The following is a 144,179-nucleotide window of genomic DNA, read 5'->3' as shown; positions in this document are numbered from 1 at the left end:
TCATGATGATGTGAAACGTCAATTTCTATGGAAATGCTATGGTGATACGATATGGATTACAATTATCGTCATGAATATTAAGGCTAAACACACTACATGTTACACACTCAACCATGCAAATTGGCAGAGTTATTATTTATTTCTACATCACACATTATAGTCTTACTCTTTTACAGACATCGTACACACTCACTAAATCACATCCAATATCATACACATCAACCTACTCAGATTTACTACACACATAATATCTTGTCTCAATTTTCTAACATCTATGGCATTGGCTCACAGGAAAACAGGCAAGGGAATAAAACAAATATTCATTCCAAATAATATAAAAAATGGAAAATGAACAAATGTACAGAAAGATCAGTGCAAAGGCCAAATTTCAGAGGAAGAACTTTTTGAGGCTATTAAATCCTTTCAGTCTGGAAAACCCCAGGGCTTGATGGCATACCGGTAGAGGTGTATCAAGTATTTTTTGATGTACTAAAAGCTCCATTGTTAGATTGTTTTAACTACTCCTATCGAAATGGTACTCAGCAGGAAGGTCTGATTTCTCTATTGTTAAAACAAGACCCAGATGGCAAATATAAAGACCCAGTCCCCTTACACTTCAGTGTTGAAATGCATAGCACTCAGATTTAAAAAGGCTTTACCAGGAATTGTTCATCATGAAACACATATGAAGCCAGGAATGGTATTCATAGCGGATTTTGAAAAGGCATTTGATAAAGTATGCCTGGATTTTTTATTTTGGTAATTCTCTTATAAAATAGGTAAAAAATAATGTATAGCAACCCCAGGTGTAAATTAGTAAATAATGGTTACTTCTCAGAGTTTTGAATTGTCAAGGGGAGTTAAACAAGGGTGTCCGCTGTCACCATATCTACTTGTTATGGCCATCGAAATGCTAGCTATTAAAATCAGATCCAATGACAACAATAGAGGATTAGAAATCCCAGGCTTAAAAACAAAGGTGTCCATGTATGCCGATGACTCAAGTTTCATATTAAGTCCGCAAGCTAGATCCCTGCAATGTCTCATTGAAGATCTAGATAACTTGTATGTATTCTCTGGACTAAAACCTAATTATGATAAGTGTACAATATTAAGTATTGGATCTTTAAAAAATACAACTTTTACATTACCCTGCAGTTTACCTATAAAATGGACTGATGGTGAAGTAGAGATACTTGGTATTCGTATTACATTACATTTACATTTAAGTCATTTAGCAGACGCTCTTATCCAGAGCGACTTACAAATTGGTGAATTCACCTTCTGACATCCAGTGGAACAGCCACTTTACAAAAGATATAAATAAGCTCCCCACAACACATTTCTATAGAAAACGTATATATATATATATATATATATATATATATATATATATATATATATATATATATATATATATATATATATATATATATATATATATACAAGATCCTACAACTCTATTTATGGAAAAAATGTCAGGATTAACTCCTTAGTCATATCTCAGTTTACTCACTTATGGCGCTGCCTACTCCTGATGATTCGTCTTTCAAATCATTTGAGCAACAAATATTTAGCTTTATCTTGGACCCTAAACCAGACAAAATAAAACGTTCCTATCTATTTAATGAATATGAATTGGGTGGGTTGAGATTATCAAATATACAAGCACTAAACCTCTCTCTAAAAGCTTCACTTATGCTTCACTTATTCAAACGTTTTAATTTGAACTCTAAATGGTTCTCCAGTAGATCACTAAGAAAAGCTAATCCATTGTTTAAAAATTGCCTTTGTGCAGATTGCCATGTCTCATTTTCGATTGATGGAAAATATATGTATTTTTCAAACAAGCAAACTGGCTACAATTTCAATTTCATTCCCCTGAAAAGAAAGAAAAAATATCACAAATATTTTGGCTGAGTGTGCTGATTATGGCTCAAATGTGCTGGTTGATATAATATCTGTATTTATAGAAAATATGTTTGAAAGGGATATTTTGTTCTTAAATTATATTGTAAATTGGAATGGTAGAGTTATGTCCCTCATGGAGTTATCAGAATTTTACGGTAAGGTCTGCTCAATCCAAGAGTACAACCAATTGGTTACAGCATTACCCCAAAAATGGAGGAGGCATGTGGCAGAGGGAGGGGGTAGGGAACTGGTCTGTCTGCCCAATATAAAGGATCAAAACTGGAATAAAAAGGAGGAATAAAAAATATCATAAATAGGAATTCTATTGTATAGAATTCTTGAATATTTGGGGCATAAAGTCATCGAAGCTCTGCAGATTTTGTTGTGAGGTTACAGAATCAATAGACCATTTATTTTGGTATTGCCCTCAGGTAGCCTGTTACAACTAATGCCAGTTTGCCTGAGGCTGATGCCGTGCAGGTGTTTAAAAACCTCTTACACCTATGGTGGCGCTATTTCATTTTTGGAAGAAAAACGTTCCCGTTTTAAACAAGATATTTTGTCACAAAAAGATGCTCGACTATGCATATAATTGCTACTGTTCGAAAGAAAACACTCTGACGTGTCCAGAAATACAAATATCTTCTCTGTGCGTGCCCTTTAACGTGAGCTTCAGGCAAAACCAAGATGACTTGGCATCCAGGAAATGACAAGGATTTTTGAGGCTCTGTCTTTCATGATCTCCTTATATGGCTGTGAACGCAAGAGGAATGAGTCTGCCCTTTCTGTCGTTTCCCCAAGGTGTCTGCAGCATTGTGACGTATTTGTAGGCAGATCATTGGAAGATTGACCATAAGAGACCACATTTACCACGTGTCCGCCCGGTGTCCTGCGCCGAAATTGGTGCGCAAAAGTCACCTGCCAGTATTTTTCCATGGGAGAAAAGAGAGAGAAGCAAGCTTCCACGAACTGCATGTCAATGAAGAGATATGTGAAAAAACACCTTGAGGATTGATTCCAAACAACGTTTGCCATTCGATATTATGTAGTTAATCCGGAAAAAGTTTCACGTTGTAGGTGACTGCATTTTCGGTTCTGTTTCGGTAGCCAGGCGCAATGTAGAAAACGGAACGATTTCTCCTACACACAGACGCTTTCAGGAAACACTGCGCATCTGGTATGTGGCTGGGAGTCTCCTCATTGAAAACATCAGAAGCTCTTCAAAGGTAAATGATTTTATTTATTTGGTTATCTGGCTTTTGTGAAAATGTTGCGTGCTACATGCTACACAAAATGCTATGCTAGCTTTGCATACTCTTACACAAATTAGTCAATTTCTATGGTTCAAAAGCATATTTTGAAAATCTGAGATGACAGTGTTGTTAAGAAAAGGCTAAGCTTGAGAGCAAATGCATTATTTTAATTTTATTTGCGATTTTCAGAAATCGTTAACGTTGCGTTATGCTAATGAGCCTGAGGCTTAGTCACAATCCCGGATCCGGGATGGGGAGTTTCAAGATTAAACACATGCATATACACACACATATACATTCAAGAGAACACATACAAGAAAACACACATACATGTAATAGTGCCAGACATGCACACAAACATATATAGTTGGCATTGCTGTTATGATTTGTTGTCCTTGGTATCCTTTGTTTTAAATGTATTATTATGATTTTTTGCATTGTTGTTTGCTGTTTTCTTCTGTCTTGCTTTTTTCTCTTTAGTTCATTCTCTTGGTTGTTGGTGCATTGGGTCTTCTTGGGGGTGGGGAATGGAATTAATAGTATTTTTTATTTTTCTTCTTTGGGGGGGAACTGTGGGAGTGGTCTCGAATGGTTGAGGGACAGCTATTGGGGAACTGTGGGGGGGATCTTGTAGGGTTCGGGTACACGTTTTTTTGGCCTGGTGGTAGATCGGTCAACGTGCTCTTGAGCAGGGCATTAACCGTGGATGCTTCTGTGTGTCGCTCTGAATGGGAATCTGTTGGATGACTGGAAATGATGTAGTTGTTGAGTGGCTTCACTGCAGGTATGTTTTGAATTTTCAATAAAAAATATATAAAAATTACAGTTTGCAGACGCCACAACAGTAGTAGGCTTGATGACTAAGAATGACGAAACAGCCTACAGTGTGGTGTCAGGAAAATAACCTCTCCCTCAACGGCAACAAACAAAGGAAATGATCGTGGACTTAAGGAAACAGCAGAGGGAGCACCCCCTTATCCACATCGATGGGACAGCAGCGGAGAAGGTAGAACGTTTTAAGTTTCTCTGTGTACACTGACAAACTGAAATGTTCCACCCACACAGACAACAGTGCCTCTTCAACCACAAGAGGCTGAAGAAATTTGGCTTGTCACCTAAAACCCTCACAAACTTTTACAGATGCACAATTGAGAGCATCCTGTCGGGCTGTAACACCGCCTGGTACAACAACTGCACTGCCCATAACCGCAGGGCTCTCCAGAGGTTGGTGCGGTCTGCACAACGCATAACTGGATGCAAACTACCTGCCCTCCAGGACAGCTACAGCACCCGATGCCACAGGAAGGCAAAAAAAATCATCAAAGACAACAACCACCTGAGCCACTGCCTGTTAACCCCACTGCCATCCAGAAGGTACAGGTGCATAAAAGCTGGGACCAAGAGACTGAAAAAGAGCTTCTATCTCAAGGCCAGCAGACTGTTAAACAGCCATCACTAGCACAGAGAGGCTGCTGCCTACATACAGACTTGAAATCATTGGCCACTTTAATAAATGGAACCCTAGTCACTTAGTCATTTGTGTGTTTTAGGTATTTGTTGTGGTATTGTTAGCTTTGTTAGATATTGCCGCACTGTCAGAACTAGAAGCGCAAGCTTTTCGCTACACTCGCAATAACATCTGCTAACCATGTGTGTGACCATTAATATTTAATTTGATTTGGATGCCCCTGCTTGCCCTGTTTGCTATGGACGATAGATGCAATGGGTGCAGATTGTGTCGTCAGAGATGGCGTCTAGCAGTTCAGAACAAACTTGGTGGTAGTGTTTTTTGATCCACTACAAACTGTCACTGCATAAATCGTGAATCAAAATTGTTTCGATTTTGCAAGAAAACATTGCCATTTGACATAAGCATACCACAAGGTAGCTACTCTACCTGCTTCATTAATGATGAGAAAACTAACTGGAATAAGCTAGCTAGATATCTTATATTAACCAGTAATACATTTGATTGGTTAGGCTACCACTTAAGCTAACATTCTTGATTCTATATAGATACTAAGATAAATAAAGTATCTCAAATTAGCTTCTCACTTTAGCGTTAACTCTTTTGCCATATTTTCTGAACAGCTTTTGACCTCTTTGTTTCTCCAGTTGTCACTGTGACCACGCACTGCTTACGCACTCCCCTGCAGAAAATACAGAATTATTTTTTCAAATCTATTCTAATCTAATCTAAGTAACAGTGCTTTTAACTTGTGGTTGGCACGCACATTTATACAGATGGAATACAACAATTTTAGCTAGTGTCTAAAACAATTATATTGATTTCATATTTGTTAAACTGTTGAGTATGTCCTCAAAACTTTAATAAGCATCAGAAATTGTTCTGGTATATCACAATCCTGATATGGATCTCAGTCAAGAAAAGCATATCTGGAATCAATGTATGTTAGTATATAGATTGTGCTGAGGAAACACGATGTGATGTTTACAGTCAGTATTTGTCAACATGAAGAGAAAAATGGGAAATCACATATCTCAGGATGTTGAATGAGTCCGTATCCCGTATAGGAAATGTGCATATGTGATATTCGGAGTAATCCCAATACCATATACTGTATCTTATTTTCTAAGAACATGGCAACAATGTTCTGTGTGTATTTGACATCAATACAACATTCTCCTAACCCACAGAAAACTGGAGACATGAATGTTCTTGATGTTCGCATGAAAGGTGTTGAGAACATTCATATTTTATATTCTTAGTACACAGAACTGATGTCCTGTGTATGACTGGAGTGACGTTGATGGAATATTCTCCTTACCCACAGTAAACTGGACACAAATGGTCTTGCAATGTTGGCATGAAACGTGTCTAGATCGTTAATATCTTATTTTCTGACAACATGGCATGTTCCATGTATGTTTGGTGGCATGTTGATGGAATACATTCAGAAAATTGGACACATGAATGTTCTTGCAACGTTCCCATAAAAGGTGTTGAGAACATGGTAACAACGTTCTTGGTAAATACTATTTGGATCTATTTTGGGAACGGTCTCGTGGAAACAGCCAATGCACATAACTGGAAAATTCTTATGAAAACGTTAGGGAATGTTCTCTAAAATTATGGGAGCATTTGTGTTTAGCTGGGTTAAGGTGTGCTGGTGATCCAGAAGTGTGACACCTCTCCTGGATGCCGTTAGCCCTGTTGGGCCCTGTCCTCTGGAGAGGGTTTAGATAAATGCCAGGGAATAGTCTGGGCTGACGATTAAAATGATTTAGGATTAATATTTAGTACAAATCCACTAGCTGCGAAGGTTAAGGTGCGAATTGCGAAACTCAAAATATATATTGCAGGTATTCAGGGGGTTTAAACAAACTAGGGAAATGGAGACGCAGTAATATTCGGAGAGATATAAACTGAATGTTACATTTTGTATCTGCCCACAGATACCAAATAGCATGCAAGTGCAATAACAAATCATCAGAGTTGTTACCATAGAGATACACAATACACCTTCGTGTGTGTTTATCAGAGTGAATTATTGATGTACCTAAAGGCTCCATGCAATGTATTTTCTAATGGTGGCCGAGAACTTTAATTTTACTTTATAGTTTGTACTTGTTGACATTGGAATACCTTCTCTGAATAGCCAAACATTTTGAAACTAGGGCTGAAACGTTCATTGCAAATTATGAATTTGCTCAAATTGAGCTGTAATTTACAAGAATAATGACGTCTTGACTTTTTTCTTTCATCAATGTGAACTTATTTTACCATCGCATTGTGGTTTTTAGCTGTATATATTATATACTGTATTTTGAAGGATTTCAGACTGTGATAAATCGTGATTAAAAACAATAGTTCACTGAAAGGACTTTTTACTGTCTTGCCTCAGCCTCGACCTGAATAGACTTACTTGAAAACACGGCTGTGATGTTCTGTTGTATAACGAGCGTAGCACTACCACAGTCACGTAGCAGTTATACTCAGAATACTGCATATACTGTAGGTATCTTGTTAAAATCGGACGTGGCCGTTTAAACTTGTTCAGGTTTAGCTTGTCATGTATAATGACCATAGGAGCTGAGGCGGTTTTTGACCTCCTGTTCAACAATTTTCCTTTGAGGCTACGTGAGGACCAGCTGTAAATGTAAGCACAAGTAATTGACCTCTTGTTTTGTCAACCTAAACAGTACACAAGCACATCATTATCTTACCCTATATTTTCCACTTCAAACATTTCTCCTAATTCTAACAATAGAGAGAAATAGAGGTGGGGAGAAAGAGGGAGAGACCGACACATATAGGGAGGGAGAGAGACAAACAGTAAAAGAGAGAGAGAGAGAGTAGCTGTGTGTTAAAGATTACCCATCAAACCACCCTGCAGGGACAGGTAGGGTGACAGCCCAGGGAGCATCAGTTCAGCCTAACCTTTTACCCTCCATTTCACCTGTGGTAGAAGCACCAACACACACACACACAGATCCATTTGCACACAGCAGCCCTGTTTACCTCCACGTTTGCACATCCCTAACTGCTATGGGAGTTCAATAGAAGAAATAAAGCAGCAGAGCCAGAGACACAATGGGTGGATCCCGTAGATCCATGCATTGCATGGCCGCTTTAGGCTGTCATCAAAACAATATTTTATTGTTGACGCCTAGCTGGCAAGAACACTTCAAACGTGGAGAATAAACCATTCCCTCTGTTGCAGAGGAGTCCAAGAGAAACAGCCTCATAGCCAAAGCCTCTGTTCTGTCTGTCTGTCTGTCTGCGTTCCCAGAGTAATATGTTTCTTATACAATGGCCCCTGACTCAGAATCCTCCGAGGCTGACTTTTAGCACTGAGGAATCTGTCTGTCCGTCCGTCTGTCTGTCTGTCTGCCAGCCTGGCTACCTTTCCGCCTCTCTGCCTGTCTCTCTCTCTGTGGCCTTTCATGTGAAAGCAATTCCAGCTCATCCCAGGGTAACAGGCTGCAGCTCCTCCTTGCAGACTGAAGAGATTAAGATCTCCTAGAATTATTAATATTCATCTCAGTGGAGGGACCCACGGTGGGACTCCACCCCAGCAGGAGAGTGTTTAGACAGTCACCGGGCCAGTATCAACACCAGCCCTCTCACCGCCACACACACACACACGCACCCACAAACACATACACTGCCCCACCTCATCCCATAGGATCTGGCGATATGGGGTCCCCTGAGGACTTAACTGGCTTGCCCCCCGTCTGAGTACTGAGTCTCATTTCCTCTGAACAAACAGAACAGCAAGGCCACCGACCGACTCATTGGGAACAAACACATCCCCACCCCACCTGCCAGCCAGGCTGTTCGGACTTCTATTTCTTCTCTATAGTAATTTTATGCCCCCCACACACATACACACATACATGCCCTGCCTTAAACCAGACCATGTTAATCAAAGTGGCCCAGGGATAATCATCAACAACAGTCTGATTTAGGACCACCAATTCAAATTTTTATGCCCGTGGAAATGGTCCGGCAATATATTTGGTTTATTTAATATTTCCTAAAGTTTTAGAGTGTGAATTTAGAACTGACGTTTACATTACAGCATGAGTTTTTCTTTCTGCTGCTTATTTACAGCTTAGGTAACCTTGTTTTTCATCACCCACCCAGGAGCACTTTCAGATATTGCAGCTTTCTTCTGTCACAGAATATACAGCTTAGGCCAGGTACGTAACTACAAGTAACTACTAGAGGGGGTTTCAAATCCCCAAGCATGAATATATTGTTTCACTGGCAGGTGTGTATGCGGTCGCAAACAAGCAGGCCTAGAGTAGTATTTAGCCTTACATTACAGCCTTATTTTAACATGGATTAAATGGTTTTCCCCCTCAGGTTTTTGCAAAGATTTTAACGCCCCCATCCTGACTAGTCTCCGTCCCTGCTGCTGAAAAACAACACTACAGCATGATGCAGCCACAACCATGCTTAAACGTAAGGATGGTGCCAGGTTTCCTCCAGACGTGATGCTGGGCATTCAGGTCAAATAGATAAATCTTGGTTCCATCAGACCAGAAAAAAATAGTTTCTCATGGTCTGAGAGTCCTTTAGGTGCCTTTTGGAAAACCCCATGTGGGCTGTCGTGTCATTTACTGAGGAGTGGCTTCCGTCTGGCCACTCTAACATAAAGGCCTGATTGGTAGAGTCCTGAAGAGATGGTTGTCCTTCTGGAAGTTTCTCCCATCTCCCCAGAGGAACTTTGGAGCGCTGTCAGAGTGACCATCGGGTTCTTGGTCACCTCCCTGACCAAGGCTCTTCTCCCCCGATTGCCCAGGAAGACTCTGAGTGGTTCCAAACATCTTCCATTTAAGAATGATGGAACCCACTGTGTTCTTGGGAACCTTCAATGCTGCAGAAATGTTTTGGCACCCTTCCCCAGATCTATGCCTCAAAACAATCCTGTCTCTGAGCTCTATGGACAATTCCTTCGACCTCATGGCTTGGTTTTTGCTCTGACATGCACTGTCAATTGTGGCACATTATATAGACAGGTGTGTGCCTTTCCAAACCATGTCCAATCAATTGAATTTACCACAGGTAATCAAGTTATAGAAACATCAATGGAAACAGGATGCACCTGAGCTCAATTTTGAGTCTCATAGCAAAGGTCTGAATACTTATGTAAATAAAAGTGTTTCTGTATATTATTTTTGATATTTTTTCAAAAATTTGGATAAAGTGAAGGGGTCTTTTATTGGAACTTTATTTAACTGGGAAAGTCAGTTAAAAACAAATTCTTATTTTCAATGACAACCTTGGAACAGTGGATTAACTGCCTTGTTCAGTGGCAGAAGGACATATTTTTACCTTATCAGCTCGGGAGTTTGATCTGGCAACCTTTCGGTTACTAATCCAATGCTCTAACCCCTAGGCTACCTGCCGCCCCTGAATACTTTCCGAAAGTACTGTACATCAGATATATCACTTCAATGAGAGGACAGCGGGAGACGAGTTCAAATATAACTTTTTATCCCTTGAAATATTTCCCCCTGCTTAAGCAAGTACATGTCCAGGCCCGTCTGAAGTTTGCTAGAGAGCATTTGGATGATCCAGAAGAAGATTGGGAGAATGGTCAAATGAAACCAAGATATAACTTTTTGGTGAAAACTGAACTCGTTGTGTTTGGAGGACAAAGAATGCTGAGTTGCATCCAAAGAACACCATACCTACTGTGAAGCATGTGGGTGGAAACATCATGCTTTGGGGCTGTTTTTCTGCAAAGGGACTAGGACGACTGATCCGTGTAAAGGAAAGAAAGAATGGGGCCATGTATGTGAGATTTTGAGTGAAAACTTCCTTCCATCAGCAAGGGCATTGAAGATGAAACGTGGCTGGGTCTTTCAGCATGACAATGATCCCAAACACACCGCCCGGGCAATGAAGGAGTGGCTCCATAAGAACCATTTCAAGGTCCTGGAGTGGCCTAGCCAGTCTCCAGATCTCAACCCCATAGAAAATCTTTGGAGGGAGTTGAAAGTCCGTGTTGCCCAGCAACAGCCCCAAAACATTACTGCTCTAGAGGAGATCTGCATGGAGGAATGGGCCAAAATGACAGCAACAGTGTGTGAAAACCTTGTGAAGACTTACAGAAAACGTTTGACCTCTGTCATTGCCAACAAGGGTATATAACAAAGTATTGAGATAAACTTTTGTTATTGACCAAATACTTTTTTTCCACCATAATTTGCAAATAAATTCATTAAAAATCCTACAATGTGATTTTCTGGATTTTCTTTTTCTCATTTTGTCTGTCATAGTTGAAGTGTACCTATGATGAAAATTACAGGCCTCTCTCATCTTTTTAAGTGGGAGAACCTGCACAATTGGTGGCTGAGTAAATACTTTTTTGCCCCACTGTATATTGCTAATACACAGATTCAAATTTGCTTCCTGTTTTGACTGTGATCTAGTGATTTCTCGCGGTAACCGGGACAATTTTGTGGGAATACAGTCATTTACGGTCAGTCAGGTAACACAGCCAAAAATAAGAAGTACATTTTAATAGTTTAGCAAGCTAGCACATTGCCAATGCAAAATAGGCTAGATTAAACAAATGAATTCTTGAATTCAAGGTTGGAGGACAAACCAGGTACAGCTAGCTATGAGTTAACCTTTCAACAAATCATTTGCCCATTGAATACTTTAGCAAAATTGAGGTATGTATTTTGAACAGTTGTGCTAGAATTATCTGGTGTGTAATTTTTAAATGCTTCGGGGAACCAATAGTACGGAGACTGAATGGAAACACGGAATAAAGGCTTTGAGACATGGACCCAGCTCGACTTCAGGGCGCTCCCAATGTATGATCTGGATTGGTAGTATACCCTATGTGATGAGATGTGAGGTAGACTTGGGGGACTTCAGAGAGAGGATATAGGTGTGGTCAGTGAGTTGACAGTCTGTTCAGGATATTTCTCCTAGGCTAGAGAGTATGTCTGTCTGTGTCTGATAGCACTAACAGATGGGGCTGACTGACATCCTAACATCAACAGGAACAGTGGCTTGTTCTCCTCAGGGATATGACACCAACAGGAAAGTCCCTGTTTCATCCCGGTGAGGATATTGTGGGTTCATCATGTCAATAGTCTAAAATGGCTTCCTGCCCTCTGCTCTGCTCTCTTCTTTCGATTCTCTTATCTTCTCCCCTCAGGTGAGGGTAGGTAGATGAGAAGAGGTGGGCAATTTCGATAATTGTGATGCCCCCTGCATGCTTTTATTTGGTACCAACCACAACCACAACCCATGACTTGTCACTCTATCATGCCAGGACATAGATGTCATGGGTCACTGTTCTCCTGAAAATATCAATCTAGCCATTGTCTTGTGATACCACAAAGCCTCTCTGTCTGCCATGACTCTGGGCTTCACTCTTGCGCCACCATTCTCACCCATGTTGGTATACGAAGTATGTGGGATGTCTAAGACAATGTGCATGTTGACTGGGACAGAGATGTCAGTGCTAGAGCACACTGAGTCAGTGTGATACTGCCAGTAGTGAGACTGGTGTCATGTGTCGGTCTGTCAGGGTGAGAGTCATTTCATATGCCTCAGCAGTCTAGCCTGCCATCCAGTATCACCTATAAAACATTGATAGTCCGATGATCTGGCCTCTGACCAGAGGTTTCAGAGAAGTTACTACATGGTCATTCAGGAATGGATAATAGTTGCAATATCATCAGGACATGATGAGCAGGTCAGATTGTATCTTAATATGGGTGTAAGATTAAAGGCTCGGGCAAAGATTAGTGATTAAAAACACATTTTTGGTCAGACTTGTCTCGTATGGCCAGATTGCAGTGACTATCTGTCCTTTTCACCACCATTTTGAGCTTAAGCTGTCTGCCTGAAGTGCTCAGCTCTGTTCCCCCTAAATTAACATTTGCTGAACAGATGCACATTATGGTGTTGGAGGTGGTAAGGAATTAAAACAGGATGTTCGAACTGGAGGTTAATTGTGCTGATTCTAGCAGAGTGGCCATTTTTGCTCTGTCACCAAGCCCTCACCAACGCTATTATTGTGACTGTATTTTCCAGGACATTAATTCTGTGGATTTTTAATAAAAGTGGAAACCTGGAGAGTATACTGGATATGTATATATATATATTTATGGCCTAAATGAAGGCTGCTTTGTAATGAGTGGTCGTAAATTGCTTATATTTATGATGGGACGACTCTAGCCATTTTGGCTGAGTAGTAACATTTACATAAATATGGTTGGAGTTTAGAAACTTTTACTCACATATTTTATACTAATCCAATATCTAATCCCGTTCGAGAAGTGTAGATTTAAGAATTGTAGCATGTCCAGTTAATGTGGTGGCTTATGTTTTAATAATTAGTCCCAAAGTATACACACAAAAACATTAACATACAAGTGTTACACAAGGCACATGACTAAATGCATAAAAACAAAAAAGACATAGAGACGATTTCTTTGTCTAAATGCCTTTACGCTGTCTAAATGCCTTTACGCTGTTACACCAGGGGACCTCTGTAGTGGAGATACGACGTGCATGTATTCCCTCATATCTGTCAGGTTAACGCATAATTTTCGCCTGGTGTAAGAAAACACAGCTTTGTGTGTGCGTGCGTGCGTGCGTATGTGCGTGTGTGCGTGTGTGCGTGTGTGCGTGTGTGCGTGTGTGCGTGTGTGCGTGTGTGTGTGTGTGTGTGTGTGTGTGTGTGTGTGTGTGTGTGTGTGTGTGTGCAGGCATGTAAGCAGGCCAACAGACGGAAATATAAATACAGATAAATGCATCAGATATGACTTCAATGAGAGGATGGTGGGAATCCTGATTTTACTCAACCGTAAAGATTCCCATGGAGGAATTCACTTTTGACAGAAACCCAAACAACCCAGCTACTAAAGATGTCCCTCATATATTGTCAATACGTTATGCTTCCTTTTTTAAATTACGGGTCATTTTTCCCATTTCCTCTGTAGAACATGAGGCTAAGTACATATTTGAGAGTTCCGAATATACACCTTGGTCCATTAAAAATGAATGGTTGAGATGATTTTTCTTCAGCACTCCCCGCTGAAAGCACTTAAAGAGTAACTTTCATGAAGAAAAAAATATGTTTAATTCAAACCCAGATGTTTTAGGCTTCGTTATAGTGAAATGTAAATTCTGGTCTTCATTTTGACTGTTTGTGCATCTATGTCATCACAAAGGGAGTTTTTCGGTGTGAAATACACAAATTTTCCTCCACCATGGTGTGGATATTTTTTTCCTGTTTAAAAGCTAATTTCCTGCATTTCAACACATTTTGTAATATCTTATGCCATGTTAGTATGATATCTGAGTGAGAATGACCAACAAAATCAATGGGGGGCTCCTGGAGGTCAAGGCCCCTGGGCACGAGCCCTGTGTGCCCGGTTGGTATAAGTTTAGATAGCTGACCTAGAATAACTAAAAATTTAAAAATTGTTAGCTGACATGGCTAATTGAGTGAATGTCACTAATCAAGTTTCCATCCAACCTTTCTTTTGTTATTTTATAATTATTTTTTGTTGTTGTACTTTTTCTCCCTTTTTCGCCCCAATTTCGTAATATCCAATTGGTAGTTACAGTCTTGTCCCACCACTGCAACTCCCGCACAGGCTCGGGAAAGGCTAAGGTCGAGAGCCATGTGTCCCCCGAAACACAACCCCGCCAAGCCCCACTGCTTATTGACACACTGCCCGCTTAACCCGGTAGCCAGCCACATCAATGTGCAGGAGGGAACACCATACAGCTGGCAACTAAAGTTAGTGTGCATGTGCTCGGCTGCTACAAGGAGTCGCTAGAGCGCGATGAGACAAGGACATCCCAGCCGGCCAAACCGTCCCCTAACACGAACGACGCTGGGACAATTGTGCGTTGCCTCGCTCATGGCCGGATGCGACACAGCCCAGGTTCTAACCCGGATCAGTGCCTTAGACAGCTGTGCCACTCAGGAGACCATCCAACCTTTCTATGCAAGTGAAGTAATTGCATGTCGGATAAACATTTTTAGTCAACTTTCCAAATGTTGACAAAACAAAATACACTAGACAAGGTAGGATCTTTTTGTGTCAGTAAAATGAATTATGCGAGAAATGCCAGTGGAAACAATTTTATGCGCAAATATTGATATAATAACCATCATATCGAAGTAAACTTGGAGTCACAAGATGACATGTTGTGTGATGTTTCCTGTCTTTGTGGGTTCTGCACCAGTTAGGACTGTTTAGGTTTTGCCACGTTTATTGTTTTGTATTCTGCTCATGTTGAGTTACCTTATTAAAATAACATGAATTCTAACACGCTGCATTTTGGTCCACCTCTCCTTCCCAGGAAGAAAGACGTTACAACAACTCATCAGAAAAGCATGCAGTTTATTAGGCTACAGACTAAGTACATGTATGATGAATTTCGCAGGGTGGAAAAAGTGCAAGGTGATGAGTTTGATGCTCCTTTACAATAAATATTGAGGGCCTTATTCTGGTGATATGCTAATCAAAGCTTGGTTGCCATTTGACAAATTGAAATGTTATCATGTAGGCTATACGTAACACTCTCTATATAACTCACTTCACTGGGGGACCCCTGACCCCCCAAAATAAATATATTCAGTACCAGTCAAAAGTTTGGACACACCTACTCATTCAAGGGTTTTTCTTTATTTTTTACTATTTTCTACATTGTAGAATAAAGACCAAAACTATGAAATAACACATATGGAATCATGTAGTAACCAAAATATATTTTGGATTTAGATTCTTCAAAGATGCCACCTTTGACCTTGATGACACACTCTTGGCATTCTCTCAACCAGATTCACCCGGAATGCTTTTCCAACAGTCTTGAATGAGTTCCCACATATACTGAGCACTTGTTGGCTGCCTTTCCTTCACTCTGGGCCCAACTCATCCCAAGCCATCTCAATTGGGTTGAAGTCGGGTGATTGTGGGAGCCAGGTCATGTGATGCAGCACTCCATCACTCTCCTTCTTGGTCAAATAGCCCTTACATAGACTGAAGGTGTGTTGGGTCATTGTCCTATTGGAAAAACAAATGATAGTCCCACTACGCGCAAACCAGATGGGATGGCGTATCGTTTCAGAATGCTGTGGTAGCCATGCATTGAATTCTAAATAAATCACAGTGTCACCAGTAAAGCACCATCACCCCTTCTCCATGCTTCACAGTGAGAACCACACATGCAGAGATAATTTGTTCACCTACTCTGCGTCTCACAAAGACACGGCGGTTGGAAACAAAAATATCAAATTTTGATCAGACAAAAGAAAGTATTTCCACCGGTCTAATGTCCATTGCTTGTGTTTCTTGGCTCAAGCAAGTCTCTTCTTATTATTGGTGTCCTTTTATTAGTGGTTTCTTTGCAGCAATTCAACCATGAAGGCCTGATTCACATCCGTCTCCTCTGAACAGTTGATGTTGAGATGGGTCTTCCTTTACTATGGCAGTCCTCATGAGTCCGTTTCATCATAGCACATGAGGGTTTATGCGACTGCAGTTGAAGAAACGTTCAAAGTTCTTGATTTTATGCATTGACTGACCTTCATGTCTTAAAGTATTGATGGACTGTCGTTTCTCTTTGCTTATTTGAGCTGTTCTTGCCATAATATGGACTTGGTCTTTTACCAAATAGGGCTATCTTCTGTATACCACCCCTACCTTGTCACAACACAACTGATTGTCTCAAGTGCATTAGGAAGGAAAAGAATACCACAAATTAACTTTCAACAAAGCACACCTGTTAATTGAAATACATTCCAGTTGACTACCTCATGAAGATGGTTGAGAGAATGCCAAGAGTGTGCAAAGCTGTCATCAAGGCAAAGGGTGGCTACTCTGAAGAATCTCAAGTATAAAATATATTTTGATTTGTTTAACACTTTTCTGGTTACTATATGATTCAATATGTGTTATTTCATAGTTTTGAAATCTTCACTATAATTCCACATTGTTAAATAGTTAAAATAAAGAAAAACCCTGGAATGAGGAGGTGTGTTAAACTTTTCACTGGTACTGAATATATTTATGTTGGGTGTTCAAAAGGGGTTCCCCTAGCATCCAAGGGGCCATAAGCGACCACTTATGTCGCTTATTTCTGGAACTGGCTCTGGGCCTAATCAATGCTTGGGCGAGTAGTCTTCTTTCCAACTCTTTACACTGGTGGTGGGAGAAACACTATTAGGACTATGTTGTCTTTAGTACCTGGTGGACAAAGACATAGCAAGGTTTTAGGGGAGAGTCAGAATAGATAAACATGGATGGACATTCGAGACAATAATGTAATTTCAATATGTAGCTACCTACACTTGGTACACTGGTGGTGGAAGAATCACTCTCAGGGCCATACCACCTTTAGTTCTCTGGGGGACAAAGACAAAGCAAAGTTATGGGTTAGTTCTATGGGGAGTTGCCAATGCAGCCTTTCGGGAATCAACGCCATAAAACAGGAAACAACGAGGTTCAGATTTAACTTGAGAGTCCATGTGCCTATCTTGTCTGGTCAAGTTCATAATATTTGGGGACAAGGCCAAAGCTAAATTCTCACAATAACAAAAATAATCTGTCTCATGATATAGGGTTACACCTCCTTCCAACCAGCAGACCGTAGACACAACAATGTGGAGGTGGTCACAGTTTTGAAGGCTAGCTATCGAGTTTGTGATTGAAGTAAGCGAAGCTAAGTGAGCTTTTCCAGATATACACAGTGTTGAGTAGTGCAGAGAGCAAACAGAACATGAAAAAAACACCAAAAGTTAAGTTTTGTTGGAGTACACTGCTAACTGAGTCCCGTATGTGAACTACATGAACATTTAACCGGAGAAGTAATAGCATATTTTGGAAAATTCAGAGACATGAATTTTACTTTGAGGCAAACGATGTGAATGAGGACAAGACAAAAAGGACAATATTACTATCAGTGTGTGGAAGCAGAAAGTACGGATTAGTGATGGACTTGATAGCACCACAGAAACCCACTCAGGTGACTTATGCAGACCTGATACAGCATGTTGGAGAACACTTTAATCCCAAACCCAATGTGATAGCAGAGCAGTTTAAGAATCAGTGTCAGAAACCCAGTAGTAGCTCATGTGGCAAGACTAAAGCAACAAGCATCACGCTGTGAGTTTGGAGGGACACTAGACCATCTCAGAGATCAGCTAGTATGGGGCATAGGATGTGAGCAGACACAATGTCGCCTATTAGCTATTGCAGAGTTATAGAAAACAGCCCCAGAAAAGGTATCAGCATTAGAGGCAGCAGACCAGAGAACACAGGCCCTACAAAGTGCTAAGATCCTAAACAAGCTGTCACTGAGTAGCCATATTCTGGGGGAAGAGGCAGATCCAGAACAGGCAGATCCAGAACAGCTTATGTAACAGCATGTTACTGTTGCAAAGACAACCAGTCACCTGATACTTGCCGCTTTAAGGACGCAGAATGTCACTTTTTCAAAAAGCGAGGCCATGTTGCATGAGCATGGCAAAATCAGTTTAGGGAGAAGAGTCACCCACTCCAGACTTCTAAAAGAAAGTCAGGGACCTGAGGCCATCAAGTTGTCAAACCCTGCTCCCCTTAATCTGAGGAAGAAGAGGAGGAGGAGGTTGAGGATGCAGCCTATGTAATGGTGATGAATTTCTTTGGGCTTGGGATAGTATTTTGACATCTGGATGACAAGTGTGTTCAAAGTAAACTGCCTGTTACTCAGGCCCAGAAGCTAGGATATCCATATAATTGGTAGATTTAGATTGAAAACTGTTAGAATAGTGTCTGTGAGTATAGCAGAACTGATATGGCAGGTGAAAACCTGAGGAACATCCATCCAGGAAGTAGGATCTATTTTGATGTGGGTGGTTTTCAATTGAATGCCTATTGAGTATCTAATAGGCTAGGATCCAGAAATCAGTTCCTATGGCTTCCACTAGATATCAACAGTCTTTAGACATTGTTTCAGGCTTGTTTTCTGAAAAATGAAGAAGAATGAGACCTTTCGGTCAGGGGACTGTAGAAGCTTCAGTGCTGGTTTGCGCGCGTGACTGTGTGTGCGCCCTTAATTATTTTTCCTTTCTATTGAATACACTATTGTCCGGTTGAAATATTATAGATTATTTAGACAATTGACAGCGTGAGGATTAATTATAAACATCGTTTGACATGTTTCAACAAACTTTACCGGTACTATTAGGATGTATTCATCTGCATGTTTTGACCTCCTTTGAGCCAGTGGATTACTATACAAAACGCGCCAAAAAAACTTTATCAAACAAAACAAATATTTATTGTGTAGCTGGGACTCTTGTGACTGCAACCAGATGAAGATCTTCAAAGGTAAGTGATTAATTGTATAGCTATTTCTGACTTTGTGACTCCTCTACTTGGTTGGAAAATGTTTGTATGCTTTTGTATGCGGGGCACTGTCCGATAATCGCATGGCATGCTTTCGCCGTAAAGCCTTTTTGAAATCTGACAAAGCTGCTGGATTAACAAGAAGTTAATCTTTAAGCCGATGTAGAATGTTTTTAACTATTTCTGTATTTTGAAATTGGCGCCCTGTAATTTCACCGGATGTTGTCAAGGTGGGTCGCTGGTGGTACGCCTGTGCCAGAGAGGATCTATAGAGAAACCCCCAAGCCCCCTGTGGTCTACAGTGGAGATTGGTAACTGCCCAGTCGTGTTTGAGGTGGTTACAGGGGCTTCCTGTACTGTTTTGGGATTCCGATGCAGGGTGCAGTGTAAGTCAACATTCAGTACAAAGGTCAAAATACACGACTGAAGATGTTGGTGGTCCAAGGTCAGGATCTCAATCTTCTGGGAAGAGATTGGATGACAGTGTTACAACTGGACTGGAAAATAATGTTAAAAACAATCATGAAGGTCTCAGACAGCGAGTTGTCAAGCACAATAAACTGGCACACAGATTTCTTCAAAGATGAACTTGGAAAACTGAAAGAGGCTGAAGTGCGAATTCAGGTTGATGCATCTATTCAACCACACTTCTGCAAAGGCCGCCAAGTGCTGTTCGCACGACAGCAGAAGGTTGAGGCAGAGCTGGACGGACCACTGGAATACATAAACCAATCACTTACTCTGAGTGGGCTGCCTCCATAGTCCCAGTAATGAGTCCTGATATAAATATCAGGATTTTGGCTCTGTCAATCACCGCATCAGGATTACAAGGTAAATGCCAATTTACCTTCCAAAGTGGAGCAGTACTCACTGCCAAGGATAGCGGAGCTTTTCACAAAGTATCTAGTGGGACAATGCTTTTTCAAGCATCAGATGTCTCACAAAGTTGGTGCTGGCTGAAGAATCCTGCAACGTGGTTACAATAAACACCCAGAAATCAAAGTGTGTTTTCCTGGCTCCCAAAGTGGAGTACTTGGAGCACAAAGTCACCGTCATTGGGCTTCAACCCCTCTGGACAAGAAAATGAGAGTAATCAAAGAGGCCCCAGGACCCAAAGATGTGACTGAGCTATGGGCCCTGCTTGGGATGTTAGACTACTATGGTTGCTTTTTTCCTGACCTGGCCTCTGTTCTGGTCCCACTTCATCTCCTCCTGAAAGATATTCTCAACTGGAGAGAGAGGCCTTGGTTGTGATTTTTGCAGTGAAGTAATTTCACCAGTATGAGTACAGATGCCACTTCACCATCCAAATTGACCATAAATCCCTGTTAGGGCTCCTGGGTAAGCTGAAGAACATAAACCCTTCTGCCTCCAGACGACTGCAAAGATAGGCCCTCATGTTAGCGCAATACCAATATGAGTTGGTGTACAGACCGGGCCCCTCCATCACTAATGCTGATGGTCTCAGCAGGCTGCCAGTCCCAGACATGCCCAAAGACCACAAAAGTCCCCCTGAACTACTGGTGTGCTTGCTGAAAGAGCTCCAAACAGCTCCAATAGACTATCGCCAACTGAAGAAATGGAGTGTAAGAGACTTCTCAGGGAATGACAAATGAACACAAGGAGTGGTGCTCACCACCACAGGCCCTCTCTCATACTGAGTGGATGTTGATGAGAAGGTGGTGAGGCGCAACATGCTGGGAAGGTTGTGAGGCGCCACATTAGGTTAGTTTCCCCCTTGTTTATGTTTCTTTGGGCTCAGTTAACCCTTTCCAGACGGCACATTCTAATCTCAGATAATAGTTCAAATGGATTAAAGCCTTAAGTTCTCTAGGATAGGTGGCAGCATTTGGAATTTTGGATGAAAAGCATGCCCAAATTCAACTGCCTGCTACTCATCCCCAGAAGATATGATATGCATATTATTAGTAGATTTGGATGGAAAACACTCTGAATCATGTCTGTGAGTATAACAGAATGTATTTAGCAGGCGAAACCCAGAGGACAAACCATTCAGAATGTGTTTTTTTTAGGTCAATCTCTTGTCAATGGTTTTCATTCGGAATCCAGATTTCTAAGGGACGTTCTTGCAGTTCCTACCGCTTCCACTGGATGTCAACAGTTTTTATAAATTGGTTGAGGTTTTTCCTTTGTTTAATGAAGAAGTACGGCCACCCAGAACAAGGGTAACTTGAAGTGTACTGTTAGAGGCGCGGGACCAGAAAGCTAGCTAGTTTGTTTTCCACAGATCATCCCGTCTTCAATTTTATTGATTATTTACACTAAGAAAATACCTAAAGTTTTGCAGGCCCCTCACCCGGCGTCTCGAGTCCCGAATGGCCCATATCGTATACGCCGGGGACCCCTCGATGTCCAGAGTGGGAGGAGGGACCTCCGGCGCCTCACCGTCCTGTAGGGGACCAGCTACCACTGGCCTGAGGAGAGACACATGAAACGAGGGGTTAATATGATAATAGGAAGGGAGTTGTAATCGATAACACAACTCGTTTATTCTCCTCAGGACTTTGAAAGGCCCTACACACTGCGGCCCAAGCTTCCGGCAGGGCACGCTGAGGGGCAGGTTTCGGGTCGAGAGCCAGACCCTGTCCCCGGTACAAACACGGGGGCCTCACTGCGGTGGCGGTCAGCACTCCTTTTCTGCCATCCACTAGCCTGTTGAAGGGATTCCTGGACGGCCCTCCAGGTCTCTTTGGAGCGCTGCACCCATTCCTCCACCGCAGGAGCCTCGGTCTGGATCGTATGCCACGGTGCCAGGACCGGCTGGTACTCCAACACACACTGAAAGGGGGACACATTAGTAGAGGAGTGGCGTAGTGAGTTCTGGGCCATTTCGGCCCAGGGGATGTATCTCGCCCACTCCCCTGGCCGGTCCTGGCAGCACGACCGCAGAAACCTGCCCACCTCCTGGTTTACTCTCTCCACCTGCCCATTACTTTCGGGGTGATAACCGGAGGTCAGGCTGACCGAGACCCCCAGACGCTCCATGAATGCCCTCTATACTCGGGACGTGAACTGGGGGCCCCGATCAGAAACGATGTCCTCCGGCACCCCATAATGCCGGAAGACGTGGGGGAATAATGCCTCCGCAGTCTGTAGGGCTGTAGGGATACCGGGCAACGGGAGGAGACGGCAAGACTTAAAGAACCGATCCACAATCACCAGAACCATGGTGTTGAAGATCGGTCAGGAAATCTACGGATAGATGTGACCATGGCCGTTGTGGAACGGGGAGGGGTCGTAACTTCCCTCTAGGAAGGTGCCTAGGATCCTTACTCTGGGCGCATACCGAACAGGAGGTGACATAAACCTTAACGTCCCTAGCCGAAGTAGGCCACCAATACCTCCCCCGAAGGCTCCCCACTATCCTCCTCACCCAGGGTGACCCGAGGAGGGTAGGACGTGAGCCCACCGAATCAGTTGGTCCCGAACACCAAGCTGCACGTACTTCCGCCCTGCCAGACACTGAGGAGGCGCGGGTTCAGCCCGTAACGCCCGCTCGATGTCCGAGTCCACCTCCCATACCACCGGTGCTATCATGTTTGAGGCCGGAAGGATGGGAGTAGGTTCGGTGGACCTATCCTCAGTGTCGTAAAGGCGGGACAGTGCGTCCGCCTTCACGTTCTGGGAGCCCGGTCTATACGATAAAGTGAACCGGAACCGGGTGAAAAATATAGCCCACCTTGCCTGACGCGGGTTCAGTCTCCTAGCTGCCCGAATATACTCCAGATTTTGGTGGTCGGTCCAGATGAGAAAGGGGTGCTTAGCCCCCTCAAGCCAGTGTCTCCACACCTTCAGAGCCCTGACCACCGCTAACAACTCCCAGTCCCCCACATCATAGTTACGCTCCATTGGGCTGAGCTTCCTCGAGAAGAAAGCGCAGGGGCAGAGTTTTGGTGGCGTACCCGAGCGCTGTGATAGCACGGCACCCACCCCAGCCTCGGACGCGTCCACTTCCACTATGAATGCTAGAGAGGGGTCCAGATGCGCCAACACGGGTGCATCCGTGAACAGCGCCTTCAACTTGTTGAAAGCTCTGTCTCCGCCTCTGCTGACCACCGCAACCGCACCGGGCCCCCCTTCAGCAGACAGGTAATTGGAGCCGCTACCTGGCCAAAACCCCGGATAAACCTCTGGTAGTAGTTGGCAAAACCCAAAAAGCGCTGCACCTCTTTTACCGTGGTCGGAGTCGGCCAATTACGCATGGCCTTACTGCGGTCACCCTCCATCTCCACCCCCGAGGTGGAAATGCGATAACCCAGAAAGGAGACGGCTCGTTTGGAGAACACACACTTCTCAGCCTTGACTTATAGGTCATGCTCCAGCAGTCTACCAAGCACCTTGCGTACCAGAGACACATGCACGGCGTGAGTGGCTGAGTAGATCAGAATGTCATCGATATAAACAACCACTCCCTGCCAGTGCAGGTCCCTGAGAATCTCGTCTACAAAGGATTGGAAAACGGCTGGGGCATTTTTTTAACCCATACGGCATGACGCAGTACTCATAGTGGCCCGATGTGGTACTAAATGCGGTTTTCCACTCGTCTCCCTTCCGAATACGCACCAGGCTATACGCGCTCCTGAGATCCAATTTTGTGAAGAACTGCGCTCCCTGAAAGGATTCCACTGCCATAGCAATGAGAGGTAGTGGGTAGCTGAACCCCACTGTGATGGCATTTAGACCTCCATAATCAATACACGGAAGCAAACCTCCCTCCTTTTTGTTCACAAAAAAGAAACTCGAGGAGACGGGTGAAATGGAGGACCGAATGTACCCCTGTCCCAGAGACTCCGTGATATATGTCTCCATAGCCAACGTCTCCTCTTGGGACAATGGGTACACGTGACTCTTGGGAAGCGCAGCGTTTACCTGGAGATCTATCGCACAATCCCTTCCCGGTCGATGTGGTGGTAATTTAGTCGCATTCTTTTTACTAAAAGCGATTGCCAAATCGGCATACTCGGGGGGAATGCACACTGTGGGACCCTGGTCTGGACTTTCCACCGAGGTGGCACCGACGGAAACTCCCAGACACCTTCCAGAACACTCCTCTGACCACCCCTGGAGAACCCCGTCTCCACAAAATTTTAGGATTGTGCCGGGCCAGCCAGGGAATCCCTAGCACCACTGGAAACGCAGGCGAATCAATAATATAGAGACTGATACGCTCCCTATGATTCCCCTGCGTTACCATGTCCAGTGGAACCGTGGTCTCCCTGACCACCCCTGACCCTAATGGCCGGCTATCTAGGGAGTGCACAGGAAAGGGAGAATCTATCGGCACAAGCGGAACACCTAATTTAATAGCGAGTCCGCGATCCATAAAGTTCCCAGCTGCGCCTGAATCGACTAGCGCCCTATGCTGGGAAGAGGGGAAAAATTGAAGAAAAAAATCAAGACAAACATGACCAACAGGGGGTTCTGGGTGAGTTTGGTGCTGACTCACCTGGGGTGATCGAGAAATGTTCCGCCTGCCATCTCGACTCCCAGACGGACCCCCCCAGCACCGATCGGCCGCGTGTCCTCTCCGACCACAGCTGGTGCAGAGGGAGCCTCCTCTTCCGGTACCCCTCGGCAAAGCCCCTCCCAACTCCATCGGAACGGGAGTGGAAGTGCTGGGTGGTAGAACACACAGGACCCTCTCCGAACGCCCGCGGGCAGCCAGCAGATTGTCCAGTCGGATGGACATGTCAATTAGCTCATCCAGGGAAAGAGCGGTGTCCCGACAAGCTAGCTCCCTGCGGACGTCCTCCCGGAGACTACACCGGTAGTGGTCGATAAGGGCCCTGTCGTTCCACCCGGATCCTGCTGCCAAGGTACGGAACTCCAACGCGTAATCCTAGGCGCTCCTATTCTCCTGCCGGAGATGGAAGTCGTTCTCCTGCCGCTTGGCCATCTGGGGGTGGTCAAACACGGCGCGGAAGTGGCCAGAAAACTTGGGGTAGTGCTCCTTCGCTGAGTCTGGGCCATTCCAGACCGCGTTTGCCCACTTTGCACGACCCGTGAGGCAGGAGATGAGGACACTCACCCTCTCCGCTCCCGAGGGAGTGGGTCTGACGGTGGCCAGGTACAGTTCTAGCTGGAGTAAGAACCCCTGGCACCCCACCGCCGCTCCATCATAGACCCTCGGGAGCATAAGACGGAGGTTGCTGGAGTCGGGAGATGGGGAGTCCTGAGGGGGGGGAGCCGAAGGTGGAGAGAGGAGACCGCTTCTCTCCCATCGGTCCATTCTCTCCATCACCTGATCCATAGCCGTTCCGATCCGATGGAGAACGGTGGTATGATGTAGAACCCTCTCCTCCATCGATGGGAGGGGAGTGGCTGTTATTCCTGCTGACTCCATTCCTCAGGGTGCGGGATTCTGTAACGATCTGAGTGTAGTGGGTGAGAAGTCAGGCGCAGGAAGCAGAGAGTTCAGGGGAGTGCTATTTTAATGCACAAAGAAACGGTGAACATAAGCCAATCCCACGAAAACACAGGGCGTAATGAACAAACAAACACCCCAAACAGGGGGACTTAAACTGTCCAGGAAAAACCACGAAACGGGAAAAACATGAAACCCATACATGTGCACACAAGTACACCAAACAGACGGTCACAATAATTAATCCCGCACAAGGAACCAGGCGGACCGGCTGACTAATAAAGCCTCACTACTATATTACCTAACTCAAAACAGGTGCACTCAATAAACACATAAGGAGGGGGAGGAAATAATCAGTGGCAGCTAGTAGGCCGGCGACAACAACCGCCGAGCGCCACCCGAACGTGACAGGATGTTGGCCAGGTGGGACGCTACCATCCCACATATCCCAGAGAGGTTTTAACACCGCCATCAAATTTATATCAAGTTTATTTCTGAAATCTGCCATTTGCACATAACATTAGTTACACACACATATATGTGTGTATATATATATTCACCTTTATTTAACCAGATAGGCCAGTTGAAAACAAGTTCTCATTTACAACTGCGACCTGGCCCAGATAGAGCAAAGCAGTGCGACACACACAACACAGAGTTACACATTAACAAATGTACAGTCAATAACACAATAGAAAAATCTATGTACAGTGTGTGCAAATGTAGAAGAGCAGGGAGGTAAGGCAATAAATAGTCCATAGAGTCAAATAATTACAATTAAGCATTAAACCTGGTGTGATAGATGTGCAAGTAGAGATACTGGGGTGCAAAATAACAAGAGGACAAGTAACAATATGAGGTTGTTGGGTGTGCTATTTACAGATTGGCTGTATACAGGTACAGTGATCGGTAAGCATCTCTGACAGCTGATGCTTAAAGTTAGAGAGGGAGATATAAGACTCCAGCTTCAGTGATTTTTTGCAATTCGTTCCAGTCATTGGCAGCAGAGGACTGGAAGGAAAGGCAGCCAAAGTAAGTGTTGGCTTTGGGGATGACCAGTGAAATATATTTGCTGGAGTGAGTGCTACAGGTGGGTGTTGCTATGGTGACCAGTGAGCTGAGATTAGGCAGGGCTTTAAATCGCAAAGATTTATAGATGACCTAGAGCCAGTGGGTTTGGCAACGAATATGTAGTGAGGGCCAGCCAACGAGAGCATACAGGTCGCAGTGGTGGGTAGTATATAGGGCTTTGGTGACAAAACGGATGGCACTGACTACAAATGGCACTGACTACATCTCGTTTGCAAAGTAGAGTGTTGGAGGCTATTTTGTAAATTACATCGCCGAAGTCAAAGGATCGGTAGGATAGTCAGTTTTACAAGGGTATGTTTGGCAGCATGAGTGAAGGAGGCTTTGTTTGCAAAATAGGAAGCCGGTTCTAAATTTAATTTTGGATTGGAGATGCTTAATGTGAGTCTGGAAGGAGAGTTTACAGTCTAACCAGACACTTAGAATATGCGGACAACTACAAATACCTAAGTCAGAACCGTCCAGAGAAGTGATGCTAGTCGGGCAGGAGGGTGCGGGCAGTAATTGGTTGAAAAGCATGCAGTTGGAGGCCACGGAAGGAGTGTTTTATGGCATTGAAGCTCGTTGGAGGTTTGTTAGCACAGTGTCCAAAGGATGGCCAGATATATACAGAATGGTGTCGTCTGCGTAGAGGTGGACCAGAGAATCACCAGCAAAAAGAGCGACATCATTGAAATATACAGAGAAAAGAGTCAGCCTTAGAATTGAACCCTGTGGCATACCCATAGAGACTGCCAGAGGTCCGGACAACAGGACCTCCAATTTGACACACTGAACTCTATCTGAGAAGTCGTTGGTGAACCAGTCGAGGCAGTATTTTGAGAAACCAAAGCTATTGAGTCTGCCGATAAGAATGTGGTGACTGACAGAGTTGAAAGCCTTGACCAGGTTGATGAAGACAGCTGCACAGTACCTTCTTTTATCGATGGCGGTTATTATATCTTTTAGGACCTTGAGCGTGGCTGAGATGCACCCATGACCAGCTCGGAAACCAGATTGCATAGTGGAGAAGGTACGGTGGGATTCAAAATTGTCGGTGATCTGTTTGTTAACTTGGCTTTCAAAGATTTTAGAAAGGCAGGGCAGGATGGATATACAGTGGGGTGAACAAGTATTTGATACACTGCCGATTTAGCAGGTTATCCTACATACAAAGCATGTAGAGGTCTGTAATTTTTATCATAGGTACACTTCAACTGTGAGAGACGGAATCTAAAAACAAAAATCCAGAAAATCACATTGCATGATTTTTAAGTAATTCATTTGCATTTCATTGCATAAGTATTTGATACATCAGAAAAGCAGAACTTAATATATGGTACAGAGATCATACATTTCCTCTAGTTCTTGACCAGGTTTGCACACACTGCAGCAGGGATTTTGGCCCACTCCTCCAAACAGACCTGACAAAGACTAATGGGAATGGCCACAAACTGGCTGCATGGGAGATCATGTTTATTCCATTACGTTTTTAAGGTCATGACTTAATGACCACACACTCCTGAATTCCAAAAATCAACCCAAAGGCAAGCCCACCAATTGATTTGACATTAAGCTGGGGGATGGGTGCTGGAGAACTAAAACAGCAGCATACCACCCTACATCCCAGCTTACCTCTGAAGCTATGCAGGGTCGGTCCTGGTCGGTCCTTGGATGGGAGCCCAGATGCTGCTGGAAGTGGTGTTGGAGGGCCAGTAGGGAGCACTCTTCCCTCTGGAGATACAAATACCCCAGGGCAGTGAAGGGGACGTTGCCCTGTGTAGGATTCTGTCTTCCACATGGGATGTGTCCTGACTCTCTGGTCATTAAAACTGCCATGGCATTTATAGTAAGAGTAGGGGTGTTAACCCTGGTGTCATGGCTAAAGCCCCAGCCTGGAACAATTCCATTATGGCCACCTAATTATACCCCTCATAACTAATTGGCATACGGTATATTTCTCCAGCTGATGTGTGGTGAGTTTTCTGGCACAAAAATGGTTGCTGTGCATCACCTAGTTGAGTGAGGTGAGGTGACCCCTACTTTGTAAAGTGCCTGTAGTACCTCAGATGGTACAAAAATAAAATCAATAAATATTTAATGTTATTATGAGGCCAACAGTCCGTTAGGCCTTTAACAAACTATACTTTGTGCATGACACAAGTAATTTTTCCAAAACTTGTTTACAGACAGATTATTTCACAATTCCAGTGGGTCAGAAGTTTACATACACTAAGTTGACTGTGCCTATAAACAGCTTGGAAAATTCCAGAAAATGATGTCATGGCTTTAGAAGCTTCTGATAGGCTAATTGACATCATTTGAGTCAATTGGATGTGTACCTGTGGATGTATTTCAAGGCCTACTTTCAAACTCAGTGCCTCTTTGCTTGACATTATGGGAAAATCAAAAGAAATCAGCCAAGACCTCAGGAAAAAAAATGGTAGACCTCCACAAGTCTGGTTCATCCTTGGGAGCAATTTCCAAACACCTGAAGGTACCACGTTCATCTGTACAAACAATAGTACGCAGGAATAAACACCATGGGACCACGCAGCCGTCATACTGCTCAGGAAGGAGACGCGTTCTGTCTCCTAGAGATGAATGTACTTTGGTGCAAAAAGTGCATATCAAACCCAGAACAACAGCAAAGGACCTTGTGAAGATGCTGAAGGAAACAGGCACAAAAGTATCTATATCCACAGTACAACGAGTCCTATATCGACATAACCTGAAAGGCCGCTCAGCAAGAAGAAGCCACTGCTCCAAAACCGGCATAAAAAAGCAAAACTACAGTTTGCAACTACACATGGGGACAAATATCATACTTTTTGGAGAAATGTCCTCTGGTCTGATGAATCGAAAATAGATTTGATTGACCATAATGACCATTATTATGTTAGGAGGAAAAAGGGGGACGCTTGCAAGCCCAAGAACACCATCCCAACCGTGAAGCACAGGGCTGGCAGCATCATGTTGTGAGGGTGCTTTGCTGCAGGATGGACTGGTGCACTTCACAAATTAGATGTTATCTTGAGGGAGGAAAATTATGTGGATATATTGAAGCAACATCTCAAGACATCAGTCAGGAAGTTAAAGCTTGGTCGCAAATGGGTCTTCCAAATGGACAATGACCCCAAGCATACTTCCAAAATGGCTTGAGGAGAATAAAGTCAAGGTATTGGAGTGACCATCACAAAGCCCTGACCTCAATCCTATTGAAAATTTGTGGGCAGAACTGAAAAAGCGTGTGTGAGCAAGGAGGCCTACAAACCTGACTCAGTTACACCAGCTCTGTTTGGAGGAATGGGCCAATATTCACCCAACTTATTGTGGGAAGCTTGTGGAAGGCTACCCAAAACATTTGACCCAAGTTAAACCATTTAAAAGCAATGCTACCAAATACTAATTGGGTGTATGTAAACTTCTGACCCACTGGGAATGTGATGAAAGAAATAAAAGCTGAAATTAATCATTCTCAAAATAAAGTGGTGATCCAATTCAATGTCAGGAATTGTGAAAAAATGTGTTTAAATGTATTTGGCTAAGGTGTATGTAAACTTCAGACTTCAGCTGTACGTGTTATATAGCAACAGTACCTTCCTGTTGCTATATATTAATGGCATATTTTACTCAATACATGACGTGAATTTCAAACGAGGTAGATAGCTAACCCATGTTTTGGCAGACAAATTTGAGAGAGGTTTGATAAAATCTAAGTCATGCATTCAGATTGGAGCACACCTGGAGTTGTGTGTATGACACACTATGTCCTTTATGTGATGCATAACTGAGGTCTCATAGGGTCCGACTGTCCACGGGATGTAATAACACATTTCACGAGACATATTATCTGTTCCCAGACAATGTCTCAGTCTCTTTGTTGGCCTCTCCTCTCTCTATGTCTCCCCCATGCTCGCCCCCCTGTCTGCCTGGTCTCCTGTCTCTCTCTCTCACACCCTCCCTCCATTTATCTCCTTCTTCTCTCTCCTCAACTTTATCTCTTTGTCACACGCCCTTGAAGAAGAGAAGTTTTCTGTCCTGTGCGGGTCATGGTGTATCACACCATAAGTGGCATTTTAGCATGATACACGATCAGCCGAATATCATTATGAGCTCCTCATCTATATTTCACCTGCTGGGGGGGCTGCTAAGAATAGTAGCTGGTTTATGCCTAGCTAGCAAACACACACACACACACACAGAGAGAGAGAGAGAGACAGTCTTGGATATGGAATAGGTACTTGCAGACAGTACCTTTGAGTGGTGTAGTGTAGCCTGCATATCCATTATCTTTGTCATCTTACTGTGATGCCTGTGGGTCATGTTTCCCTGTCTGTTAAAATGGAAGAGAGGATGGTAGTTTAGTTGAACTCGTCCTGTTGAACTCTGATTGTGTCATTTTTCTGAATTGCCATTCAGGAAATAAACAGTTAGACTAAAGGAACAGATATAGCTGTGGTACTTTTCATAACGTCCTTTGTAACATTGTTTGTGTCCCTCGAACCAGACAGGAGTGTAATCTCATGTCCACACATTTCACAGGATGTGACTTCTGTGAACTCAAACATATACAGACATAAATGTTTCCTCAGTACCTAATGTGGTGTTTATGAATTAGAGCTCTTGTCCGCATATTAATACACACACACAGCCAGACCCTTAGGCCTTACCGTTTTAGTCCACTCAGACAAACCACCAGGGCTCGGCGAGACAGATATCTCCATTAATCTGTTTGGACGAGACATCAAGATGACAAGTCCTTCATTATTTTCAAGGGTTGGGAAGGTCCAAGGGCTTTAAGATAGACAGGCTTGCAGTGGTAGAAAAAAAGACTCTAGGTTTGACAGTGTCTTTGGCCTTTTTGTTACAGCTGTGGAAAAGAGAGGAGGACCTGGAGCAGCCGACTATTTTCACTGAGCCGAAATGGCCTCTACATCTGACCTCTAATGAGTAACCTCTACATCTCATCTACGACAAGGTTTGTTGGCGGAGGAGGAGTCATCATGGAAAGATCGGGCATAGTCCTCTGTGTCATCGTTCTGCAATGCCTGAATCACCGCAGCGAGTTCCGTCTACCGACCATACTCAATTATAAAACCAGTGACATTCCCAATGGTCACATTCCAATGGCCAATGGTGAACGTGTCAGATCGTTCGAATGCAGACTAGATGGAGAGAGAAAGATAGAGATGTGGGTCACAACTACATTTTAGGCCAGCACACCTTTTAGATGTAAGTGCATGATAATGAAAGGGCCTGATAATGAGAGGGAGTGGTTGACACTACACAAAGGACCAGGCCTGGTGAAACTCCTAACCAGCTGGAGATATCACAGGTGTCACGCATTGATCGGTTTCACCTATCCTTGTGCTTGTCTCCATCCACCTCCAGGTGTCGCCCATCTTCCCCATTATCCCCTGGGCACTGAGCTCTCTGTTTGTCTGTTGCCAGTTCGTCTTGTTTGTCAAGTCAACCAGCATTTTGTATCAGCTCCTGCTTTTCCCCAGTCTCTCTGTTTCTTGCCCTCCTGGGTTTGCCCGACCTCTCTGCCTGCCACTGACCCTGAGCCTGCCTGCCGTCCTGTACCGTTGCCCTTTACTCTGGATTATCAACCCCTGCCTGCCTTGACCTGTCGTTTGCCTGCCCCTGTTGCTGTAATAAACTGTGTTACTTCAACACAGTCTGCATTTGTGTCTTACCTGAGACCTGATAACCTGTTGAGTGTAGGAGGCAGTACTTTGATGTTAAAATTAAATTAAACTGCCTATTTCTCAGGCCCAGAATCTAGAATGTGCATATAACAGAACTGATATTGCAGGCGAAAACCTGAGGAAAATCCAACCCGGAAGTGGCCTCTATTTTGAAAGCTCCATGTTCCATAGCCTGCCTTCACTCAATTTAAAAGGATATGAACCAGATTCGTTTTCCTGTGGCTTCCCCATGGTGTGAACAGTCTTAAGACATAGTTTCAGGCTTTTATTTTGAAAAATGAGCGAGAAAGATCACATTGCATCAATGTATGGCTGGGTGCCAGCAGCGTTTTGTATGCGCAACAGCTTGGAGTAGGCATTTCCTCTCTCTCTCCTATTAAAAAAGCCACAGTCCCGGTTGATATATTATTGATTATATATTGTAAAAACAACCTGAGGATTGATTTATAAAAAACGTTTGACATGTTTCTACCCACTTTACGGATACTATTTAATCTGCAATGTCATGACCGCTCGAGCCTGCGGATTTCTGAACATAACGTGCCAACCAATTGGATGTATTTTGGATATAAAAATAATCATCTTTATTGTGTAACTGGGAGTCTTGTGAGTGCAAACATCCAAAGGTTATCAAAGGTAAGTGATTAAATTTATTGCTTTTCTGACTTTCGTGACCAATCTACTTGGCTGCTAGCTGTTTGTAATATTTTGTCTACAGAGAGAGATGTCCTTACATAAACGTTTGGTATGCTTTCGCCGAAAAGCTTTATTGAAATCTGACATGCTAGGTGGATTAACAACAAGCTAAGCTGTGATTTCGTGAAAATTAAATATTTTTAGTAATTTAATTTGAATTTGGCGCTCTGCAATTCAGCGGTGGTTGACGAAAATGATCCTGCTAATGGGATGGGTGCATCAAGAAGACAACAGGCCTCACCTTGGGACTAAATGAGAGCGAGATAATAAAGAACAGGTGGGTATTAGTTATCAACCCACATCAGACCAACTGACACCTCTCTACCTCTCTGTGCTGGCTCAAGACTCTTCCCCTCAGCCAGTACTGAGTGGTCAGTGTTATTTTTTTTCTCTAACTTAGCTTTTATTGTCAGTTTTCACACAACCGGTAATAAATCAAGCATGGAACAATATGCCTGTATGAATAGCATTCCAGAAGCTAATCTATGACATTTTCATCTTAGGCACTTCTGTCTTTGTTTGCTTCATGTTGGGATAAAAAACAAACATAGTTTCAGCAAACTATAGCACTGACTATATTGCAAGGATTTGAAGTTGCTGTCACTGGGTACAACTAGAAAACAAAAATTCTATAATTTTGTAAAAATGTTCTCCCTCTGTTCAAAGACCTCCCATAGGAACAGGTAGGAACCGAAACAGATTTGTAATAAATATATTTGTGTCCGGCCTTCAAATATGTCCGTCTGTTACTTTGGAGCAATACCCTGGAGATCAGATCAGCTTGTATAAATCTTCTCCAACCCTTTTCCCCATGGAAGACAAATGTTACGTCAGACATTCAGTACAGTAAAATGGTATAACATGTGCAGAACAAAATAAAATAAAAATACAATCTCGTGAAAAGACAACACAACTTATGAGGACAGTTTGGTCTTTATCCAGAGGATCACACTGGTCCTTCGGGACTACAGCGTGTGCAAACTGTTAAAGCCCAGTCATGACCTAATTCAACCGAGTCCAATTCAAATTCATTTATGATTGATTGATTTGTTCAAATCAGTTCTGTGAGTATTGGTCTAAAACAAAAGGCGAAGAAGAACCTGAAGAACCTAAGCGCCAGTCTGTTCGTGTTCTCCTACCAACTCCTTCACTCATTGTCATGACAATACCATAAGGAGTTTGCAAGAGAGCAGAGACAGACTGGCACTCAGGCTAGAAGAACCTTACACCGGGAGCACACTTGCCGTTCTTACAGCATGTGCACTAAGGAGTTCTGTTCTGCAGTGTCCATGCCAGGACAGAGCTGGAGGTTAATTCCACAAAGCACTGGCCTCTCCCCTCTGCAGGAAGTACCTCTATGATTAATACCACTGTAAGGCCAAACCTCGCTGGGCAACAAGAAACACCATAAATCCAAGACCCAATATATCGTTCGCTTAGTAGCTCTGGAAATAAAATTAGCTGCATTCGACTCTTTGTGCATAAAACTGTAAATTACTTACTTTTACAACAGGTAATAAATAGGATGAAAATAAAAAGTCCTCTTTGCCGAGGATATTTACGAGCTTTTTGTCACCCCGGTCATGTTTACCGTCTTCATTGTGATACCATAATTAAACTGTTATTGCCTACACGTTACTCAGGCAATTTGCTTTTGTAGTCAGCACATAAAGGCCACATGTAATAACTATCTTTACTGTGCTACACATGCCAAAAGGCCATCACTTTAAAATAAGTGATCACCCAGGCCCATTCACTGGTTGTATATAGTCTAAGGGCAGAGAGTTTCAATATCAGAGTAATTGTAGTGGGAACCGCATAAAAAAGTGACTATTCTTAACGTCAGAAATCTTCTTACGATACTTTATCATTCCTGATTATTCTGTATTACTAAATATTGCACTGCCGGGCTCTTGAACCAGTCTGTTGTCCTTCACTCTCTCTCGCTCGCTTTCGCTCTCTCTCATTTGAACAGAGCCACACATGGTATATGAGCAAAATAAATTAAGTTGGCCTAAATTTCTCTTCTGTTTAGGTATGTTTTCACATCGCTCCTGGCTGCTCTGCTCCATCTGAATCCTCATTTTCAGACACACTCCTCTCACTTCCCGCCACCATGTGCTTCTGATTAGAGAGAGACACACATTCCTGATCGCTCCTGCAATCTTTCGGACACACTGATTGGCACCCAGGAGGTCACATGTGCTCCTTGCTCCTGAGTGACTGCTCAGGCGGTGGGGATCCCAGAATCTGTGATGATGATGACCTGCCCCCCCCCTCCATTTTGTCTGCCTGTCTGTCCCATAGACATTAATACCAGTAAGTGATAATGCTGACGCCATCCACAAATTCCTTTGGAAAACTCCAGATGGCACATGAAGCCGGAAGTACTTGAATTTGAAGCGTACCATATTGCTAAGAATCATATTCGATGTAGTTACTTTCATCCAGCCTGAGAGAGTCAACCAGGAGCCTCCTCATGGCCTGCCGGTCCATGATTGGTCTGTGTCACCACGTGGTCCTGTGTGACGACAAATGTAATAGTCAGAATCAATCACTTTTGAATGAAATGTCTCGATCAGTAGCGAACACCACAAGACCTGAAGTTAGAGGCCAAAACGGCCGTCTAAAAAAAATATTGTTTGGCTGTTCTGGTGATAGTAATAGGTCAGAACAGGGAATTTGGCACCGCTAAGTTGCTACGCAGTAGTCAATCAGCAGAGCTTGTACTTCACACTCAAGACTCGACACTGAGGACCTGGTCTGTCCCTGTGATGATGAGGCATCCCTCTTTCTCATCCACCCTTCCATCCTTCCCTCTACCATCCCTCCCTCAGCCTGTCCGTTAGAAGAGCTCCATTGTTAACAGATGGTAATGTAATAACCTGATCCCTGACCTCTTGGTAGCTACTCTGTAACCTCTTCCCCACTAGATGATATGTTAAGTGTGTCCTGGACAACTTGTCAACAAACACGTAGGAAACCAATAAGCAGCAGGTGTTGCGGTTTTTTAAACCCGCGGGGCACAGGCTATTAATCAAAGTGAAAGGCGGAGATGATGAGGTGTTTGGTGGTGATCCATTGCAAATGGCTGCTTGCTGGTCATGGTGGTTTGCACTGTGGATAGGTGCCTTACTGTTTTCCCCTCCCTGCCTCTCTGCCCTAAATACACACAGTTGCAGGACAGATTCTGCGTGGTTTGTATGTATACACGCTGGATTAGAATGGAGAGCTGTGTGCCTCAGATGGGAGGGAGAAGTCAGAAGGAAAGAAATGAATATATGATGAAGTGGTAGGATATCACTCAGTCCCCCTGTATAACTGCATCAACAGAGATAAGCACTGTGGGGCCGTATTAATTATGCACTGTGGGGCCATATATGGTGCTGCATGTAGATTATGAACTGTGTGGCCATTTTAATCAGGAATTTTTTATGTATGCTAGCTGTCAGTCAAACTCAACACAAAAGTGAAACCAAAACACAATCTGACGGTTAAGTTGAGGCACTAATTCAGAATGGTTAAGGTCAGGGATAGGGTAAAAACAGAAAAAATATGTTTAAAAAATGTATGCCCAGCACTGGGATTGAACCCACAACCTTCAAACCCATAGCTGGATGTTTAAGATCATCACACTCTATCAAGCTGCATTTGTGTTGTGGATGGTTTTAATACACTGTGATCATGAGCTAATAATAACAAATACCCAACAGTTCCCCAGATAGCGAAAAAAAAAATCCCCCCGCTTGCTATTTTCTGCTTTCCCTACGCCTAAGGCTATAAATTCCTACCACCAGCGGGTGAGTAGAGTTTGCTGTTCAAGACGTGATTTGCATCTCTGGCTGGTATCCCCCACTCATAGGACTGTTATAAGCCCTTGGCAAGCCGCTTTTGCATCTCTGGCGTTTAGCCTCCACTCTGAGGACAGCTATAAGCCCTAGGCAAGCCATCTAGCCATGAGTTAATTTGAAAGACAATAGCAAGGAATTTCTCTCATCTCAAATTCTGCCTGACACCTTCCAGCTAACCACAGTCAGGCAGAGGCTGTGAGCAGTTTTTGTTGTTTCTATAAATACCTTACATTTGTGATTTAAATTTGATTTGATTTATTTGCCAATTTAAAACCACAATACAACCACACGTGTGCATAATGCATTTACAATAATTGAGGATGACACAAAAACATTGATACACCTAATAAGGTACAGTTTAAGTAGATTAGATGATATATTGACTACGCCCCAAAAAAAGACAACGTGTTTGCAGTTGATTTAATAAACTATATAATTGAGGCAATAATTCTAGCAGTAAATTGCCGCTCCCTAACCGCCTCACCCACTTGAAGAAAATTTTGATCACTATGTACCGTAAGTGGAGGCATTTCTTAAATTCGAATGAAGAAGCAGAAAAAGCTCAACATCTTTGTTAATATCCTCCAAGTTTTCAAAAACTGTCTTTGATACTTAAAATTCCTCAGGCTTTTGGAAATAAATAACAGTTCAAAGAACTTTTTTTAATACCGAACAAAGCGGCGCCTATTCAGCCTCCTTGACTTTTTCCACAATTTGTTACATTACAGAATTACTCTAAAATGTATTAAATTATACTTTTTTCTCATCAATCTACACACAATACCCCATAATGACAAAGCAAAAAAAGTTAAAGATTTTTTTCTAATTTATTTAAAAAATAATAATAATATCCCAACCGGATGTGATTGGGAGTCCCATTGGGCTGCACACAATTGGCCCAGCGTCGTCCGGGTTAGGGTTTTGCCGGGGTAGGCCGTCATTGTAAAAAATTATTTCTTCTTAACTGACTTGCCTTGTTCAATAAAAGTTTTTTTTTAAATATTACACTTATTTACATAAGTATTCAGACCTTACTGACTTGCCTAGTTTAATAAAAGTTTAAAAAATATATTAAACTTATTTACATAAGTATTCAGACCTTTTGCGATGAGACTCGAAATTGAGCTCAGCTGCATCCTGTTTCCATTGATCATCTTTGAGATGTTTCTACAGCTTGATTGAAGTCAACCAGCTCCACCTTACCCCTTGATAGGCTTGGTGGAATTTTGGCTGTATTGCTTATACCTGTCCAATTCTCTCAGATCTCCACAAGTGATTTCTTACAACCCTTCGGGTGTGTGTCGGACCGACAGCATGACACTTGAGGCATTGGTTGGATGTTTATTTCCATTGCTGGACACACTCACTGCACCCTATCAGGCTGATCAGACAGGTCTGGGTAGCTGGAGACCTCCTGTAAACAGTGAAAGGATATACAGTTGAAGTTGGAAGTTTACATACACCTTAGCCAAATATATTTAAACTCAGTTTTTTACAATTCCTGACATTTAGTCCTAAAAATAAATCACTGTCTTAGGTCAGTTAGGATCAACACTTTGTGTTAAGATTGTGAAATGTCAGAATAATAGTAGCGAGAATGACTTATTTCAGCTTTTATTTCTTTCATCACATTCCCAGTGGGTCAGAAGTTTACATACCCTCAATTAATATTTGGTAGCATTGCCATTAAATTGTTTAACTTGGGTCAAACATTTTGGTTAGCCTCCCACAAGCTTCCCACAATAAGTTGGGTGAATTTTGGCCCATTCCTCCTGACAGAGCTGGTGTAATTGAGTCAGGTTTGTAGGCCTCCTTGCTCACACACGCTTTTTCAGTTCTGCCCACAAATGTTCTATAAGATCGAGGTCAGGGCTTTGTGATGGCCACTCCTGTACCTTGACTTTGTTGTCCTTAAGCCATTTAGCCACAACTTTGGAAGTATGCTTGGGGTCATCCATTTGGAAGACCCATTTTCAACCAATCTTTAACTTCCTGACTGATGTCTTGAGATGTTGCTTCAATATATCCACATCATTGTCCTTCCTCATGATGCCATCTATTTTGTGAAGTGCACCAGTCCCTCCTGCAGCAAAGCATCCCCACAACATGATGCTGCCGATGGTGTTCTTCGGCTGGAAAGCCTTCCCCTTTTTCCTCCAAAAATAACAATGGTAAATATGGCCAAACAGTTCTGTTTCATCAGACCAGAGGACATTTCTCCAAAAGGTACGATCTTTGTCCCCATGTGCAGTTGCAAACCGTAGCCTTGCTTTTTATGGAGGTTTTGTAGCAGCGACTTCTTCTTGCTGAGCGGCCTTTCAGGTTATATCAATATAAGACTTGTTTTACTGTGGATACAGACACTTTTGTACCTGTTTCCTCCAGCATCAACGCAAGGTCCTTTGCTGTTGTTCTGGGATTGATTTGTACTTTTCACACCAAAGTACGTTCATCTCTAGGAGACAGAAAATAAAAGAATCTCCTTCCTGAGCAGTATGACGGCTGCGTGGTCCCATGGTGTTTGTACAGATGAACGTGGTACCTTCAGGCATTTGGAAATTGCTCCCAAGGATGAACCAGACTTTTTTCTGAGGTCTTGGCTTATTTATTTTGTTTTTCCCATAATGTCAAGCAAAGAGGCACTGAGTTTGAAGGTAGGCCTTGAAATACATCCACAGGTACACCTCCAATTGAATCATGATGCCAATTAGCCTATCAGATGCTTCTAAAGCCATGACATAATTTTCTGTAATTTTCCAAGATGTTTAAAGGCACAGTCAACTTAGTGTATGTAAACTTCTGACCCACCGGAATTGTGAAACAGTGAATTATAAGTGAAATAATCTGTCTGTAAACAATTGTATGAAAATGACTTGTGTCGTGCACAAAGTAAAAGACTTGCCAAAACTTTAGTTTGTTCACAAGAATATTGTGGGGTGGTTGAAAAACAAGTTTTAATGACTCCAACCTAAGTTCATGTAAACTTCCGACTTCAACTGTATTTACATTTCTACTATTCATACCTTTGCTTCATTCCAGCTAGTTAGACATGCAACTAACTATAACTAGGTCATATCTCTAATTTAGCAATCGCTATTGGTTAAAGCATTGGGCCAGTAACCAAAATGTTGCTGGATCAAATCCCCAAGCTGACAAGGTAAAAATCTGCTGTTCTGCCCCTGAGCAAGGCAGCTAACCCACTGTTCCCTTGGTGCTGAAGACGTGGATGTCGATTAAGGCAGCCCCCTGCACCTCTCTGATTCAGAGGGGTTGGGTTAAATGTGGAAGACACATTTCAGTTGTACAACTGACTAGGTGTATCTACTACCCACCATTGCGACCTGTACGCTCTCGTTGGCTGGCCTTCGACTCATACTCGTCGCCAAACCCACTGGCTCCATGTCATCTACAAGACCCCCCTTATCTCAGCTCGCTGGTCACCATAGCATCACCCACCTGTTACACGCGCTCCAGTAGGTATATCGAACTACAAAAATCTCCCTCACTAGCTTTAAGCACCAACTATCAGAGCAGCTCACAGATTACTACTGCACCTGTACATAGCCCACCTATAATTTAGCCCAAACAACTACCTCTTTCCCTACTGTATTTATTTAATTTATTTATTTATTTTGCTCCTTTGCACCCCATTATTTTTATTTCTACTTTGCACATTCTTCCACTGCAAATCTACCATTCCGGTGTTTTACTTGCAATATTGTATTTACTTTGCCACCATGGCCTTTTTTTGCCTTTACCTCCCTTATCTAACCTCATTTTCTCACATCGTATATAGACTTGTTTATACTGTATTATTGACTGTATGTTTGTTTTCATCCATGTGTAACTCTGTGTCGTTGTATGTGTCGAACTGCTTTGCTTTATCTTGGCCAGGTCGCAATTGTAAATGAGAACTTGTTCTCAAATTTGCCTACTTGGTTAAATAAAGGTGAAATAAAAAATATAAAAAATATCCCTTTCCTTACTCCAGATACTGTTGTTTTTGCTGAGTAGCATCATATAATAAGATTACCAGTAGCCAGGTAGTTCGGACATATCAGTCAGTGAACCATTTACAGTAACAGCAGTCACTAGACACTAAATATTATGCTGAAATTGACAAATCTTATCTTGGCACTGTGGCATGGTATCGGCAACTATTAATCAATTAATTCATAGATAATAGATTCATAAGCCTTCCCATTTGAAAGAACAGGAAGTGTTGGCTTTGCACTTGACCAGGCATTCCGCATTTAACCCCACCCACACATCAAAATATATATTTTTTGTTTTTATTTCTATTCTTTTCACATTTCCCGAAACAAATGATCAAAACTTACACAGACTGTAATCTTACCTCAGGAATATTGTTGTCTACGAAGTAGGCTAATTATCTTGACCGCCATAACAACATACACACCAAAATGTTCTGACAATCATTCCACTTTGACTGTTGTTAAATCACGTGCAGTATCACACAACTTCTTTATCACTTGACTGTCATTCAGACAATCCATTCCGGAATCAGCTGATATTGCTCAACAATGTCCCCAAGTTTCTATACAGCTAGACATCAAACGTGCATCAAACAACTATTATGCATAATTATTGAAGAATCCGGTTAATGACACTATTGATTTTTGTTTTATAAATCATACTAAAGTTACTGTTTGAAGCTTGGAATTTTGCCGTCATATACATCATTTTGGATATGTGTGCCTTTGGAAAATGTTTTCACACTGTAACATAGGGAGATACGAAATGTTACGAGGTTACAGTACACCAAGATCTCCATACAAAAAAAAAGTCTGACCGCAGTATCCAGGAAGTTCAGAGGATCAAGTTCAATGTGTAATTCAATTGTTAAATGCTTAGTATATGATATAACAACAAACAATAGTATCACAAATGTAAGGAAAGAAATGTATTGTTCTTTGTCACACGATTTTGGCCAAATCTGTGAAGTCTCCAAGCATGAGAAAGGGATTAAACAATCCCTCTCAGCATTTGGCATTCTAGGCCAGGTCTGATACCTTGCTACTAGACACAGCACACACACACCTTGCTACTCGGCAGAACCCTCTCACTCAAGGTCAGAACACATGGTTGATCAGTTTCATGGTGAATACCAAATGTACGCTGAAGCATCCCCATAAAAAAACTGACAGTGTGTATGTGGGGCGGCAGGGTAGCCTAGTGGCTAGAGTGTTGGACTAGTAACCAGTAGGTTGCAAGTTCAAACCCCTGAGCTGACAAGGTATAAATCTGTCATTCTGCCCCTGAACAGGCAGTTAACCCACTGTTCCTAGGCCATCATTGAAAATTAGAATTTGTCTGTGGATGTGTTTAACTAGACTTGTGTGGACCAGAAGTAAACAAACAAACATTTGACCAACAGGGCACATTTTGTTAGTCCCCACAAAGTTAAATTCTATTTCTAAGGGATTTAGGGTTAAATATAATGTTAAGGTTAAAATTAGGTTTATGGTTAGGGTTAGGAGCTAAGACTCGTTTTAGGGTTAGAGTTAAGGGTAGGTTTTCAGATTAAGATTAGGGTTAGGGAAAATACAATTTTGAATGGGACTGAATTGTGTGTCCCCACAAGGTTATTTGAATGTGTGTGTGTGTGTGTGCGGGATCAGTTTCAAGGTGAATACCTAACCAGATCACCCGTGATACAAGTCAGTATTCAACGTCCATTCATGTCTGAGGACATCAGGAGATGACGGCTACTAGGGGCAACAGTGAGTGTTTTTACCTTCATGTAGGTTTCGGTTGGCTAGAGCATTGTGGACAGGGATGGTGGATGTGCGTAAGCATCTGCCTCTGATTCCAAAGGTTGCAAGTTTGAGTCCAGTGGTTTTCAAGATCTTTGTTTTAAGTCTATCCCAAACCTTAACCCTTACTTTAACCATTTGGATGGAATGCCTAACCTTAATCATCTGCCTCTGATTCCAAAGGTTGTAAGTGCAAATCCAGCGGTAGAAAGTGTTTTTTGAGATATTTGTTTTCAGCCTATTGCTTAAAGGTAACCTTAAACATTTCGAAATTTGACGTTTGCAACAGCTTCAAAATATCACGATTGAGAAACATGGGTTATCGTCTAAATCTGATGTGAGACTGTGAGAGCTAGTTGGAGAACCAAATGTATAGCGTCTGCATCAAACCTTTAGGGGCGAGATGAGACAATCTAGCTGTATGTCTCTGGAGAGGCGAAGGGTATGGTAGAAAACAGGTGCTGCCTCCAAAGAGAGATTTTAAACTAGCAGCTTTACTGGTCTAATGGGAGTTTACTGTGTTCTTCCAATTACTCTTCACTCATAAATAAAAATAATTATATCTCAAGTGGATGTAGCTATGACCATGCTCACACACAGATAATGTTTGGGGAGTTATTCTATTTAATATAAATAATAAAATAAACATTTAAATTCATAAAATACAACATTATTTACCACCGAAAGAGGGAACACTATTTTTAACCAGAAAAAACTATTGTCACTGTCATGAATGTAAAGAGTCATTTCTACCCCAATTACACACAATGACAGCATCCAATAGATACTTTATACTTGAGCTATCATTTGTTTACAGCCAACTTCGTAGCAAGACATTCTCCTCTCTTCTAATAACTCGTAACTCGTATAGCGTGTTCTCTCTGTTTAGGAAGGTAGCCTGGAGCGTCTCTTCTCTTCTCTCCTCTTCCCATAACTGAGCTTGTGCTCTGTGTTGTCTGTGTTTTGGGTGGTAGCCAGGGGCACGTCCTCTTTTTCTCTGTAGGTTTAAGAGGAGATGAGATAGGAGTAGCGTACGTGCTAGCCAGCCCTGATAACGAGCCGAGATGCCGATCCTCAGACGGACTGATTGAATTTGAGGCCAGACGAGAGACAGACATAGAGAGTGTGTGTGTGGACCTGAAGTCCCCACAAGAATAGTAAACAAACAAAAATGTAACCAACTGGGGACATTTTTTCTTGTCCCCTCAAGGTCATATAATATTTTTAGGGGGTTTAGGGTTAAGGGTTAGGGTTTGGAGTTAGGTTAATGGTTAAGGTTAGGTTTTTGGGTTTAGTCTTAGGTTTAGGGTTATGTTAAGGAAAAATAGGATTTTGAATGGGACTGAATTTTGTGTGTCCACAAGGTTAGCTGTGTGCATATCTTCCTGGTACACAATCACATCTCAACTGTTGAACTCAAATGAAGATAAACATTTACCAGAAATAAACAGGCGGTCTAATTAACTCACTTATAATTATGCCATCATGACTGCCTGTCTGGCCATCTATTGTAATTAACTGCTCCCAGAGAATTCCTCCCCTCTCAGCCACTGGACATGATGGAGGCTCAACCCCCAACAACTGAGCCAAGCTGGAGCAAAGTTTTGGATAGACTCGATTCCCTCCCCTCACTGTCTGACAATGTAGTGGGAAGACGATGACGATGACAATGGGATTAATCTTGTGAATCTCTTCGACTTTGAGACACCATTATTCACCCCTCTCAAGTTCAGAGGTCCCCTTGCCCCTAGGAAAGCGTAGTCGCAAATATCCCTCTTTTGGAGTTCTGGCTCCTCAACGTTATCGAGTGGCCGGCTCCCTTGGGGGGACCCAAAAAGGGACCTGTACGATGAGAAAAGACTCTCATCCCTACTCAACTGCTTCCCGCGGTCACAGCTTGCCTCAGAGAGACTTTGAGCTCATGGGCTAAGCCCCTTAAAAGCAATATCCTGGATAAGGGTTCCCCTAGCATAGACATGCACAGTATGGAGGAATCTGTGGTTGTTAACCCTCTCATGGTAAAGCCGTCACTGGCTGACCACCTCTACCCCACACGCTGTGATGCTAGCACTACTGGCACTTCCCTCCCTTGGAGAGACGGAGCGCTTTTCTGCCTCCATTTCCCATAAGACGTGCAAAGCCTCGGCCCTATCAATCAGAGCGCGTAACTTGACCACTTTATTGTTGGTCAGAGTTACTAGAGAATGTGTGGAAGCAACAGGATTTGGATACCAATGGATTCAGATACCCTGATTCATAATTACAGATCTAAACATCTGTGCCTCCCATAATGTTACAAAAGCTGTGGTAGTACCATGAGCCTGGTGGTAGTGGGAGAAGGGCACTTTGGCTAAGCTTGTCCAGCTTAACAGGCAGAGAAAAAGTGGTCTTTCCAGGATGCCCCTCCTTGATGCCCCTGTGACACCCAAGGTGTTGAGCCCTGCTGTCATGTAGCAGAAGTGTGACATGCGTAAGAAAGAAGGCAAAGCTTTCTACTTCTGCCTGTCCCGCAAACCTGGGCCCTGTGGCAGCCTGTTGGTCACTGCAACAGCTGGCCTTGAGGGCCCAAAACCTGTGACAGAGCAGACTGTCAATATCCAGGCTAAGCCCATGATCCAAGGCAAACCGGGAACTAATCAGTCCTTTGCTGTGGCCGCAGCAAGGTTACGCCCTCCGAACATCCCTAAGGGGGGCACGAAGGGTTGGCTAACCTAAGGCACAGCCCAAAGCGGCAGAGGAGGATAGTGTGCAAACCATATGGCTTCCTTGCCTTACCCACTCTTTCGGGTTTAACTTAAGTCTTCCGGCCACCCCCTCCCCTCCCCTCCCACTTCACACGACAGTGAGGAAGCACGTCTTGAGGTGGGGGAAGGGGGGACGATTCCCTGTGCAACAGCACTTTTGGAACAACCACCAGAAGGTGCCATCACTCTAAGTAAGTGTGGCAGGAAAAAGCCCTGACACAATTCCCTGTCTTCATAAAGATTAAACAGGGAAGCAGGTTTGTCAGGGTTCACTTTGCAAACCACCGTAGCCCACCGGGGTCTTTGGATCTTTTTGTGGCAAATCTATGGCAACTATTTCTATCGAGCTGCAGGACAGTCAGGGCATTATTTCATTATCAGTACTTTCTGGTCCAAGGAAAAATAAATGAGGGGGAACGGTGCCCTTTGCTGGGCACCGGAGCCCCAGACAGCAACCTGGTACACCCAAGTCCACTACCTCCTTTTTCCTCATCCTGTTACCACCTTGCGCTTGGTTCACACAGCAGGGCATTTGTCAGCTCTACTTTCTCTTTCTCGGGATTGAGCGGCTAGCGATATTTCTACTCTTGTTAAGAATATTCGGATTAAGTAAGAGTAAAATGTATTTATTTTATATGAGAAGACAATCGTAATGTGAGCATTTCATTGTTAAAAGCAATTACTTTATATGAACATGTATTGCAATGTGAAACAGGTACTTGTAGATTAAACCTATTAAATTTGGTGAAAAAGTGATTTTGCGTGTTTTACTTTTCAAACAACTGCCTTTTTGATGATCTGTTTTGAGTTGTGTGCTAACTTTGGGAAAATGTATCATATACAGGGCATTTTGGGAAAGTATTCAGACACCTTGACTTTTTCCACATTTTGATACTATACAGCCTTATTCTAAAATGGATTAAATCAAAACCAGAAAAAACTGCCCCATTATGACAAAGCGTAAACGGTATATATTCTTTCCAGCAAATGTATTACAGATAAAAAACAGAAATACATTATTTACAAGTATTCAACTATTTGCTATGAGACTCGAAATTGAGCTCTGGTGCACTCTGTTGCCATTGATCATCCTTGAAATGTTTTTGCAACTTGATCGGAGTCCAACTGTGGTAAATTCAATTGATTGGACATGTTTTGGAAAGGCACACATCTGTCTATATAAGGTCCCACAGATGACAGTGCATATCAGAGCAAACACCAAGCCATGAGGTCAAAGGAAATGTCGACACAGGCTTGTGTCGAGGCACAGATCTGGGGAAGGCTACCAAAACATTTCTGCAGCATTGAAGGTCCCGAAAAACACAGTGGCCTCCGTCTTTCTTAAATGGAAGAATTTTGGAACCACCAAGACTCTTCCTAGAGCTGGCTGCCTGGCCAAACTGAGCAATTTGGGGAGAAGGGCCTTGGTCAGGGAAGTGACCAAAAATCTGATGGTGCTCTGATAGAGCTCCAGAGTCCCTCTGTGGGGATAGGAAAACCTTCCGGAAGGACAACCATCTCTGCAGCACTCCACCAATCAGGCCTTTGTGGTAGAGTGACCAGATGGAAGGCACTCGTAAATAAAAGGGACATGACAGCCCGCTTTGAGTTTGCCAAAAGGTACCTGAAGGACCCTCAGACCAAAATAAACACAATTCTCTGGTCTGACGAAAGCAAGATTAAGGTATTTGGTCTGAATTCCAAGCATCACGTCTGGAGGAAACCCGGCACCATCCCTACGGTGAAGTATGGTGATGGCAGCATCATGCAGTGGGGATGTTTATCAGCTACAGGGACTAGAAGATTAGTCAGGATCGAGGGAAAGATGAATGGAGCAAAGTACAGAGAAATCATTGATGAAAACCTGCTCCAGAGTGCTCAGGACCTCAGACTGGGGGGGAAGGTTCACCATCCAACAGGATAGCGAGCCTAAGCGCAAAGCCAAGACAACGCATGAGTGGCTTCGGGACAAGCCTCTGAATGTCCTGGAGTGGTCCAGCCAGAGCCGGACTTGAACCTGATCGAACATCTCTGGAGAGACCTGAAAATAGCTGTGCATCAACGCTCCCCATCTAACCTGACAGAGCTTGAGAGCATCTGCAAATAAGAATGGGAGAAACTCCCCAAATACAAATTCCAAGCATCATACAAAAGACTCGAGGCTGTAATTGCTGCCATAGGTGATTCAACAAAGTACTGAGTAAAGGGTCTGAATACTTATGCAAATGTGATATTTCAGTTTTTTATGTTGAATACATTCGCAAAAACGTCTAAAAACCTGTTTTTGCTTTGTCATTATGCGGTATTGAATCCATGTTAGAAGAAATTGCACCAGAATTATTGAGAAAACCTGTAACAAACATTCATAAGACTGTTCTTTAACCAAAATAGCCCCTCCAAAAGACAGCCAGCACTGAAGGTCCCTGGGGAAGTGGTGACAAAATACAACCAACATACACTGAGTGTACAGAACATTATGAACACCTCCTCTTTCTGTGACATAGACTGACCTAGTGACTCCAGGTGAAAGCTATGATCCCTTATTGATGTCACTTGTTACATCCACTTCAGCCAGAGTAGATGAAGGGGCGGACACAGGTTAAAGAAGGATTTTTTAAATTTTACCTTAGAGACAACTGAGATGAATGTGTGTGTGTGTGTGCCGTTCAGAGACTGAATGGGCAAGGCAAATTATTTAAGTCCCTTTGAATGGGGTATCGTAGTAGGTTCAGATGCACTGGTTTGTGTTAAGATCTGCAACGCTGCTGGGTTTTTCACGATCAACAGTTGCCCGTGTGTATCAAGAATGGTCGACCACCCAAAGACCATCCAGCTAACTTGAGACAACTGTTGGAAGCATTGGAGTCAACATGGGCCAGCATCTGTGTGGAATGCTTTTGACATCTTGTAGAGTCCAAGCCCTGACGAATTGAGGCTGTTCTGCAACTCAATGTTAGGAAGGTGTTCTTAATGTTTTGTGCGCTCAGTGTACAACAAAGAAAATGTAACTAGTCTGTTAATCAAGGCCACCCTGAATCTTTTGCCTGAATACCAGCTCATTCACTTGGGGCAGACTAGACAAAAACGGAATCCTACATGTTTAAGGGACATGAACTAACGTTAAACTTAACAGTAAGAGCAGAGTAAGGCTTCTCCAAAGTTCTCTGAAAAATACAAACCATTCGGGTCAGAGGTCACAAGATGATCCATGATGCCTGGAACCCCATACTATCAGGTGGTGCCACGGCCAAAGATCCACAGATTGGTTTACTCCATTGCTCCAGCTGAGCAGGACAGGCCGACATGGCAAGTGGTTCGCAAAGAACTGGGAAGTGCCTCGGCTGGTGCTCTGAGTGAAGAAGGAAGCCTTCAGGAGTATGAACCAGTTGATGAGTTGCGTGATGATAGTATTGATGAATGTGAGGATCTTGAACCCACAGAAATGCTGATCTATGAGTGCCGTGGCGAGGATGATGTGATCCCAGAGGAACTGGAGCAGGAAGGTTGAATGTGTTCGTAGGGACTGACGCAGGGCATGAAGAGGCTCCTGCTGTTAAAGGCCCTCGAAGATCAGACAGAAGGACGGCTGGGCATCATTCCAATCCACACCGATTACCTCAGTCAGTGAGTCTGCAATACAGGAAGTGAGTTAGGCGGTTGAGAGGTGGGCCTATTAGTTATGTCTGTAGGGCTGTTTTACCCCTTTTTGTTTTTCAGTACATTGTCGGTGCGCTGATGCCTTTGGAGGGGGAGGATTGTATTCTGTGGCACCAAGTGGCTGGTATGTGACATCTTTGACACAGTTGCTGGGAAGAGGTTTGCATTTTTAACATTGTAATGTGGATTGAGTCTTTTTATTAATGTTTTGATATCACTTTTTTTTCTCCCCAATTGGTCGTATCCAATTGGTCGTTACAGTCTTGGAAACCTGGCGTGTCAGCGTGCATGCGCCTGGCCCGCCACATGAGTCGCTAGAGTGCGATGGGACAAGGACATCCCAGCCAGCCAAACCCTCCCCTAACCCGGACACAGGGCCAATTGTGCGCCACCTCATGGGTCTCCCCGTCGCAGCCAGCTGCGACACAGCCTGGAATCGAACCAGGTTCTGTAGTGACACAACTAGCACTTCGATGCAATTAATATCACTTTTTATTTAAATTAACCAGGGTTATAACATTGTTTGTATTTTGCAGAAAGATTGGAAAAAATCTTATTGTGGTATTAGTTTGTGTCATAGGCAGGTAGGGTTCAGTATTTTGTCTCGTCGCCCTGAATGTTACGTCCGTCGTCAGAATGAGACCAAAGCATAGCTTGGAAAGTGTTCATCTTTCTTTATTTTAGATGAACATCCAATACAACAAAAGAGCACCGACCGAACGTAAATTTCTGCAGGGTTAAACAGCAACTTTGCAAAAACAAGATCCCACAAACTCAGGTGGAAAACAGGCTGCCTAAGTATGATTCCCAATCAGAGACAACAATAGACAGCTGACTCTGATTGGGAACCAGACCCAGCCAAAAAAGAAATAGAAAACTAGAATGCTCACCCAAAGTACACCCTGACCTAACCAAATAGAGAAATAAACAGGCTCTCTAAGGTCAGGGCGTGACACTGAACTGGTATTTCAGTTTAAAGATTTGGGGTTGCCTTGGCGGGCAGACAAGTAGATATTTTTCTTTATGTTAAAATGTTTGTTTGTCTATCTGTTTATTTTGTCAGCATTTCCCCAGAGACCTCCATGGCTGGTTGTTCTTAAGAGGGAAATACTTAGTTAGAGAGCAGGCAGGTCTTGTTAATCCATGTGTGTTTCCGAATGCTTATTATCTTGAGTGCATTATCATCTTACCAAGAGTGTTTAATCATTAATGTGCCATCTTGCAAAGAGTGTCTCACCACAAGTGTACAATCTTACAAAGAGTGCTTAATCTCTATAGTGTGCCATTTTACAAAGCGTATGATTTAACTTTACTGAAATCTGCATGCTATTCTCCTAGAAGTGTTTTACATGCAAGGATTGAGCCTTTAATACTTTCTATTATTTATTGTCCTGCTGCTAATTCAATGTGTGTGCCCTCTGAGCCATCGTTCCAGCCAGTGAATCTGTGCAAGTTGTTGTGTCCCGTTTTATGAATTGTACTTTTTACTCTCATTATTTTTAATAAACCTTGGCATTTTGGTTAACGCTGTTCATGTCATTTATTTGACAGACCTGTGTTTAACATATCCCGAGGACCTCTCATCGTGTATAAAAAAGGTTGGAGTAGTACAGTTTACACCTATATCCCAAATATGAACCCTTAACTTAACCATTCGGAATTACCGCCTAAACTTAACCTTAGAAATGTGACGTTTATGGACAAATGTCGGATTCTACTTTGGGACTGTGAGAGCTTGTTGCTAATATGGTTAGTTAGACAGTGCTGTGTTGTGTAAAACAGACCTTCAGTCATAGCTTCACAATAATGAGTGTGTGTGTGGCCTACGTGTGTGAGAGAGCGTGTGTGGGTTATGAGCTGCACCTTGCAGACAAATTGTTCCTGTTTTACCCAGAGACCCCATACAAGCACTCCCTCCCTTCTCTCCCTGAGGAGTGATGAGACGAGGAGGGATTAATTACTGTGGTCATGATACCTCCCTGTGTGTGTGTGTGTGTGTGTGTGTGTGTGTGTGTGTGTGTGTGTGTGTGTGTGTGTGTGTGTGTGTGTGTGTGTGTGTGTGTGTGTGTGTGTGTGTGTGTGTGTGTGTGTGTGTGTGTGTGTGTGTGTGTGTGTGCGTGTGTGTGTGGGTGTGTGTCCATGCGAGTGTGTGTCCAGGTGTTTGCGAGGTCACAAGTGTGCTATCCAGGGAGTGTATTTAGGAGGTTATAAATGTGCGTGTTGGTGTCTGTTTGTTCATGTATGTCTGACCAGTGAGGGGCTGTGGCAGGTGTGGTTTCATTCCCCCAGTAGTCACGGGTCTGTGGGATCACATTAGACACGCTACTAACCACCCACTGGGAGAGACGGCTGCTACTCCACCACTGGACATAGGACATGGACACACGGACACGGACAAACACACTCACACGCCCTTTGGGTGTGTGTGGGTGTTTGTTCATGTGTCCGTGTGTACTGACCCATACATTAACAAAGTTGTGTTTTTGTGATGAACATCACAATTATCCAAACCACAAGCTGTAACGAGCACATTTTAATTTTAATGGTAGAATCAGGTAGTTTTGAGTCTGTGTATTGGTCTGCTCCTAGTGAACCACAAAGTCCAGCATTCATAGCGAATTCTGCTACCTCCCGCAAGGTAGAGGGGGTGAGCCCACAAACTTGAATAATGGTGCTGTTTACTTTGAACCACCAACACACAGTAATCTCAAAACTTCTCTAGGCAACATCTTCTACCATTTTACCTACCAGAGATTCACCCCGATGCTGCCCGATGCCCGATTCACCCGATTCACCCCGAAGCTTCTTCGTTTTGTTGATGTTGAGGGAGATGTTACTTTCCTGGCACCACTCCGCCAGGGCCATCATCTCCTTCCTGTAGGCTGTCTCGTCATTGTTGGTAATTAGGCATACAACCGTTATGTTGTCTGCAAACTTGATGATTGAGATGGAGGCATGCGTGGCCACACAGTCATGGGTGAACAGGGAGTATAGGAGGGTCTGAGCATGCACACTTGTGATGTTTCCTACCTTCACCACCTGGGGGCGGCCCATCAGGAAGTCTCAGTTGCACAGGGCGGGGTTCAGACCCAGGGCCCCGAGCTTAATGATGAGCATGGAGTGTACTATGGTGTTGAATACATAGGTATTCCTCTTGTCCAGATGGTGTGCATTGCGATGGCAATTGCATCGTCTGTGGATCTATTGGGGCAGAATGCAAATTGAAGTGGGTCTTGGGTGTCAGGTTAGGTAGAGGTGATATGAACCTTAACTAGTCTCTCAAAGCACTTCATGATGACAGAAGTGAGTGCTACGGGGTGACAGTAATTTAGTTAAGTTACCTTTGTCTGTAGACCCTGCCGCATACTCCCGAGTGGCATAGCGGTCTAAGTCACTGCATCTCAGTGCTATAAGGCATCACTACAGAAACCCTGGTTTGAATCCAAGCTGTATCACAATTGGATGTGATTTGGAATCCCATAGGGCGGTGCACAATTGTCCCAGCGTCGTATGGGTTTGGCCTGTGTAGGCCGTCTTTATAAATAAGAAATTGTTCTTAAAATGTCTTTAGGATCAGGGTCCCTTCCACTGGACAGTTGAACTAACGTAGGCTAATGCGATTAGCATGAGGTTGTAAGTAACAAGAACATTTGTAGCGTTATCAGGTAGAGTAATTAAAGGGACTCTGCATAGATAATAACAGAGTAGCAGCAGTGTAAAAGGGAGGGGGGGTGGCAAGGCAAATAGTCTGGGGAGCCATTTGATTCGATGTTTAGGAGTCTTATGGCTTGATGGTAGCAGCTGTTTAGAAGCTTCTTGGACCTAGACTTATCGCTCTGGTACCACTTGCCGTGCGGTAGCAGAGAGAACAGTCTATGACTAGAGTGGCTGGAGTCTTTGACAATTTGTATGGCATTCATCTGACACCGCCTGGTATAGAGGTCCAAGATAGTAGGAAGCTTGGCCCCGGTACAGGGCCGTAAGCACTACCCTCTGTAGTACCTTGAGTTCGGAGGCCGAGCAGTTGCCATACCAGGCAGTGATGCAACCCGTCAGGATGCTCTCGATGGTGCAGCTGTAAAACCTTTTGAGGATCTGACAATCCATGCCAAATATTTTCAGTCTCCTGGGGGGAATAGGTTTTGTCGTGTGCTCTTCCCGACTGTCTTGGTGTGGTTGGACCATAATAGTTTATTGGTGATGTGGACACGCCAAAGAACTTGAAGCTTTTCATCCACTCTACTACAGCCCCATCGATGAGAATGGAGGCATCGGTCCTCCTCTTCCTGTAGTCCACAAACATCTCCTTTGTCTTGTTTAAGTTGAGGGAGAGGTTGTTGTCCTTGCACCACAGTCAGGTCTCTGACCTACTCCCTATAGGTGTTCTCATTATTGTCGGTGATCAGTTCTACCACTGCTGCGTCGTAGGCAAACTTAATGATGGTGTTGGAGTTGTGCTTGGCCATACAATCATGAGTTAACAGGGTGTATAGGAGGGGACTGAGCACGCACCCCTGAGGGGCACTTGTGTTGAGGAGGGGATGTGTGGGGAATGTGTTGTTACCTACCCTTACCACCTGGGAGCGGCGCGTCAGGAAGTTCACTATCCAGTTGCAGAGGGAAGTGTTTAGTCCCAGGGTCCTTAAAACCTCTTACGGATCATTGGGACACTAGCGTCTCACCTCGACAACATCCGGTGAAATTTATGAGCGCGACATTCAAATTACAGAAATCGTAATATTAAACATTCATGAAAATACAAGTGTCACATCATTTAAAAGCTTAACTTCTTGTTAATCCATTCACTTTGTCAGATTTCAAAAAGGCTTTACGGCGGAAGCACACCATGCGATTATCTGAGTATCTGAGCACACAAAAGCCCCGCACACAAATGCATTACATACATTTTACAACCAAGCAGAGGCATCACGAAAGTCAGAAATAGCGATAAAATAAATCACTTACCTTTGAAGATCTTCATCAGGTTGCAGTTACAAGAGTCCCAGCTACATAACAAATGGCTTTTTTGTTCGATAAAGTCCTTCTTTATATCCCCAAAAAGTATGTTTCATTGGCACGCTAGACTCAGTAATCCACCGGTTTCCCTCATTCAAAATGCATACAAATGAATCCTGTAAGTTACCAATAAGCTTCTTAAAACAACGTTCCTAATCAATCTTCAAGTACCCTAATATATAAATAAACAAAAACATTTAAGACGGATAACTCCGGGGACCATTACCGTAGATAGAAAACGAAATTCTCCCACTCACCGGAAGCCACTTAGAAAAACTACAAATTCTAGCTCATTTAAAAAAAAACAAGCCTGAAAATCTTTATAAAGACTTTTGATATCTAGTGGAAGCCCTAGGAACTGCAATCTGGGAGGTCTTCCTTTTATATTGCCATTGGCAGCCATAGTAATCAAGGGTGTGCTGAAAAAACCCCATTGTGGATGGATTGTCCTCGGGTTTTTGCCTGCCATATCAGTTCTGTTATACTCACAGACATTATTTCAACAGTTTCGGAACCGTTGGAGTGTTTTCTATCCAATAATACCACTATATGCATATCCTAGCTTCTGGGCCTGAGTAACAGGCAGTTTACATTGGGCATCTCATTCATCCAAACTTTTGAATATTGCCCCCTAGACCGAAGAAGTTAACTTAGTGATGAGCTTTGATGGCACTATGGTGTTGAATGCTGAGCTGTAGTCACAAAGGTGTTCATTTTGTCCAGGTGTGAAGGGAAGTGTGGAGTGCAATAAATATTGTATCATCTGTGGATCTGTTGGGGCAGTATGCAAATTGGAGTGGGTCTAGTGTTTCTGGGATAATGGTGTTGATGGGAGCCACAACCAGCCTTTCAAAGCATTTCATGGCTATATACGTGAGTGCGTTGGGTCGGTAGTCATTTAGGCAGGTTACCTTAATTGTTCTTGGGCACAGGGACTATGGTGGTCTGCTTGAAACATGTTGGTATTACGGACTCAGGCAGGGAGAGTTTGAAAATGTCAGTGAAGACACTTGCCAGATGGTCAGCGCCTGCTCAGAGTTCACGTCCTGGTAATCCATCTGGCCCTACGGCCTTGTGAATGTTGACCTGTTTAAAGGTCTTACTCACATCGGCTGCAGATTAGTTCATCTGGTAGGCTCGTGTCAACGGGCAGCTCTCGGCTGTGCTTCCTTTAGTCGCCTGTAATAGTTTGCAAGCCCTGCCACACCCGATGAGCATCAGAGCCGGTGTAGTACGATTCGATCTTACTCCTGTATTGATGCTTTGCCTGTTTGATGGTTCATCTGAGGGCATAGCGGGATTTCTTAGAAGCTTCCGGGTTAGAGTCCCGCTCCATAAAAATGGCAGCTCTACCCTTTAGCTCAGTGAGAATGTTGCCTGCAATCCATGGCCTCTGGTTGGGGTATGTACGTACAGTCACTGTTGGGATGACGTCATCGATGCACTTATTAATAAAGTCAGTGACTGATGTGGTGTACTCCTCAATGTCATCGGAAGAATCCCAGAACATATTCCAGTCTGTGCTAGCAGAACAGTCCTGTAGTTTAGTGTCTGCTTCATCTGACCACTTTTTTATAGACCCGAATCAATGGTGTTCCTGCTTTAATTGAGCTTTTAAGCAAGAATCAGGAGGATAGAATTACGGTAGATTTGCCAAATGGAAGGCAAGGGAGAGCTTTGTACGCATCTCCGTGTGTGGAGTAAAGGTGGAGTTTTTTTACCCTCTGGTTGCACATTTAACATACTGATAGAAATTAGGTAAAACTGATTTAAGTTTCCCTGCATTGAAGTCTTCTGCCACTTGGAGCGCCGCCTCTGGATGACCATTTTCCTGTTTGCTTATGGCGGTATACAGCTCATTGAGTGCGGTTTTAGTGCCAATATCGGTCTGTGGTGGTATGTAGACAGCTACAAAAAATATAGATGAAAACTCTCTAGGTGGATATGTGTGGTGTGGTGTTCAGCTTATCATTAGGTCCTCTACCTCAGGCAAGCAAAACCTTGAGACTTCCTTAGATATTGTGCACCAGCTGTTGTTTACAAGTATACATACTGTAGGCCCCCGTACTGTGTCTTAGGAGAGGCTGCTGTTCTATCCTGACGATAGAGTGTATAACCCACCAGCTGTACATTATTAATGTTGTTGTTCAGCCACGACTCAGTGAAAAATAAGATATTACAGTTTTTTATATCCCGTTGGTAGGATATACATCCTTTCAGTTTGTCCAGAGACAGCAGGGGTTAAAACTGTAGAACCCAGTTCCTACGTTTGAATGTAAAAATGGATTTTATCAAACAAATCTATGCTACATTTTATCACTGGGACCCTCAGAATGACAAATCAAAGCAAGATTACTGAATGTAAGTACATTATTTACCTTCAGAGGTAATGTATCAAACCATGTTTTTGTTGTTGTGCACTCTCCTCAAACAGTAGCATGGCATTTTTTCACTGTAATAGCTACTGGATATTGGACAGTGCAGTTAGATTTAACAATAATTTAAGCATTCTGCCCATATAAGACATGTCTATGTCCTGGAAAGTTTGCTGTTACTTACAATGTCATTCTTGTCACATTAGCGCATGTTAGGAACAACCGTCCCGGTATATGGTCACCGATCCTTAACCTCTCTAGGGTATGTGGGACGCAAGCGTCCCATCTGGCCAACATCCAGTGAGGTTGCAGAGTGCCAAATTCAATTACAGAAATGCTCATTATATAAATTCAGAAATCAAAACATATTTTACATTGGTTTGAAGATTAACTTCTTGTAAAACCACCCACAGTGTCATATTTATAAAATGCTTTTCGGTGAAAGCATACCTAGCCCAGAACATACCTAGCCCAGAACATAGCCCAGTTGACAAATTATTACAAACAGTAACCAGCCAAGCAGAAGCGTTACAAAACTCAGAAATAGAGATAAAATGAATCCCTTACCTTTGATGATCTTCATATGGTGGGAATCAGAAGACATTCATTTACTCAATAAATGTTCCTTTTGTTCGATGAAGTCTCTTTATATCCAAAAACCTCCGTTTTGTTAGCGCGTTTTATTCAGTAATCCGCAGGCTCAAACTCAGTCAAAACAATCAGACAAAAAAATCCAAATTGTATCCATAAAGTTCACAAAAACATGTCAAACGATATTTATATTCAATCCTCAGGTTTTAGCCTAAATGATCTATAATATTTCAACCAGACAATAACGTTGTCAATATAAAAGGTAAACAAGAAATGCACATGCGCCTGAAAAAACTCTTGTGTCACGTTAGGGTCCACTTGTTCAGACTGGTCTTATTCCCTCATTTATAAGAATACAATCCTGAAACTATTCTAATTACTGTTGACATCTAGTGGAATACTGTAATTGCATTGAATAGAAAACTACAAAACCAAAAAAATAAAAATCTTCCTGAATGGATTTTTCTCATGTTTTCTCCTGCTAAATCAGTTCTGTTATACTTATATACTCAGAGACACTATTTTAACAGTTTTGGAAAGAGTGTTTTCTATCCAAATCTACCAGTTATATGCATATCATATCTTGTGGGCCCGAGTAGCAGGCCGTTTAATTTGGGCATGCTTTTCATCCAAAATTCCGAATGCTGCCCCCTACCCTAGAGAGGTTAATCATGAAACATACACCCCTGCCTTCTTCATCCTGGAGAGTTCTTTATTACTGTCTGCGCAATGTACTGAGAACCCAGCTGGCTGTATGGACGGGGACAGTATATCCGGAACGAGACATGATTCTGTGAAACAAAGTATGTTACAGTCCCCGATGTCTCTCTGGAAGGAGATCCTTGCGCCATGCCTGTAATTATGTGAGACTGAAATGCATCCAAGATCATAATCCTAACCAATGTCTACCCTCAAGAATTATGTTACATAAATCGCTAATAAAACTATTTACAGTTTCTGATGTTACAAATGTTTGCTAACCGGTGGTGATTTTAGCATGAAAATCTTGGTCGGGCAAACTCTAAAATGTTTTGTTATTGATGCATGCCAGCAAAGCCACTACACAACACTGAACAATACATTAATTGCACTATAACGGTGACAATACACCGGAAACCATCATATCATTCAGCGTGCGAAGCCCTGACCTGTCTTCCTCGTGGGAAATTATGTGTGAAACACATCTCACTGTCCTAGAAATGCCTCAGACATGATGAAAACAAGCCCAGATTCCCCTGAGGTGAAGTTCTCCTTTAAACAGACAAGTAAAACAAATTAGGACTTGATCGGAGTCAGAGATAGATGACACAATTCCCCAGTCACACAACCTCAGATCAGACATTCAATTTCTCTTTCTAATAATAATGCGTGGGTGGGATTTAGGTATCTTAGCATCTCTAATACAGGCAACGGGAGTATACTTATGAGGGGCATTCAGAATAATATCTAAGAGTCGATTTTTCATGGTGTTGAAAATTGGGGCGAGGTCTGAACTGACTGTTTTATAAATTATACTATAGTATAAATTATACTGTATACATTTATAATTTATATATCATAACTTCTCTCTATGCTTTTAACAAACATAGGGTCATGACATGGGTAATACATTTCCACTATTCAATCAATACTGTAATTACACTTCTTGACATTGATTGAAATACAGCAGTGGAACTACAACTACAAAGTGCTGTGAATTTCACAGCAAGACCCGCATGCAGTCTCAAAGTTTTATTTCAACATATTGGCTGTGGATTGTATTGGAACGTCGCTACTTCAAAATAAGCCCATCGGACACACAGTGATGCGACTGATATTGAAGAATAATATAAAATCTGTGCGTTCATTTTTCAATTTCAAGAGGCATGAAACACCACTCTAAGGAAAAATAAAGCCAACACTTTCTCTTTGAGAAGACATTGCATCTGGGGCTGATTGAAAAGACGGAGTGCTCCTAGATTCAGACGGCCTATTACATGGCACAGTGTTTGGGCTCTGGGCTCTCATCTTCAACAGAGAGGCATACTGAAGATGGACCGGAACACAGAGAGAGAGAAAGATAGGGAAAGAGAGGGGGAAAAGAGAGAGAGAGGGGAGACACTGAGATGTATGGGACATCAGAGCCCAAGATGATACAAGGACTACAGACATTTATTTCTGCATCACATTGTTGTGCGAAATGAAACACTTCATCAGCAGAAACTTCTATAGAAAGACGAAAAATTCAGAGGCATAAGATATGATCAACAACGCATCTCATATCTATGATCAAAGGCAATAAGCTGTTGCCATTACACCTGAAGATCAACATAGAGATAGATATGATATCCATATGTATAAATGTTGTAATGGCTTCCTCAATATCATCTTACAGATGTAGGATCTTATTTTGAACCAGTTTGCTACAGCACGAAAATAATCCTGCAGAAACAGGAAATGTGAATTCATATTTGCAATTATTATTATAATTAATTAACATTTCTGTGGGGTTTGATACATTTTCTATAAGGGAAAATCAGGTCTGAAATTTCAAAGTGGAAATTACAAACTTCAGAAGCCTTCTTAAACCTCAAATACACTACAAGTGTAAAATTTCCTGCATTGCAGGAAAGTTCTCCTGCAACAGGGTGATCAAATTAAGATTCTGTATATATGGATCTTATTAGCATATATGAAATATGACAATCAGTTTAGTGGAGACTGTGCTGCTTGGCTAGATTTTATATTGAGCTGTTCACTGCTGTAAGAAACAACATCAAAAATGTTAGAAAACTTGGAAGGAAATCAAATGTTCTTGTGATGCTCCACGGTGAAAAGAGAAGGAAGCTCTTATAAATCCTGTAGAGGGAAGAAAGAAAGGTTGAAAGAAAGGCAAAACATACTTGAACTTGACTCTGGCGATCCAGTGAAAAGGGAGGGAGGCTCTTCAGTAAATTGGGTGCCTACAGGATGTGTTGTCCATTGCCAGAACATATGTGTATATAAAGCAGATGCCAGGAGCTCAACAATGTGACCTTTCTGATTTCACTTTCTCAGTTCCCTCCACACCTCCAGAACACATTATAGGAGTGAAGGTTAACTACACCACACACAGCATCCTCCAGTTGGCAACCCCTCTTTAAAAAATAGAAGCCTACATATTTGCAAACTAAACATTGCGGTTAGCTTGAAGAACCCATCGTGATTAATGGTCTCCCAATCCACTCAGGTAAATATATAAATAAGTCATGCTTCTTTCCATCCAGGTGCTGTTTGTGTGCACTTGTGTGTGTGGTGCTTAAGACTGAAGAAAGTTGACGTTGCCAAGCTTCTTTGTGGGAAATATGAACAGGGAACACCTGACAAACGGCTGGCCAGGTTTAATTAATAAGAACGCACTGACACCTGCTGCCTCTCCAAAACCGGGGATTATCGCATTTTCCACAGCATCCAAAATCCGTATTACACCCTCCAATATCCCGATACAAACAGGTTCTGTCTAGCTAATATCCTCTGTTTCTAATCCTGTGTTTTCAGGGACAGGGTGAAGTGTGGTGGGGGTGGGGGGGTGGCAGTCACTGTGATTTGGGTTTTACCAGCAGGATAGGTGTGGTGGGAGAACTGGAGAACAATAGAGTTTTTGTTCTGTCTTCCCCAAGAAGCTTCATATACTGAAGTTTCCTTTCTATATATACTGAGTGGGGTTGCCAGGTCTGGAGTCTCTTTCCACTCTATGATACAGTAGGTACACGAGAGGCAGGCAAGCAGATGTTCACAGTGTGAAAGCTGCCTTTTGATTTTCTGCTGATCCACCAGCTTCCCAGGAACTTCCTCTGCTGGAGCTTCCTCTACTGGCACTGTCAGTGGTGTTGCCAGTTCTGCATTTGCCAGGTTTAGGAACCACCAAGTCAGTCAAATGGACTTGTGTTGCCAGATATACAGAGTTTGTTAAACAAGTCAACCTGGAGTGGCACACTTGAGTAATGAATGTCAGTGGAGCAGCCAAGTCTGTTGAATCCACCCACACTTATACACTTGAGTAATCACACCTTCATACAGCAGGTAGAAACCCTAGTTGTGTGCTTGTGCTGCTTTTTACACCTTCTAATGTTCCTCCATTTTTCCTCCAGTCAAATAAATGTTGTGCCTTGTTCAGTCATTATGACTGGGAATGGGGGATTGGCTTCTTCTACTGATTTTAAAGGCTACCTCAGCGTAATAAGACCACCGGCCAAATGCTCTGTGGCACTGTATTCCCTTACACAGCTATGCATGTCCCCCGGCCTTGGACTACACTGGAGTCGGCTGATGTGTCTGTCTCTGTCTTAAATTGGCATGTTTGGAATTTCACTGACAAAGATTTCCATGTTACTGCAATTTGAGGGAAACTGTTGAAGAATAGAGTTAGTAAATGGCACTATGAAATGATGCAAACACACAGACAAACATAATCACAGCTTTCCTAAGGTGGCAGCGTGATCTGCCAAAGTTTAGTTTTGTCATGTATAATGGGAATAGAGTGGTTCATTCTTTAAAAGTTGCGAGCTTACAACGCGGGACTCAGGGGTATCCAGCATCATGGATTTATTGCTCCAGACCACCGCAAGGGGGAGTTAGAGCACTCATTATGCATTTGGGTCCCAAGGTTTCCATATGACCAATCATATTGAGTGGATCCAATGATGAATTTGACGCTAGCCATCCATCGCTGGTGACTTTCTTCAGCAAAGATGGCTGACAAAACATTATGGTGGAAGCAAATGTAAGTAATTATAGCGTCATAACGAGTCAAGCTAAAAATGTACAATTGAGAGGATTTTTTGGGTCATAAAGTTAATTAACAAAAATCGATATTTAGCAAGTCAGTTGACTAGCTAACATTAGCCATCTAGATAGCTAGTGTTATCACATGAGTATGAAATTGTAATTCGTGTGGTTTAATTCTTCGTGGACTCTTGAGAAAACCAACAAACCAGGCTGTCGTCTTGTGAAACAGTGGGTGTAAAGAATCAAATGTACAATTGTGTTAACTTGTCTTGCTTTTATGTGCCATGCAATGCAGCTGAAGTAACATAGCTAGTAGCTAACTATTTATTTGATTATTGTGTAGTGGAGGATAAAAATAACTGTATGCCTATGCATGTGTAGCTAGCTACAGTATGTGGCCAATCTGTGTATGGACCCTAAAATGTTTGGTATGAATATTCGTTCAGAGCATATTAACCTCAGCTATCATAGTTGTTGTATCAACTTCAAGTCTGAATGGCATTAATGAAGCCTATGGATTGAGTAGAATATAATAACTTTATTGTGCCAAGGATGCAAGTCCTATATACATGTACTGTAGTTATTACCACTCATGAGATCACTGCATTGCAGCCTGTACATTGAATATATTCACTGATTATGTACTCTTCCTTGGCAAATAAAGGTGCGGTTCAGGTATTAATCGCTGTGAGACATTCTTTTTCAGTCATATCTAATACCAGGTGTATCAAATTCCATTATTTGAATGATGCTGTGTTTGCATTTTTGTATTACATTAAAATTACAGCTATTACAAGACTTCAACAGTGTTTACCACTCCTGCTCTTGGGACATCAATGATTACACATTGTAACTATGCAATACACTAGAAACATGAAATAAGTAAAGGACCATTTGTAATGCATATATACAGAAAAAAACTGTACACTACACTTCCTATGCGTATCTAACTCCCTTCGTCTACATTAATCTGAGGACACAGGTTAGGTGTAGTATATCAATGAGATACTTCATTTCAACCAGTGGAGAATGTGAAAAGCTTTATTGAAAGTTCATTATCCAGGTGTTATAAATACATGCATTAGAAATATCATATTATAAATACAAGTTCAATCTGTACTTCAATGCAAATATGGTGTGCATTATAAAAAAAGAGGAACAAAGAGGAGATGGGGAGAGAGGTGTAGAAGACAGAAAGGGAAAGAGGTTATACAGAGGAGCAGGGAAGACAGCATATGATTATTGACTTACAGTGCTACCCTAATATTCTCTCAGTTCATCACAATTACATAGTGTCTCTAGCGGTGTCTCCTAACCAGCCATGGGCATCCAGTCGGCCCAAATGTTATCTTAAGAGCAGGTGAGGTGGCGATGACGGGACTGGCTTCCTCTCTCACATCAAAACATACCTGCAGATGAGAGACAGATTGATAGAGAGAGAGCAATGTTAATCTTTTTTATTTTTTTATTCTAACACGGTCAGTCATCATAATCATCAGGAGGTGAAATACAAAACTGACCTTGGATCATTAACTCTGGGACTAATACATCTCTGTATGTTTTTGTATGTATATTTCAATGTAAAGCATCTCTTTAATTATACTTCCTGTTTACCCGACCAAGTGACCTCTCACCTATGATCATGCTGTGCCCTGTGTCAGCCAGTTCAGATGCGGGAGGGGTTCACCAACACAGCTGATATAACTGCGTGTGTAGTCTCACCTGGTGTCCACACTAAGTGGCTACAGAGTACTTTATGCTGAAAAACAGACACACGAGGACAAACAATAGAAGATAATGTCATTAGACTTTTAAATGACCAGATCACAAATAATACATAAATACCACTTGAAGCTTGATGATGACTTGATCATTTGAATCCGTTGTGTAGTGCAGAGGCAACAGCTGGTGAGGTGTTAGGTTCGCCTCTGTACATAAAGGGTGATTATTTCAACTCTCTGTGAAATGCTGCAGATCTGCCCACAGATGAGGTTGTAACACATATCCCTGTAGCAGCAGGCAGTCTATGGTATAATGAGTTCTCAGCAGAACGATATCCTAACGCTCCCATAGCGTGACCTCAGATTCCGACTGAATGACAAGAATAACTCCAGTTACAGTAGAGCTCCAGGCTGTTAATGAGAAAATTGTAAGATTGTATAATAGACTTCAAATTAGAGTCATAGTGGTAGGCTTATATGGGGTCCTATGTAGTTAATTGGCCCAACTCGAGTGTAATAATTGCATCCACTGTATTCACCATTGTATGGTTTCACTTATCCTACTACAGAGCATCCTTGATGGTAGAGAGATCAAATGGTTTTGAATATAATTTCGTACCTGTAAGCTTTGTAGCTCTCTTGATGTCAATTTCGCTCAATTACACCCCCTATGTTTGACGCAAAATATAATGCAATCATGTTTTGTTTTGGGGGGGAAGGTGCATATTGTATGAATAATGGGGATTTACTTTTTACATAAAATACAAATCCCCGGCTTTATATTTCAACATTTACGTAGCATATAGAATGAGTTGTATCTCCCTTCTCTTAAATATGTCCGACAAGAAAGAGTAGAACTGTGGACAATGCAGTGTTGCATGCAATTCCCAGCCAGTTGATCAGATGAGGAGAATAAGAACGCATTGTACAGCCGACCACAGAAAACATAAAGCATGAATAACTGAGAAAGAAAACCTAAATGAAAAGTCACTTAGCAGCATAAGAATATATTTTTTGTGACCTTTACATTTTGTATTCCCCGGTCCATACGTTAGTCCTGGTCTGCAATAGGCTTTCCTACTGGGCAGCCAGTGCTAGTCAGGTTCTCAGTGTAATACAAACGTAGAGCCATAACAGTGAGAAGAGTGGAAGAGATAATCAGAATTATAGAGTGAGGGAAAGAGACTTTTCTTGGTTTAGGAATGTCTGTGGAATTCCTGATGAAACCTGCACCACATTTATTTTGTTCTGAAGCAGTTATTCCATTACCTCAGAGGCATTTAGGACTGAGCGTTGTTGATATATTAACTTCAGATGGCTCTTGTCCACTGTAAGGATATATGGCACCCTCTTCTAAAATTCTCAAATCTTGCAGCGGCATCCTTTTGATGATTCCGCGTCATGGATACAGTTCTGTCTCAGCCACTCATTCTCCTCACCAGCAACTACAGTGCCTTGCGAAATTATTCAGCCACCTTGAACTTTGCGACCTTTTGCCACATTTCAGGCTTCAAACATAAAGATATAAAACTGTATTTTTTTGTGAAGAATCAACAACAAGTGGGACACAATCATGAAGTGGAACGACATTTATTGGATATTTCAAACTTTTTTAACAAGTCAAAAACTGAAAGATTGGGCATGCAAAATTATTCAGCCCCTTTACTTTCAGTGCAGCAAACTCTCTCCAGAAGTTCAGTGAGGATCTCTGAATGATCCAATGTTGACCTAAATGACTAATGATGATAAATACAATCCACCTGTGTGTAATCAAGTCTCCGTATAAATGCACCTGCACTGTGATAGTCTCAGAGGTCCGTTAATAGCGCAGAGAGCATCATGAAGAACAAGGAACAGGCAGGTCCGAGATACTGTTGTGAAGAAGTTTAAAGCCGGATTTGGATACAAAAAGATTTCCCAAGCTTTAAACATCCCAAGGAGCACTGTGCAAGCGATAATATTGAAATGGAAGGAGTATCAGACCACTGCAAATCTACCAAGACCTGGCCGTCCCTCTAAACTTTCAGCTCATACAAGGAGAAGACTGATCAGAGATGCAGCCAAGAGGCCCATGATCACTCTGGATGAACTGCAGAGATCTACAGCTGAGGTGGGAGACTCTGTCCATAGGACAACAATCAGTCGTGTATTGCACAAATCTGGCCTTTATGGAAGAGTGGCAAGAAGAAAGCCATTTCTTAAAGATATCCATAAAAAGTGCTGTTTAAAGTTTGCCACAAGCCACCTCGGAGACACACCAAACATGTGGAAGAAGGTGCTCTGGTCAGATGAAACCAAAATTGAACTTTTTGGCAACAATGCAAAACGTTATGTTTGGCGTAAAAGCAACACAGCTCATCACCCTGAACACACCATACCCACTGTCAAACATGGTGGTGGCAGCATCATGGTTTGGGCCTGCTTTTCTTCAGCAGGGACAGGGAAGATGGTTAAAATTGATGGGAAGATGGATGGAGCCAAATTCAGGACCATTCTGGAAGAAAACCTGATGGAGTCTGCAAAAGACCTGAGACTGGGACGGAGATTTGTCTTCCAACAAGACAATGATCCAAAACATAAAGCAAAATCTATAATGGAATGGTTCAAAAATAAACATATCCAGGTGTTAGAATGGCCAAGTCAAAGTCCAGACCTGAATCCAATCGAGAATCTGTGGAAAGAACTGAAAACTGCTCTTCACAAATGCTCTCCATCCAACCTCACTGAGTTCGAGCTGTTTTGCAAGGAGGAATGGGAAAAAAATTCAGTCTCTCGATGTGAAAAACTGATAGAGACATACCCCAAGCGACTTACAGCTGTAATCGCAGCAAAAGGTGGCACTACAAAGTATTAACTTAAGGGGGCTGAATAATTTTGCACGCCCAATTTTTCAGTTTTTGATTTGTTAAAAAAGTTTGAAATATCCAATAAATGTCGTTCCACTTCATGATTGTGTCCCACTTATTGTTGATTCTTCACCAAAAAATACAGTTTTATATCTTTATGTTTGAAGCCTGAAATGTGGCAGAAGGTCGCAAAGTTCAAGGGGGCCAAATACTTTCGCAAGGCACTGTATCTATTTGGGAAAATGTATTTACTTGTATGCTGGTATTGAAGTCACAGAACTAAAATGAGATTCTACAGGTTATAAGGGCACCATGCAAGACCCGGATGCAGACACAGGAGGCAGATGGTTAGAATCATTGAAGTTTATTAATAATCCAAAAAGTGGTAGGCAGAAGAATGTCGACAACTGGAGACCATGTGAACGGTACCTCGGGAGAGGTGAGTGCCAAGAGGGGGGCCACCAGGGTGCTGTAACCCCGAATGAAACAGCGGTAGAAGGCTAGCAAAGCCTAGGAAACATTGCAACTCTACCCTGGGTGTAGGCTGAGGCCAATCCACCGCTGCTTTCACCTTTTCCGGATCCATCTGGACATTACCCTCGGCGAATGTAGAGCACTGAAACTCAAGGGCTTTCACGAACAATTGGTTCTTCAGGGGGAGCTGAAGCACCTGCCTGACATGAAGAACATGTTCTTGGGCCAACTGTGAAAAAAACAGGATGTCGTCAAGGTAGACAACCAAAACGGTTTAACATGTCCCGGAGCACATTGTTTTCCAAAGCCTGGAAGACAGCGGGTGTGTTGGTGAGACCAAACCGCATGACCTGGTACTCATAATGTCCGCTGACTGTGTTGAAGGCTGTTTTCCACTCATCCCCTTTGCGTATCCAAACCAGGTGGGAGGCATTCCGAAGGTCCAGCTTGGAAAAAATGGTGGCCCCCGGAGAGGTTCAAAAGCCGAGGAGAGGTAGAGGCTACCAATTTTTAACCGTAATGTCATTCAGTCCCCGGTAGTCAATGCATGGATGCAGGGTCTTGTCCTTCTCCACAGAGAAAAAGACGGACGGATGGCCCCAGTAGCCAGAGACTCCTCTATGTACTCCTCCATAGCCTTGGTCTCCGGCCCGGATAGAGAATGTAGCCGATCCCAAGGTGGTGTGGTGCCTGGGAGAAGATCAATGGCACAAGCATAAGGATGGTGCGGGGGAAGAGAAGTAGCATGTGCCTTACTAAACACTTCCAGGAGGTCAATGGAATTCAGTGGGAATGGCAGAAACATTCAAAGCCTTGCTAACGTCCTGAGGAAGATGTCTCGCGGAAGGCTGTGCAGCTTGAAGACAGTGGGCATAGCTAAATTGGCTCCAACCCAGGATGGAGCTCGTGGTCCAGTCAATAACAGGGTTGTATTTTTTGGAGCCAGGAAAATCCCAAGACAACAGAAATATGGGGAGATGCAATAAGGAGGAACTGTATGGTCTCACTATGATTACCTGAAACCCGTACATGAACGGGCACAGTACTATAGGTGACTATCTATTGAGCGGCCGTCCAGTGCCCTAGCATCCACGGGTACCTGTACCCACCGGAGACAAGGGTTTCTTAATAGGGCAGGTAGCTATATAATGTCCTGCCCCTCCACAGTACAGACAACAGTTTGAAGTCAGCCTATGTGAGTGTTCCCCAACCGATAACTTAGCTCTTCATAATTGCATAGGCTCAGGAGTATCCAACTCACCCGTTGTTGATGATTCACGAGGGAACTCAGGTGCCTTCAGATCCTCTCTGAAAAACTGCCTTCAGGAACTTCCGGATTCCTTCGAAGGTGAGTGAGCCATAGAGGATGAACAAGTGTGCCCGAGACCAGACCTCCTCTCACTCCGGCGTTCCTTTAAACGTCCATCAATGCTAATAGTGAGGGCAATGCGGAGGTCAAAGTCTACCAGTAAATCCTGAGCAGCTATAGCTTATCTTTAACCACCTCAGATATTCCGTGAAGGAAGGTATCAGAAAGAGACTCCGGATTCCAGGCACTCTCGGCGGCCAACGTGCGAAAGTAATCTGCCACACTACGGGAGATTTCAAGTAATTCAAGAAGTTTACTGGTCGCCTCTCACCCGGATATCAGAGAATCGAATGCCTTCCTCACCTTTGCCACGAAATCCACCAGATGACAACAAATGGCACATTGTTGCTCCCAAACTGCTGTAGCCCAGGAGAGTGCCCTTCCCAATATTAACGTAATAATATACGCTATCTTAGATAGGTATGAAGGAAACAAAGATGGCTGTAGCTCAAAAATAAGAGAGCACTGAGAAAGATAACCACGGGAAGTACCAGGATCCCCAGAATATCGCTCCGGAAAAGGTTATCGCAGGGTTCTCGGCGAGCCGGGGTAGGCTGTACAAACTCACCACTAATAGGAAAATAGTTACTGGGTGGTTGGGGTTTTTCAGAGGTGGGAGGCTGCCTCAGAGCGAGCTCCCTGATTTGCTCCATAACAGCCTTAAACCCTTGGTCATGGGATTCTGTCAAGAAACGGAGCCCTTCCAGAAGGTCCTGTAACAGCTCCTCATGTCGCCCAATGGTGTCTCCCTGCAGGAAGACAGCGTGGCGGAGCTGGTACAAGTCTGCCATGGCCAGTTCATACTATAAGGGCACAAGACGAGACCCAGATGCAGGCACAGGAGGCAGATGGTTAGAGTCTTTGAAGTTTATTAATAATCCAAAAAGGGGTAGGCAGAAAAATGGTCGTGTACAGGTAAAAGGTCAAAACCAGTTCAGAGTCCAGTAGGTACCGAAGGGCAGGAAGACTCGAGGTCAGGGCAGGCAGAATAATCAGGCAGGCGGGAATGGAGTCCAGGAAACATGCAAGGGTCAAAACTGGGAGGACTAGCAAAAAGAGAATAGAAGATGGAGTATGGGAAAACTCGCTGGTTGACTTAACTACTTATGAGCAGGTGGGACGGTAGCTAGATATTCTTCTGTTGGTACTCCAAAATGTCCCAGAAACGTCACAAATGGTCCTTTTGGTCGATAATGTCCTACTTTATGTCCCAAAAATGTAAATTTATTTGGTGTGTTTTATTCAGAAATACACCAGTTTCAATCCGTACAACATTCCTACAAAGTATCTCATAAGTTACCTGTAAACTTGGTCCAAACATTTCAAACAAGGTTCCTAATCCAACCTCAGGTACCCTAAGACGTAAATAATCGATACAATTTAAGACAGAATTAACTGTTTCCAACACCGGATAAAAACTATGTGAAGCGCAAAACAGTTGAGTCCACCTGGAGTGACACTTACAATGAATAGCACTACTTCATTTCTCAAAAGAAAAACATTGAACAATTTCGAAATGCTGTTGACATCTAGTGGAAGCCATAGGAACTGCAACCAGGTTCATAATAATAAGGGCATCCCATAGAAAACTAAAGGAAAAACCTATGACCTCAAAGTATTTTCCTCCTGGATGGTTTGTCCTCAGGGTTTTGCCTGCCATATCAGCTCTGTTATACTCACAGACATTATTTCAACAGTTTTAGAAATGGTAGAGTATTTTCTATCCAAATCTACCAATTATATGCATATCCTAGCATCTGGGCCTGAGTAACAGGCAGTTTACTTTGGGCACGCTTTTCATCCGGAGGTGATTGGGGACCTTCTTACTGGGGAATGTAATTGTTTTTAATATTTGTGTTGTGCTGTATTTTACTTGTTTTATATTGCAATTTATTTTTGAATTTGTCTTGTGAAGTTGTATATGCAGGGCTCCCTTGTGAAAGAGAGCCTGGTCTCAATGGTGACTCCCTGCATAAATAAAGATAGACTTACAAAGAAATCTCACTGGTCAAATTATATTTGAGATACTATTCCCATGATGTCAATTGAAATCTAAATGATCCATTCTGATAGTCTGAAAGTTAAATTAATTATTAATAACCATTTCAAATGTTCATATAGTCAGGGTTTGTCTTTGTAATAACACATCTGGCTCAGTCTATGGACACTATCCATAAAAATCTACCACTCTACCACAAGAGCCACATCATCATGATAAGTTGCACCAAACTTCAAGCTGCAGCAATGCTAGGCAACATTGAACATTCCTCTGGTTCTCTCCCTGGCGACCTAGATTACTCAATAATAGACAGTAATGGTTCAGCCAAACTTCACAGCCCCACTGTACCTTTGAAGTCGGGTCAGAGGAGGCTAGCTGCTAGCCTCGTGTTGGCCTGTCAGCAATAGAGCGCTAGATAGACTCACCTCCCCCCAGTGTCTTTAAGTGCTTTCAGAGGTAGTTTTAGAAAGAGAAGGAGCCAGTTATTTTGCTTTTGCCATCAGCCTAATACCATAGTCCTTTGCCAAGTGGACTGGTTTTGTGGGAAATCTTTCAAATGGAAATAAGGTACAGAGGTAGAGCCGAGGGACAGCTGCCAAGACTGAAGGAGGATTTTTGAGAGAGGTGCATTGTGGGTCCCTCACACATAATGACTTGCCGTGAGGAGCCTGGATTGGCCTAAAGATTACCTTCTGTCTTTTGAGCTAGCTAACACGTTCTCACTCACACTTTCACACTAGAAACACTTTTCTCACACTTTCACACCAGAAAGACAATACTGTACTGTATGTGTGCATTGTGTTTGTGGAGTGCCACTACCATGTAGGCTATTTTGCGTTGAAATACTGTATCAGTGTGTGGAGATGAAGTACAATGCATTCGGAAAGTATTCAGAACCATTCCATTTTTCCACATTTTATTACATTACAGCCTTATTCTAAAATGGATTCAATAGTTATTTCCCTCATCAACCAACACACAATACCCTGTAATTACAAAGTTATTACATTTATCACATAGTATCACATTTGCAATGCATTCGAAAAGTGTATGTATACTATTTCACCTTTATTTAACCAGGTAGGCTTGTTGAGAACAAGTTCTCATTTACAACTGCGTCTTGGCCAAGATAAAGCATAGCAGTTCTACACATACAACAACACAGAGTTACACTTGGAATAAACAAACATACAGTGAATAATACAGTACCAAAAAAAAGTATATTCAGACCCCTTAACTTTTTCCACATTTTGTTAAGTTACTGCCTTATTCTAAAATGGATTCAATAAAACTATTTCCTTATCAATTTAAACACAATACCCCACAATGACAAAGTCAAAACCGGTTTTTATAAATGCAAATTTAACACAAATAAAAAACAGAAATACCTTATTTACATAGGTATTCAGACCCTTTGCCATGAGACTCGAAATTGAGCTCAGGTGCATCCTGTTTCCATTGATCATCCTTGAGATGTTTCTACAAGTTGATTGGAGTTCACCTGTGGTTAATTCAATTGATTGGACATGGTTTGGAAAGGCACACCTGTCTATATAAAAAGGTCCCACAGTTGACAGTACATGTAAGAGCAAAAACAAAACCTTGATGTCGAAGGAATTGTCCGTAGAGCGCCGAGATAGGATTGTGTCAAGGCACAGATCTGGGGAAGGGTACCAAAAAATTCCTGAAGAATTGAAGGTCCCCAAGAACACAGTGGCCTCCATCATTTTTAAATGGAAGAAGTTTGGAACAACCAGGTATATGACCAAGAACCCGATGGTCACTCTGATAGAGCGAAAGAACCTTCCAGTTGATAGAACCTTCCAGAAGGACAGCCATCTCTGCAGTGCTCCACCAATCCGGCCTCAGTAAAAGGCACACAGCCCTCTTGGAGTTTGCTAGAAGGCACCTAAGGACTCTCAGACCAATGGCCACGTCAGAGGAAGCCTGGAACCGCTCATCACCAGGCCAAAGCCATCCCTACAGTGAAGCATGGTGGTGGCAGCATCATGCTGTGGGGATGTTTTTCAGGGACTGGGAAACTAGTCAGAGTCAATGGATCAGAGCAAAGTACAGAGATATCCTTGAGCTCAATTTTTAGTCTCATAGCAAAGGGTCTGAATGCTTATGCAAATAACGTATTTCATTTTTTTTACAACTTGTTTTTGTTTTGTTATTATGGGATATTGTGTGTAGATTGATGAGGGAAAACATTCATTTAATCTATTTGAAAATAAGGCCGTAACCTAACAAAATGTGGAAAAAGTCAAGGGATCTGAATAATTTCCAAATGCACTGTTTTCGTTCTTCCTATGTTGTTATTGACAACCAGCTGTTTAATGCAATCTGTTATGACTGAAAGGACCCTGAGCATCATCCACAATCTATTTTCATGTTATCTTCTATTATGTTGATTAGCTCAACAGGCCGATTCAAGTGCTCCTCAAAACAGTGTCCCCTCCAATGGCTATAAAGGAGGCAAGGCTCTTACAAACCACATATACTGTAGCATTGTTTCAACAATAGTTATGCTAGCCATGGGATGTGTAGTTAGAGCGCAACAATCACTGTGAAAGGGTACAGGCAAACATGAGAAGGTGACTTCAGGGTTCAGGTTGTTTTACAGTAAGATGCAATCTTGACCTGGATCCCAGCCCCACTGTGTTCTGGAAGCCATCACTGTCTTCAGTATCTCCTCTGTTCGGGCTGTAGATGTGAGCTCACATCATAAATATCCTCCATTCTGTTTGATTGCCCTCCAAATAAATCACTTTGTTTAAACAAGCATAGAGTGCTCCCTCCTATCTCTCTCTCATGTCTCTCTTTCTTTCTTCTCTCCCCTTTCTCTCTGCTGTGAACTATTGCCGCAATTTATTATAAGCACCTTTCCCAAGTGACCGATAAGAATGGTGATGAATGAATGATTCAACAGTGCCAAAACTGTCTTATCTTCCACGCAAGCCTGTATCTTTCACAAGCAATGACTTCTCCCCACCCTCCCCTCCTGGGAAAAAAACAGAAAAAAGGGTAATGGAGAGATGAAATGACATCAGCAATTACTTGAATGAAACAGAAAATTAAACATGTTTGGTCTGAGGATACATTTATTGACATACTGTAAGCTACTGTTTTTTTGTGTGATTATACTTAGATACTTAGATATTTGCTGTAGCATTTTACTCAGTCCATGCTATTATTTCTGGTACATCCTCTTGGTTGCTTTTCTGCCATTAACATTCACTTCAGATGATAATGTGGAAAGTGGAAACAACCTGGATTTTCTTTTTTTGAGAGCTCATGCTCTAACAATGGGAAGCTATGTGTCATACTTAATTCCAGCTCCTAGATTGCATTTCCTATGGTTTCCACTAGATGTCAACAGTCTTTCTTCAAGGTTTCAGGCTTGTTTCTTCCCAAACGAGGAGGAATTTTAGTTTTGATACTGGGAAACAGAGTTGAAAATTAGTCTGTGCGCGAGTGACGAAGAGGACACGCACCTGCTAAATTTACTTTGATATTGAACATACTTCTTTCCGTATGAAATATTATAGTTTAATTACATTTTAGGGTACCTGAGGATTAAATTGAATTGTATTTTGAATTGTTTTAACAAAGTTTAGACATAGCTTTATGGATTCCTTTCTCTGCATGTTGAACGAGTGGATTACTCAAATCGATGGCGTCAACGGTTAAAGGTTAACTGACTTTTTGGAATATAAAGAAAGATTTGATCTAACAAAACGACCATGCATGTTGTAGCTGGGACCCTTTGGATTGCAAATCAGAGGAAGATAGTCAAAAAGTAAGTGAATATTTAATTGCTATTTGTGATTTTACAAAGCCTGTGCTGGTTGAAAAATATTTTGATGTTGTGCGCCGTCCTCAAACAATCGTATGGCATGCTTTCGCTGTAAGCCTATTGTAAAATGGACAATGCAGTTAGATTGATGAATTTAAGACACTTGTATGTACCTAAATGTTTAATATCCATAATTTGTATGATTATTTATTTGAATTGCGCGCCCTCCAATTTCACCGGACGTTGTCGACAGATGATCCGCTGGCGCGACGCCTAGCCCTAAGTAAACAAATGGTATGTGTGCTGGGGTTTGCCACAAACATGTACACACTCCCAGAGAAACACCGTCACAGAAACACAGACACAGAACTAGAAAAACACACTCCCCTCAACCAGTCACCTGTACTCTCCTTCCTCTCCTCTCCTAGGATATTAAATATGCTGATGTCACTCACAGCTATTGGAATACTGTCAAACTCAAATTTTGGCTTCTGCCAAATCCTAGCGTATTTTCCGGCTTTGGTTTTGATCGGGATAAGAAATGGAGCCAGAGAAAAAAATTAAGCCAGAAACGTTTGGCGAATCTCAGAAAGAAACCTAATTGTGGCGTTTTAACATCTTCTATCATTCCAAAATGCAGCAGCCTGTTCCTTAGTTTATAAAGTAAATAAATAAACGCTTTCATTAAGAAATGCGTCTCAGATGACATGCAGATTACGTTGCATCGCAGATCTATATTAGATTAATGTTATTGATTTGTAGCCGTTTTCATACATTCTCATTTCTCATCTCTCCCCATTAGTCACAAAGGGGTTCTGGCTGAAACGCAATGAAACGCAATGCCTTTCTAAATGGACTGGGTTATGTGGGGCTGTGTAAATACAGACCCAGGTTCTTTCCATTAGCCCCCCACACACACACATAGGAAATGAAACATGCAGTATTAGCCCCACCTAATCAAAGCAAGCTGGAAAAATGTGTAATTTATGACATGTTAACTGCCCTCGCAAAATAAATTCAAGCTTAAAAAGGTACAGTGTGTGATCCGGGAATTGATTAGATGGTCATTTCAAATATTGTTGTTACCTATTGATTCTCTACGAATATAACTAAATGCCTCATGAGCTTAGCAACTAGCTTAGCCCCATTCCTAAACTGTGTTCCAAAAAAGTGATGGGGCTGCCAAGATAGTAGCTTTAAGCAAAACAACAATCGGCAGACCGGGCAGGCCTCTGCTCCTAAAGCATGTTTTCACAGAGATAAGCACGCAGCAGCTGAGACGTAGCCTGTATGTATTTTTTTTGTTTCACCTTGTATTTATTTGCTTGAGGATGGAATTGACCAAGATTCCAGTCTGTTCCCCCCTGGCCCAGGTCAACTTTCTGGGGCTGCTGAGGAGCAGCAGGAGGAAAAGTTGTGTTCCATCCAGACTACATTGATTAGGTTTACACAGAGGAAACAGACAATCTCCTTCTCCTTGAGGCGCTGTTTGTGGAGAAAACTCTAGCCTTTTCTGTCTACCATTGTTTAGACCACAGGTGTCCGTCTCTCTTACCTAAAATGTAGGCCTACATACGATACAATGATCTACCTTATAATGCTCTTTTATATGGACTGCAGATTCATCAACTATCCAGTTTATGGTATATTATTATAATATTTTTCCAATCTGCTAATCTATACAAATGGGTACATTGACATGCCCAAGGAGATAAATGAAGTGAAAAGCTTATGACAAACGTGTCCTATCTCTCAGCAGTACAATCTTCACAGTAACACATATTTCTGTGGAATGGCTGTGATGGCTATCTGGAGGACTTTGGAGACTGAGAAGACGTGTGTTAGATAAACAGGACATGCTCTTAGGATTGGGACAGGGGCCAGTGGACACAGCTAATGGAGCAGCTCGGGAGAGATGGGAGGAGGAGGAGGGGATGCGAGAGGGATGGGGGAGGGTGTCGCGTGGAGGGCACGACGACTTGACCGTCCTGACCACAGTTCTCTGGAACTGCCCAGGCCTGACAGGTGGCCAAATTCGAAACCAGACCATGACTCATCTGGACCGATCAGAGAGATAGATTGAAAAGAGGAGAGGAAAGAAGATGCTACAGTATTTCAATTGATCAATACAAAATAATTTTGGTCGCATATTTAGTGGATATTATTGCAGGTATAGTGAAATGCTTATGTTCCTAGCTCCATCAATGAAGTAATATCTCACAATACAAAACAATGCATGCAAATCTAAAAAGTTTAATATAATTAAGAAATACAGAAATATTAGGATGAGCAATGTCAGAGTCTGGAATATAAATATATATGATAAGATGTAAGGTATAGGCATTATGGACAGTGTATGGATAGAATATGTAGTATCTCTGTAGAATATGTAGGATAGAATAGTATATGTACAGCAATAGTTAAATAGGATAGGCTTTGAATAGAATACAGTACATACAGTTGAAGTTGGAAGTTTACATACACCTTAGCCAAATACATTTAAACTCAGTTTTTCACAATTCCTGACATTTAATCCTAGTAAAAATTCACTGTCATAGGTCAGTTAGGATCACCACTTTATTTTAAGAATGTGAACTGTCAGAAAAATAGAGAGAATGATTTATTTCAGTTTAAACACACTTAATTAATATTTGGTAGCATTGCCTTTAAATTGCTTAACTTGGATCAAACGTTTCGGGTAGCCTTCCACAAGCTTCCCACAATAAGTTGGGTGAATTTTGGCCCATTGCTCCTGGTGTACTGAGTCAGGTTTGTAGGCCTCCTTGCTTGCACACGCTTTTTCAGTTCTGTCAACAAATTTTCTATAGGATTGAGGGCAGGAATTTGTGATGGCCACTCCAATACCTTGACTTAGTCGTCGTTAAGCCATTTTGTCACAACTTTGGAAGTATGCTTGGGGTCATTGTCCATTTGGAAGACCCATTTGCGACCAAGCTTTGACTTCCTGACTGATGTCTTGAGATGTTGCTTCAATATATCCACATAATTTTCCTGCCTGATGATGCCGTTTATTTTGTGAAGTGCATCAGTCCCTCCTGCAGCAAAGCACCCCCACAACATGATGCTGCCACCTCCATGCTTCAGTTAGGATGATGTTCTTCGGCTTGCAGGCCTTCCACTTTTTCCTCCAAACATAACAATGGTTATTAGGGCCAAACAGTGGTATTTTTGTTTCATCATACCAGAGGACATTTGTCCCCATGTGCAGTTGCAAACTGTAGTCTGGCTTTTTAATGGAGGATTTGGAGCAGTGGTGAGCGGCCTTTCAGGTTATGTCGATATAGGACTTGTTTTACTGTGGATATAGATACTTTTGTACCCGTTTTCTCCATCATCTTCACAAGGTCCTTTGCTGTTGCTCTGGGATTGATTTGCACTTTTCCCACCACCAAAGTACGTTCATCTCTAGGAGACGCGTCTCCCTCCTGGTCCCATGGTGTTTATACTTGCATACTATTGTTTGTACAGATGACCATGGTACCTTCAGGCGTTTGGAAATTACTCCCAAGGATGAACCAGACTTGTGGGGGTCTACAACTTCCTTTTATGAAGTTTTGGCTGATTTGTTTTGAATTTTCCATGATGTCAAGCAAAGAGGCACTGTGTTAGAAGGTAGGCCTTGAAAAACATCCACAGGTACACATCCAATTTATTCAAATGGTGTCCATTAGCCTATAAGAAGCTTCTAAAGCCATGACATCATTTTCTGGACTTTTCAAAGCTATTTAAAGGCACAGTCTACTTAGTATATGTAAACTTCTGACCCACTGGAATTGTGATACAGTGAATTCTAACTGAAATAATCTGTCTGTAAACAATTGTTGGAAAAAAATAATTGTGTGATGCACAAAGCAGATGTCCTAACAAAGTAGATGACTTGCCAAAACTATAGTTGTTAACAAGAAATTTGTGGTGGTTGAAAAAACTAGTTTTAATGACTCCAATCTAAGTTTGTAAACTTCTGACTTCAACTGTACATACAGTATGAAGTGGGTAAACCAGTATGTGTACATTAAAGTAACCAGTGTTCAATGACTATGTACTGTACATAGGGCAGCAGTCTCTATGGTGCAGGGTTGAGTTCCGAGTGGTAGCCGGCTAGTGACAGTGACTAAAGTTTAGGGCAGGGTACTGGGTGGAGGCTGGCTTGTGGCTGTTTTTCAGTCAAGGCCCCAGCTTTGATGCATCTGTACTGACCCCGCCTTTGAGATGGTAGCGGGGTGAAGAGGCCGTGACTCGGGTGGCTGGGGTCCTTCTCGGCCTTCTTGTGACACCGGGCCTTCTTGTGACACCGGGTGCTGTAGTTGTCCTGGAGGGCAGGCAGTGTGCCCCTCATGATATGTTGGGCAGATCGCACCACCCTCTGGAGAGTCTTGTGGTTATGGATGGTTCAGTTGCTGTACCAGTAGTAATACAGCCCGACAGGATGCTCTCAATGGTGCTGTAGAAGTTTGTGAGGGTCAGTGTGGGTCCCAGTCATGGTTTGTCACACTGCGGATGCTGCCATAAGCCTCTTACTTAGGATCCTCTCATCTCCGGCCTGTTTCTATTGTCACAAACCGGCTCATACTCCGTAACAAATAGGGAAACAACGCAGAGATAAAGAAATTACAAACCTACATCCAAGTATCAAATGGTGTATGTAGTCAGTAGTGTAAGTCAGTGGATGCGTGGATATATGGTGATAATGAGGGGTGTTGAAAAGCCACAAAATACCAAAACCAACAGTGTGTCTGCGTGGACAGAGACTTCTCAATGTGTGGGGGAAAGGTGTATTTATCCACGGGACACACCCGAGCCCAGGTGTGTCTCATTTCACTGACTCCCAGCTCTGCCCACACATTCTATTATGGAAAACAATAGCAGAGAGAAGGAAGTTGGCTGACAGTAGGATGGTCATCATACCATTCTCTTACCTCTTTACTGTGTCACAATCACTTTAGTTTATCTACCTCGAGAGGTATGCCATGCCCGCTGAATAATCTCCAGTAGCGTTGTGTTACAGTATGACTTTAAACCGTCCTCTCGTCCATACCCGGGCGCGAACCATGGACCCTCTGCACACATCAACAACAGTGACCCACAAAGCATCGTTACCCATTGCTCCACAAAAGCCATGGCCCTTGCAGAGCAAAGGGAACCACTACTTCAAGGTCTCAGAGCAAGTGACGTCACCGATTGAAACACTATTTAGCGCGCACCACCGCTAACTAGCTAGCCATTTCACATCTGTTACACTCATCCCCCTTTTGACCTCCTCCTTTTCCGCAACATACAGTGATGCGGGTCACGGCACCAATGTTACAGTATAACTTTAAACCGTCCCCTCGCCCATATCCGGGCGCGAACCAGGGACCCTCTTCACATCAACAACAGTCACCCACGAAGCATCGTTACCCATCGCTCCACAAAAGACACGGCCCTTGCAGAGCAAGGGGAACCACTACTTCAAGGTCTCAGAGCAAGTGACGTCACCGATTGAAACGCTATTTAGCGCGCACCACCGCTAACTGGCTAGCCGATTGATATCCGTGACAGTTGCATAGGGAAAATCACTGGGGAAGCCAGAAAAAAAAGCCATATTACAACCTGTGTTGTGACAAATGCGTTGTTTGCTCTATAAATGGAGATCTCTTCCTAGCCACCTGGCCAAACTGAACAAGTTGGGGAGAAGGGCCTTGGTCAGGGAGATGAGTAGGCCTCTTGGACAGAGCTCAAGAGTTCCTCTGTGGAGATGGGAGAACCTTCCAGAAGGACAACCATCTCTGCAGCACTCCACCAATCAGGCCTTTATGGTAGAGTGGCCAGACGGAAGCCACTCCTCAGTAAAAGGCACATGATAGCCCGCTTGGAGTTTGCCAGAAGGCACCTAAAGGACTCTGACGTCTGATGAAACCAAGATTGAACTCTTTGGCCTGAATTCCAAGCGTCACGTCTGGAGGAAACCTGGCACCGTCCCTACGGTGAAGCATGGTGGTGGCAGCGTCATGCTGTGGGATGTTTCTCAGCAGCAGCGACTGGGACACTAGCCAGGATGAAGGGAAAAATGAAAGAAACGGAGCAAAGTACAGAGAGATCCTTGATGAAAACTTGCTCCAGAGCACTCAGGCTCTCAGACTGGGGAGAAGGTTCATCTTCCAACAGGAGAACACTAAGCACACAGCCAAAACTACATAGGAGTGGCTTTGGGACAAGTCTCTGAATGTCCTTGAGTGGTCCAGCCAGAGCCTGAACTTAAACCTAATCGAACATCTCTGGAGAGACCTGAAAATAGCTCTGCAGTCATGCTCGCCATCAAACCCGGCAGCACTTGAGAGGATTAGCAGAGAAGAATGGGAGAAACTCCCCAAATACAGGCGCAGTGTTATACCCAAGAAGACTCAAGGCTGTAATCACTGCCAAAGGTGGGTCTGGAAACTTATGTAAATTTAGTTTTTCCAGTTTTTTTTTTGCCTAGAATTAAGTGACTTAATTCATTCCCTCCCAGTTACGGGGAGTGATGAGCTCTACAGTAGTCTCACAACTCAATTGCTGGTTGAAAACTGTTTTCTGCCCCTCCCAAAAGATAGAATTTGTAGATAATTGTCCCTCTTTCTGGGACCCACCCACAAACAGGACCAAGCCTGGCATGCTGAGGAGTGACGGACTCCATCCTAACTGGAGGGGTGCTCTCATCTTATCTACCAACATAGACAGGGCTCCATTATGAAATAGGGTGCAGACCAGGCAGCAGGCTGTTAGCCAGCCTGCCAGCTTAGTAGAATCTGCCACTAGCACAGTTAGTGTAGTCAGCTCAGCTATCCCCATTGAGACTGTGCCTCGACCTAGGTTGGGCAAAACTAAACATGGCGTTGTTCGCTTTAGCAATCTCACTAGGATAAAGACCTGCTGCATTCCTGCCATTATTGAAAGAGATCGTGATACCTCACATCTCAAAATAGGGCTACTGAATGTTAGATCCCTCACTTCAAAGGCAGTTATAGTCAATGAACTAATCACTGATCATAATCTTGATGTGATTGGCCTGACTGAAACATGGCTTAAGCCTGATGAATTTACTGTGTTAAATGAGGCCTCACCTCCTGGTTATACTAGTGACCATATCCCCCGTGCGTGCATCCTGCAGAGGTGTTGCTAACATTTACGATAGCAAATTTCAATTTACAAACAAAAAAAATACGTTTTCGTATTTTGAGCTTCTTGTCATGAAATCTATGCAACCTCCTCAATCACTTTTTATAGCTACTGTTTACAAGCCTCCTGGGCCATATACAGTGTTCCTCACTGAGTTCCTATCGGACCTTGTAGTCATAGCAGATAATATTATAATTTTTCGTGATTTTAATATTCACATGGAAAAGTCCACAGACCCACTCCAAAAGGTTTTCGGAGCCATCATCGATTCAGTCGGTTTTGTCCAACATTTCTCTGGACCTACTCACTGTCACAGCCATACTCTGGACCTAGTTTTGTCCCATGGAATATATGTTGTGGATCTTAATGTTTTTCCTCATAATCCTGGACTATCGGACCACCATTTTATTACATTTGCAATTGCAACAAATAATCTGCTCAGACCCCAACCAAGGAGCATCAAAAGTCGTGCTATACATTCTCAGACAACACAAATATTCCTTGATGCCCTTCCAGACTCCCTCTGCCTACCCAAAGACATCAGAGGACAACAATCAGTTAACCTCTCTAGAGTAGGGGGCAGCATTCGGATTTTTGGATGAAAAAAGCATGCCCAAATGAATTGGCCTGCTACTCAGGCCCAGAAGATATGATATGCGTATAACTGGTAGATTTGGATAGAGAACACTCTAAAGTTTCCAAAACTGTTACAACTGTGTCTGTGAGTATAGCAGAACTGATTTGGCAGGCAAAAACCTGGGGAAAATCCATTCAGGAAGTTTTTGTTGTTGGGTTTTGTAGTTTTCTATTCAATGCCATTACAGTATCCATTGACTTAGGACTCAAATTGCAGTTCCTATGCCTTCCACTAGATGTCAACAGTCTTTAGAAAATGGTTCAGGCTTGTATTCTTATAAATGAGAGAGTAAGACCAGTCTGAATGAGTGGACCCTACCGTGTCGCAAAGCTTTTTCATGAACAATCGCGAGAGAGTGCATTTCTTGTTTACCTTTTATTATGGCAACGTTATTGTCCGGTTGAAATATTACAGATCATTTAGGCTAAAAACAACCTGAGGATTGAATATAAACTTCATTTGACATGTTTCTATGAACATTACGGATACAATTTGAATTTTTTTTGTCTGCCTGTTTTGACTGCGTTTGAGCTTGTGGATTACTGAAGAAAACTGAGGTTTTTGGATATAAAGAGACTTTATCGAACAAAAGGAACGTCTTCTGAGTGCCACCATATGAAGATCATCAAAGGTAAGGGACTAATTTTCTCTCTATTTCTGAGTTTTGTAATGCTTCTGCTTGGATGGTTGGGCTATGTTCTGGGATAGGTATGTTCTGGGCTAGGTATGCTTTCGCCGAAAAGCATTTTATAAATTTGACACAGTGGTTGGATTAACAAGAAGTTAGGTTTAAAGATTATGAAAAATATATGTTTTGTTTTCTGAATTTTAATAATGAGCATTTCTGTATTTGAATTTGGCGCTCTGCAATCTCACTGGATGTTAGCCAGATGGGACGCTAGCATCCAACATACCCTAACTGAGGAACTCAATTTAACCATAGATGCAGTTGCATCCCTAAAAACTAAAAACATTTGTCATAAGAAACTAGCTCCCTAGTATACAGAAAATACCCGAGCTCTGAAGCAAGCTTCCAGAAAATTGGAACGGAAATGGCTCCACACCAAACTGGAAGTCTTCCGACTAGCTTGGAAAGATAGTACCGTGCAGTATCGAAGAGCCCTCACTGCTGTTCGATCATCCTATTTTTCCAACTTAATTCACGAAAATAAGAATACGAAATTTATTTTTGATACTGTCGCAAAGCTAACTAAAAAGCAGCAATAAATTCATGATCATTAGAAAGCAAATTACGGACGCCTCTTTAGATCTGCATATTCCTCCAAAGCTCAGTTGTCCTGAGTCTACACAACTCTGCCAGGACCTAGGATCAAGAGAGACACTCAAGTGTTTTAGTGCTATATCTCTTGACACAATGATGAAAATAATCATGGCCTCTAAACCTTCAAGCTGCATACTAGACCCTATTCCAACTGAACTACTGAAAGAGCTGCTTCCTGTGCATGGCCCTCCTATGTTGAACATAATAAATGACTCTCTATCCACCGGATGTGTACCAAACTCACTAAACGTGGCAGTAATAAAGCCTCATTGAAAAAAAGATAAACCTTGACCCAGAAAATATAAAAAACTATCGGCCTATATCGAATTTTTCCATTCCTCTCAAACATTTTAGAAAAAGCTGTTGCGCAGCAAGTCACTGCCTTCCTGAAGACAAATAATGTATACGAAATGGTTCAGTCTGGTTTTAGACCCCATCATAGCACTGAGACTGCACTTGTGAAGGTGGTAAATGACCTTTTAATGGCTTAAGACCGAGGCTCTGCATCTGTCCTCGTGCTCCTAGACCTTAGTGCTGCTTTTTATACCATCGATCACCACATTCTTTTGGAGAGATTGGAAACCCAAATTGGTCCACACGGACAAGTTCTGGCGTGGTTTAGATCTTATCTCTTGGAAAGATATCAGTTTGTCTCTGTGAATGGTTTGTCCTCTGACAAATCAACTGTAAATTTCGGTGTTCCTCAGGTTCCGTTTTAGGATCACTATTGTTTTCACTATATATTTTACCTCTTGGGGATGTCATTCAAAAACATAATGTCAACTTTCACTGCTATGCGGATGACACACAGCTGTACATTTAGTTGAAACATGGTGATGCCCCAAAATTGCCCTCGCTAGAAGCCTGGGTTTCAGATATAAGGAAGTGGATGGCTGCAAACTTTTTACTTTTAAACTCAGACAATACAGAGATGCTTGTTCTAGGTCTCAAGAAACAAAGAGATCTTCTGTTGAATCTGCCAATTAATCTTGATGGTTGTACAGTCGTCTCAAATAAAACTGGGAAGGACCTCGGCGTTACTCTGGACCCTGATCTCTCTTTTGAGGAACATATCAAGACGGTTTCAAGGACAGCTTTTCCCATCTACGTAACATTGCAAAAATCTGAAACTTTCTGTCCAAAATGATGCAGAAAGATTTATCCATGATTTTGTTACTTCTAGGTTAGACTACTGCAATGCTCTACTTTCCGGCGACCCGGATAAAACACTAAATAAACTTCAGTTAGTGCTAAATACAGCTGCTAGAATCCTGACTAGAACCAAAACATTTGATCATATTACTCCAGTGCTAGCCTCCCTACACTGGCTTCCTGTCAAGGCATGGGCTGATTTCAAGGTTTTACTGCTAACCTACAAACATTACATGGGCTTGCTCCTACCTATCTTTCCGATTTGGTCCTGCCGTACATACCTACACGTACGCTACGGTCACAAGACGAAGGCCTCCTAATTGTCCCTAGAATTTCTAAGCAAACAGCTGGAGGCAGGGCTTTCTCGTATAGAACTCAAATTTTATGGAATGGCCTGCCTACCCATGTGAGATGAGCAGACTCGGTCTCAACCTTTAAGTCTTTACTAAAGACTCATCTCTTCAGTGGGTCATATGATTGAGTGTATCTGGCCCAGGAGAGTGAAGTTGAACGGAAAGGCTCTGGAGCAACGAACTGCCCTTGCTGTCTCTGCCTGGCCGGTTCCCCTCTCTCCACTGGGATTCTCTGCCTCTAACCCTATTACAGGGGCTGAGTCACTGGCTTAGTGATGCTCTTTCATGCAGGCCATAGGAGGGGTGCGTCACTTGAGTGGGTTGAGTCACTGACGTGATCAATCTGTCTGGGTTGGCGTCCCCCCTTGGTTTGTGCCATGAACCATTTCAACATCGTCAAATCACCTATGTTAAGTATAATACAGTGACCACAAAAATTTGTGCTCGTAGAAAAAAAAGATGTTGACACACCCTACTTGTAGAGAAATGCCATTGCCATCCTCCTCTCTTTTATGTTGTGAAACATTTTATCACTCTGTCATGCATTACATGCTTTTATTTTTGTTGTCCTAGGTTACCTGGATAAAAGTATTGCTTGCGAGCCTAATTTCCATTCATGGGCAACGTTAGCTAGTTAACATTAGCCTTCTACATATAGCTACATAATGAACCTCCGTCTTCTCAGGTCAGGGACACAACAATCTATGTATTAATGGTTGGATCAGAATCACCATTATAATCATTGGCCAGTACGGAGAATCACCATTACAATCATTGGCCTGTACGGAGAATCACCATTACAATCATTGGCCAGTACGGAGAATCACCATTATAATCATTGGCCAGTACGGAGAATCGCCATTACAATCATTGGCCAGTACGGATAATCACCATTATAATCATTGGCCAGTACGAAGAATTAAGTAAAACCCATAAGTCCAAATCCCTGTCTCCATCCAGGGCTAATTTAGTAAAGGGACAATTTTAGCAAGCTGGCCACCGGAGGACAACAACACAACGGGATGCAACAATTCAAGTTGTTTCTTTCAATTACGTATGCTCTCAATGTGATTTGATAGGAGAGACGCTAAATCCAAGCTGGCATCCCTTGACACTTTTTTTGGTGTGCCAGGACCATTCACAGTTGAGCTCGCTCAGTTTAGCTCAACGCTGATTGGCTATAATTTGATACTTTTTATTATGAAGGGAGGCCAAATGCTTGGTGGCTTCCCTTGCATTCAATGCTACAGGCGGCAACAATGTCATACTCGTTTTGACCAGACACCATCGGGGAGGTAGGGTAGCCTAGTGGTTAGAGCGTTGGGCTAGTAACCGGAAGGTTGTGAGTTCAAATCCCCAAGCTGAAAAAATCTGACAAAACTGTCGTTCTGCCCCTGAACAGGCAGTTAACCCACTGTTCCCAGGCCGTCATTGAAAATAAGAATTTGTTCTTAACTGACTTGCCTGGTTAAATAAAGGTAAAATAAAAATAAAAAAAGATGGTCTACACATAGAGAGACAGAGGGGTGCTGTTTCACTTGCTCGGATGCTTTATCCGGTGACATACATTCAGCCTCTTGCGAAGTGAGGAAACAACACAGAGAGATGAAAAATACATATGTTTTTATTTTTTCCCTTTGCCAATGTTTTGGGGAAGCCTGGCTTCCCTTGGCATCCATAAATACACACCACTGTCTGTCTCTGTCCTTTTGTTGGGTGGATCATCCTCAGTGTCATGTCTCATGAGAATCACCGTACAGTCCAATGGGCAGGGTTACTCCAATGGGCAGGGTTACTTGCCTTCAGTGCATTGATTGGTAACCTTTATTCAGTAAAAGTGGAAGGGGGACAGGCCTCCCATTCACATTTAATATCATCTGATGCACCTTTTGTGACTGCAATGAAGGAGGTGTGCCTGTGTGTGTGTGTTCTCTTGTGCAGCAGGCTGCTTCCACGTAATTAATACATCAGTGACTGTTTCCAGTCATGGCTTTGAGACAGAGGAAATGTGCGTATTGCACTTGGTGCGTGACTGACGGCAAGCGAATGGAAAAATCCTTCAAACTGACTTGGAGATTTACCCTGCATGAAACCAACTGGGACGCAATTATGGGAAAGACAACAATTAAAGTGTCTTCCAAGACAGCTATCCAAGACGCTATCGCTAAGTTGTCACAATTCTGTATCGCCTCAATATATCACATAGTGGATTTGTTTGCCTGGATCACAGGATGTGAGACGCCAAGCCAAGAAAATACAGCATTTTATATGATTCTACAGGGCTGAGGTTGAGATGATTCATTTGCAAATTGAAATATGAAAGAAAACTGACAAGACTCGCAGAGAAATCAATTCCAGGAGATCAATTCTCTAATATTGAGATGCATGAAAAATAATCACCTGGAAATTGCTGCGGAATATTTTACTTTTTAATCAGGTTAGAGAGAATAGAATAAGTCAGACCATTCTTGCGCTAGTGAGGATACCTGGCTGCTTAGTTCTTTAGGTAGGTAGGAGACCTGGCTACATACATTTACAAAAGACTACATCCAACATTCCAACAACGGCTGCCAAGCCATTGTCAAGTCCACCCTTTAGCAGGAGACGTGGGCCATACTGACCAACAGTCTCAGTGTAGAAGCGCTGATCTAGGAACAGTTTGGTATTTTACATCAAGATGAATATAATTATATGGTCGGGGGGGGGGGTCTGATCCTAGATCAACGCTCTTAACCTGAAATGCTTTTTTACTACGTGTCATGGCTGCTTGAACTTAAGACTACATCCAAAAGCAGCAGCTGGGATCAGTTTGGTCTTTACATCAAAATGAATAGAATTATATGGTCAGAGGGGATCTTAAGACGACAGCGAAAAGAAGCAACCGCCAAGGAATTGTCTTGATCATGAGACATCCATAGTGCATTCATTGTGTCTGGACTTCTTATGTACCTCTGTGGATAATAGGAATTCACAGGTCTGCAACAGACTGAATGCTACTGGTACCTACTGGTACCTAATACCTAGTGTCTTAACCCCAGAGAGCCACTTCTTCTGAAAGACATGGAGGGAGAGCTTTTAATACCATGTGTTTCTGCGTGAGGTGGCTAGCACTTTTAAAACTCCATCCATCACCATGCATCCCTACAGAACAGAACACACACACACACACACACCCAGGAGGAGAGGATGACCTGGTCTGTCAGACTGACTGTTTCTAATTGCCCTCCTTTGCTAGCATAGATCACTCTGGCATCGTACATTGGCGGACATGATATGGGGTTGCCTCCATCATTGGACTGAAATGACTGCTCTGATAGACTGAAACTGTTTTCAGCATATCTGGTGGAGGATCATAAACTATGATTATATTCCATTCCAAAATAAATGCAACTATGCTTGACGTCAATGGAGAAATCGAGTAGAAATATTTTGTTTTCCATATTCGTAAAATGTAAGCTAAAAAATTCTTTACCATAACACATTTGCTCTGCTGTGTTACTTCCAAAAGTTGTTAAAGAGAAAATATGGAGAGAGAGGGAATAACTGACCCAGTTATAAGCTAGGAAACCAAGAAAACAACATACGATTTACAGCAGATTCATTGTTACCCTTTTATCTTCTATCTGTCTATACGTTCTTAATGTCCCTCACTATGATGTATTGTGGCAGGGTTGGTCCACTGACATGGGAGGTCTGTGAAACAGTGCCAGTGTAGATGGATAGGGACGGGGAGCAGAGACACCTGTCACAGGGTGATCATAGCTCTCTGTGTCAGGGCTAATGACTGGGCTCTGTTACAGGGTCACTTACTTAGAAGAATGTCCCCGTCTCTCACAGCTAATGGTTGCACACTGCTGATCCGACCATTGTCGCTTATTAGATCGACCGTGTGTGTGTGTGTGTGTGGGTGTGTGTGTAGGGTGGGACTGGAGTAGTGGAGAGAAGGATGGGGAAGGGAGGGGACTGCTGTCTGATGCAGACAGCGGCTAAATCATTGCACATGGTACTGTGCTGGCACTTATAGCACATAAACGTCAGTGGAATTGAGTTGATTTGGAAGAACCAATGTAATATGCATGCCGACGTGCGTGGGTGTGTGTTAAGTGCGAAGGAGCGGCGGTTTAAGAGTGGTTAGAAATCTATCTTTCAAAGTATTGTTGTCTCTTACCACTAACACCAACATCGGGAAAATATTCCAAGTGATACTTTTCTACCCCACTTTGTAATTGTTTAATGCATTCTTCACAGAGCATTTATAAGCAAATGAATGAGGAAATATTATTTCAAACAGTTCAAATACTGAGAAAAGTATCCTCCAAGTCCCATCATAAGCTTTCATAAATGTGTCAGAAGGATGCATGTCCTTTATGTCTGGTTTGATTAGATAATTTATGCATTTTTGTTCATCCCATTTCCCCGTTTATGGTGTCAGCCAGGGCCAGTTGTTCACACACACACACATGGCTGAAAGGTGATGTTTAGCTACTGGCCTTCTGCTTAATTAGAGCTGTTAAGGACATTTTACCTGAGAAGGCTATGAAAAATTCGTAAAAACACAGCCCCAATGGAAATGGTACCTAAGTGATTAGGAAAAGGCTGTAAATCAATATTCCCTTTGACCTGAGCTGGCAATGGACTGACAGAATGAACATACATAAAATAAGAAAATACATATGATTAAACAATTAAAGGGATACTTCGCTAGTTAGTATTGGATCGCAAAATGACCTCTAAATTCCTTCATACTGGACACAGAGACATAAAAAGGATAACCACGAGTTAATGTGACAATGGGAAGTAGATAAAGGGCACATTTGCCAAAATCCTGAAGTATTGCTTTAGGTTTTGAGTAAATCCTTCTGGAGGCTCAGAGAGACAGAGATCCATGTACTGTATGCATGAAAGCCATTTTGATGACTCATTGACCTGCGAGCATCACCTTTCTATTTTGACTACTAAAAATGCACACGTGTGTTTGTCAGCTGGCTGGTGTGTCTATTTGTTACCTGTACTGCCAGGGTCTCTATTTCTTAAATCTCCAAATTGGTTAGTTCGTCCTTAGCCATCTTGACCAAATGAAGTAATTTATTTAAAATGGCACCCCAGCCTCCCATCCCTCTACTAAAGAACAAACAGGTCACAACCTCATTGCCTATCTGCAACGTTTCATTATTTACCTGGGCTGTTTGTTGCTTTGTTTGTTTTGATTAGTTGATAATGCATCATTCACCCCTCTTTCACATCTCACTGACATATGTTACCAAGGTCACAAGATGTATTAGCTATTCAGAGAGAAAATCAATAGCCATAGCAGACCTTGACATCGCAGGGTCCACGGAATATGTAAACAGATCATCAGTCCATGCAGATCCATGCTATCTATCTCTAACACATTGGAATTACCCTCCATAGTTACTCCAACAATGCTTTAGTCCCGTGGTCGCCAACCTTTGACTCAAGATCACTTTCGCAGTCAAAATGAAAGCTGAGATCCACGGACGAGATCTCTCGCATCTGATACAAGTGCACCTACTGTCAACAGTGTAAAATGAATAAAAAAATATTCCCAAAACATTTGACCTCAAAAAGGAGGCTTTTCTACAGAACTGTCTGGTAAACGCCTAGGAGTGAATTGAAGATCAAGAGTTAACAAAAAGGTTAATCTTGGTCATATTCAGAATGTCACAGAATAGTAGAGTTCCAACAGTCTGTTAACCTTCTTGTTAATAGTACAGGAATGAATATTGAAAATAGCTAGATTTTGCTCAAAATTACAAATTGGCTAACCCTGTATCTGTCCCTGCTATTAAACCTCACTTTAATATACATTTCTGGAGCCTAAATGCCACATTTGCGGGGACCGTTTAAATCAGATTTAATTGATGGAAACTACTTTTCGGGAATTTGCACTCATTTAATGTCAGTTCTTAATACCCCATGAAAATCTGCTCGGTCAAATAGTCGCTGTGCCACTTCATCACTTCAGGTGGCTAATTCCCATGTAGCTCTTTTTCCCCTTCTCTTCCTCTGGTTTGTAATTGACTTATTTAGCGGCAGGCTAACAGCACACTCTTCATGGGTTGGCCTATTTGGGTTCTGAGCCCTTACCTTTTCAATTCAAAGCATTTTATGGTGCCATTTAAAACACCTAGGCCTCGTAATTAAAACAGAATGAGGGAAAGAGCAAGGATTACACAACATCATGTATTGAATTCTATTGAAGACCAGTATGGAGTTAATAAGGTTGATTGATGGTTTGGAAGATGTCGTGTCCAATTCTGTGTGCTTTTTGCTCTCTGTAGGCGGACAAATGTTGTGTATGAGCAACTTCACCATTGATGGCCTACTTTTGAAATTGATGTTCAGGGGTATGTTTGTCCAAATAGATCCATCTAGTAAGTGATGTAGATAGGAAAGAAGTAAGGAAGCACATTAAGGTAAATAATGATCCTGCGGTTAGAACACATACTCTAGACAAATTGTCCTTATTGACAGTTGTTTCTTGACCTGCGCCTGCTGCGTAAATACCATAACATACACAAACTCTGAGATAAAAACAGATGTTTGGCAGATGAACACACACACAAACACACAGGGGCGGGCTCCAGGCATAAGCAACCTAAGCGGCACTAGGGGGCCCCTAACAAAGATCATATTTTTGGTGGTTGTATTTCCATTAATCTTCACTCGTCTGAGCTGCGTCATAAGTCATCGATTTGGGCAACAGCTATGTCCGTATGGCCTTTCACCAGGAAATGTTCTTTAAAATAGCAATAATGTCTCTGCACCCCGTGGCGAAATGGGTAGAATTGCAGGAAATTAGTTGCAAAACTGCAAACTTTTCTCTCAGCCCCATGGAAAAATGAGTAAAACTGAAAAATTGCATGACATTTGTTATAACATTGCCACATTTTCTCTCTGCCACCTATGGCAAAATTTGTAAAACTGAAAAATGTCTCTCCAACGTCAAAAGGGGGCCCACTTAAATCTTTTATCGTAAGGTGGTGGGACCCCCCAGCAAATCTCACTTAGGGCCCCAAAAAGGCTAGGGCTGGCCCGGCACAAGAGGGTGGAGGCAGTCATTTTTTTTCTCCAAATGTTTGTTTCGGTTTCTCACAGTTAGCTCTGTACCATGCTGTGCTCCTGATCTAGTAGTGGGCCTGCCCTTTTTCTGAAAGAAACATTTGGCTGAATTTAAATGAACAGTATGGTGTAATTTTAACAGCCTGACCATGACACTCTTTGGTACACAGAGGGTTGGGTGCTGGGGAAATGTAACCCCTCTAAAATGATTAGACTATGTGTGCAAGGGTATATTTGTTGTTTTGAATTTGGCACCCTGCACTTTCACTGGCTGTTGTCATATCGATCCCATTCGCGGGATCTCAGCCCAAAGAGGCCCAAACAGATTGTACCTTAAAACCTCTTTGGGCTGAGATCCCGCTAACGGGAACGATATGACAACAGCCAGTGAAAGTGCATGGCGCCAAATAAAAAAAAACAGAAATCACATAATTAAAATTTCTCAAACATAGAAGTATTTTACACCATTTTAAAGATACACTTCTTGTTAATCCCACCACAGTGTCCGATTTCAAAAGGCTTTACGACGAGAGCAAACCAAACGATTATGTTAGGTCAGAGCCAAGTCACAGAAAAACATAGCCATTTTTCCAGCCAAAGAGAGGAGTCACAAAAAGCAGAAATAGAGATAAAATTAATCACTAACCTTTGATGACACATGTATGTTTTGTTCGATAAAGTTTATATAAAAAAATCTCAGTATACATTGGCGCGTTATGTTCAGTAGTTCCAAAACATCCGGTGATTTTGCAGAGAGCCATATAATTTACATAAATACTCATAATAAACATTGATAAAATATACATTTCTCCATTTCTCCAACCGCTGTGTCATGCAATAATCTGAGTACAGTGCTCAGAGACCAAAACAACCCAAACAGATATCCGCCATGTTGTGTAGTCTACAGAAGTCAGAAATAGCATTATCAATATTAATTTACCTTTGATGATCTTCATCAGAATGCACTCCCAGGTATCCCAGTTCCACAATAAATGTTTTGATAAATGATTTGTTCGATAAAGTCCATAATTTATGTCCAAATACCTCCTTTTTGTTCGCGCGTTTAGCCCAGTAATCCAAATTCATGACGCATGATCACTAGGTGCAGACGAAAAGTCAAAAAGTTCCGTTACAGTCCGTAGAAACATGTCAAACGATGAATAGAATCCATCTTTATGTTTTTAACATAAATCTTCAATAATGTTCCAACCTGAGAATTCCTTTGTCTGTAGAAATGCAATGGAACTCAAGCTATCTATCACATGAACGCGCGTGGTCAGCTTATGCCCCTCTGGCAGACCTCTTACTCAATCCCCTCTCATTCGCCCCCACTTCACAGTAGAAGCATCAAACAAGGTTCACTGTTGACATCTATTGGAAGCCTTAGGATGTGTAATATTACCCCATAGATACTGTGTATTCAATAGGGAATGAGTTGAAAAACTATGAACCTCAGATTTCCCACTTCCTGTTTGGATTTTTTCTCTGGTTTTTGCCTGCCATATGAGTTCTGTTATACTCGCAGACATCATTCAAACAGTTTTAGAAACTTCCGAGTGTTTTCTATCCACATCTACTAATAATATGCATATATGAGCAACTGGGCATGAGTAGCAGACGGTTTGCTCTGGGCACCTTATTCATCCAAGCTTCTCAATACTACCCCCAGCTATAACAAGTTTTAACTGCTAAAGCCCCTTACAATTATTGGATTTGATCTAGAGTGTTCTATGTGTAGTACACAGCACACATTATTTTGTATTGCTAAAAGAATGGTGTGAGACTCGTTGGGAGCAACTTGAAACATGGGTGGATCACTCTTCAAAAAAGCAATCATTTTAAAGAACAGAATAAATGAGTACAATGCAGTTATTTGATGTTTGTTCAGTATATTAAATCACCAGCTCATACATGTAATGCATTTTGTTAAATTCTACACAATAGCTCACACTGCACTTAGCCCAGCCTCTTTGGCAATGGACTAAGATATATTTTATCCTGGGGCTAAGCAACTATTCACACTTGCACATTTTAAAGTGGGATAGCACTGACCTTAGCCCAGGGCGAGCTGACACTGCTCCAAAGCAGGGTTAGAACCTACATTTTGAGGTTAGCCCCAGGGTTGGAAGATTCAAATTACAAATACTCTACTGTATTACTGAATTTTCTGAGTACTTTCCAAAGTCAGTCATTTAACTTTTACTTAATGATGTTTTGAATGAAGTATTGTACTTCGCTACACTTTTTGTAGGCTATCCCTAATTGTAGATCACGAGGGCACAGAAAGTTTGCGAAAGCCCCACAGAGCCAGAAAAAATAATCATCGTTGTTTAGTCAGTTACCAATCAAACCAAATTTCATGCATAACACCAATACAGGCCAATCAAATCAAGCTGTGAATACAAACTGAAAGATGATAGTGGGAAAATGCAAAAACAACTTAGTTTAGTTTGAGACGTAGCATGTAATAGTGTGTGAAAACAATGAAGACGGAGGAGACAATGCATTGCAAACTTTGCTTACCCAGGATGGCGGAGGTGGCAGCCTACAAAAAGGAAACAATGTAGAGGTAGGATAACTAGCTAGCTATGAATGATCCAAATATTGCTATGGATGGTTTTAGCAGCTGGTATATGTAGCGGACATGAGTGGTCACGTGATGAGGTAGGTTGTGGTGGTGGTGGCTAGCTACCCGTGTAAGTTATCTGGGCTAGCTAACATTACGCTAACTTCATCAAGTGAGCTAGCTAGCTAGCTAATGTTAGCTTGCTTGGTCATGACATACAGTATTTAGAGATGTTTTGCTGTGTACTGTACTGTTTCTGATCAACAGAGTGGAGCAGGGACCACGCTTTGTGGAATAAGCCCAAGTTCAATACTTTGTTTGCTGAAATCCAACCTTTTTCAAATAAATGTTAATCAAATACAACCACAGACTGTTTGCTTATTGCTGATGCTCTATGATGGTAACTCCGTGCAAATGGGCATGCGCCCATTGAATCTCCACAAGGAAACAGTTGGTGGTTCTATTTGGTATTTTATTAGGATCGCCATTAGCTGTTGCAAAAGCAGCACTCTTCCTGGAGCCAACACAAAACATGACATAACACAGAAGATTAATAGACAGAAATAGCTCAATGACAGAACTACATACATAATTTTTAAAGGCACACGTAGACTACATATCAATACATATACACAAACTATCTAGGTCAAATAAGAGAGAGGCATTAGGCCATGAGGTGTGCTTCATCTGTTTTTTTAAAACCAGGTTTGCTGTTTATTTGAGCAATATGAGATGGAACGCAGCTCAATGCAATAATGGCTCTATATAATACTGTATGCTTTCTTGAATTTTGGGACTGTGAAAAGACAGCTGGTTGCATGACTGGTGGGGTAAGAGTGCGTGTGTGTGTGTAAATTGACTTTTCTTGTAAAAAAGAAGTGATGCAGTCAGTCTCTCCTCAACTCTTAGCCAAGAGAGACTGGAAGGCACAGTATTTATATGAGCCCTCTGATTACAATGAATAGCAAGAATTGCCACTCTGTTCTGGGCCAACTGCAGCTTAACTAGGTCTTTCCTTGCAGCACTCAACCACACGACTGGAAAATAATCAAGATAAGACTAAACTAGAGTCTGCAGGACTTGCTTTTTGAAGTGGGGTGTCAAAAAAAACATCTCTTTATTACAGACTGACCTCTGCCTGTCTTTACAATCATTGAATCATTGAATCTATACTGTATGTTTTGACCATGACAGTTTACAATCTAAGATAACACCAAGTCTCCTCAATTTGTTCAACAGCCACACCATTCATTACCATACTCAGCTGAGGTCTAGAACTTAGAGAGCATTGTATTTGGTACAAATAATTCCCTATGTTTTTTACTGACCACCCATTCCAAATCAGACTGCAACTCTTTGTTAAGGATTTCCGTCACTTCATTAACTGTGTTTACAGATGGGTGTGGTTGAAAAATCTGCATACATGGACACACATGCTTTGTTTAATGCCAGTGGGAGGTCATTGGCAAAAATAGAAAAGACTAGAGGGCCTAGAGAGCTGCACTGTGTACACCACACTTTACATGTTTGACATTAGAGAAGTTTCTATTAAAGAAAACCATTTGAGTTATATTAGACAGATAGTTCTGAATCCACATTATGACCGAGGTTGAAAAGACATAATACATTAATCTTTTCAACAGGTTATCAATAATATCAAAGGCTTCCTTTCAACCAATCATCAGTGCAGTACATGTTGACTGGCCTTCTCTATAAGCATTCCAAAAGTCTGTGGTTAATTTGTTTACATAGGAATAGCATTGTATTTGGTAAAACACATTTTTCCCAACAGTTGCAGCAATCTAATAGGTAGGCAGTAAAGGCCGCTTTACCACTCTTGGGTTGCGTAATTACTTTGGCTTCCCTCCAGGCCTGAAGACAAATACATTTATCCAGGCTCAGATTAAAGACATGACAGAGAGGAGTGGCTATATAGTTAGCTACCATCCTTAGTAGCTTTCCATCTAAGTTGTCAATGCCAGGAGGTTGGTCATTATTGAGCGATAACCATACATTTCCCACCTCTAACTTTACAAAGTTCTAACTTTCAATGCATGAATACGATGGTTCACAGTTTGTTGTTGGCATTTCCTGCCTAAGTTTGCACTCTTTGCCAGTTAAGTAATCATTAAAATAATTGGCAATATCAAATGTTTTGTGAAAAATAAGACATCGGATTCTTTCTGCTTTGGTAACCTGGGAGGTCTACCCCGGGGGTTGGTGATAGAAGGTACGTACCGCGACGTTGGCTCCTTCTGCTGGGAGTACACAGGCTGGGCACCCAGACACTGATAGCTCGAAGTAAAAGGTAATTTGTGGAGAGTGACAACCAGCTGTGCAGGCCAAATAAATGGAGCACCATAGCACACCGTGAGGGGAGACAGAGACAGACACGGAGCAGAACCTGAGAAGAACCAAGCCAAACCTACAATATTTTGTTGGTATGTTTATTTCGTTGCCTGGTAAAGTTGTGTTTTCTGACTAGAACCTCCCTGGCTCTGTGTTAATCTCTGCACTCTCAACCCAACAACCCACGGTGTACCACATATGGTGGAGAAGGCGGGCATCTCAGTAACTTTGGGTGCCGTTGGGGTCGAGCATGCAGAGATTTCCATGGAGGAACTGGTGGCTCTGGTTATCCTCAGCCAGCAGAAGCAACAGGTTCTCCAGGAGCAATCACATGGCTCAGGAGTCTATCCCGAATCAGTTCCTGGTTAAGTTAATGGCAGAAGATGATGTGGAGGTGTATTTGTGCACCTTCAAGAGGACTGCGCAGAGGGAAGGATGGCCCAAGCACAGGTGGGCTAGGCTTTTGGCACCCTATCTTTCTGGAAGGCCCAGAAGGCCTACTTTAACGCCAACCAGGCACTAATTAGGAGGCACTCAAATGTGAGATCCTGAGCCGTTATGGATTCAGCCTCGCACAACTGGTACACGACTGGGCCTTTGACTCCACCATCTCCCACCCGCACTCAGATGAGCACCCTAGTGCGCCTGACCAAGACTGGCTACTGACTGATGTACCGTTCCTCACGGTAATTGATAGGGTCGTCCTGGAATGATACCGTTTGGTCCTCCCCTAGGAGATGGGGAAGGTGGCAAGCATGCAGAACCCCCAGCCTGGAGGAATTGCTGACCGCGGTGGAAACCCACCAGAACACCCAGGACCTGCTGAAAGGGCCCTGAGCATAGAGAGTGGATGCGGCGAGGGGGAAGAAAAGCATCAAGAGAAGTGAGGGGCTGAAGGGGGCCCGGACGGAACCAGCCAAGGCCGTGAAGCGGGAGGGCTACCCGAACCGACGACGTTGGCTGCTGGTCTTAAATCAGAAGTGCTGCTATGAAAGCGGCGAGCTGGGACACCGGCCGGGAGCATTCCATGCCCTCCGCAACCACCAGCTCCGGGGTAACCTGGATGTCGAGTTATGTCACCTCCTTTTGGGCGCACACCGAGATGGCCCAGCCATGGGTTCCTTGACGAATCGATGGCATCAACACCAGCGCTCTGCTGGACTCCGGCAGCATGGTGACCCTGGCCCAACCACAGTGGCTCACACGAGAGGGAGGAAAGATGAACTTGGGGACGAGGAGGTGATAGTGTCCTGTGTACACAGGGACACGAAGAGGTACCCAACCGCGCTGCTGTGGATAACTACCCCGAGGGGGGAGTGCAGATGTGAGTGGTGGCTGTTCCTAACCTGGCCGTGCCCATTCTACTCGGTAGAGATTTCCCTGTCTTCCAGGCACTGTGGAGGAGGAACCTGGGGAGGCGTGCGCGCGAGGTAGGAAGGAGAAGAAAAAGGACGGTTGCATCTGTATCCCACGCCCCGCCATGAGAGGTGTCCACTGGGCCTGAGTTGGACCAGGAGGAGGAAGACGACCCTGTGCAGGGAAGCGATCCATCGTCCAAGGAAGACCTCAGGCTCCCCTTTATGGAGGTGGAGGCACCAGATGGACGGACCGCCTGACATGGGAATGCCCAGTGAGAAGACCCCAACCTCCAAACGTGAGGGGCCAGGTGATCGCGTGGATTGTGTGCTATTACCTGGGGTAAGTGAGTGGCGCTACCCCCACATCACCATCAAGCATAATTCATTGTATCAGGTAATAAGACATGTTACTCATACCCACCCAGTATGTTAGGACTGTCTTGTAGCTCGCCCACACCCACTTGCTTGGGGCACACCTGGGGATGGAGAAAACCAGGGAGCGGATCGGGAACCGGTTCCACTGGTCCGGAGTCAAGCGCGCAGTGGAGGACTACTGCCGTACCTGCCTGGAGTGCCAGATCACAGCTCCGAGGGCAAGTTATAGAAACCGTTTGGTTCCCTTGTCCATTATAAGGCTGCCATTTGAGTGGGTGGTGATGGATCTTCCGTTGGTGAAGACCGCAAGGGGACACCAATACGTCCTGATAATCGTGGATAACCCACCCGGTATCCAGAGGTGATTCCATGAAGCCAACAAACTATTTTAGGCCAATCATATGAACTTTGTCTTTATTGGATATAGCCAATATATTGTGATCACTGCATCCGTATCATGAGTCAGGATGGGTTCGAATCGCAGATATTTATTATAAAACGGGGCAGGCAAAACGCAGGTCAAGGGCATGCAGAGGTCAGTAATCCAAGGCAGAGACAATCAGGGACATAATGGCAGGCAGACACATGGTGAAACAGATCAGGATGTGACAGTACCACCCCCTCTAGGGTCACCACCGGGCAAATACCTGGACGACCAGGATGGAGGTCAATGTCGCAGTCGTAGGGTCAATGCGAAGGAAGAGATGTGCGCGGGCCTTTCCACGGGAAAGGCTGAGAGATATCAGGCTTTTCCCAAGCCCGCAGGAGGACGTGCAAGGGAAGGCTACACCGCCTTGAGACAATGCGTGTGAGAGATTGGGCTCCAACCCAGGATAGAACCAGTAGCCCAATCAATAAATGGGTTGTTCCTCTGGAGCCATCCCAAAACCACAGGTACATGGTGAGACTCATTGAGCAGAAACTGCATGGACTCACTGTGGGGGCAACTTTTTACGTCTGATAAAAATCTGACAAACTCTCTTCAGTCTCAGTATCTGAGAATAAAAAGTATGCAAAGTCTGTCTTTCTTCTCATCACTGATGCCCAAAAGGTCACAAGGTACAGGTAAGATGGATGGGTATCTTGCCTGTGTGTCAGACAATATGGACCTTCTTCCATCCGTTCCATACATAAAGAAGCTGTCTCTCAAACTGAACACAGGACTGCCTACCTCTGGACTGCTCTTCACAGCAAAGACTCGATTTGAAAATCGGCTTCTGCTGAAACTAAAATGCAAGTTCAGAGGTGAAGGTGTTAGAACAGAAAACCTTTGTGTTTCCTGAAAGAGCACTACTTAAGCTATAGGTTACACGTACAGAGAACATTAGGTTATCTAATGCTCTTCTCTGTTTCAGGGCTGTTTGCACATTACTTTTTTCTCTCCATGACGTTCTGTTCTTGCCTCCAGAGCTAATTTGACACCAAATCCCTTAGGTATGTCCAGTGTGCTCCAAACTGACTTTGGGATACCCTACCATAACGGAGCCATTATGAAACAGTGTCAAGAAAAACTCCTGGCAGAGACTTATTTTTTGCTAGTTTGCTATTCAAGAGTGGAAAGAGAAAGAAAATACAGTCAGAAAGGCAATAACAGGACAAATTTCCCAAAGGGTCCTGACACAGGCATATAAATTAATTGCAGTGTTGTTAGGTTGAATAATGGCGTTTGTGGCATGATTAAAGAAAGCGAAGAAGGCACTCCCAGCAGGCCTGAACCAACACACTCAAAGCTCATAGCACTCACAGCACAAACCAACACAGCCAAAAGGTCTGAGAGGAAACACCAGCTCCACCCACACACACCACCCTGAAAAAATTGAATACATTTTGCCTGCTGAATGATGGTAGAATGGAAGTGTGGAATTAGAAGTTACAGCGCATTCGGAAATTATTCAGACGCCTTCACTTTTTCCAAATGTTGTTTAAGTTACAGCCTTACTCTAAAATTGATTAAATAGTTTTTCCCCTCATCAATCTACACAAAATACTCCATAATGACAAAGCAAAAACTTTTTTTTGTTTCCCCCCCCACCACCAAAGTATAATATAGTAAAATATCACATTTACATAAGTATTCAGACCCTTTACGCAGTACTTTGTTGAAGCACCTTTGGTAGCGATTACAGCCTCAAGTCTTATTGGGTAAGACGCTAAGAAGCTTAGCACACCTGTATTTGGGGAGTTTCTCCAATTCTTCTCTGCAGTAGTTGGTGGGGAGCGTCGCTGCACAGATATTTTCAGATCGTTTGAGAGATGTTTGACCATGTTCAAGTCCGGGCTGGGACACTCGAGGACATTCAGGGACTTGTCCCAAAGCCACTCCTGGGTAGTCTTGGCTGTGTGCTTAGGCTCGTTGTCCTGTTGGAAGGTGAACCTTCGCCCCAGTCTGAGGCCCTGAGTGCTCTGTAGCAGGTGTCCCAGTCCGTGCCGCTTAAAAACATCCCCACAGCATGATGCTGCCACCTCCATGCTTCACAGTAGGGATAGAGCCAGATTTCCTCCAGACATGGCGCTTGGAATTCAGACCAAAGAGTTCAATGTTGGTTTCATTAGACCAAATAATCTTGGTTCGTATGATCTGAGAGTCCTTTTGGTGCCTTTTGGCGATGAGTGGCACTCTACCATAAAGGCCTGGTTGGTGGAGTGCTGCAGAGATGGTTTTCCTTCTGGAAGGTTCTCCCATCACCACAGAGGAACTCTGTAGCTCTGTCAGAGTGACCATCGGGTTCTTGGTCACCTCCCTGACCAATGCTATTCTCCCCCGATTGCTCAGTTTGGTCGGGCGGCCAGCTCTAGGAAGAGTCTTTGTGGTTCCAAACATCTACAATTTAAGAATGATGGAGGCCACCCTGTTCTTGGGGACTTTCAATGCAGCAGACATTTTTTGGTACCCTTCCCCAGATCTGTGCCTCGACACAATCCTGTCTCAGAGCTCTACGGCAATTCCTTTAACCTCATGACTTGTTTTTGTTTTGCACTGTCAACTGTGGAAACGTGTGAAAACCTTGTGAAGACTTACAGAAAACGTTTGACCTCTGTCATTGCCAACAAAGGGTATATAACAAAGTATTGAGAAACTTTTGTTATTGACCAAATACTTATTTTCCACCATAATTTGCAAATAAATTCATTAAAAATCCTACAATGTGATTTTCTGGATTTTGCTTTCTCATTTTGTCTGTCATAGTTGAAGAGTACCTATGATGAAAATTACAGGCCTCATCTTTTTAAGTGGGAAAACTTGCACAATTGGTGGCTGACTAAATACTTTTTTGCCCCACTGTATAGTGCCTAGTGTATAAAAAGCTGATGGGCTCCTCTTTTTAATAGAGGCCATCGCTCTGTTTTCTCTCGCAATTGCATAGCCTATAGAAATGTTGCGCAACATGAGCTCATGGGCTCTCATGACGTGTTTGATTAGATGTTCGATTACATTTACATTGATGTCAGAGTGATTAGAGAGACAATAGAGTGCTGGGTACCAGGCAGTTAGCAAGTTTGGTAGGCTACTAATGACCATCAGCAGCATCAGAGCTTGGAGAAGCCTAACTACCGTGACTAAATGGTCACGTAGAATCTGTCTGCCTTCATGATTCGTGACCGCCGGTGTGGCGGTAAGACGGTCATCGCAACAGCCCTAACCGGAGCTCAAATTTGAGTCTCATAGCAAAGGGTCTGAATACTTATGTAAATAAGGTCTGTTTTTTTATACATTTGCAAATATTTCTAAAAACCTGTTTTCGCTTTGTCATTATGTGGTAATGTGTGTAGATTGATGTGGGGGAAAAATGATTTAATCAATTTTAGAGTAAGGCTGTAACATAACAAAATTAGGAAAAAGTCTAGGGGTCTGAATACCTTCGGAATGCACTGTATATGTGGAACTGTGGAAGCTCCATCTGCAGTCAAATTTCCGCAGAGGCTGGGTGTCTGTCTGTGACATCTCTGATCATATCCACTGTCAGACTGTCACAGCTGTAGACAGTGACACCTCTGACAATTAAATATGTCTAAATAGGATTTAATAGAGTAGTGTAGGTAAAACAAAAATGTAATTATGTTGAAAATCTATAATAAAATTCCCCAACATATTAGGGCATGGCTTCCGTAAAATGGATAAATATGTACAGTATGTGTTGCTCCTAGGAAGTGATACAGTGGTCAATACTTTTTAGTTACGCATCACACTCCATTTTAGGCATTTGGTCTGAAGGATTTTTACGAGCATCAAAACATGAGGGGGGAGGGCTTTTTGTTGTTCATATTTTGGTAGTCTTCTTACCTGGAGCAGTATCAAGGAATGAGAATCTCTGAGGACTGTAGGATGAAGAGTTTACTTATTTTGGCCTGGTATACTGACTCAGTTGGATTTGTTGCATTTGCTTTATCTGGTTGACTTTTCTTTTATTGCTATTCAGGCTGATAACTGCACATTTATGACTAGTTTTATGTTGTCACCTCCAAGTTTTCAACACTTCAGTCTCACACTTCCACTTGTTTTTTGCTTAAATAAAAATTTTGGCAAACTCTTTACTTTACTTATTAATTTATCGCTGGCATTAGTTGGTGTGTTGATGTCGTTTTGAATTCAAACATCAGACCAATGTTGTAAAAAGCAGTCTAAAATAGCACATTTATTTCAGCATTCAGTAGTATCTAAAATGTTGATTTTAAGTACAGTCGTTCTTGTCTTTAGCCTCCTCCTCAGAGTTTCCCCAGATAACTTGAACAGAGTTAAAATGTCAGAAGACGGGAGACATTGTGGAACATTAAAACCTCCATCACACGTCCTCTTTTTAAACTCACACAAGTCGGACTGCGAGGACTGAAAGCCTTGCTCCCGTGGCGTGTGTCACGCTCTGAAGACTGACTGATATCTGTCAACATTAGGTAGATTCTCAGCTTTCGCTAAAACAGGCATTATTGGGCTACAGAGACTGCACTTCATGATTTGGCCTTGTTTTAGATTTGATTAATTAAGAAATGCTATTAAGAGATGCTATCGGCCATGACAGAATTCAAATGTGAGTTGGTTTTGGGGTGTGGTTTGATGTGGTTGTCTAAATAAACCCACCCAACGGAAAACTGGTACGGTTTCAGTCATTCCGTGACATTCCATTTTTTCCTATCTCATAATACACAGTTTTAGTCGAGACTGACTATATGACCAAAATTATCCTATTTACACTTTGTAATCAATTTTGACACTAGAACACATGTTTCTGATTCATATTGATGCCACATAGATCCTGTTCAAAATGAGAAGTATCTTTTAAGGGACAGTCGCTCTTTAATGTTCTGGCCCTGGTTTCCCAAAAGAATCTTAAGTCGAAGTTCATCATTAGAGCATTTCCCAGCCATTTCCCAAAACAGTCTTTTTTAATGTCCAATCGTCCTAACAACAGCATACCACGTGTATGGTGTTATGTTATGGGCAGGCATAAGCTACGGACAACAAACACAATTGCATTTTATCGATGGAAATTTGAATGCATTGAGATACCGTGACGAGATCCATTGTCATGCCATTCACCATTACCTCATGTTACAGCATGATAATGCACAGCCCCATGTTGCAAGAATCTGTGCACAATTCCTGAAAACTGAAAATGTCCCAGTTCTTCCATGGTCTGCATACTCACCAGACATGTCACCCATTAAGCCTGTTTGGGATGCTCTGAATTGACATGTACGACAGCATGTTCCAGTTACCGCCAATATCCAGCAACTTTCAGCACAGCCATTGAAAAGGATTGGAATAACATTCCACAGGCCACAATCAACAGCCAACTCTGCGAAGGAGATGTGTCGTGCTGCATGAGGCAAATGGTGGTCACACTGTGATACTGACTGGTTTTCTGATCCATGCCGCCACCTCTTTTTTAAAGGTACATTATTTGTGAACAACAGATGCGTATCTGTATTCCCAGCCATGTGAAATCCGTAGATTAGGGCCTAATGAATTTATTTAAAATGACTGTTTTCATAATATAAACTGTAACTCAGTAAAGGCTTTTAAATTGTTGCATGTTGAGTTTATATTTTTGTTCAGTATAAAATCTAGATTTTTAGCCAAAATATTGACATCACTTTCATATGTGCAATCGATAGACCTACCTAGTAGGGCACATCTGAGCCGCTTCATTATTCTGTTAGGCCCAGACCAGCTACTATTATCTAAAAGTTCACACATTTCACTGTAGCCCAACCAATAATTATGGTTAATTATTTTAATTACTTAAATTATTTGTAGAATATCTGTAGGCCTACTTGAAGCTCAATTCCTCTCTGCCATTAGGCTGCAAAAATTGGTTGAGCAGAAAACCATTGTCATCATATCCTATTTTTAGGTAACCTTGTAACGGGGTGCGTACTGACAGCAGAGAAGTCAGGCGCAGGAGTTTAATAAACATAAAACCACCGTAAACAGAATAATCAATGAATGGGTCAAACAAAACCCAGTATCCACCAGCATAACGTATACAAGCACTACAAGAAACAATTCCGGGCAAGGACATGGGGGGAACATAGGGTTAAATACACAACATGTAATTGATGGAATTGAAACCAGGTGTGAGGGAAGACAAGACAAAACCAATGGAAAATGAAAGGTGGATCGGCGATGGCTAGAAGGCCGGTGACGCCACCCGAAGGAGAGGGACCAACTTCGGCAGAAGTCGTGACACACCTTGATATTTTCTATAGAGAATGAGGGAACGAGCAACTTTGATTTGGCTTTACTTGTTCTTGCTCAGCAGTTTACACAACCTGAAGAAATGTAGAATTTATTTAATCAATCATTGCATACAAAATAGCACGGGAAAACACTTGGAATACATAACACAAGAAAAACAGAATACAAACACTTAAATACATAATAGGCTGCAGAACATTAACTTAATGGGAAAACTCTTTCGCCTATATTCTGGAATCATTTTCAGCATAGGACAGCTCCTGTAAGGACACAGTTAAGTTTCAATCTGTAACGAGTGCACTACGTGGTGTTTTGGGAAACCGGTGTGACATTTTCGGAAGTTATTTTTAGCAGGGCTCTTACCTAAAGAAAAAAATCCGAAGTCTTAAACCTGGTTCAGGCTTCGAATCCTTGAATTAATCTCCACACTTCGACCTTATTTCTGAGTTCACACCGGGCCTTTGGCTGCAAGCCTATCGGGAGATAGACTGTAATTATATAATGGTGACTTTAAAAAAGCATTGATGGAAAAAGTACTTCATTGTCACACATGATGAAAAGTAAAGATTCCTTAACTGAAAATTGAATGTCACCCAGTAAAATAATACTTCAGTAAAGGTCACTAAAAGTATCTAGCTTTAAATGTACTTAATAAGTAGTGGTGGAAAAAGTACTCAATTGTCATACTTGAGTACAATTAAAAGTACAAGCAAATGCCATGAATCAAACCATGTTATTGACCATATGGGCAGTTTGCTCAAACAAGTCAAGATTTGATCGATAAATCAATCAACCAATCAATTAATGAATGCATCAATCAAGCAATCTTCACTGTCTCCAGAGGGAATTTGGCCCAGTTCTTTTTGCCTCCTCTGCAGTTATCTGTCACGCTGTATGTCAGTGGCACCTCCACATCGCTCAGCTCAGTCAGGAGTCAGGACCACAGGCTCTAGAGACAGCTGGATGCCATTACACCTTCACCCCCATGTATCAGTTATATCTCATAGAACACAGAACGGAGCCATAGGTACGGTGTCCATATTAGGACAGCCTCAAACTCAGGAATTGGTATCAGCCACCAATGAGGACCACAATGGAAATAATCCTGGATTATCTTTTGAATGTGTGTATCATTGTTATCACATAGTTGAGCCAAATCTATATGCATTTAAAAAAAAAAATCAAATAAACATATTAGTCATTCAGGCTGTCCTAACATGGACACAATGCGAGTTACACTTGGCATTGGAGCTGCAGGAAGGCAATCAGTGTAGATGAAGGGGAGGAGACAGGTTAAAGAGAGCCAACCGTATCCATAAGATATAATGTGTGTGTGAGACAGTACCTGTCTTTCTCTCGGGTTTCCTCAGAAAAATGTTTACCAATTACATTATTGTAAAGCTGATTACATTATGATTGAAACCATAAACGTCTCTCTTTATGAGGTGCAGTCTTAGAAAAAAAAGTGAAAGTAGAACTGTACTGTGAGAACGGGAGGTAGGTAAAGTCAGTCACCTTATCCATCAGTGATGTGTCGACCTACTTGGGTGATTCATGGCGGCCATTTTGTTACAAAACTCTCACCACAAATCAGTTTCCTGCCATGGGTAAGGGGAATGACACACACACTCAGCTCTCAGTCAGTCAACACAGGAAAAACTTGAATATGAGTGTATGAGTGTCAGGCAAAAGAGCGAGACAAGTTTCCTGAGAAGAAATCCTGTGCTAGAGGAATCACTGCCTGGCAAAGATAGCCAGGGTTAAATGTCTAGATTTTCTCAAGTCTTGAGTTGGTATTTTTCTAAAATCTTCAATTATTCAGAGGCACATCTTGACAGTAAGCTGCAATGCTGATTACATTTTTTTAGGTAGATTTTTTTCCTCCACCAATTGCAGTGATTGTGTTATACAGAGGGCTTTCAGCAAGGTAGCCTTTAGAAATGATTTATTATGTTCCTATCAAGTGAAAGGAGGAGAATTCACTTTGGTGTGCCTCGACATCACTCCTGCTGCACAAAGTGTTTCCACGGAGGACAATTGTCCTAACTTGTCGAAAGTCAACGTATTACTTTGAATTTATTGCTTCTCAAGTTTTAAAAGCCGTAATGTCCGGTTTTCCCCATCTTTCTCTGCGAAATGAACAGTAATGTTGGCAGAATAATAGACAGAAACCACCCTGTCTATTAAAACCCGCTAAAGTCAGAATGCCAAACGACACTGAAAGCAATTACTGTGTGTTTCAACACTCTTTTCATAGAGGGCTCCATCTCGAGAGCAGTCGAGCCACTCACTGCTGCAGCATATGCTACTCATTCGTTTCCTCCATTACCATATCCTGTTGGAGTTTATCCAATCCAAGCCTTTACCTATCATAGATGCTCTATTCTCTTATTCTGTATATGCCACCACCGTGTCAATGTATCAGCAGGGGATTAGACACATCTTCCATGCAAACGTGTCTTTGTTTCCACCCCCCTCTCCCCTCCTCCTCCACCACTGCCCCCCCCCATCCGCCTCAGATGTGTTCAAGTAACCATCCCTCAAACAATGATTACCCAGAACTCTCTCTGACCCCAGATGGATGACTTCGGAGCAGTATGATTAAGAAAGAGAAAATAGAGAAAAGAAAGAGACTCACTTCTCGTCCTCCTTCGCCCATGTATTCCTCGACTTTCAGGGAGTGTGAATTCAGCACACACAAAAAAAGGGATGGAAGGTGAGCATTCTCTATTCCTCTGCAAGAACAAAGCCGTTGTTGAATGTCAGAAAGGCCCAAGTACTCTCCATTTAAAAACTGTTTGATTTTTTTCTCCACCACTGTTTCATCTCCCATGATATTTCCTCACTGAATCTCCCTCTGGCAGTTGAACTCTGAGTGGGTTGCCTGTTAATTGGATTCAGATTGCCATAATAATATAGCGGCGCTGTGTGTGTTTGTGTGTGTGTGTGTTTTATAGCCTACCATTCGGTCTGGCTGGGGTTTAGGGTTGGAGTTATTACTCTAAGATATGTAACTGCTCATATACTGTAGTTGATTGTGTGAGAAAGTCTGCACTCTGCTGTGCGTGTGTACTATTCGGTCTGGCTGACTTGGGGGTTTAAGATTGGAGAGTTATTACTGTAAATATATAGTAGTCATATAGTTGATTATTGTGTGAGAACGTTGTCTGCTGTGCATGTGTTCGTTGAGAGCTACAGTGAAGACACTCTCTCCTAGGTCACCCGATTATTATCGCCTCAGGGCTGATGTCATTCACCAGTCAGTCAGTCCCCCCCGACCGACACGTGTTCCTCTGTCTCTGAGTGATCACTGCTGCAATTGTCCTGCTGAGTCAGCTGTGTGTGTGTGTGTGTGTGTGTGTGTGTTGGTGTGTGTGTGTGTGTGTGTGTGTGTGTGTGTGTGTGTGTGTGTGTGTGTGTGTGTGTGTGTGTGTGTGTGTGTGTGTGTGTGTGTGTGTGTGTGTGTGTGTGTGTGTGTGTGTGTGTGTGTGTTAGTGTCAAAGGGTTTGTGAATCACTTCGAAATGAGAGCATGTTTCTATCTGAGTGTATGTAATTGCGGGTAAAAGTGTGTGTGAGTTTTTATGTGCTTGTTTGTGGGGAGACTTGCCTCCTTTTGGGGGATGGCGTGGGGGTGTTGGTGGGAGGCGAAATTTGATTTCCCATCTTTAGTATGCCAGGACAAAAATCTTTGCTGCAAACAGAGTAGAGGGAAAGATAGAAAGAGTCAGCGAGAGAGGAGAGTGAAAGAGAGAGGGGGGGAAAGAAGACTCGGCTAGCACATAATGTTCTGAGAACCATTTATCTCTTGGATTTTGGTGAGAGTGTGGTTGCCCTCTGCTTATTTTGCATACAGCCTTCCCACAACGTTCCGTGTTGTCCAGCTATGGAACATTTTCAGCACATTTAAGGAACTTGAAAAAACAAACATTTTCTTGGTATTTCATTACTTTAGCAGAACTTTTCCTAAATGTTCGAACATTCTTACATTTAATGAAAATGTTGGCAATGTTCTAGGAATGTTCTCCAACTGGTTTGAGATTGGGAATGTTCTCAAATTGTTCGAAGAACATTAAGAAACAACGTTCTTCTGTGGGATTTTCAGTACTTCATCATTACGTTTCTGACAGGTTTCCTCATGGTTCTATTTAAAGTCATGTTCTCAAATTTTTCTGAGAACGTTAAGACAACTTTGAATAAAAACCACAAGAACACTTTAGTAACATTCAGAGAATGTTCTAAGAATGCTAATTAAAAACATACTGATTCTGTTCTCAGCATCAACAAAACTCTCTCTATCCTCTATCTTGTTATGTGTGTTGGCCACGCCCACTAATTGGCCACACCTGATCATAATGAGTGCTTGTTTCCTCTGAAATGGAAATTCATAAAAGTTAACCCAAAATTAGCTAGCAGTGTTAATTAAAGTCTTATTGTAACATTCAGAGAACGTTCTAAGAAAGTTATTCAAAATCCTTCAAATAACATATAATTTCCATCTCAGAGCATTAATAAAAACCTCCCAAGAAAACTTTCAAGTAACCAGAGTGAAACTTTCTCAAAAAATAAACGTTCCAAGGACATGCGAAACGTTCAATTCTGTTCTCAGAACGTTTATAAAAGATTCAGTTTTACCGGTCATAAAACTCATGGCTTCGGTCCAACAACCAATGTGATACCAAAAATATACATTCCCACAACTTCCAAGGAACCAAATGTGCTAGCTGGGGAGAGATATATATACGTGTGGTGCTGTGTCAAAGGCCCACATTTGTTTTCAATCTTCCCAAAGCAACCCTGAAACCCGAATCTCCTATTCTATTGGATGAAAGAAAAAATTGAACACAAATCTCCTTTTCCACCCCACAACCCCTCTCTCCTTTAAAATAATATTTTCTTTCACGGACAGAGAACATGTTTGATCATCTGCCTTATTAAAGGAGAGGGTTGCCTCAGAAGTACCTCACCGCTGTCACTGTCTGTCTCCACTGTTCCACCTGCCCTGTGCTGTGTGTGCAGGGGTGGGTGGGTGTGTGTGTGTGCGCACACTCCCTTCATTGATCAATAAGACATGTCACAGTTTGCATTAATACCACTGAGAGCACCCACTGTGGAATGTGCAACTCAGGGAAAATATTACAAGATGTAATTTCTTTATGTCTGAGCTGAGACCATGAACAGCTAATTTAAAGCCAGGAAACAGGGAGACCAAAGTTCCATAGTTTTTTTATATGTGCCCCCTTTTTTTCCCTCTTCATTTTTCAAGTGTGTCGGCGGGAGGCAACTTCAGTACTTTCCTGAACCAGGTTGTAAACCTAAATTGTGAAAATAATACCAGTTGGGGCTTCTTCATTTTTCGCCTTGTCCCTCTTGTCAGAGCTGTAATGATTTATCCAAGGGTTAGGTCAAGACCATTGTTTTACTGCTGGCGTTGGCGTGTTCACAGTTCCAAAGGCATTGTCTGTTTCCTCTGATTCTAATTGGCGCATCTTGACCATGAAGATTAGAAAGTGCTCGAGCCAACGTGCACAGGGAGTAAAGCCTTCAGAGACAAATGGATAGACTAAATTCCCACTTCCTGTCCCCATTGTCCAAGGAGAATATCCTGTTTATCGGCTGGGAAGAAACTTGAAAGGGAAATAACATTGCTGGCAACGACACCCAGGCCCTATGCAGAGCATTGGTCATACTTAAGCAACGAAAGGCATTTAATCAGATAAGAGAATAAACAAATGTTTGAAACTAAACAATTATAGTCTACTGGTCAAGATTAACCAACTTTAAATAAATATTTATTCTATGTAGAAGAAGCCGGCTGTTGCTATCCACCAGCAGTTTACCTCCCTAACTTTTTCTGGTCATCAGAAATATTTGCGTTGTTGAATTGTTTACTTGCAAATACCGACATTATGTAATCTTATTTGTACAGAAACACCCCCGGTACACATTGATGAATCTGGATGCCTCAAGAGGAAGCAGGTGTTTATTACCCAGCGCTCCCTCTTTGCATTGATGGATTAGCTTCTACAATTTACAGGCCGGTGGATTAGAATTCATAGCTTCTCTGACCATTGCTTATAAAACTGGAATCAGGAGCCAAGGGTGTGTGTGTGTGTGTGTACGTATACGTGCTTGCGTGTGGGAGTAAAGCTGGGGTGTGTTCAATGGGTCTACGCATTAGTTGGACAGGCGTATTAAGAAAGCTGATAGGCCTATAAAGCAGATAGATTATAAAAGGCTGAGTTATTGGTTATGGACAGAATGCATCCTGTTTTATTTAAAACTGTAGAAATGAACAGGCGTGGAGTACGGTTTTGTCAAAATGTTGCATTTATTTTATTGAATCTAGAAAGCCTGAAGAACAAATAAAAGCTGAGAGGGCCATCTTACATGGCGTGGGCTTGTTGAGGCCTTATACTCCACAGGGAACAAAGAGGAGTAGGGCTGTAAGTAAGAGTCTATAATCCCACTATAGAAAATGAGCTGACTCTGTGCCATGTTACCAAATAACTTTCAAAGTTCTGACTATTCCAAAAAGTTATCCCAAAGTGACATGGAATTCCTTACTTGAACATAATTACTCATTGTGTTATATTAGGCAGTGAAACTACTTGACAAAAGCAATCCAGGAAAGACACAAATGTTGGGCTGAAGCCACAGTATTGAAATAGTGAACTTTTCCACAATGCACATTTCACACCAGGGGAACTGATGGGGAAAGTGGCTCTTAATGCATGGGTCTCCCTCCTCAGCTCTCCTTAGCAAGATGATTAGCTTCGGTATTATGGGCCTGAAATGTGTGAGAGACTCATAAAAGTTCAGTGTTTCACTTTTCTCATTAGGTTGTAGTCAACTTCGATTTCCTGCATGAGCTAGGAGTGGCAGTGGCAGTGTCAGGTTAGGCTTGGTGGCTGCTTGCTGTGTTCTAAATATAAATCATGGCTGAATGGAATTACGCTGCCGGACCGACATCTGTATTTTAACTGGCCGATGGCCACCCCTCCCTCCTATCCCCTCCAGCCCTTAGCAACGGTTATGGGCTCCCACAAAAACACTAATTTATAGCCCTGTACAAAGAATACAACCGCCCTGCGCTGTGCTGCGTCGTAGACTGGCCTACTCAGAAAAGAGGAGGAATTGCTGTACAAGTCAAAAACAATATTTAGCAGATGAGGTCAGTTCTCCCATCATCCTCATGGTAGCATCAGCATGAGAAGTCGGCAGAAAATATTTTGCTTGGCAGGTTGCTTGACGTTTCGACCCGTATTTGTGTGTGTGTGCATGTGCGTTTGTCTTGGGTTTCTTCTCCTTCCTGTGCTGTGCCTTTGTTTTGACTTCAGGCTGCTTATTTTGCTATAGGCTGTCTGGCCAGTAGGCCTTCTAATTGTGAGAGTAGCTCAGTGGTATATTCGGGGAAAATGGGAGCAGCTCTCTGTTCTCTCTCCTTTACCACTGTGAGAGACTCCAATGTTTTGCCCAGGGTGGTTTGTGGCTTGTCAATGAGAAAGTTCTGGGATATAAAAAAAGAGAGGAAGAAACGGAAAGAGAATTTAAGATCCATTGAAAACTACAAAGTTAGATTTTAAACCTCCCGTTACGGACTCAACGTGTCAATGTATGGCTCATACATGCATAATAAAACATCTGCAGTCCTCTTCTCAGCGGAGAAAGGCACAGAATCCTTTCATTTTAACCTGCAGTCATTTCATGTCATGTAGTGAGCGTGTGCTCTGAAGCAAGTGGGATTGCCTCGCTACGTGACCTTACATGGAAAACTAAAATGCGTAGAAAACATTGATCAAATCCATGCATCCTTAAAACACATTTGAAATGTGATGTATTAGACCTCACTTGTAGTTTTCTTTATCTCTTTCAATAGCCTGCATTTCTCTGGAAGCAAGCAGAAAATGACGTGAGCCAAAGAAGGCATTCTAGTCTGACAAATATATTAGAAGACAATTGTCTGTCACATGGAATGACGCTGGAGAGACGAAGCAGATACGGGGAGTCAAACATTTAATAAGGAATGGACATGGAACGAGACAGGAACAGCGTCAGCATACAAGAAAACAAAGCCAAAAAACAATCATTGCAGAAGCGGGGAACAGAGCTGGGGAACTGACAAATATAGGGGAGGTAATAACAGGTGATGAGTGGTGTATTTTGTTAGAATTGTGGAATAAATTGCTCAATAGACAATACGTGTTTTACCAGGTATGCATCACGGGCACAACACACATATTGTTGATGCACTAGACACATGTATACTGCAAACTTTCACCCACTAACTTTTTAAATATTGCCCTACCTTTCTGTTGTTTCAATCATCCATCCCAATCAAATATTTCCATGTGTACATTCACCTTTTGTCCTTATAAGGGCACAAATCAGGTATTCCATGATAAGGGATGTCATAGAAACACATAGACTTAAACAGTTCATTCGGAGAGTATTCAGACCCTTTAACTTTTTCCATATTTTGTTACGTTACAGCCTTATTCTAAAATGGATTAAATCTGGGGTTTTCCTCATCAATGTACACACGATACCCTATAATGACAAAGCAAAATGTTGTTTTGGTGTGCAAATTTCTGAAAGAAAAAAACGGAAATATCACATTCACATAAGTATTCAGACCCTAAAGGGAAACTCAGTACTTTGTTGAAGCACATTTGGCAGCGAATACAGCTTGGCACACCTGTATTCAGGGACTTTCTCCCATTCTTCTTGACTGATCCTCTCAAGCTCTGTCAGATTGGATGGGGAGCGTCACTGCACAGATATTTTCAGGTCTCTCCAGAGATGTTCGATAGAGTTCAAGTCCACACTCTGGCTGGGCCACTCAAGGACATTCAGAAAAAGTGAACCTTTGCCCTAGTCCTGAGAGCTCTGGAGCAGGTTTTCATCAAGGATCTCTCTGTACTTTGCGCTGTTCATCTTTCCCACAATCCTGACTAGTCTCCCAGTCCCTGCAATTGAAAACATCCCCATAGCATGATGCTGTCACCACCGTGCTTCACTGTAGGGATGGTGCCAGGTTTCCTCCAGACATGATGCTTGGCATTCAGACAAAAGAGTTATATCTCAGACCAGAGAATCTTGTTTCTCATGGTCTGAGAGTCCTTAGGTGCCTTTTGGCAAACTCCAAGTGGGCTGTCATGTGACGTTTACTGAGGAGTGGCTTCCGTCTCGTCACTCTACAATAAAGGCCTGATTGGTGGAGTGCTTCAGAGATGGTTGTCCTTCTGGAAGGTTCTCCCATCTCCACAGTTGAATTTGGGAGCTCTGTCAGAGTGACCACCGTGTTCTTGGTCACTTCCCTGGCCAAGTCCCTTCTCCCCGATTGCTCTGTTTGGCTGGGCGACAAGCTTTAGGAAGAGTCTTGGTGGTTCCAAAGTTTGTCCATTTAAGAATGATGGAGGCCACTGTGTTCTTAGGGATCTACAATGATGCAGAAATGCTTTGGTACCCTTCCCCAGATCTGTGCCTCGGTACAATCCTGTCTCGGAGCTCCACGGGACAATTCCTTCGACCTCATGGCTTGGTTTTTGCTCTGACAAGCACTGTCAACTGTGGGACCTTATATAGACATGTGTGTGCCTTTCCAAATCATGTCCAATCAATTCAATTTACCACAGGTGGACTCCATTCAAGTTGTAGAAACATCTCAAGGATGATCAATGGAAACAGGATGCACCTGAGATAAATGTTGAGTCTCATAGCAAAGGGTCTGAAAAACGTATGTAAAAAAGGTTTTTCTGTTTTTATTTTTAATACATTTGCAGAAATTTCTCAACCTGTTTTTGCTTTTTGGGGTATTGTGTGTAGATTGATTAAGAAGAGAAAATATTTAACCCATTTTAGAAAAAGGATGCAATGTAACAAAATGTGGAAAAAGTCAAGGGGTCTGATTACATGACTTTAAAGGAGTAGGTCATTTGATACTAACATATACTCTAAATAGGTTATAACTGTCCATTGTATGAATTATACTATCACAATTCCTTGCTTGCCATATTAGTCTGTACAAAACAGGAATTAGCCACGACCACGTGCGAGGGACAATTGACAGGTGGATAAGGTTGCAAGGTTAAAGTGGGAGGCGGGATCAGATCAGCACAGCATTGTCCAATGAGGTTGGAGGCCAAGCATGTGCACAGCTCATTAACACCACAGAGATTTTCTTATTCTCTTTGTGTACACTACAGATGTTCGAGAACAATGACGTGATGACGCAGTACACAACTTCCGGGGATTGTGAGAGCTACTTTCAGAATTTCTGGCAACAAAAATAAACAGGTTAGTTCATCGATAAAAGTGCGAGTACATAACTTATGAGTCACTTGATGTTTCAGCATCTCAATCCACCGCGTCCGCCTTCCGCATCTGCGGTGGAAAGTTGCAGAGCTACAGCGCTGTTTGTCAGACCAGGAGACATCCTGAAAATCGCTCTTCTCACAAAAATCTCTGTAGCGTCTGAACAGTAATATGACCTACAAACCACTCTATGGAAAGATGAGACTCTCACGAACACGATGGTGCTCTCTGTTTTGTTTGTTCTGCATCCCCCCACAAGTGTCAGAGGACTCGTCAGTACCGGTTTAAAAAAATATATATGTATGGAAGAGGGTTAAATACAGTGCCTTCAGAAAGTATTCAGACCCCTTGACTTTTTCCATAATTTGTTGTGTTTAAAATTGACTAAATTGAGAAATTGTGACACTGACCTACATACAATACTCCATAATGTCCAAGTGGAATTACAGTTGAAGTCGAAAGTTTACATACACTTAGGTAGGAGTCTTTAAACTTGTTTTTCAAACACTCCACGCATTTCTTGTGAACAAACTATAGTTTGGTCAAGTCGCATGACAAGTAATTTTTCCAACACTATCACAATTCCAGTGGTCAGAAGTTTACATACACTAAGTTGACTGTGCATTTAAACAGCTTTGAAAATTCCAGAAAATGCTTTAGAAGCTTCTGATAGGCTCAATGACATCTTTTGAGTCAATTGGAGAGGTAGCTGTGTATTTATTAAAATCATTTGTAGACAAGTCTGGTTCATCCTTGGGAGCAATTTCCAAACGCCTGAAGGTACTACGTTCATCTGTACAAACAATAGTATACAAGTATAAACACCATGGAACCGCTCAGCCATCATACCGCTCAGGAAGGAGACACTTTCTGTCTCCTAGAGATGAGCGTACATTGGTGTGAAAAGTGCAAATCAATCCCTAAACAACAGCAAAGGACCTTGTGAAGATGCTGGAAGAAACAGGCACAAAAGTATCTATATCCACAGTAAAACGAGTCCTATATCGACATAACCTGAAAGGCCACTCAGCAAGGAAGAAGCCACTGCTCCAAATCCGCAATAAAAAAACCAGACTACGGTTTGCAACTGCACATGGGGACAAAGATTGTACTTTTTGGAGAAATGTCCTCTGGTCCGACGAAACAAAAATAGAACTGTTTGGCCATAATGACCATCGTTATGTTTGGAGGAAAAAGGGGGAGGCTTGCAAGCCGAAGAACACCATCCTAACCGTGAATCAAGGGGGTGGCAGCATCATTTTGTGGGAGTGCTTTGCTGCAGGAGGAACTGGTGCACTTCAGAAAATACATGGCATATTGAGGAAGGACAATTATGTGGATATATTGAAGCAACATCTCACTCAACTCATTGTAGAAAGCTTGTGGATGGCTACCCAAAACATTTGACCCAAGGTAAACAATTTAAAGGCTACGCTACAAAATACTAATTGAGTGTATGTAAACTTCTGACCCATTGGGAATGTGAAAGAAATAAAAGCTGAAAAAAATAATTATCTCTACTATTATTCTGACATTTCACATTCCTAAAATAAAATGGTGATCCTATTAAACCTAAAACAGGGATTGTTTACTACTACTAATTGTGAAACACTGAGTTTAAATGTATTTGGCTTAGGTGTATGTAAACTTCCGACTTCAACTGTATGTTTTTAGAATTTGGTCCAAATGAATTACGAATGAAAAGCTGAAATGTCTTGAGTCAATAAGTATTCAATCCCTTTGTTATGGCAAGCTTAAATAAATTCCGGATTAAAAATGAATTTAACATGTTGCATAATTAGTTGCATTGACTCAGTCTGTGTGCAATTATAGTATTTAAACATGATATTTAAATGAATACCTCATCTCTGTACCCCACACATACAATTATGTCAAAGGGTATGAATATAGTTATAATAGTTATAATAATTCCTGAGCTTTCTTATATCTCCTAGATATAGGTCAGACAACTTCAAAACCTTAATTCTTAAGAGTAATTGTTTTACTGTCTATTTTGCCGTGTATTAATATGTTATTCAATGCATTTCTATGGGCTTTAGCACTAAAGGCCAAATTCAATATTTGATCAAATATATAGTTTTTTAAATTTTCTTGATACCTACAGTGGTCCAAACATTAAAAATCAAATAGCTAAATGATCCATGGTATGAACATATAACAATTCCATATGTTAGCTTAGACTTTTAGGAGTTAATAAAGGAAAAGAGAGGGAAATAAAATTGATTATGATCATCAGGATACATTTCAGATACTTACCCACTGTCTTGTTAGCAAATAACTCCAGACGACCGCAGAAAGCCGCAGATGGCTGCTGACCGTCGGCCAGAAGAGTGACAATGCTGGGAAGACAGGATTGACACAAACTGACTGAGACCTTTATTTGATTTATTGTGCGTGAATAGCAGTACTATGGAATTTATTTAGCTTTTATTTCTTTTCTTACCTTTTTTCTTCTAATCTGCCATTTTGCCTTGGGATTTACAGCCTGGTATAAAGTGCACTCAGTGGAATAAGTCCATTACTCACTCAATTACTGGAATAGCATGGCCTGCTGGGTAGGGCAGGTTGCCTGGAAGGAACAGGAAGTAAGATAGGCCTTGTGGGTAGCAGGGTTTAGGATGCCAATGGCTCAAATCTAAAAATCCTTTTCAACTTTAGGTCACAGATCTCAGTGGACATTTGGAGATGTGTGTGTCAAATGTGTAGAGCGAGGCTTAACCTATATTGGTTAGAAAATCACACAAATTACATTTGTCATTCATTTCAATGTTTTGAACTTTTCAAATGTATTTCTAATAGTCTACACAGTTTGATGTTTCTTCTCAGACCTCCCTAAAAATGTGTACATAGATCTACTAAGACTTTGATTACAGATTCACAAATGCAATTGGTCTTAGTCTAAATAGTGAGTGGTTTTTGTGCCCTTGAGATATAAATCAAATACACTGCTGTGTGTCTTTTTTAGTGTACAAGCATTTACAACACATTGATTACAGATACAAAAATATTATTTGTTACCATTTAACACAATGTGTACCCTTAAGATAATAAGACAAGTCGGGCTAAACAATTTAGTGTCTTTTTTTCAAACCCCCGATACAGAAACGTGTGAATACACGTAGTAAGAATACTTTGATTACAGTTTCACACGTAGAATTGACCATTATTCTACATAATATGTATGTACCCTTGAGATACGAAACAAGTACTCTGAAAATGTTTTCCATTACAAGCCATCTTGTGACACTGAGCAGGTGTAGAAACATACCAGGTCCCTTCTGTCTGTAACCGTATATAGAATAATAATTGGGTAAATTGTTCATACTGTGCAAAGATCCCTTAGAGAGAACACCCTCTTATGTCTCAGCTTTCCATCCCCATTCCCATTGTTTACTTCCCCTGTGCTGTATGAAGCTTATCAAACACTATCTCAGCTTACATGCTCTGATTCTCTACCAAGGACTTCCTCTTTGGTGGTTCCGTTTGTTCAGAATCAGACATCTGGTATTGTGGAGTCTGGGCTGGAGGCCCGGCCAGGAAAAACTCTATAGGGGAAAGGAGAGAAGAGAGGAGAGATCTTAGCATGTGAGGATCGAGAGAGTGAGAGAGAGAGAGACCCACACACAAAGCATAAATCATCACAGATCCAAAGATAATAGAAAGTGGCAGTCCCTGCAGTCTGCTAAATCAGGCTCCTGCTTCCTCAATCCGTTTTGTAATTGCGCAGAGTGCTGATCGGGTTGTTTTGGGACGAAGAGAGGGAAAGAAGAGAGCTAAATGAAAACAGGCACAATTGGAAAGAGGCTGTGTGCACTACAGTCACATCGGCCGAAACTAAAGAGTGAGTGAACTTTTCGCCGAGCAAGCTGGGGGTCTTGGCTCGTTTGCTGATTCTTGGCTCGTTTGCGGCCAGAGGGATTGCTTTGCTTTGTGCAAGGGTTGTTAGATGAAGTTTGTGTGTCTAGCGGTGGAGGGATGCAGACCCTATGGATTCAACAGAGGTGTCGTGGCAGGATCTGGTACTGTTATTTTTATAAAAACATTTTTTTTAAATCTCTGTTTTGATCACATAAATAGTGTAGTCTTCAATGTCAAAGTTACATGTATTCAATGTTAAATGTGTTTGCTTGCTTTGGCTAGCTAGCTAGCTGGGTGGCTAACGTTTGCATTTAAGACATGTAGCAGCAGCTACGGCTTTTTGGTTTCACATGCCTTTTGGAAGGTGGAGACTGCGGCGTCAAAGAGGCAGAGAGACTGTTTCCGACCACTGCTGATGTGTGGTTGCATTTCTGGCACTTTACAGCTGAAGCATCACCAGCTGAAGCATCACCCAGGTGGGTCAGCTACTTATGCTGGAGAGGCTACTGTGGAGGAACCAAGAAACCTCGGACAAAGCGATGGGCCCTGATGAAGATCTTCTGGCTTGTCTGACAGACTTTCTCCCTGGCTGTACCGTACCATCGATCCGCCCTCCTCTCAAACCATACTGAATTTTACAAACTGACTCAACTCCATTCCTTTTCCATCTTTAAGTTGTTGTTCATTGATGAATAATGTTTTTTTTTTAAGAGGACCACAATGGAATTATGTTTTTAAACATCTTTGTGTTTTCCTTAAATAGAAATGCATTGAATCTACATGTTTAAAAAAATAAATCAGGAAATTGGAGTGGTATGTCAGGTAGCCTTGAGGTTAGAGAGGACCCCCGATGTTGCATCCTACCAGCTCTCACAATATCACGTCAGAATTTAAAGTTGTTCAAAACGTCAAATTTCAAAGTTTTTAAGATTAAGTTTCATCATTAACTCTGAATTTTTAAGGTTAGGGTTAAGTTCTGGCATTAACTCAAACTTCTTAAAGTTAGGCATTAATTCCGAATGGCTAAGGTAAGGGTTAAGGTTTGGGATAGGCTTAAAACAAAAACTATCACTAGATTTGAAATTGCAACTTTAGAATCAGAGGCAGATGCTTACACCCATCTGCCATCCCCATCCATCCATCCAGCAAAACCAAAACCTACTTCAAGATAACAGCACTCAACGTTGTCAATAGTGCTGGTTTCCACTTCATCCGCAGACATAGATGGACCTCGAATACTGACTTGAATCACGGGTGACCTGGATGGGTGTAAAAAGCTGGGGTCAAGTCAATAATTCTGCTATTAACATCAATTTGATGTGGATTTGAGAGACTCGATTTGATCATACTCTAGGTTGTGTGATGTAGATGATGTAGGTTGCGTGATATAGAGGCAAAATCTAGGCACTTGCTCTCTCTCTTTTTGTATGTTATCTTTTTATACCCAGGACATCATTTGATTCATCTCCTCTAAACTGAATCCTGGCTGTTGAGAGTCTGATACTTACCAGAATTATGAATCCTTCATCCCTATTGAAAGCTGGGATAAAGAGACACAAGGGGTTGGAGTTGGAGAGGGGTTTGCTCACACCCCTGGTAGGCCTGCTGGATGCAAAGACAATTACTGTTCTGAGTTATGGGCACTACTCTCTCTCTCTCTCTCTCTAGGGAGAGGAGACAAACTGCACTAAGATAACGTGGGCTGTGCGGTCTTCTGCTAATCCTCCTAAACTAGGCCAGAAAGCCTCTTCTAGGAATGCAGAGGTATTGTGAGGATAAATTGTTAGGAACTTTTGTTGTTTTTCTGTTCACTTGACTACCCAAAGAATCTTGGTCTGTAGTGTAGTGCATTCAGGGTGGCAAGGAGTTGGAGTTTCATATGCACAGGCACTACTGTAAACAGTGCAGGTAAGATAAGAACATGTTATTTTCACCTTATTGCAATAGGTTACTTGTTATTTCATACAACGGGTGGGTCTAACTCTGGATACAGATTGGTTAAAACCAGTGTCTATTCCAGAAGTTACCTGCAGCTAAATCTATGATCAATCCTTCTGTGCAAACCACTGTCTCGTCAGCTCAGCCAGGCAATTTATAAACTTGATCTCCACTGTAAAAAGCATCTGGACATTATCTCCCATTTCCTTTAGACTAGAAATTGGTTTTCAACAGCGAAGATTTGCAACATATGGAAATTTGATCTCCAGCTGTCCCATAGTAATGAACATGTCGGGAGTCGAGATGAGACAGACAGGCAGCCAGCTTTTCACCGCCAGCCGAAATCATGAATCAACATAAGTTGTATGTGTATACTGTATACAAAGAAATAGAAAAACAGTAAATGTAGCTCGTTTGCTGTCATTCCAGTTTCAGTTTGAAGTGATTGTGTTAGCTGTGTAGTTGGCAAGCTCTTCTGAACATTGTCCTGTCTAGAGAGCACAGTTTTTATGCAAGGTGAAATCGCTATCATTAGGTATGGATGTTTGATGTGACCGTGTTAGCCGAACTTGGCTAGCTACCAAACAAGAGATAAGAATGTTGCCAGAACGACTGGGTCGCGTCCATAGATTTAGATCAAAAGACTTAACGACTGGGTCGTATCTGGCAACCGAACCCATAGAACAAACAACCAGCCGGCTTGCGTAGCAACCCTAGATTTGTTTCGGGGCTAGATCTCAAGGAAAGATTAAATAGTATGAATAAATGTATCAAAATATATATTTTTCATATGTTGGTAACTGGGTTGTATAAAAGTGATAATGCCCAAGAGGCCGGTGTTTGGAGGATATATTGGCACGTTTTGCCAGTCCTCAACCCCACCTCTTCAAGGAATACCTAGGATAAGATAAGTAATCCTTCTCACCCCCCCCCCTTAATGATTTAGATGCACTATTGTAAAGTGGCTGTTCCACTGGATGTCAGAAGGTGAATTCACCAATTTGTAAGTCGCTCTGGATAAGAGCGTCTGCTAAATGACTTAAATGTAAATGTAAATGTCAACTTCATCTAGGGACTATCAACACCCGTGCCAATATCTTCCAATCACCAGCTTCTCGGGAATTATCACTTACTTGTAGTCAAAGCTGTAGAATTATACAAAGTTACAGAAATATATTACTGCCTTCAATTTTCCCTGCATTCTGGTAAATCAGAGGTTCTCATTCTTCATTAGTTCAATTAATTGAATGTAGCGAATGTGCAAAACAATTATAAATAGGTGCTGTGAGAGCTTCACCACATTAAATCAACTGAATTCCCCGAAATGCACTTACTGAACGGAACAATGCGATAAATACTGCACTTTTTATAACCTCAAGTGAAAAGAGTTATCTGGATGCCCAAACCTTCAATTTACACACCAAAAACTTTGTCTTTTGTTCTGGGGACAGTAGACGCTGATTAATGTGAATCGAGTCAAATGACATTTGAGAGAAGAGACAACGTGGGCACTGGGCTTGAATTTGAAGAGTTCACGTATGGTTGAGAATGACCTGATAGCCTACCGATGCTGGAGAGATGCTTATGAGTGGCGATTACGTTGTTTTTTAATTATAGACCAGACTTAATTCAAATGTCTCTGTGACATTTCTCAGCACCTCGTAATCGCATCAATTAAAGAGTGAGTCTCACGCTGTAATCCATGCTGAAGCTCTCCTCTAACAGCTCTGTCTGACTGTCCGTTCTACAGAAAGGCTATTGAAAATATGCTCTATATTCACTATATGATATATAACAATGTAATCAATAATGCTATATGAAATAACGAGGGGCAGTCGGGGATAAAGAATATGTATGTACACGCTGCAACTTCTCAGTGTCCGACAAAGTTAAGTACTGAAATCTGATCCAGAATTTAAATGTAATCCTTGAATCAGTGGATACTTACTTGAGTCAATGTTACCAACTTGTGCAATGCCTTTGTATGCTGACTTTAAGTGCTGAGTGCCTATCAATTTTTATTGACATTTTCTCAGAATCCTCTAGTAGTTTTATAAGTGGAGCTGCCCAATGATGTAATGGTAAAAAAACATGTGGTAAACTCTGATCGCTGCTCGTGGTGAAAAATGTTTCCTATTCATTCAATGCATTTTTCTACACTGTTCAATTGAGGGGAGACATCATCACAGATTCAGGCAAAACTTTCAACAGAATTGGATGAGGGGGGACTGTTTCTTATTTCAGAGACCCCATGGGGGCGACTGTGTGTGTGTGTGCGTGTGCGTGCATGTGCATGCGTGTGTGTGCATCTGTGCATGCGTACAATTATGCAGATCCATTCAGAACATGTTCAAAGTAATGTTTGCTGCAGCCTCACCACGCCCGGCCGGCTGGCTGTACTAAACCTGGAGCCTGAACCTAATTGAGTTGGGTTATTGATATGGGAGTTTATTTAGAATATGGGACAATCTTATTATGTCTTCTCCCAGAGCTTATTTTAGGCTGAGGGATACATTTACACAGCCCGGCAGTGGTTGGGTTCTACCGGCTCTCTAAGAGGACATTGATCCACAGCAACCCCAGCGTCCACCTGCAGTTATGTGAACACAACTTCCCCTTTGTGTATCTCTGTAGCTCTACGCCATGGTCATGAGGGATTCTCCTCTGTGTTGAGTCATGTTACGTTGAGGTGAGTATGTAAACAACATTGGACTCAAGGGCACTGGCCTTTGATAATGGATCCTTATCCCAGAGCATAGCTCCCCTATATTGATGTACTCCCTGCCCAGAAAGACTGCCCCACTGACTTAGCCCAGAACCTTTGACATAGCAATGTAAATAAGAGATTTACTGGGTACTCTCTTTGCTACCTCTGAAACCACTCAGACAAGGGAAGGGAAGAATTTACGACAGGCTTCGACAGTCACAGTGCAGAGGGAGAAAACACTGCATGCCGGGACTTACTGCGCATGCCTCCAGAACACATCCTTAAAGGAAGAGATGGAATTATTGTATTCTAGATCATTATCGTGTGTGTGTGTGTGTGTGTGTGTGTGTGTGTGTGTGTGTGTGTGTGTGTGTGTGTGTGTGTGTGTCCAACAGACATCCTAAATGTCGAACGTATCAACTTAATATACTGTAACTGTCAGATTGCATAAGGATGGGAGAAAGGTTCAGGAATACATAATAGGGATTTTTAAATCTCGCCCCAAAACAAAAGAGCGAAGTGTAACCTCTAATATAATTAATGGGATGAGACCCGTAACAACAAGTGCACAAAAATACACGTAGCACCAAAAACCAAATAAAACAGAGCACAGGTACTCACAAGACCAACGTACATAGGAAAATTATTGACAAGGACAATGGGGAACAGAGGGCACATTTTTACACTTTCTAATCAGGGGGAATGGGAACCAGGTGTGTGTAATTAGACAAGACAGTCCAGGGTTGGTGGTGATGCTCCAGTTCAGTGGCACCTAGAAGGCTGGTGACGTAGACCTCCGGAGCTGGCGAACGGAATGAGCAGCTTACCGGGGGAAATCCGTGACAGTAATGTTTAAGACATGAGACATCAGGGTGTCAATGTAAACTCTGGCCCAGTCCAATACTGCTCTAGATTAAACATCACATCAGCGATTTTTACTGTGTTACTGCCCACTGTTAACCGCCATCGCAATGCCCTTCTAGTACATTTATGGCTCATAAGGATACGTGCTAGAGGTAAAGTGAGATCACATCAGGCCATAGCATAGTGGTTTGGATTACTCATATGGGACTCATAGAAATTAGTAAGAGGTGACTCTGTGTAAAAGTCAACCTGAGCATGCACAAATAAAGTTAGTCATTTCCAGATGAAACCACTTTCATAAAGCTTTTTATATAGTCTATAATTGGTTCTCTCTTCATTGTCAGTACCGGCCAAGCCTTGCCTTCGAATTGGGAATCCATGTTTTGACCTAAGACTTACAAGCTTATGTAGCCGATGTGAAATGGCTAGCTAGTTAGCGGTGGTGCGCGCTAGTGGCGTTTCAATCGGTGACGTCACTTGCTCTGAGACCTGGAAGTAGTGGTTCCCCTTGCACTGCAAAGGCCGTGGCTTTTGTGGAGTGATGGGTAACGATGCTTCGAGGGTGACTGCTGATGTGTGCAGAGCGTCCCTGGTTCGCGTCCAGGTCGGGGTGAGGAGACGGACATAATGTCTGTTACTGTTACACTTATATGTTCACCCCAAAAAGCTTGTCCATTTCACAAAACATCTATAACGCTTCTTTTTTTAAACTTGTCAATATTTACAAGTCAGATTTTTGGGATGTACAAAGAGTACTATAGACACACATACATCAAACGTTTAATTTCTGTTATGTCCATTCTGTGGGACATAAAAATGTGTATCCGCTTACAAAAGTAAAGTCCATAACACACGCACACACACACAGATTATGTGATTTTGACAGTGTGGGCCAGCAACGCTGGAAGCTGGACAATAAATATAGATATAGGGTAGGTAGGTGTTTGACAGTAATGGTGTGTGGGCTGCGTGGCATGATGAGCGTGTTTTAAGTAAGTCAAGAGGGTCATGGTGTGTGTTTCTTTATCCAACACGCTGGCCTCCGCTTTACTTTAATAAGTGACAGGAAGAGCAGCGAACAGATGAGGGGGAGAGGGGAAGAGGATGTGAGTGTGCTCTGGTCTATGTTCATGTGTCAAATCCTTTCTACGGAGGAAGAATATGGGGCGTGCATTTCACACATGGCTTGCTGTGGAGAGACCCTCACAAACTCAAACAGTTTTGCTATGATTGTCACTGTAAGAAGATAATACTCCCCAGCAAAACAAGAGAGCGTGTCGTTTACACCGTGGTTGTGACCTCTTCCAGGTGAAGACAAGGCATGAAGAGCTGCTTTGATGTGGTAAATACCTGAAGGACTATTCAACAACCGTCCCATCTGTCACCTTACCATCTGCTTGCATGGGAAGTGTTTCAATCAAAGATGAGGAAACATACATTCACGCACTCTCATACCGGGGTGGGCCGTCATTGTAAATACGAATTTGTTCTTTACTGACTTGCCTAGTTAAATAAAGATTCAATAAAAATAACATGCACACACACACACACACACACCAAAGCATGCACACGCACACACACACACACACAAATAGACACAGACACACAGGTGTCTCTCCAAAATTACATGGATTTCAAATAGCAACTTCACATCATATCCTTTTCCTCATATTTAGTCCAATGCGGTGTTGTAGATATTTTCCCTGAATCTCTCGTTAGGTTAGTAACGCTGACAACTATGTGTGTGCACGCGTGTGTGTGCGTCCGCACGTGTGTGTGTGTGCATGCGTGCCTGTTTGTGTGCGTGTGTGTATAATGACAATGTAATAACTCTGTCAACTGCTATCTGAACTCTGACAATGACTAATACAGCACCCTGCTGCTGCAAATCACTATAGCACAATCAGCCTTAGTATAATGATTACAGCAACCCTGACTGAAATGAGCGTCCCAGAATTCATTTATTAAACTATTGAAATGAACGTCTCAGCATTCATTGGATTGAAAACTATTAATTCACATCTGGAGAAACTGAATAATGGTAATCTGATGTGGTGTGATAATGAGTATTTTTCCTTCTCACTGTGTTGTATTATTATTATTATTATTATTATTATTAAACCCTCCATTCCTTTCAAAGAAGCAATCAGTGTGGAGACGAGTTTGAAAATTAGAATTAGAACAGGGAGGGGATGGATAGCGTCTGATTCATGCTGATGACACTGTGCTTCTACTGGATAACAATTACCAGGAAAATTCCTCCAGAGAAGATGACGAAGATCTTCTGAACGTTAAAGATGAATATTTTACCTAGGGAGGGGGTGGAATTGCGAAGGGATCTTACTTGATTCATGATGATGACACTGTGCCTTCCTGGGTAACAGAGGAATATTCCTGAGACCTGATGAAGATGGAGATCATGAACAAGATTCTACTTTACTTTGACATTATATGTGTCCTACTTCTCTAAATGAAAAGATAACAAACATAACCCTAGAGTTCTCTTTAGCACTGTAGCCAGCCTCACCTGTTCTGTTAGAATTAAGTGCAGGGTTCCCATTTGTTTTGAATACGCCATTAGTCTCAGCAGAGAAAGGGAGATAGCAGCAGAGGGTCTGCCTCTCCCGGTCCCTGCTCTCTCCTTCCTTTCCTCCAATGAGACTGACCAGCTGAAGGCGACATCGTTTTCCACCGGATGGTAAAACGCGAGTCGCACCATATCTTCCTCATGCACAAATTCATGTTGTTCCTATGACCAGAGAAAGTGAAATATTTATCGATGTAGATTTTTACAAGGATTAAATGTCAGGAATGGTGAAAAACTGATTTTAAATGTATTTGGCTAAGGTGTATGTAAAATTCAGACTTCCACTGTATATATATATATATATATATATATATATATATATTAGACTTTTAAAATGCTAAACTTGGATTAGCTAACACAATATGCCATTGGAAAACAGGAGTGATGGTTGCTGATAATGGGCCTCTGTACGCTTATAGATGGCAAATATTTTATGAACTGTTTACAGCTACAATAGTAATATACAACATTAACAATGTCTACACTTGTCATGCCCTGACCTTAGATATCTTTGTTTTCTTTATTATTTTGGTTGGGTCAGGGTGTGACGAGGGTGGTTCGCTTAGTTTTTGTATTGTCTAGGGGTTTTTGTAATTCTAGGTGTTTATATGTCTATGGTTGCCTAGATTGGTTCTCAATCAGAGGCAGCTGCTTATCGTTGTCTCTGATAGGGAACCCTATTTTAGGTAGCCATTTTGTCTAGGGTATTTGTGGGTTCTTATTCTATGTTGAGTTGCTTGTCTGCACTACGCATATTAGCTTCACGATTCGTTTTGATAGTTTGTTCAGTGTTCTTTCTTTAATTAAAGAAGATGTACGCTTACTACGCTGCGCCTTGGTCTCCTCCATACAATGACCGTGACAACACTGTACTTCTGATCAATTTGATGATATTTTAATGGAAAAAATGTGGCTTTTCTTTCAGAAAGGCCATTTCTAAGTGACCCCAAATTTTTGAACGGTAGTGTGTGTGTGTATATATATATATATATATATATATATATATATATATACACACACACACACGTTGGAATTTTACGTACACCTTAGCCAAATACATTTAAACTCAGTTTTTCACAATTCCTGACATTTAATCCTAGTAAAAATTACCTGTCTTAGGTCAGTTAGGATCAGCACATTATTTTAAGAATATCAAATGTCCGAATAATGGTAGAGTGATTAATTTCAGCTTTTATTTCTTTCATCACATTCCCAGTGGGTCAGAAGTTCACATGCACCCAATTAGTATTTGGTAGCATTGCCTTTAAATTGATAAACTTGGGTCAAACGTTTCGGGTAGCCTTCCACAAGCTTCCCACAATAAGTTGGTTGAATTTTGGCCCATTCCTCCTGACAGAGCTTGTGTAACTGAGTCAGGTTTGTAGACCTTCTTGCTCGCACACGCTTTTTCAGTTCTGCCTACAAATTTTCTATAGGATTGAGGTCAGGGCTTTGTGATGGCCACTCCAATAACTTAACTTTGTTGTTCTTAAGCCATTTTGCCACAACTTTGGAAGCATGCTTGGGGTCATTGTCCATTTGGAAAAACCATTTGCGACCAAGCTTTAACTTCTTGACTGTTGTTTTGCTTCAATATATCCAAAATTTTCCATCCTCATGATGCCATTCATTTTGTGAAGTGCACCAGTCCCTACTGCAGCAAAGTTCCTCCAAACATAACGATGGTTATCATGGCCAAACAGTTCTATTTTTGTTTCATCAGACGAGGACAGTACGATCTCTGTCCCCATGTGCAGTTGCGAAACCGAGGTCTGGATTTTTTTCTGGCGGTTTTGGAGCAGTGGCTTCTTCCTTGCTGAGGGGCCTTTCAGGTTGTGTCATTGTAGGACTCATTTTAATGTGGATATAGAAACTTGTACGTGTTTCCTCCAGCATCTTCACAAGGTCCTTTGCTGTTGTTCTGGGATTGATATGCACTTTTCCCACCAAAATAAGTTAATCTCTAGGAGATGAGAGGTATGACGGCTGCGTGGTCCCATGGTGTATGTACAGATTAATGTGGTACCTTCAGGCATTTGGAAATTCCTCCCAAACGTGTGAACCAAACTTGTGGTGGTCTACTTTTTTTCTGATGTCTTGGCTGATTTCTTTTGATTTTCCCATGATGTCAAGCAAAGAGGCACTGAGTTTGAAGGTAGGCCTTGAAATACATCCACAGATAGGCTAATTGACGTCAATTTGAAGTGTATCAGAAGCTTCTAAAGCCATGACAATTTTCTGGAATTTTCCAAGCTGTTTAACCTGCTAGCGGAACCCCCCCCAACATTCCTCTGAAAAGGCAGCACAAGAAATTCAAAAATATTTTTTTGAAATATTTAACTTTCACACATTAACAAATCCAATACAGTAAATGAAAGATAAACATCTTGTTAATCTACCCATCGTTTCTGATTTTAAAATGTTTTACAGCGAAAGCACAATATGTTTATGTTAGATCACCACCAAATCCAAAAAAACACAATTTTTCCCAGCCAAAGATAGTCACAAAAGCAGAATTAGAGATAAAATTAATCACTATCCTTTGATAATCTTCATCAGATGACACTCATATGACATGTTACACAATACATTTATGTTTTGTTCGATAATATGCATATTTATATCCACAAATCTCGGTTTACATTGGCGCCATGTTCAGAAATGCCTCCAAAATATCCGGAGTAATTACAGAGCCACGTCATATAACAGAAATACTCATCATAAACTTTGACGAAAGAAACATGTTTTACATATAATTAAAGATACACTGGTTCTTAATGCAACCGCTGTGTCAGATTTTTTTTAAACATTACGAAAAAAGCATACCATGCAATAATCTGAGACGGCGCTCAGACGTAAATATATGTCTCCGCCATGTTGGAGTCAACAGAAATACGAAATTACATCATAAATATTCCCTTACCTTTGATGATCTTTCATCAGAATGCAGTGCAAGGAATCCTAGTTCCGCAATAAATCGTTGTTTTTTCGATAATGTCCATTACTAGTGTCCAATTAGCTACTCTTGCTAGCACGTTTAGTTCACATGTCCAAAAGTTCGCGTTGGTCCAGGCGAACTCGGACGAAAACTTCAAAAAATTATATTCCATGTCGAATAGACTGGTCAAACTAAGTAGAGAATCAATCTTCAGGATGTTATTATCATATATATATCCAATAACGTTCCAACCGGAGCATTTGTTTTTGTCTACAGAGTAATGGAACGCAAGGCGATATAATGAGTACTGCGCATAACCAGGAACTGGCATTCTGCCAGACCAGTGAGTCAATCCCCTCCCATCCGGCCCCATATCACACTAGAGGCTTCATTCCACGTTCTGACTGTTGACATCTAGTAGAAGGCGTAGGATGTGCGAACAGATCCATATCTTATTGGGATGTGAATAGGCGATGAGTTGAAAATCAACTCGCCTCAGAATTTCCATCTCCTGTTTGGAAGTTTGCCTGCCCTATGAGTTCTGTTATACTCACAGACATAATTCAAACAGTTTTAGAAACTTCAGAGTGTTGTCTATCCAATAGTAATAATAATATGCATATATTAGCATCTGGGACAGAGTAGGAGGCAGTTCACTATGGGCACGCAATTCATCCAAAGTGAAAATGCTGCCCCCTATCCCTAAAAGGTACAGTCAACTTAGTGTATCCTTTGGCCAACTAGAATTGTGATACAGTGAAATAATATGTCTGTAAACAATTATTGGAAAAATTACTTGTCATGCATTAAGTAGATGTCCTGACCGACTTGCCAAAACTATAGTTTGCAAATATGTCAACGTCCGATGTCAACTGTGTGTATATATAATATAATAATAATATAATATATATAATCATTAAAATATATATTTGCATAAACCAATGGCTTATAAATTAACATGGGAAAATATCCACAGAGATAAGTGGTAAAGTAAAGTTGTCTTTAAAAAAAGAAGATTCGTCATGTTTCGTCATGTAGCTATATGCAGCTCCGCTCAGGAGTTATTTCACTCCAGTGAGAACAGAGCTGAGAGACCGTTGAAACAGCAATTAGTTTATGAAGGAATTAGCAGTTAGCTAAATGAAACATTGCAATCATTGGCGAGCCAATGTTAGAAGTCGCTCCAGTATCATTCAGGTCTGCCGTCTGGGAACTTTTCGGTTTCCACCGAGTGGTGGATCAAACTTCTACAACATGGTAGGCTCTGTTCATTGCTGATAGCCTATTCGAGTGGCAATACGAGTAACATGACTACTCATGTGGGACTTGGCAAAAAAATTTAACGGCAACCATTACTCCCACACAGCATTCAGGCAACAATAAGTCGGCTGACTCTGGTACGGCTAAAGAAATCAACTCATGTAACGACTCTCCTCTTCGTCTGATGAGGAGTAATAGGAATCATAGGACCAACACAGAGCGTGGTATGTGTTCATCGTAATTTTAATGAAATTAACTGAACACTGAATGACAAAAAACAACAAAAGAGAGCCAGAATACAAAGACAGAAAACAACTACCCACAAACACAGGTGTGAACAGGCTACCTAAGTATGGTTCTCAATCAGAGACACCGATTGACAGCTGCCTCTGATTGGGAACCAAACCAGGCCAAACACATAGAAGTACAAAACATAGAACAAAACATAGAATGCCCACCCCAACTCACACCCTGACCAAACCAAAATAGAGACATAAAAAAGGAACTCAGCGATAGTAAAATTCATAGAGGCAGATACGAGACCCTTCTCTGTAGTAGAGAATGCAGGGTTCAGAAACATGTTTAAAGTGGTCGCGCCGCTTCACTATTCCTTCCCGTACACATTTTTGCCCAGACATTAATACCTGCCTTATACAAAAAAATAAAAGAACAACTTGAGAGCGAGTTGTCAGAAACGTGGTCTGTTGCTCTAACAACAGACAGTTGGACGTCTAGAGCTACAGAGACCTACCTTACTGTAATGGCTCATTTCATTACGGCAGAGTGGGAGATAAAAAGTCATGTCCTTCAAACACGTCCCCTTGAGAGTAGTCACGCCAGTCTACACTTGGGGGAAGAGCTAAGGGAAGTAGTTGCAGTGTGGAAGTTGGAGAGGGATAATGTAATGATTCCTGTGACCACTGACAACGCTAGAAATATTGTAAATGCAGTCGCACTAGCTGAACTGGGGCCACAGAATGGATGCTTTGTTCACATTATTAATCTAGCATCTCAAAAAGCAATGTCAGTGAATCCAATCTCTCGCCTCTTAGCAAAGATGAGGAAGGTGGTATCCTTTTATAAAAGCACAACTGCTGCACATGTTTTCAAGATGAAGCATGAGATGCTGGAGCTGCCAAACCACAAACTAATCCAAGATGTCCCTACTAGATGGAATTCAAGCCAATATATGGTTGCGAGATACCTTGAGCAGAACGTTAGTGTATTCTACACTGACTGATCAAGTGAGGAAGAATGTCAAAGATATTGTGACCTTGTCTGAAAATGACATAAGACGAGCAGAGGAAGTTAGCAAGGTGTGCAAAACTCCCAGAACACTGATATGCACTGAGAGCACTCCATCAGTTTCCATGGTCCTGCCTATGAAAACAATGATCCTGAAATCAATGGTGGCATCTGATGAAGATGGACCCACAGTAAGGGAGGTCAAGACTGCTATCAGAGTTAACCTGGAGCCTAGATATGATGACCCTGGTGTCCAAGACTTCTTAGACAAGAGCACCGCGTTGGACCCCTGCTTTATGTCCCTGAGGCACACGGATTCTGCTGCTCGTTTGAGAGTCTGCAATGAACTAACAACAGAGATTGTGACTAATATTCAACAGGTGTTGTATTTATTTGGTTAATGTGACATTTATTATTTTATTAATTAGTTATTTAACAATTAATTATAAAGTAATACTTGTAATTGTCATAATAGTATCTTATATATATTTCTAAAAACAAATCATAATTTTAAAGCCACTTCAGAGATAGTAATTTCATTATGCAGGGTCAAGCCACAGATGCCACAGGAGCCAACCCCTCTCCAGAGATGGCAGACAACAGGGGTTCTTCTCCAGAAAATAAGTCTGCCATGGCTGAGCTTTTTGGGGAGTTGTTCACGACCCAGGAGCAGGGAACCAAGTCAAAGGTCAAGGTCATAGAGGAGGAGGTGACCTCATACAGGAAGTGGACTTTATTCCCCTGGATGCTTTGGAAGACCAAAGAATTAATAGACCCTCATGTTTCCATGTTAGCAAGGCGCTACCTGGCTGTGCCTCGGACCTCTGTCCCTAGCGAGAGGGCATTCTCCACAGTGGTTGACATTGTCACAGCAAGCCAATCTGTGCTCACTGCAGATAGTGTGGATAGACTAATCTTCTTAAAGAAAAACTAGAAGATCTGATAAAACAATTATACATTTTTTTCAAGTAACCAGTCTCAAATAGTCCTATTTTGTTTAAGACACTGCTTTGTCACCTAATTTCGATATATGCTGCTGGACTTTGTACTGTTGTTGAAGATCTGTTTTAAATGACTATATTACTTCATGTTATAAGGCAGGCACTACTGGTTTTTGTTGTCCCTTTGTTTCCATATGCTCCTGGGAATTGAAGCTACCCATGTTTACTATCGTAATAAATGGAAAATCTAAATACAAATTACATATTTCTGAGGCATTTATTTTGGCGATGTGCCGAAACTGTACCGAACCGCGACACCACTGTACCGTATCGTACCGAACTGTGAGTTTTGTGAACCATTCACATGTTCCAAGGCATTTCTGCCAAAAAAAACGGATTACATTTTTTTAATTTTATCGTTCAATTGCCTCTCCTGTGAGGTAGTGACACACGACATATGTCTAGTTTCCTGAAATGAGTCACATAGCGTAGTAGAATCCCCCCTGGCTTGGACAGGGCTTAGACTATTATGAGTAATAGGGAAAATACGAACTAGTTATTATATTGCGGCAATAAATTAAGTTTTGCATCTTGCCTTTTTTGGTTTTTCTGTGTCATGGTTTGAGTGCCCGTAGCATAGTAGGCCTAACAGTATATCTATTATATTGTAGCAAATACAACATTATAGCTGGAACTTAATTTGGCTAAGGTAAATGGCTCAACAGAATGAAACCTTCAAAAACGTTTTGAACAAGCTCGGCCTAAACCGACAGTACAAACATTAGAATCACCTTCCTAATACTGTGTTCCACCCACGTTTCCCCTCAATTTGTCGAGGCATGGACTCTACAAGGTGTTGAAAGCGTTCCACAGGGATGCTGGCCCATGTTGAGTCCAATGCTTCCCACAGTTGTGTCAAGTTGGTTGGATGTCGTTTGGGTGGTGGACTATTCTTGATTCACACAGGAAACTGTTGAGCGTGAAAAACCCAGAAGCGATGCGGTTCTTGACACACTCGAAACGGGTATGTGTTCCTAATGTTTTGTACACTCAGTGTATGTTGCAGCTATTACCAACAAAGGCATTTACCTACCGTAGGCCTACTAAACAAATAACAGCAATAGGCTAATGCTTTTTATTTTACAACAGGCCTACTTTTAACCTCAAACTAAATACGTAGCAAAACATTTTAAAGATTGAACTTAAGTTAGCCAACAAAAATTTCCAACAAAAGAAATAGAACATAGCATAGGCTATTTAAAGAACTGGATTATATTATGAAATAGGCCAATAATAATAATAATAATGACTAAACAATTGATAATAAATGTGAAAATAAATAAATTAAAGGTAGAAAATTGCATCAAACCCGAATAGGAAGTTGCACACTGTCCAGATGGCCGCGACAACGTTCTTCTCATCTTTGTCTACTAAAATATGAACATTTGTCCCAGAGGACATTCCCCTTGTCGGCTTACTATACTCTTTCTCCTCTAACTTTTGTTTTACTTCAGTGAAAAAGGACTCCATCTTCACAATCAATGGAAGCTTAGGCCAAGGCTCCTTTAACTTGCTCTCTCTCTCTCAGCAGCGGGCTCACGTAAAGTGAGCAGCCGGTACCAGTTCCAGCTGGACATAAGCTATATGCTTTATTGAGTTGCAATTGACTAACACAGATAACAAGCTCGCACAGTTCTCGCCACACAAACACTGAATTAACTGAGGACATGTCCAATCGGGTCCTGTCACGGTTTTCTGTAGGCGAAGGAGAGTCGGACCAAAATGCGGTGTGGCTATTGTGATTCATATTTTAATGAAACAAGGAAAAACACGAATCAATACAAAAACAACAAACGATACACGAAAACCGAAACAGCCTATACTGGTGCAAACTAACACACAACAGAAACAAGGACGTAAGGACAATCACCCACGAAACACTCAAAGAATATGGCTGCCTAAATATGGTTCCAATCAGAGACAACGATAAACACCTGCCTCTGATTGAGAACCACTTCAGACAGCCATAGACTAAGCTAGAACACCCCACTAAGCTACAATCCCAATACCTATAAAAAAAACAAGACAAAACACACCACATACAAAAACCCATGTCACACCCTGGCCTGACCAAATAGATAAAGAAAACACAAAATACTAAGACCAGGGCGTGACAGGTCCAGTCGTTAAATACATTTGAATTGCAAATAAACCGAGACCCGTGGCATTTATTTCAGACCTGACCCAGATCCAAGACGAAAGTCGAATTTAGAACCCGGATCTGCAAGCTTCCTGAGCTGGATTTTGGCATTTCAGGTCTGTTGAAACCATGAAGACATCTACTGTGAAGCATGGTGGTGGCAGCATCATGCTATGAGGATGTTTTTCTACAGCAGGGACTGGGAGACTGGTAAGGATAGAGGGAACAATGAATGGAGCCATAGATGGGTGAAAACATTATTTATTTCATCCATTTCGAAATCAGGCTGCAACACAACAAACGTGGAATAAGTCAAGGGGTATGAATATTTTCTGAAGGCACTCTACGTTGCTGCTACCCTGTTATTATATATCCTCATGCCGAGTTACTCAACCCAACCACTTCAGTATCCCTGCACATTGTTAATATACTGACCCTGGAGCTGAGCCTGGAGCAGACCCGGTACTTACTTTCTCGTGTTCTTCTTATTTTTATTTCTCATGTGTTTTTGTTCTGCTTGACTTTTTGATACATTTTTCTGATACCGATTACTGCATTGCTGGGAAATAGCAAGCAAGAATGGCTTTGTACTTAAAATAAAAACTTGAAACATGGACACACACAGGCACAAACACACCCCTCCACTCCGACAGAACACAGGGGGTTCTGCGGAGTTCACGGTCATGACAACCTGAGACAAGGCTTGTCAGATCCACTTTGGTGCGTAATGGAGGAGCACACACATACACACACACACACAGCAGCAGAACATCCTGTGAAGTACATTAGCCTGTTTACCTCTGACCGGGGTCAACCAGGATGTCTGATTCTCAATGCGCTTAGCTGACACAAGATGGATGTCTTCAACTAACCATTAGATAATCAATCAAATCTATTTATGAAGCCCTTTTTACATTAGCTGATGTCACAAAGTGCTATACAGAAACCCTGCCTAAATCCACAAACAGCAAGCAATGCAGATGTAGAAGCACGGTGGCTAGGAAAAACTCACTAGAAAGGCAGGAAACTAGGAAAATACCTAGAGATGAAACCAGGCTCTGAGGGGTGGCCAGTCATTTTCAGGCTGTGCCGGGTGGAGATTATAACAGTACTTGACCAAGATGTTCAAACGTTCATAGATGACCAGCAGGGTCAAATAATAATCATCACAGTGGTTGTAAAGGGTGCAACAGGTCAGCACCTTAGGAGTAAATGTCAGCTGGTTTTTCATAGAGACAACAGGTGCAGTAGAGGGGGAGCGAGTTGACAACAGCAAGTCCGGGACAAGGTAGTACGTCCAGTGAACAGGTCAGGGTTCCATAGCCGCAGGCAGAACAGTTGAAACTGAAGCAGCAGCAGGTGGCCTGGGGTGGACTGGGGACAGCAGGTGTACTGGGGACAGCAAGGAGTCATCAGGCCAGGTAGTCCTGAGGCATGGTACTAGGGCTCAGGTCCTCCGAGAGAAGAGAAAAGAAAGAGAGAGAGAGAGAGAGAGAGGGAGCATACTTAAATTCACACAGGACACCGGATGAGACAGGAGAAAAACTCCAGAAATAACAGACTGACCCTCGCCCCCTGACACATAAACTATTGCAGCATAAATACTGGAGGGGTCGGGAGACACTGTGGCCCCTACTGACGATAACTCAGGAAAGGGCCAAACAGGCAGGATATCTTCAAACCACCAACTTACTACCCTGAGACAAGGCCGATTAAAGCCCATGAAGATTTCCCCCACGGCACGAACCCGAGGGGTGCCAACCCAGACAGGAAGATCATGTCAGTGACTCAACCCAGTCAGTTAACCCTCCCTCCAAAGGACGGCAATGGAAGAACACCAGTAAGCCAGTGACTCAGCTCTGTAATAGGGTTAGAGGCAGAGACAGCAAGTGCGGTTCGTCACTACTGTGCCTTTCCGTTCACCTTCATGCTCCTGGGCCAGACTACACTCAATCATAGGACCTACTGAAGAGATGAGTCTTCAATAAAGACTTAAAGGTTGAGATCGAGTCTGTATCTCTCACACAGACAGGCAGAAAGCCCTGCCTCCAGCTGTTTGCTTAGAAATTCTAGGGACAATAAGGAGGCCTGGGTTCTTGTGAACATAGCGTACGTGTAGGTATGTATGGCAGGAACAAATCGAAAAGATAGGTAGGAGCAAGCCCATGTAAGGCTTTGTAGGTTAGCAGTAAAATCTTGAAATCCTTATCAGGAGAGTGTAGAGAGGCTAGCACTGGAATGCAGTGCATTCACATTTTTTGGTTCTAGTCAAGATTCAAGCTTCTGTGTTTCGCACTAACTGAAGATGATTTAGTGCTTTATCAGGGTATCCGGAAAGTAGACTATTGCAGTAGTCTAGAAGTGACAAAAGCATCAATTAATTTTTCTGCATCACTTTTGGACAGAACGTTTCAGATTTTTGCAGTGTTATGTAGATGGAAAAAAGCTGTCCTTGAAATAGACTTGATACGTTCGTCAAAAGTAGAGATCAGGGTCCAGAGTAAAGCAGAGGTCCTTCATAGTTTTATTTGAGACAACTGTACAACCATCAAGATAAATTGTAAGATCCAACAGATTGTCACTTTGTTTCTTGGGACCTAGAACTAGCGTCCCTATTTTGTCCAAGTTTAAAAGTAAAACATTTGCCGCCATCCACATCCTTATGTCTGAAATACAGGCTCCCAGGGAGGGCAATTTTGGGGCTTCACCATGTTTCAACTAAATGTACAGCTGTGTATTGTCCGCATTGCAGTGAAAGTTAACATTATGTTTCCAAATGACATCACCAAGAGGTAAAATGTATAGTGAAAACAATAGTGGTCCTAAAACGGAACCTTGAGGAACACCGAAATGTACAGTTGATTTATCAGAGGACAAACCATCCACAGAGACAAACTGATATCTTTCCGACAGATAAGATCTAAACTAGGCCAGAACTTGTCCGTGTAGACCAATTTGGGTTTCCAATCTCTCCAAAAGAAATTGGTGATTGATGGTATAAAAAGCAGCACAAAGGTCTAGGAGCTCGAGGACAGATGCAGAGCTTTGGTCTGACGCCATTAAAATATAATTTAACACTTTCAGGATTGCAGTGTCAGTGCTATGATGGGGTCCAAAACCAGAGTGAAGTATTTCTTGTACATTTTTTCTCTTCAGGAAGGCATTGAGTTGCTGAGCAACAGCTTTTTCTAAAAATCTTGAGAGAAATGTGAGATTCAATATAGTCCGATAGGTTTTTATATTTTCTGGGTGAAGGTTTGGCTTTTTCAAGAGAGGATAATGAATTGGTAGAAGATTATCTGCGCCCTTGACATTTTCGCAATTGTCTCCTCTCGATTCTGACAGCACTGAACTTGCTTAACAAAGTACAATGTCAAATCAAATCAAATTGCATTTGTCACGTGCCGAATACAACGGGTGTAGACCTTACAGTGAAATGCTTACTTAGAAGCCCTTAACCAACAATGCAGTTTTAAGAATTAGAAAAAAATAAGGCAGCAGTAAAATAACAACAGCAAGGCTATATACAGGGGGTACCGGTAGTGTGGTGGCACAGGGGAGGCACCGGTTAGTCGAGGTAATTGAGGTAATATGTACATGTAGGTGAAGTTATTAGAGTAACTATGCATAGATAATAACATAAAGTAGCAGCATCATAAAAGAGAGGGGGTGGGGGAAATGCAAATAGTCTGAGGAGCCAATTTATTAGATGTTCAGGAGTCTTATGGCTTGGGGTAGGAACTGTTTAGAAGCCTCTTGGACCTAGACTTGGCACTCCGGTACCACTTTCCGTGTTGTAGCTGAGAGAATAGGCTATGACTAGGGTGGCTGGAGTCTTTGACAATTTTTAGGGTCTTCCTCTGACACCGCTTGGTATAGAGGTCCTGAATGGCAGGAAGCTTGGCCCCAGTTATGTACTGGGCTGTATGCACTACCCTCTGTAGTGCCTTGCGGTCGGAGGCCGAGCAATTGCCATGCTAGGTAGTGATGTAACCCTTCAGAATGCTCTCGATGGTGCAGCTGTAAAACATTTTGAAGATCTCAGGACCCATAGGTTTTGTCATGCCCTCTTCACCACTGTCCTGGTGTGTTTGGACCATGTTAGTTTGTTGGTGATGTGGACACCAAGTAACTTGAAGCTCTCAACCTGCTCCACTATAGCCCCGACGATGAGAATGGGGGTGTGCTCGGTCCTTCTATTCCTGTAGTCCACAATCATCTCCTTTGTCTTGATCACGTTGAGGCAGAGGTTTTTGTCCTTGCACCTCACGATCAGGTCTCTGACCTCCCTATAGGCTGTCTCATCGTGGTTGGTGATCAGGCCTACACCACTGCTGTGTCATTGGCAAACTTAATGATGGTGTTGGAGTCATGCCTGACTGTGCAGTCATGAGTGAACAGGAAGTACAAGAGGGGACTGAGCACGCACCCCTGAGGGGGCCCCGTGCACGACATCAGAAGTGGCATATGGCTGCTAAATATCCTTCTGTATTTTTTCAACTTGGAGTTAGGGACGCAACTCCATGAACCCTGTCGCAAAGTCATCTCATCATGTCAGCTGTAGGGCTGTGAAAGGTCGCTAGCAGCAGGAACACTAAGGCCACATCTGGAAACAAGGGAAACAGGGTCTCCTGGCCCAGGAGAGACGTACACAGAGTTTCCCCTACACACCCAGGAGGAGATAACTTGGCCACGGCAGAGTACCGTTCAAATCATGAGAGCAAATAAACAGGCTTGTTCTATGTTTTACCCAGGGTTTTCTACTCAGGCTTTTTATGCTGCATGTTTTACTGACTGTGTGTGCGTCCTTGCGTGCATGCATGCATGCGTGCGTATGTGTGTGAAGCAGTCCTGTCCAGGGTTTATTAGTGCTTCTTGACTCCCAAATGATAGACGGTTGCCCTCTGGAGCATGGGCCTTGTAAAAAGCAGAAGCGCAATACATATGTTAAAAAATTACAATTATTTTAGCTTGTAGCTCCCTCTCTTTCTCTCTTCTCTTGATTGTTGATATACTCTCTCTCTCTCTCCTCAGTCAACTCTCTCTTTATCTCTTTGTTGGGGTATTCTCTCTCTCTCTTTATCTCTTTGTTGGGGTATTCTCTCTCTCCCTTAATCTATGAATGGCACAGTAGACCACGGTGGGGCTTGCCATTGACATTCTGTATTCTGTCAGCAATGCGTGTTGGCTGTTAAATGCATGTACCTAGATGATCACCTGGGAAACAGCACACAGATGGACAGACGGGCACACAGACACACCAGGCTGTGGGACATTTGTTAAATATGGTGCACGACAATTGTTCAGATTTACACGCAAACAACAAGGTCAACACATCTCTCAAGTGATAAAATGCAGTCTTATCCATTGTAAATACTATACATTACACTACAGTCAGCTGTGTAGAGCATACTAACATACATTTATATCATTCATAGTTAAATATCTACTACACATATATCGCAGGTATCAAATGTATTATTCACTCAACAAGATAATTTTATGAATCTGAAACATGCATGTCAAGGTAACTACTGCAATGGTCAAGGCAGAAGAGGATGAAATCTGACCAGTGTGAGATATATCTGTCACGGCCACTCCCTCTCACCCTCCCTGGCGATCGAGGGCGCCAGGCTACCCAGCATTACGCATTCCTGCCACCATCATTACGCACACCTGCTTCACTCGTCAAGCGAATCAGCGATTCATTGGACTCACCTGGACTCAGTCATCTGTGTTATTCCCTCCTCTATATCTGTCTGTTCCCCAGCTCTGTTCCCTGCTTCTGCATAATTGTCCTTTGTCGTTGTGTTAACCGGTTCTGACGCTGTTTTTATCCTGTTCCATGTCTGTGCAATATTAAATGTCCACTCTCCGTACCTGCTTCTCATCTCCAGCGTCGGTTCTTACAGAATGCTGAAGTCAACAAATGAAGCATCGGGGAGTGCTGTTGTTTTGGTTGGTGGTGGCGTCGGGTTCAGGGTCCGCCGCCGATGGAAACAGGGGTGCCTAAGCTGGCTCGTCGGGCTTCACGCCCTAGTTGGCTTAAATGGTTTCCTTGCCCCGGTGGGCTTGGCAGGTTCCCATCCCACGTCAGGCCTCAGCCGGATTGTCATGTTTTTACCCCTCAGCAGGCTCGTCAGGTGTATACGGCTCAGCCAGCTCAACGGGCTCCCACGCCTCAGCGGGACCGACAGGATTTCACGCCTCCGCCGGATTTCCAGGCTCCCACGCCTCTGCCGGTTCGTCGGGATGTTACACCCAGCCGGCTTGTCCGGCGCCCATGCCTCCTCCGACCTGTCAGGGGGGATTGTACTGTCACGCCTGCTCCCGCTCTCCCTCCTTTGCACTCGGGGGCGCCAGGCTGCCCAGCATTACACACTCCTGCCACCACCATTACACACATCTGCTTCCCTCGTTACGCACATCAGCGATTCATTGGACTCGCCTGTACTCAATCACCTATGTTATTACCTCCTCTATATCTGTCTGTTCCCCAGCTCTGTTCGCTGCTTCTGCATAATTGTCCTTTGTCGTTGTATTACCCGGTTCTGACGCTGTTTGTCACACCCTGGTCGAAGTATATTGTGTTTGTCTGCATTTATTTGGTCAGGCCAGGGTGTGACATGGGTTTTTTGTGGTGTGTTTTGTCTTGGGGGTGTATAGCATAGTCTATGGCTGCCTGAGGCAGTTCTCAATCAGAGTCAGGTGATTATCATTGTCTCTGATTGGGAACCATATTTAGGCAGCCATATTCTTTGAGTATTTGGTGGGTGATTGTTCCTGTCCCTGTGTTTGTTGTCACCAGATAGGCTGTATAGGTTTTCACGTTCCGTTTGTTGTTTTTGTATGGTTCGTTTTCATCGTCATTAAACATGTCTCAAAAATACCACGCTGCATTTTGGTCCGCTTCTCTTCCACCAGACGAAAGCCGTTACAGAATCACCCACCACAACGGGACCAAGCGGCGTGGTAACAGGCAACAGCAACAGCAGGAGAAACATAATAAGGATTTCTGGACTTGGGAGGAAATCCTAAACGGAGAAGGACCCTGGGCTCAGCCTGGAGAATATCGCCGCCCCAAAGAAGAACTGGAGGCGGAAGAAGCGGAGAGGCGTCGGTATGAGGAGGCAGCACGGCGACTCGGAAGGAAGCCCGAGAGTCAGCCCCAAAAATGTATTGGGGGGGGGGGGCTCAGGGAGAGTGTGGCAGAGTCAGGAGTCAGACCTGAGCCAACTCTCCCTGTTTATCGTGAGGAGCCAAGGAGGAGACCAGAACCAGAGCCGGTGTTGGAGGAGAGCGAAGCAGAGACTGTGAAGGAGTTAATGGGGAGATTGGAGGAGAGAGAAATGAGGGATTTGCTGTGTTGGTGTTTTTTGCATGGAATTAGCCAGACGGAGCGTGTCGGGGATTTGATGGCACCTGGGTCAGCGCTCCATATTCGTCCTGAGGTGCGTGTTAGTCGGCTGGTGAAGATGGTGCCAGCCTTACGCACCAGGTCTCCTGTGCACATCCCTAGTCTTGCACGTCCTGTGCCAGCACTGCTCTCAAGATCTCCAGTACGCCTTCACGGTATAGCCCATCCTGTGCCACCTCCACACACCAGCCCTCCGGTGGCAGCTCACCGCACCAGGCTTCCTGTGCGTGTCCCCGGCCCAGTACCACCAGTGCCAGCACCACGCATCAGGCCTACAGTGTGCCACGCCTTTTCAGCGCTGCCCGAGCCTTCCTCCTCTCCTGTGCTGCCGGAGTCTCCCACCTGTTCAGCGCTGTCAGAGCCTTTCTCCTCTCCTGCGCTACCGGAGTCTCCCGCCTGTTCAGCGCTGCCCGAGCCTTCCTCTCCTGCGCTGCTGGAGTCTCCCGCCTGTTTAGCGCTGCCAGAGCCTTCCGCCTCTACAGCGCTGCCGGAGTCTCCTGCCTGTTTAGCGCAGCCAGAGCTGTCAGTCTGCATGGAGCAGCCAGAGCTGCCAGTCTGCATGGAGCAGCCAGAGCTGCCAGTCTGCATGGAGCAGCCAGAGCTGACAGTCTGCATGGAGCAGCCAGAGCTGACAGTCTGCAAGGAGCTGCCAGTCTGCAAGGAGCTGCAAGTCTGCAAGGAGCTGCCAGTCTGCAAGGAGCTGCCAGCCTACAAGGAGCTGCCAGTCTGCAAGGAGCCGCCAGAGCTGCCACTCTGCAAGAAGCCGCCAGAGCTGTCAGTCGGGTATGACTGTATTTACAAATAGAAAGTGGGTAGCATATTGGTTCAGCCGTTGAATACATATACTGTACATTTTAGTCAATTAGCACAGGGTTTCCAACACTCGGTCCTGCTTCCCACACTCGGTCCTGCTTCCCACACTCGGTCCTGCTTCCCACACTCGGTCCTGCTTCCCACACTCGGTCCTGCTTCCCACACTCGGTTCTGCTATCCACACTGGGTCCTGCTTCCCACACTCGGTCCTGCTTCCCACACTCGGTCCTGC

General features: G+C 42.6%; 2 long non-coding RNA genes across 2 annotated transcripts; one reads left to right on the top strand and one right to left on the bottom strand.

Annotated features, from left to right (window-relative positions):
* Positions 1–62,695: 62,695 nt before the first annotated feature.
* Positions 62,696–107,716, bottom strand: LOC135505535 (uncharacterized). Its single transcript, XR_010450280.1, has 3 exons — positions 107,481–107,716; positions 63,265–63,389; positions 62,696–63,039 (listed from the first exon to the last, which is right to left on the bottom strand). It is a non-coding gene; the product is annotated as an uncharacterized LOC135505535 (long non-coding RNA).
* Positions 107,717–118,781: 11,065 nt separating this feature from the next.
* Positions 118,782–119,853, top strand: LOC135505771 (uncharacterized). Its single transcript, XR_010450314.1, has 2 exons — positions 118,782–119,198; positions 119,483–119,853. It is a non-coding gene; the product is annotated as an uncharacterized LOC135505771 (long non-coding RNA).
* Positions 119,854–144,179: the final 24,326 nt, after the last annotated feature.

Source organism: Oncorhynchus masou, chromosome 19 (genome assembly GCF_036934945.1).
Source record: "Oncorhynchus masou masou isolate Uvic2021 chromosome 19, UVic_Omas_1.1, whole genome shotgun sequence".
NCBI classification, from domain to species: domain Eukaryota; kingdom Metazoa; phylum Chordata; class Actinopteri; order Salmoniformes; family Salmonidae; genus Oncorhynchus; species Oncorhynchus masou.
Note: the sequence above shows the minus strand (reverse complement) of the source record. Positions and strands in the feature narration are given on the sequence as shown.